We start from the raw sequence: 144,179 nt of genomic DNA on the forward strand, positions 1-144,179 counted from the left end.
TTTGTGGTTATGATTTTACCTTCGTGTATAAGTGAAGAAAATTGAATGAAACTAAGTTTTTTTTCTTATAGACAAGTTGTCTTTTATTCTAAGTTTTGTTGTTTTAGTATTTTACTCTTGGAAAGTGCATATAATGAAAAACATCATTAATTATAAGAATGACAATATACTTGTTATAACTCAATTTTTAACCCTCCTAAAAAGAGTCAAAAGGCAAAATACAAAAATCAATAAAAAAATGAAAAAATATTTTAATAAGAAGAAGAAAAAGAAAATGCAATTAGAGATGAGATTAAGAAGAAATTGAGAGAAAATGGTTGGAATTGGCTGGATAATTAAAAATTAACAAAACAAGAACCGGGTTAGAAGAGGTAGCAAAATGCAAGGACAATAAAATGCAATTAGGGATGAGATTGTAAAGAAATGATGATAAAAGGATTGAAATTAGCTAAATAACTGAAATTAAAAAGCTAAGGACTAGATTGAAAAATGTAGAGAAATTGAGGAACTGTTTTAATATAATATGGGATGAAATTGAAAGAAATAAAGAGATAAAAAATTAAAATGGATAAAAAATAAAAAATTAAAGATCTAAGGACCAAAATCTGAAACGTGGAGAAATTGAGGTACCACTGCAAAACATATGCAAGAGGCTAGCACAATTCTTGCTTGTGATATTTTAGATGATAATTGTTTAGTTTAAATTGAAAGTATGATAACTAAAAATTAAATAGCATGTAACTCATAAATCAAAGCAATGTACTTAAATCTGAAATTAAATTAAAAAAATTTCCTAGAATGTCTACTAAGCCATACAAGGTAAATTATTATGCCTAAAACAAAAAGGTATTAAACTAGAACCAATATAAATATAAATTACTTACATCTTTAAGGTACTTTAATAAAGAAGAAAATTAAGATTTTTTTATTCATGAGCTAGGAAAAAAAAGTAATAACAAATAAATCTAAATGTAAACCTAAATCATGAGACTTGACATCCAAAGCCAAAGCACGACCAAGCTGAGCTGAGCTTTGCTTATTCTTTTGAAACGTTTATAATTTTCTCGTTAATGAAATAGCTTTGATGAAAAAAAAAAAAAACTAGAAAGAGCTTATCATACTACACAAATATATGTTTGGAATTGTAGTAACAATTATTTTTTAAAATTAATTTTAATAAATAAATAAATAAATAAATTATAAAAACTTACCATTAACACAAACATATGTTAAAATAAGATTACATGAAAATCAAATAAATAACCAATTGCTTATATAGATTAGAGCAAAATTAGGACTTGAAGATACATCCTCCCAAATAACCAAAGTTTTATACAATCTACTGTGAACAAGTTAACAGATCCATTTAATTAAGATAGTGCTTGAAGTTATGGTAATATATAATTATTTTTTAAAATGTTTTTTACTTAGAAATTTATCAAAATAATATTTTTATTTTATTTTATTTTTTAAAATTTATATTTGACATCAACATATATCAAGATAATTCAAAATTATAAAAAAATAATTTAAAGTAAAATACATTCTAAAATTTCTTTAAAATACTTTTTAAACACAAAAATAAATACACAATAAGTCACACCGGGGAATGTCATTGTTGCATGCACTTTTAATTTCTTTGCTTCCATATGCCATAAATGGTGAGCATTCCAGGCAGTTCTAACAAAAACAGGTGGGAGGGAAGGTTCTATCAAGCAGTAGGTTATTAATGCAGATGGAAGCACAACAACATGATAACATGTATTGAAAGATAAAAAGTAGATGAAATTGAAGTGAAAACACAAAGAAATCTATTTTTTTGTTAATTTATAAAATATTAATTTGATCAAATTTATATTCTAAAAAGCTTCGTAATGTCTTTTATAGATTTAAAAAACCAATTTAAACTAGAAAAAAAATAAAAATCCCTAAACATAAAGAATAATAAAATTTTATTTTATTTCTAAAATATCAATTTTATCAAATAAGCCTTTAAAGAGGTTTACAAAACATTTTATAGGCTAGAAAAAACTGATTTAGACTAGGAAATAAAATCAAAATTTCTAAACAAAGGAAAATAATATAAAATAAAAAACTAAACAATAAATTCAGGAAAAGTTAGGAAAACTAGAAAAATTTTCCCAAACAGCAAATTCTCAGTATAATTTCAAGAAATTTAATGGTCTAATGAGTGATGTAGTAACTCCCTACAAGAAAATAATATACAGAATATTTTATATAAATCTAAACTCAATTTAATAATCAAATATTTTATTAGTAAGAACCATTCATACTACATTTTTTTATATAAAGCAAATAGTAATAAATTGACTCAATTGACCCCACTCAACTCGGCAAGAAAATTATTATTTATTTTTTAAAAAAATTAAACATCACTTCCTAAATATCCCAATAAAATCGTCAAAAAAAATTAATGCAGAAGGTAAAGAGAGAATGGAAATATAATTGATTCTCTGTATATTTCGTGATGAACAAGAACAGCATATGTACAACATATATATACAATTAGATCCACTATACTAAGAGATATTCTAGGAGCTATTATAGGAGATAAACATTCAATCCCATTGATTACATCATATCATCTAATTATTCGGGATTCTTTCCCTCAATACTCCCTCTCAAGTTGGAGTGTATATTGATCACTCCCAACTTGCCTAGTAATGTGGCAAACTGGTTCGAACTCAGTGGCTTTGTGAATATGTCTGTTGGTTGCTCCTTGGTCCCTATGTGTTCTGGTTTAACCAATCCTTTTTGCACTTTGTCTCGCACCACATGACAATCTATTTCTATATGTTTGGTTCTTTCATGAAAGACAGGATTTGAGGTTATGTGTATTGCTGCCTTATTGTCGCAGAACAATTTAACTGGCTGCTCATGCTTAACATTCAAATCCTTTAAAATGTATAGCAACCACATTATTTCACAGCATGTAGTGGCCATGGAACGATACCCAGCTTCGGCACTTGAACGTGACACTGTGCTTTGCTTCTTCGTCTTCCATGAGATGGGAGCATGTCCAAGGAAAATACAATAGCCAGTTGTTGATCTTCTAGTGTCTTTACAGCGAGCCCAGTCTGCATCACAATATGCCCTCAATTCCAATGGCTCTTTGGACGGTAAAAGAATCCCCTGACCAGATGCATGTTTGATGTACCTCAATACCTTGTATGCTTCTTCTAAGTGAGGCTACCTGGGTTTGTCCATGAACTGGCTAAGTATATGAACTGCGTATGCAAGATCTGGCCGTGTGATAGTCAGGTAAATGAGACGTCCAACCAATCTCTGATATTGAGAGGCGTCTTCTAGTAAGTCCCCATCTTCTTGTGTAAGTGTTATGTTTTGTTCAGCTGGGAAACGTGAAGGCTTAGCACCAAGAAAACCTGTGTCTTCCAAAATTTCCAATGCATATTTCCTTTGGCACAAAGAAATCCCATGCTTAGATCTTGCTACCTCTATCCCAAGGAAGTAATTCAATTGTCCCATATCCTTTAGCTTAAAACGGCTGGAGAGGAAGCGTTTGGTCTTTGTGATGTCGTCTAAATTGTTCCCTGCTAGAATAACATCATCGACATATATCAACAAGGCTGTGAAGATCCCTTGATGGTTTCAGACGAATAAGGAATAGTTAGACCATGATTGTGTAAAGCCAACTGATTTGAGTGCTGAGGAAAGTTTAAGAAACCATTGTCGTGAAGCTTGCTTCAGGCCATACAATGATTTGTGTAGTTTGCAAACTCGATGCCCCCCCTTTCGTCTGAAGCCAGGAGGGAGCTGCATGTAAACGTCTTCATCAAGGTCTCCATTAAGAAACGCATTATTGACATCCAATTAATGAAGATGCCAATTCTGTATGGCTGCAAGATTGAGTAAGATGCGAACTGTGGTGAGCTTAGCAATCGGCGCAAAAGTTTCCTAGTAATCAATCCCTTGAACTTGACTGAATCCCTTGGCTACCAACCTGGCTTTGTAACGGTCAATTGTGCCGTTGGGATTATACTTGATTTTAAAAACCCATTTACAACCAATGGGGTGTTTGTGAGCCGGAGGGGGAACCAAACTCCAAGTCTTATTAGCATGAAGTGCCTGGACTTTTTGCTGCATGGCGTCTCTCCATTTGGGGTCCTGAAGTGCTTGAGAAAAAGAGAGAGGCTCTCTAGGAATTGTCATATTAGCAGTAAATGTTCTGTAAGGGGAAGGAAGATTGGCTTAAGAGAGGACATTGGAGAGACTATAAGCCTGACCTGGAGAAAGGACCTCGGTCGAAGAGTCTAATCGATCAGGGCGTGAGGGAGGGCTGCATCAATATGAAAGCCCTGCAATGCAGTGGGAAGTTTTGTGGCTCGAGAAGATCGGCGTGGGTTTGGGGGTAACGGTTGGGTTGGTAGGGGTGAGGGGATGAGAGGAAGAGGTGGGTCAGGTGTGTTATTGTAGGCAGAAGGGATGGAGGGATTGTTGTCTGTTGTTTGGCTAGAAATTAAATCTGGTGATGGGATAGTATGATGAAAGTAAGGAACAACGGAAGATTGGGAAGTTGGAGGATATAGGATAGGGATGGAGATATGCATGGAAGGTGTATGAGAAATTATAGGGATGAGTTTTGGTGAATGAGACCGGGAGGTAGGAACAGGACTTGGTTGAAATGGAAACACATGCTCAAAGAAAATCACATCTCTTGAAACAAGAATGTTTTTAGTTGTTAAATTGTAAAGCTTATACCCTTTCTGGCCATTTGGATACCCAATGAAAACACATTCATGAGCCCTAGGATCAAATTTGCTGGGACGAGTGGGGTGTGTGGACACGAAACATTGACATCCAAAAACCTTTAAATGAGAGTAACTTAGTTTTGTGTGAAAAAGGCATTCAAATGGTGTTTTCCCTTTAAGGAGCGGAGTCGGTGTCCTATTGATCAAGTAAGCGGCAGTGAGTATGGCATCCCCCTAAAAGTGTTTTGGAAGAGTCGCTTGAAAAAGTAGGGCTCTTGCAACGTTTAGCAAATGTCTATGTTTGCGCTCAGCCACACAATTTTGTTGTGGTGTGTTGACGCAACTGGTTTGATGAATAATGCCTTTAGATGAATAAAATTCAGGGATTTTAAATTCTGAGCCATTATCACTACGTATGACCTTAATACTCTTGCTAAACTGATTTGCAACCATTTGAATAAAATGAATGAGTAAAATTCGTGCCTCAGATTTATGTTTCATCAAATATACCCATGTGCTTCGTGAATGATCATCAACGATGGTAAAAAAATATTTTGCACCAGTGGAAGATGGAACATGATAACCACCCCAAATGTCAATGTGAATTAAATCAAAACATGATGCACTACGTGTAGTGCTCAATGGAAAAGGCTGCCTAGTGAGTTTGGCTAAAGGACAGATATAACAATTTCTGGAAATACATGCTTTATTGGCAAGAAACGAAAATAATGAAGATATTTTAGTTGAGGGGTGACCAAGTCTTTGATGCCATAAGTTGTCTGTGTTGATGTATACTGCATTGCATGTTGCTGTCGATGACAAATTGAGGCAGTAAAGACCCTCCTTCTCAGTGCCCGTCCCAATCATCTTCCCCAATCGTAGGTCCTGTATAAAGCAAACTTGTCTGAGAAAAATGGTAATATAGAATGAATCAAATGCCAGCTTGCTCACAGAAATTAAATTGAGATAGAAAAGTGGGACGCAAAGCACTTTATGAAGAACAAAGTGTTCAGAGAAGGTTACTGTGCCAATATGGGTGATCTGATGAGTGATGTAGTAACTCCCTACAAGAAAATAATATATAGAATCTTTTATATAAATCTAAACTCAATTTAATAATCAAATATTTTATTAGTAAGAACCATTCATACTATATTTTTTATATAAAGCAAATAGTAATAAATTGACTCAATTAACCCCACTCAACTCAGCAAGAAAATTATTATTTATTTTTTAAAAAAATTAAACATCACTTCCTAAATATCCCAATAAAATCGTCAAAAAAAATTAATGCAGAAGGAGCTAAGGATCAATTTTTATAATTAGATTATGCAATTAAAGAGGAAATGAAATGATTGAATGTGAGAAGAATGCTAACCATCAAGTCAATCCCTTAAAATAAATAAGATGTTTAATTGATTAATGATAAATATTATTGTACTCATAATTAAAGAAATACTTATTTTTTTTTCTGTTTTTTAAATTAATCAAACAATTCTAGTGACAGATTTTAGATCCATCACTGGTTACATAAAAAAGGGTTTAAACTATAGACTTTTTCTATTAAGAAAAGAGGGATTGAAGAGTATTGAGTTTCCACCATTAATGCAGTATTAATGGTAACATTCTTGCAAACCATAACGAACGATTACGAGGGCGAACCGCCACTGAGTCACGGGATAAATCCGGCTACTTTATAAGAGCAAAGTAGAGCTCCAGCAAACTACTTCAGTTAGCTATGGCCAGTGGATCTGTCTCTATGGGTCCATCTCGCTATCCTGATTCTCTTTCGGTTCATCATCACGGGTTCCCATGAACAAACCCGTCGATATTACATTGCCTGTATTAATTTTTCTTTTCTTAAGGTAGGTCAGTTCCATCTTCATTTTCTTCCTAGCTATAATTCTCTCTGCAATCATCTTATGTAAACTCTGAAACACACACCATATTGAGTATTGGAGGGTACTCTAAGCTTAACATGACTTGTTTTGAAGGTATTTGTGTTATCCAAGTCTGGTCTTCTCCATCATCCTTGGAAAGAACTTGATTTTAGAAAGATTCATGTGAACCTCATTACCTATCTAGAATACTTTTTTCTCAAATTCATTTTAGATTATATATAATCCTAAATGATAATCGATAATATCCAAAATAAACTACGTACAGTTTCTATAAACCTAGGACCATGAACTAAACTGTACATATGTTTAAAGAACATGAGGGACTATGAAGACTAAAAAGTTTATAGACTAGCCAATTGTATTGGCACCTGGAAGAAGAAGTCCGGTGATTAACGAGGAGATGAGCAGCAACTATATGCAGCAGTAAATAAATCATGAGCCTTCCTTGGTATACATATAAAGAAAAGCACCCATTCAATTATGTCTTTCAATTTATTAATTTTCTGCTGGCTCGATGATCCATGCTATATTTTTATTTACTTGCTCTCCTTTGTTACCAATCTCATAACCTACATTAGTTTTCTTAGGTCTTCTAAAAGGAAAAAGAAAGACTTACCCTTTTATTTTATTCTTAAAATTAGGTGGTTGAAATTTGCACTAGTTTAATTGCGAAATAGTTACGCAAGATAAGTTGTTGGAACTTGCGTCCATCTTATTGTAAAAACAATATAATCCTAACTAGAAATTTAATTGATAACAATAAATATACCTCTATTTAGCCTATCTAAAGGGTTAACGGGGAATGATTTTGACTATGAATATGAAAGTGGGTGCATGCATGCGGGAAAGGTATATGCAATTTGTCATTGACGTCGTTGTCATTGGTGGCGGTGGTGGTGGTGGTGGGCGATTGAGGCCATACGGATAAGAATGTATTAATTTGTGTGTCGAATGAGTCGTAATGAAACCCTTTCTCTCTACCTTTACCCTCTTGTGTTTTCAATACAAGCTAATTATTAATCCAAGGAACAACAAGGTTTAAGAGTTTGTCATCCCTTATAATTCTCTTTAGGGTTTGTCTTTTTAGGATTTTGTTTGTTGTTCATATAATTTCTGATATCCAAAGCAGACATGTGCCAGCAAAGTTTAAGTGGGTTTAAAAGATCTGGGACAAAAATTCTCTCCCAAGTGCTTCGTGGCCCCATGCCTATGATCCCATCAGCCATATTTTCAAAGTTCTTTTCCATTATACACAAAACAATGAAAGTTGTAGCTATTTTTCAAATAACTTTATCCATTTATGATGTTCATGATGTGCTCTCTAATTTGCGTAGCAAGTTCATGTTTATACTGTGGTAGTCCAACATAGTCCCCACCAAAGCTATGTGTATTAGACAACTTGCCAACCATCCTGTCTCTCTCCAATCAATCATTGTGTTATATGCTATAGTCGTTGGAAATATTGTTTGTATTATTGCACTTATTCCTTGATATTCTTGTTGTCGCTTGATATGGACCTATGCTGGTGTATTATTGCCATTGCTACAAGAAAAAAAATTTCTTTGTTCAATTTGTACTTGCTTTACAGTTTACATTACAAATCAGGACATCCTCGACAATGGAGATACTCAAAGGGGTGTAAGTGCATGCAGAGAGCAGACTAAACCATTGGAGGGTTCACACATCTGAAAGATCAGCAGTTTCTTCTATTGTGTGACCGACCTTTTTCCTTGAGATGACACTACTGTTGAAGCATGCAAACAAAAGATTAGGAGGATCATAACATGCTTTTTATTTATTCAGGGAGACAGTTTTTTAAGCTTGTTTTCTGTTCTTTTGTGAGAACTGAAGATTCGGTAGTCAGGCTAGTATATATAGTTTTGTCTCTCCCAAGCTTTATGCAGTGACAACGAGCTTTATTTCTCTTCTTTTGTCATTTTTCTAAATGAAAAGGAACAAAGAGAAATCTAGCCCTTCTGCATTTAAAAATTAAACCCCACCAAAAAAATAGCAGTGCAAAACCTTAAAAATGATAAATAAACACACATGGGAAGGATACCATGACCAATGCTAGCTAGTATGGTGGGGGCATCGCTACCTTACTGGAGATTACTACTAAAGTTTCTAGGATGCTGCAATAAATTATGCTATGGATCTTCCCTTACATCATTAATTCATCATCCCTCTTGCACACAGAGCCTTAATTATGATCCTAAACACAGTACTTGACAGCCAATCAGCCATAATATCACCCATGTTAGTACCGTGGGGCAAGGCTGCATTACTGGAATGCATCATCCCCTTTCATGCACATTCGCTGCTCTTTACAAGGGAATGCTAAGCATATGATTAGACTGATCAATATCTAATTTTATAGGTTCATTTCGTATCAAGTTTCACTCCTAGCTAGGATTATAGTAAACATAGAATAGATGGCAGGTTTCCGAGCTGTGGAGTTACCTTTCTTTGCTATAAGAAAAAGCATATATCCGAACTCGAAATTCTCAACGCAGAAAACCCTAATCTCAACTGAATCAGTACAGTCCATTGACGGAGTTTCCTTCGAAGTCATGGACACGAGGAGTGGCTTTAGCTTGGCACAGCTCTTGGCGTTTGGCAAATAATGCAAAGGTAAACACGCGCACCTAATAGATTCCACAAATCTCGCCAAAGCCATTATATCCAATAATGTTGTCTTATTGTAAGCCTTAAACATTATAGTCCATAATTACAGAAACCGATTCTTCCTCGTCTTTAAGGAGAATAAGATTGAAAAGAAAATGAGTGTGCAAATACCACATTCAACTGCGAGTAAAAGGGGAAAAGTAATAAGCACATAATTACAAGAGAAACATGAACGCAAAAGGACAATCCATTTGAGAGTCTTATCCCCCCACATAGACCCGTAAAAGCATATTGGTAAATTGGGCAACGGCTCAAGATTCCCATTTAATAAAACAATTCTAAGAATAAATAAAGTAATTTTATTGATTATACTTTATAAAATTAAAATTATCTCAATACAAAATAAAAATCGCTTAAAACGTCACATATATAAAAACTGAAAAAAAATATTTTAAAATATTTTATTTATAATTTTTACTCAAGATCCATGTTCACCTTAAACCGGCTATGGTACGGAACAATTAATCAAAGGACTTTTATTTTCCCAATTTGAAAACAATGTATCAAATGATATTCCACTTTAAACAATGCCTCTATTCTGGACCCAGCATGCCTGTCCACTACTCCTTTCACGTTTGACCCCATTACTATAGTTTTTATCTGAATTATCCAGGGTAAAGTTCTAAGTGCACATTAACTGGGTAATGTTCCCTAGCTACTAGTGACATAATTTATTCCAATTTCCATAGAAATATAAGGATGGCTCTGTCTTCTAGTCAATACAACTTAATCATCAATACAGAAATTTCTTTGAGAGTCTAAAATGGCCATGATTAGTCTAGTCCTTGTTAATTAGGCGCACATGAACAGAGTTCCTAAGCCTTGAAATTCCATGTTGCACTAGCCGTCATAGCCTAAAAAAAACCTATGGTAATTATTCATGTGGAGTGAATGAATCCCAATAAAGAATTCAGAGTTTGGCATGTTACTAAAGCAAGACAAAGTCATATATGCATACAGGAGCATATTTTTCAGGCATACCTTCTTAGGGATTTACAGAAATCCGAACATATCTCTGGTAGTGTTATTGCTAGTGCCAAGAGAGCTGCATTATTGACTGACATGCCTTGAAATTTACATGAAAAGGGGGCCAAGGCTTATAGTTTTATATTAAAACTGCACGAAAAATCAAAAGGAGAACTAATTCTCAAAGGTGAGAGATTGGAAAAAGGTAAAGATGATCTTTGCTTTTTCCCTTTTTCTTTTTATATTTCAAAGTAGAGAGGCCCATGAACTAGCACGAAAAGGATGCACATGAAATAATGAGTTTGCTAGCAAGAAAGATCCAAAAGTTCTCACCCTTCCTTTTTATAGATGTTTCTCGGCCTGCCGATTTCATTGCAGCAAGATCATGGCTACCCTGTGGCTATGAGGCTATCAATGGGCCAGACGAGCATCAGCAGACCCACCTGTTCAAGCTGGTATCCGGCCCGGAATTTCTTTAACATACTGAAAATGGGCTCTCTTCAAGTTCTGGAGTCTAGAACCTTTGGTTTCATGTCCACTCAGCACATTGAAGGTTGGCATGAGTTCATCCTCGCTCAACAATGACGACAACCCTTTCGGATAGACTCTCAGCAAATGTTCCTAAAGAAGGTTCCAGTCCCGAAACTTCAACCCTAATCTTGCATGAAATATGGCTCCTGCATTTCACTAGTTCCGCAGATGCACTGAGCTTACTCACAATTGATGGAATTAGCTTACCAGCATCACCATATAAGTCAGCTCCAGGACTGTTTGATATCTCTTGTGTGGAGACCGTAGTTCCTTATTCTGAAAATAAATGGACTGCATTCTCAACTGCAGAGTCCAAATGGATTAATGCTTCCCAGCACGCAGTTAGTCTTTGCTGCAGACTATTTCCTTCAGCTTCAGGAATGTGTTCCTTTTAATCCGTGGCCTTTGTTAGTTTCATGTTTAAAGAACCTTCTGCGAGAACCCATTTAGCCAATTCACCTTGTGAGAGAGCGTGAGATGAGATCTGCAAGCCCTTTGGTGAGTTCTTTAGGTCCTGCAAGGAGCATAAACATGATACGGTTTTGATTGAAAAGAATAAAGATAAATCAAAATGAGATTGAAAACTTTTAGAGATAAATGACACCACTGTTTGTACAATAACAGGTTAATTTCACCGCTTTAGAAATCCACCTACGAGATACAAAAAAAAAATTAAATAGAAAAAAGAGCTAAATTTCATGAACTTAACTTATTGAATTATAATATGAATATAGATAGAAATAAGCTTGAAACATCCCTCTAAGAATAGGAAAAGCCACAATAAAACACATCAATTAAGTCTTCACAGCTTTAATATTTGGAACAAACCTCCAAACAAGATGCAACTAGGTCCATATCCATCATCTAGGCGAAAAACTCTTCCATTATGAGCTGAATGCTTTTTGGGCTAATTAAATTCGAGCTCAATCCACCACTATCATCTTATTGGAAAAAACTCGTTCCTGAGTCTAGTGGCTCATCATCAATATAAGAAGATAAATTAAATATATTGAAAGTTGTTGAAACTGATCCATAATCATCTGGTAACTCAATTTTGTAAGTATTGTCTCTAATTTTTTTCAGAACTTTAAAAAAGCCATCAACACATGGTTGAAGTTTAAGAAATTTCTTGTACAGAAACCTTTCTCTTCTTAAATGGATCCAAACTTTGTCATTTAGTTTGAAATGACATACTTCTTATGTTTATTTGTCAGTTTCTGTATTTTTCAAGTTTATTTCTCATTCTAATTCTTGACTCATTCATGAAGTTTATTGAGTTGTTTGTCCTGTTCTAACCATTTGCATTCAAATTGTTATGAATTAAACCAAAAAAAAAAATTTACAAGACTGATCGAATTCTTCCCATATATAACTTCAAATGAATTATAACCTATTGTTTGACTAATGGACTGTTATATGAAAACTCAATACGAGAAAATAATGATTCCCACTCCTATTTGTTTTTCTTAATCAAGCTTCGTAACAAAAAGACCTTGGTATAGTTCACGATCAGTTTGCTTATCTATTTAAGGATGATATGAAATATTAAATTTCAGTTTGGTTCCAACTTTTCCCATAAAATTTTTTAAAAATGACAAAAAAACTTGGTATCACAATAAGAAATAATGGTTTATGGAATTCATGAAGTCCAACAATTTATTGATAGAATAAGTTAGCAACATGAGTAACATCGATAATTTTGTTGTAAAGGATGAAATGTGCTATTTTAAAAAATTTATTCACCACTACAAAAATAAATTTTCTCCCTTTATGAGTTCAAGGTACGTAGTCTAAGAATAAAATCCATGCTCAAATCTTCTCACTGTACAATTAGAATTGGCAAAGAAGAATACAATCTAGCATTATTGTCATGCTTCTTTGTTTCATGGCAAGTTCAACACCTGTTCACAATTCAACTCATATCCTAATCTAGTTTAGGCCAATAAAAGTGATATTGCATAAGCTATTGCTTTTCTCCCTTCCACAATATCCAACAAGGCCACCAATATGTGCCTTATGTATTATAGCTTCTCGAACAAAACTTTATGGCACAAAAAGTGTTTTCCCTTTCTATAAAAAGCCATCTTGAAAGAAATACTGGTTCTTTAATCCATTTGAAGAAGTTATTCAAAGAGAGCTAAAATTTGAATTATCCTCGTACAATTCTTTCATCATTTCAAAGCCCACTAAGATGATTTACATTGCATTTATAAGAGCATATCTTCAATTTAAAGCATTTTTCATTTGGTTTAATTTTTCATATTTATGTTTCAAAACAAATTAAAAGGATTGAAGGAACTCTACTCATTTTAAATGTCAAGTGTTAAGTTTTTATTAGCTACTCAAATGCTTAAGTGCTTTATTATCTAAATAAATCATGAATTTATTGGGTAGCAAGTGATGACCCCAATGGTGGAGTGCTTAGATGATGGCAAAAAACTCCTTGTCATAGGTGAAGTACTTTTTCCTTGCATCATTTAGCTTTTTGATGAAATAAGCTATCAACCTTTTTTATTGACTTGTAACAACCCAATTCTCACTCAAAAAGTATCATAATCAACTTTAAATATTGTTTATTTTTGTTATCGTTTTTGTCATTGTGAATTCATATCATTGTCATTGTCATTATCATTATCATTTTTTTAATTGTTTTATAAGTCTAAAAATCTATGGTTAATCATTAAAAGGATGTGATTTTTTATTGTTTGTGATTAGTTCCATAAAAAACTAAAGAGGAGAGCATAAGAGGTAAAAGGAGAAAAAGGTGAATACATTATAGTAAAAAGTTAGAATTAAGTAAAACACGAGTGAAGTAGTTTTATATTGAGTGTAAACACGAGAAAGAATGTATAAGAATTTTTGTTTTTAAGGATGTCTATCGAAGATGGATCATCAAAAGAAAGGGGAAACTTATTCTTTATGGTACAGGTTATGAAACATTAATATGAGAGGATGTATGTAAGGTTTGGTGAGGTTTTTGATAGAATGAAAATAAAAAAAAGCTATGATTGCTAGTTTATGAAAGGGATCAATCCAAAAAGGTCATAATGTTAAAAAGACATTTTATCCCACTTTTAGATGAATTTGTTAACCAGAATAAAGATGAAAAAACTGAAGATCTTGACCATGCATCAATTAGCCAAGGTCATGGATTTTGGCAACCTAAAAACTAAAAAGATAAGAGATTTTGGAAAGATAAACTTTATGTATAGGGATATAAGAAGACATTTTGAGTATTGTGATGACTTGGACATAAACTTGAAAAGTATTAAGATGAAAATCCTGACATTTTAGAGGAGAAATGATCTCGAGGCATATTTAGAGTGGGGGGAAAAGTTAAGTATCTTTAATTGTCACCATTAATTAGCGGGGAAAAAAAGATAAGGCTTATTGTTATTGAATTTATCGATTATGCTATAATTTAGGGGATTAACTTGTTTTGAGTAGAAGGATGAACCATAAAAGACCCGTTGACACTTGGGATGAGATAAAAGTAATCATAAGGAATAGATATGTTCTGAGGCACTATTACCATGATTTATATTGAAAGTTGCAAAACCTAACTTAAGGGTCTAAGAGTGTAGAGAATTAACATAAAGAGATGAAAGTTACTATGATTTGAGCAAATATTGAGGAGGATAAAAAAGGTGTTATGGCTAGGTTTTTGAATGGTTTGAGCTGCGACATAATGAACATAGTGGAGTTGCACTATGTGGAGTTAGAAGACATGATGTATATGACTACGAAGGTTGAACGACACAAGGACACTACATAAAAAGTCTAAAATCTGGGTTCTTTCTTATCATAGAGGTCAAATTATAGGAAAGAGAAGGATGCCCAATCCAAACCGAATATAGGTGTGAAACCAAAACCATATATGACCAAGAAAGAAGCCTTCACTGATTCTAAAGGTAAATCCGATACTTAAACACCTCATAACTTTGATATTAAGTGTTTTTTTTATGCTTAGGAATAAGTCACTTCGTGTCTTAATATTCAAACAAGAGAGCTATGGTTTTACAAAATCACAAAGAGATGGAAACCAAGTGTGACAACAATGATGAGGAAATCACCACTTGAAGATGTTAGTTTTTGTAACGTGCACAACGTTGTATAATGGATATGCCTCCTAGAATTGAAGGGGTTTTGAGTTTAATCATTAAGTTATGATTTGAGGAAGTCATCACCTAGCATCATAGTTATTATGAAATCTATGGTCTACAATAGCCTAGGTAAGGGGATTAGTTGTGTAAGGAGAAGATGTTTCACCTTCAATGCACCCTACCTAAAATACGCTACATTATTGAATAATTGTTTTTCTAGGTCATGTTTCTATCCATTAGTCTCATTTAAGGTTCAATGTAGATCTCCCTTCGTGGGGAAGTTTTTATCTTATTGGATTAAATTCTAGTCATGTTGAAACCCAAATTTTAGCATTACATTTATTTTCTAGATACAACTAATTCCTAATGTTTATTGCTATTAATTCATTTAATTTAATAATATACGTATGTATTATATTGTAAAATTTATACCTTGAATATTAATTAAACAAATTAATATTTAAGGTATTTTTTAAATTATGATCAAATCCTAATGGATAATCACAAACTGGTTATAATATTCATTTATATTTTTAAAACATGATAAAAATGCATTTTTGTTTTTTAAAAATATGTATGAAAAACTTTTAGAATTTGACAGTATGCAATTAAAATATTTGGGTTAATTAATTTTTTTTTATCTATTTCTCTTCCTTTTTTATCATTCATTTAACAAAAAATAAAATAAAATGCGTGCATACACACTCCCTTTTACACTAATTACTCACACACTACAAATAGTATAAACTCAAAATTTAAAAATAAAACACATATAAAACATCTAAAATTGGATATCCTAAAATTTATGAAATAATCTGGGAAAATTGCTGAAATCCAGAACAATATTAGGAAGCTTATGAAATTACAGGAACAATGGTAGCGCGTGGTTCTCATACGCTATCATTGATGAAGTGAAAAATAGGTGGATCAAGTAGATTTTCTCTTGCTCTTGATGTTTGTATTGACAGTGTCATATACCATCACCTGGAAAACAAAGAAAAAAACACAAAAAATTGCTTTCACTTTTGTTTATATTTTTTAGATCTAATTCTTTCTTCCTCGCGGTTTAATTCTTCTTTAAGTGGTTGTGGCAGGGAGGAGCAATTAGTAAGGAGGAGCAGACGGCGACTAGCATGAGGAGGCTAGTGTGTTGATGTTACTGTCGTTGGCTGAGAGGGAAAAGGGGCTGTCTTGTTATCATAGCTTTTGATGGCGGCCAAAGAGAAGAGAGACTCTGAGTTGTGAGATTTTATAAGGCTTTATATATTTTTCACTCTCCGTTTTAATATATTTATCAAATTTATTTTTATAAATTTATAATAAACTATTACTAAATTTATGTTTAAAGCTTTCTTTTAAAAAAAACAAAATTAAAGTTAATGTTGTTTTTAAAAAGTTTTCACCATTATTCACCAAATTGATTGTTTTCCAAACTCTTCACTGTAAGAATAAGGATCTTGTTTAATTAGTTAATCTAATGTTTTATAGTCATTCATTTTAATATTTTCAATTTAAGCCAAATGACTTCTTGTTTTCTATTTTATAAAATTTTTATCCAATAAACATGTTTCATTGATTCTCCATGGAAAAAAATACCTTTAGCATAAAAAAAAACTAAAGATGGAAAAAAAAAACTATTTTTAGAAGTAAACACCACTTTACCTTTTTTTCTTCTTAATTCTCTAATAGAAACTCTAATCTCATGTAAAATTTATTCACACTTACCTTTCCCACATCTCATCTATTCTGAAAAAGACAGCAAGAAAATTACAAACTTAGAAAGTAAGTATTATTGCCATGCTTGAAAAAAAATAGGAAAAAGAAGTGAAAGAATTATATGTAATGTATTTTGATGACGGTGTAGAGATTAAATCTAAAAAAAAACAAATTCAATTTCACTCGAATGAATTGAAGATTAAGAACACTAGTGATGGAATTTGTGTTTTTGAATTGGTGTTGCTTGTCAAAATCTAAAATGATGATTAACAATTTATTACATTGTGTTTTACAAGTAAATTGTTGTGTTTGAAGATGATTTCACAAGTACTTTGAATAATGAAGATTGATTTTATTAAGATAACATTGTTCAAATTTTCATATAAGTTTGATTATAACAGATTTAATCATTTCCAAATAAAATATTGGAGGATTTGTTCCCATCATTCTTATAGGATATTATTATCAATTAATTATTAATTTTTTATCAGCCGAAGGTATATTAGTTCTTAATTAGGCTACAAAATGGAGGGTAGTCTCCCCCCTTACATATTATTAACTAAATAAATTAGAGTTATTGAGAATTAAACCATCTTTCAGTAAAGAAAGTTATTGGGTGCACAAGCATTAAATTGTGTGCATGTGTTCAATTTGAATTTTTTTCAGATATATAAATATTAGATTTCAACATTAGGGATGAGGATTTAAGCTTTGAGATATTTATTTTTAGTTGAAAAATTTAATATTTCGAAATATAGGAAAACCCTTTGTGATTCAACTAGGTTAGATAAAAATTACAAGAATATGAATTTGATTTTCAATTTTGCAGTTTAACGCTTTATCTCATTTTTATATATTCATAAAACATGTTTGTTTTATTTCTTTATTTCTATATATAGAAATAACTTTGATTTTATTGTCTTTTGTTGTTTACATTTTATAAGAGTAAAAAATATTAAAAAATAATATAAAATTATTTTTAGAATTTCATCTAACAATTTAAGTTATTAGATTAACATGATTTTTTTGTTATACTATCAGAACCTTATTGACCAAGTGAGCACGAGTTTGAATTTCACCATCTCATTCTATTTAATAGAAATTAAATACAAGATAATATAAGTTTGTGTAAATTTTATGTTTAAATGGTTTTCATTAGAGAAAATATATTAAAAAATAATATAAAATTATATGGATTAAGAGATAGTTGTAAAAATACCTTTTCTAATTGGGCATTTGAATCAGGAAGATGAGATGATCTGAGGGAAAAATAATTTCAATTTACATAAATAAAATACTTAATGGAAATGGAAGTGCAAGTATAAACTAAAAAAATGTGCATCCAAGGATCTCACATTTATAACTTTTAAGTGCAGTTTTTTTAATGTTTAAGTTTGTGTGTGCGCTATTATAATCTCTGAAGTTGTTCGAAAAACCAGTATTTTTTTTTTTTTTTCAATGAGAGATATTCTCTGTCAGCTTAGAAGTCATCAATGTTGAGTTTTTAAATGCAGTGATTATTTTATAAATTTTTTTAAAATTTTAAAAAATTATTTTTAATTTTAACATATCAAAATAATTTAAAAACATTAAAGATATATTAATTTGAAATAAAAAAAATAAAAAAAAATTAATTTTTTTTCAAAAATATTTTTAAAATATAAAAATAAACATGTTCCAAGTAATCTTAAAAGCAATCATCCTAGTATATTCAAAAGATTTTTGTCATCTGTATGTGTTTTGACGTGTAATTTTCCTTGTCTTTTTCAGCGGTCCTGCGAAAGCAAAAACCTACCTGTGAACGTTTGTTGAGCTATTTTTATACGCAGGCTGGTTTCACCTACCCTTGAACACGAGCTCCAGAGGCTTAAACAATGGAATATTGGAGAATTCTCCTGGTGAGATCATCCTCTCGTCAGTAGTTAATATCAATTATCAATAAACATAATCAATCATGGAGCTGCCCCCAAATTCTAGGGTAGATGAATATTCTCCTGGTGGGAAAAATAGTCTCATATATATATATATATATATATATATATATATATATATATATATATAGTTTTCGTAAAATCTGAACTATATTCAATTTGAAAAACAGACATCCAGACACGACATTAGTTTTGAATAATTATGTCACTATATAATATAATAATAAAATAATGACGAGGGAGGTTGGAGAATTAAACTATTAAATTATGCTTTTAATATATATACTTGTTTTTCATAGGATATTGAGAGTTTAATTTTATATTGGAACAAATTATTCATTTTTTATTTTTTTAGGATCATGTTGGATCAATTTATTTGGTTATATTATGAATGGATATGGTTTATAATATTTTTTGTTTTTTTAATTTTTTTTCTTTGTTGTTAATTATATGGTTATATATTAATAACATTTTTGTCTATATATACTTAACCCAGTTTTTTAAAATTATTGATCCTAAAAAAAATAAAAATTATTTATTCAATTAAAACTTTTTGGAAGAAAAATAGTTAGAGGGTATCTGAAATCCAATGATTTTAATATATTATCCAAAATTTAAATTCGATAGATTCTGACTACTATTCATAACTGTGAATGCTTATTACCATTCCCACCTACGATGGCTTTGTCCATTTTCCATTGCTAAATATTGGAATAGAAATATGGAATGTTGATGCTAGCTATCACCTACTAAGATTGTCATCCTTTTTGTTCAAGTCAAGCTTTAGTTCACAATAGATTAAAGCAATTTAAAACCTATTTCCCATTGATTAACATGAAATTTATCGTGAGATTGTCCATGCTCTATTTGTCTTTAAAATTAATTAAGTAATTTAACTAATTGTTTACACACTCATCCATGTTATAATTCTTAATTTGGTATGGGATAAGTTATATATCAAATCAATGGTGAGGTCAGGATTTTTTAAATGTAGGGGAAAATTACTAACAAATGCTTGATCTTGTGTATTGTATAGACATGCATTACATAGAGAAATCAATTTGAAACATATGTACTAACTCATATCAAACGAAATTAATTTAAGAATACTTTTAAAATAAGAAAACTTACATTATAATTGTCATCTTCAAGTTTTCATATCTTGAAACCGTTTCATAATGACTTTATTATCAATCTGATTGAAGATATCTTTCTCAATGTATACAATCAAACTGTCATTCATTCACTTATCTCTCATTCTATTCCGCAATCTACTCTTGAGAATATGCATAGTGGAAAAAACTCTCTCCATTATAGTAGTTGCAATTGGTAAAAGTAATCACACACACACACACATCAATGAAAATAAATTCTTCTTTGTTTTTACCATTTTCTCCACGAGACTAGCAATACCTTCAATACTAGAGAACTCATCATCATTGCTTAGATCAATAATATGCATATCAAGATGGTCACCAAGTACCATAAGGTCCGCTATAGAGAATTTATTGGGATAAAAAAAAAACAAGGCGAATAAGCTTTTCTTCGTTGAAATCAGAGAAAGAAGAGTCACTTGGGTTTAAACATGCTACACAAAGAAGTAACTTTGTACTCGTTTTAGTGAAACGATCATCCAACTCATTAAGTTGCATATCAATAATATTGTGAAACAATTCATAACGGAAATGGTGTAGGTTTGTAATCCCTTGAGATTTTCACCTCGAACGCCCACGGAGCTTGTACTTACCATCCATGTTTAGAATATCAATATCATGTTTGATGCAAAAAGATGACACTTCTTCCAATAAAGAATCTCAATCATTCTCCCTCGTCATTTTGAATCGTTCCTTTGATGTTTTCAATAAACTCATAACATTTTCTATGTCTTGATCTTTTCTTTATAATGCTTATAAGAACTCATTTGTAACTGCGAGTATCCTTCTTAAACAATGAAGCATGAACACAAAATTAAATGATTCCATAATATCTATTAAAATGACTGTTTATGTTCACTGTTTTGAGTTCATCCCATCCTCCTTTAAAATCTCAAACGCATCAAGAACTGATGAAAACATTACAAGTAGACGAATAATGGTAACTTCACCATACCTTTTAAGAGAAGTTTCTTGATTTAGGCCTCATCAACTAGAAATTTTTCCATTTTCAAGTCCTTCAATAATTATAGCATATTGTTTTTCTCTAATCACCTTCATCCTTTTACATTATGCTATAATTATGTTTATAATTCTAGAAATGAAATTGAAAACATCTCCAACTTCATTATGCTTCTTTGTAACAACCACAAGAGTCAATTAAAGTCTGTGAGCAAAACAATGTACATAGTATGCACTTGGATTCTTATTTAGAATAAGTGTTTTCAAGCTATTGAATTTACCTCACATGTTACTAGCTTCGTCATATCACTGACCATGCAATCTTTATATACTTAGCTCGTGTTTATCAAACAAAGCTTCAATAGCTGTCTTTAGTGAACTAGCAGTTGTACCTGACACATGTTGAATGCTAAGAAAATGTTCAATTATATGCTCATTGTTGTCTACATATCATAGAACAACTGTCAATTAAAATTAAAAATAATGAGTCACCTAGATCTTTGCTAATCACATTTGTAATCTCCTTTTCAGCAGCTTGAGTAATATCTTTTTGAATATCTGGAGAAGTCAACTTGTTATGTCTAGGAGCTTCATTGAAAGTAACTCTTTTAAAAACCTTCATTATTTCTAGAAAGGAAACGCAAGAGCTCTAGATAATTTCTTTGGTTGCTTGAACATTCACATTCATCATATCTATAAAATGAAAGTCCTTGGTGCAACAAAAAATAGGCACACTCTATTGAAGCATTCAATCGAGTTTGATAATCACTTTGACTCTTTATTTTCTACTTGAATAACAAAACCATGATACTTTGTTTTTCATTCATCAAATTCTCACATTTTATTTAAGCTGCATTGTGACTACTATTATACTTTTCACTATGAAGATCAAATCTTTCCTTCTTTTTCCAATTTAAAAACCCATCACCCACAAACAAATCAACACCCCCTTTTAACTTAAAGAGGTAACTGTACAAGCAAAAAGTAGCATCTTTGGCTATATTGTACTCTAACCAAGTTGGGTATGCACCAAATCAAGCTAGATTAAATTGGCATAATGTTGATATATTCCTAATTTTTTTTTAGGAAAATCATAAAGTGAAGGTTAACAAGGACCCTTTTGTAGATATACTCTTTGAATTGCATCCCTAACATTTACATGGTATTCATAAATTGTTCTTCTTAGGCTAGGGTCAACAAGGAGAGTATCTGGGTTGATTTCAATATGACTTTTTCTTTTAACTTGATTGAGTTATATGACTTGAATCTTTGAATGATTCTCCATTCTCAAGGGATTTACGCTTAAAATACTTGTCTAGTGACATGTTAATTTAATTGATGAACCTACTAATTTTTTTTATCATCATTAGTGTCTACATAACAATTAACACAACTACATAATTAAACTTCAAAGTATGTTAAGCAATTTTTAGCATGTTACTCTCTCAATTAAACATCACATTCCTAGTTCAATTCATTTTCACTCAAATCTATATAGTTTAAATAAGGGCATATGCCAAAAGCTTCAGATATTTTTTCACTAATTTGGTTGTTATTAAAAAAAAAGTCTTTTAAACTAGAGCAATTTTTCAAGGTTTTTGGGATAACTCCTGTGAAATAATAATCAATTGCGGAGAAATTTTGAAGTAACCCACCAAGGCACACATCTTGCGGTAAATGTCCACTAAATTTATCATAATATATTTTTAACAAACTTAAATGTGTAACATTGTTCAATTCTAGAGGAATGGAGCCAATGCTAACATGAAGGTGAAGCTTAAATTGTCCTGATGTCCACTAAATCTATTAGAATATACTAACTTAATATCATAATGCTTCTCAAATCCTCCAAGCTATTTTTCTGATTAAATAATTTTCACAAGCAACATACTCTATGCACATAAAATCAAGTGCTTATATATGTACCAAGTAAGATAACTTGGATTTTGTAATCATGTTCAAGAACAACAATATTTTTCCTTCTAAGCTATGACAAAAAAATAAAGTCATGATAAACATCTAAAAAACAATAATTTATCTAAATGAAAGTAACCCATATCCAAGAAACACACTCATTAAATTACAAAGGAGCTAATGAATCAAACATAGAAAGTTTTGATAGTACAATCACAAACCATTGAAGCAGCAATATAAAGGTCTCTCCATATACTTCTAATTTTCTTCTTTATATACTGTGATTAGTTTTCATTTTGTCATAGAATAAAATCATCACATATCCCTTCACTTCTCTATATGTTAAACAAAAATAAAAGAAATATTTGAGACAACCAACTTATAATTCAAATACCCAGAGGCATTTTTCAATGGATTCAATAATAAAAGTTCTTACTTTACGGAAAGAGAATGCACACAGTCGATAGCAGTAAAGCACATTAATATATTACCTCTTCACTTTTTGCAAGATATGACTTAAGCTATTATATTAATACTTTAAAGTAAAAAGTATTTTGAAAAAAATAAATAAAAAATTCAAAGGGGCAATTGCGCCCTTTTGCCCCAATGTGGCTCCACCCCTATATCAAATGATTTATTAATGGGTTTCGCTCAGCATAAAATTAATATACACTCTTAGTTTTTTGATTGCATTACGAAGTTGGCTTAATGGATTCATTCATTACTTCTTTTAAACTTTGTTGACAAATTCAAGAAGTTTAGCACAAAAGAACCTAATTTCATTTTCTTTTTATTTTTAGTTCAAATTTGTCGGTCTAAATATGGATGATGTGGTATGATCCCAATATTAAAAACCCATCCTCCTTTTTCCATAAACATCAACCTCAAGACCTTTTAAGGAGGGATTTTTGAATTTTTTTCTTAGTTTTAATCTCTTGCTAATAAAAACCCTCTCAAAATTCTCTCACACTACATAACTCTTAAATATTTATAGATATAGACATTCATCTAACCTACCGCTCACTTACACTTCCTAGTATTGCCTACTCTTTTTCCCACATCTCTCTACTTGTAAGCTGCATCCATTTTTTTTTTATTAGTGAACTATTACTTTTAAAGTTACAACATTAACTCCAAATATCTTAATTAATTTGTTGATAACTCATTTGACCTATTGTTGTTATTGTTTACAAACATACTATACAATTAAGAAAAAAAAACCCATATAATTTCCTTACTTATACAAATTTGACTTGAAGGAATTCCCCCTCAATTGCATTTCTAATGTATTATAAGTTTTGTAATTGGATCTTCATCTATATCTTTCTATTTTATACATGAATAAGTCTTTACATATGGATATAATGCCTAAAGATGATGCATAGTAATGAAAAAAATAGTGAGTGATGGGCCAACATAATAAAAAACAAGTAAAAAAAGAATTTGTTGTCCTTGTAGGCCTTAGCCTAAGTAAACAACATGGTTGTTTGCTAGGAAAACCATCTTAGTTTGGGCTTGGCCCAAATGGACAACTTGGCTATCCATTATGGACAAATTGTTCTTTAGGTATTGGCCCCCCATTACAAATAGTATTTGGGCCACAACCAAATCCCTAATTACCGTGAAATCGAATCCTAATCTCACTTAAACTTTCAGGGAGCCCACCAATGGCACACACAATAATACAGTGTTACAACCTCCAATATATCAGTGAAGCACCACCCAATTGCCCATTTCAAAACCAATCACAGCTTATAATATTTCTCACATGTTAATTCTTGTACAAATCACTTGATTGGTCTGCATCTTGATTAAAATAATATTCTTTCATTCACCTACCATAGCCCACGAGATCAGATCATTTTATTGGTATCATTTTATTGGTTATGTACAAAATCTCTTTATTCTCGTTGATAAAAAAAGATATTCAATGGAAAAACAACTTCCTGACATGATTTATTCTACTCACTGAGTAAGCTACAATACTCCTCATCGAGTAAGCTACAGTACTCCTCACCCATTGCTCATTAATCAAACTATATGATCTCGATGGCTTAGGGGTATCAATACCGAGGCTATCCACATAAAAAATAATGAGAGAAAAGGCTACACAATATATGACTAACATGGCATGCACCTTCTTACACTCTTTGTACTTGTTATCTTTGTAAACATTATTTTCCTCCTATAATGTACTTGATTAGCCATTGGAGAATCCTATATTCCGATAAGAAACTTGTTTTTGTAAGAGAAGATGGAATGGCCGAGTTTAGACATCTTAGCCTAGAAGCGGTCGTGGAAAGTTCAAATCCAATTTGAAGTGTTTGCAACTTTATTAGTGGTGTTGTTAGTGTAAATGTAAAAAAATTATAGTTCGTTCCTATTTCACACATTACCCATAAGTTCTTTCCATGACTGATAATTTAGAAACACCAAAATATAAGAGAGTAACCAATCTCCCTCTAAAAGTACACCAACTCCTCCAAATCTCTAACAAATCACTCATCAAATGAAAATGTTCATTGAAATTGTTCTATCAACACAAGAACATCTTCAAATTATGTCATTCCCTTAATAGGTAACAAAACAACTAGTTCCAATACATGTACCCTTGAGTGCACATAGACAACCCAGTTTTTTAAAATAATAGGAAAGATTGATGTGTAAGAAGGCAGGCATGAGAAAACTTGTACTTCAACCCTTTATAAAAGTTGCTCTCACCATGAAGATCATTTTTAAACTAGACACTCTAGACATGAATTTTAAAGATTAAAAGCAGAGCCTCAACAAGTTCTATACACATAAGTGGTTACTACCATTGATCTCTCTTGAAATCTTAATCGCATACTCCTTATATAAAAAGACCTTGACAAAATAAAAGATTAATAAAAAAAGCTTTTGAGAAGGAATATCACCTTTTCAAAGTGAGAGATTCTCCAATTGTCTATCAGGTGTTGCACACTCATCTCTTCAAGGATTGTGTTTTCATGAAGACAAACTTAGATAACTACAATGAAATTATAAACCCTTGTGAGACATTTCAAAGCTTGTGACATAAAATAATGATGTTATGTGTAAAGTCCTTTCGACAACATTCTAAGGATCTGCATGGGTGTGGAACCAAAGCCTAAGGCCTAACTCCATCCTTAACTTTGATGATAAATGTGCCAAATTTATCTCATACTTCAGTACAAGCATATCATATATAAAAAGCATAATTGATCTCTTCTCTATCACACAACAAGAACATTAAAGCACTAGAGGATATCTTCAAAGGTTGAATAAAAAAATGCTCAACATGAAAGTTCTACTCAAACCCATTATCAATGAAGTCTTGATTAGTGGAGTCTACAACTATTCTGTATGAGAATGACTATATACTCTTTTTGAACGGACTCTCTTCGAAGTGAAATATGTAATAAAAAATCATATTTTAGTAGACAAAATGAGCATGACTAGATAAGGACAACCTCATTTCCAGTAGCAAAGAACACAGTCTCTAAAAACCCATCAATCATTTAATAGCCCTAAAACATCCAAAAAGAACACGAAAGGATCCATCTATGAGCGACTTATGTTCTCTAAGCTCATGACCACTTTTTTAATCGTCATGTGCACTAATGTATTGACTTTCATTAAAAGAAAAAGAATGTTTACAATATCTCTCTCCCATGAAGAGTGATTTGACTAAGCAAAAAAACCAATAAACTCTCTTTCATCACTACAACAAGTATAATATCGAATATTGTTATTCCCTAAGAAATGAGATAGAGATTGATCGCCAAAGGTTACCTTTAACAATTTATAAAGAAGGGAATGCAACTCGAACTAAAAGGAAAAAAGGTCTACGCTTACCACTATATGTTGCCTGAGATTAATAATATTAAAATATTATACCTCTACTTGCATGAGAAGATCTTTTAAATTTTGAATGAAAAAAAAATTCTCTCCATACAAAATCCCTAAATTTTCAACTAAATCTCTATATTTCTAAATAATGAACTCCTTAAACATTTATCTTGGAAATCTCTCCATTGATCCTTTATTGTTATAGGTATAACTCTTACAACGACATAAATTTTATTGTCACAAAAAATTCTCAATGTTATACCCTACAACTTAATGAGAAGAAGTTTAGAGGCCTTTTAAATTGCATACAATTGATGGGCCAACACAAAAAAAAAAAAAAGAATGATAGCTTTATCCGATGAGTTTTGAGTCTCAACAACAAATCATATTTATGCCTCAACCTAACCCCTAACTATTATAAGACGGAGTCCCAATCCCATGAAAATCTCTAGGGAGCTTAGTGTTGGTACACACAACAATATAGTGTTATGTCCTCTAACAAGTTAGTGTATCACCACCCAATTGCATGTTTTAAAAGCAATCATGGTCTATAAGATTTCTCATATGTTAACTTTTGTATAAATCACTTGATTGGTGTGTGTCTCGTATTGAAGAATATTCTTCTACTCCCTAACATAACTCAAATAATCAAATTATTTTATTGGTTATGTACACAGTCTTTTTATTCTTATTGGTTAGGAAAAAGGTGTACAACGACAACACAACTTATTGTCATGATTTTTTTTCTACTTCTCACCAAATAAGCTTCCTCATTCCTTGTTAGGTAAACCATGTGATCTCAATGGCCAGGGACTATAAATACCTCAGGCCATCCATATAAAAATATTAGGAGAACAGCCCACACAACACATAACCAACACTACATAAACCCTCCTACACTCTTTGTACTCATTATCTTTACATATACTATTTTTTTTCTTATAATTTATTGACTTACATATCAAATGATCCCCTACCCTGATAGTGGACATGTTTTTGTAGGAGAGCATTGAATAGTAATGAAAAGACTCATATCTAATTTAAAGTTTTTACGACTTCTTGATGAATAATTGTTTAAGCAATCTAGCTATTTGGTTTGAGTGAGAGATTACATTTTATAACTCATATTTTTACTTTTTTTTTATTTCTTTCCCTAACCATATCCAAATTCAGGAGCCAATATCCTTTGGTTTTTTATTAAAACGTCATAGAATTATCAGTTTTTCAGGACAAACAACATGTGGTATGAGTTGAAAGTTAATTAAGGAAAGACACATGATTAAGCATACACTTATATCTATTGGAAACATAATTTTGACTCTAATTTCAAGGCAAGATCTCCAATCATTATCCAAGACTCACATCCATTCAAATCAGTTAATTAGTGATTATTGCGGGTGATTCTAATTTTACAGCAATTACGTTTGAGCATGTTTTGTTTCTTCTACTGTACCAAAAAAAGGGACATACTTAGACTTACTCTACTTTGTTACAAAATCCATATTATGATGAATATCTATCAGTTTTTCATTATCAACAATTAAAAAGAAAAAAAGTAATATCTACTAGTTTTTTACAACATAACAAAAGGGCAAGAGAAATTGAGGAAGTCCTATAAAAGGAGCAAGGTCATAAAATTTAAAGGAGGGCAAATAAGGAACTAAAACTGAGAAGGTTTAAATATATTTAAGAGTGAAAATTTAATTCTTTTTAACCTATTTAAATGTTATACGCAGGGAGAATAAGAATTCCTAAAGCTCCATTGCAACAAATTCTTGATCATTTAGAATTCCTAACTATGCTCTCATAGTGCATCATACACGGTGCAAAGGTAGATTAATTCCTTTTATTTTCATAGCAGGGTTTGCTCAAATGGTGTTAAATTGAGATTTGTTCTTACATATATTGTTTCAATTTTATCATTCTTCTTTTTTCTTATATAATTCTACAAAAAGATGTAAAACATTTTATCAAAGAACTATCGTAACCTAATATATCATGTCAAATTAAGAATCATCTTAACTCATTAACTTAAGATGTTAGATAAAGTTCCAAGATATGATTTATATTATTCTCTAACACTTCTCGTATATGCAACCTAATATATCATGTCAAATTAAAAATCATCTTAACCCATTAACTTAAGATGTTGGATAAAATTCTAAGATATAATTTATATTATTCTCTAACACTTATCATATATGCTATGAGAATTGGATTAAACTTGTGGTTGAATCCAAAAAATAATAAAATAAACATTGGATATTTGATCCAATCAAAATATAACCTTTACCGGTGAAAATTGACGAAAATCGATTAATAGTCTTGATATTGATCTCCAAGACTCAAGCAAACACTCAATTTTTTAAAAAGTCACTGGTAACAACCTTTCAATATATATGCACATGCGTAACATATTCCAACCCTAAACTACATAAAAAAAAATGCATCCAACTATTTGACCATTAGTTGCCTTTGATCAAAATATTCCTACATATAAATATTTTTATATCCCAATGCTCAATTTTAAATTAGTTCGGTTTTGATAGCAATGTTTTCAATTTATATGTCAAGATCTCAATCTTTCCAAAATAATAAAAATCACACTTTTTAATGGTTAGATATACTTTTGGAGGGAAATAATGTAAATATCATACATATAAGGATAGCACTACGAATTTTATAGAGTTTTTTCCTAACATTTTACTCAATACTATGACAAGTTAGTATATATTTGTGTGTACGTGAAACACATATTCTTCCTATCCAGTTCTCAGTATGAGGACCAAATATTTGTGCCCATAACACTCGAGGCTAAGTGATTGATGGCTTGTTCAAATTAGTATATAGAAAGCTATCTTTTTTAGGTTAGAAGCCTAATTTTTTTGGTGATTGGTAGCTTTTTTATAAAAAAAAAAAATTGATAGCAGCACACATTCTCTCTTTTTTTTTAACTTTCTTCTCACCTAGGCTATCCTCCTAAAAATTCTTATTTCTTCATCTAAAATCTCAAATAATGTCTGCAATTTTGAAAACTTAATAGCACACATTCTCTTTTTGTTTTTAACTTTCTTATCACCTAAGCTATCCTCCTAAAAATCCTTATTTCTTCATCTAAAATCTCAAATAATGTCTGCAATTTTGAAAACTTCATATATACAACAACAATATTGAGCTTTGAAGGACTAAGTAGAAGCACAAGCCACAAAAAACTATTGTTTGAGTTTTGTCGAGGACAACACACAAATTTTGTGATCTTTTTTTATTATTGACTGATGCATTTTCATTATCTCGATCCTCAATATCTCTTTTATGTAAAGGATCAATATTTCATAGCTTTTCTGTTTTTTTCCCACAACTACAAGGAAACTATTTTTTCCTTATTTTCATTACTACGACAATTTAATTATTTATAGTATTTTTCATGAACAATTTTTACTGAATTATAGTATATTAATTAAATAGAATACAATTGAATCTATAACACAAATGGCTTTGACAAAAACGGTACAAAAAAAGTAAAGCAAAACAAAATTCTGCGAAATAGGGTCACACCATAAACCATAATTTAAGATTTTATTACTGAATATTTCACCACACAAATATTCTAATCAAAACTTTGAATTAGGGTTTGTGGCGTGACCTTATTTAGCTAAAAATTATGCTACTTATTCTTGTTGTCTTTCTTGTGTTGTTTTCATCTATGTTAGTTAGTATTAGAGCTCTGTCTTAATTGGTATTATAGTCCAACGATTCCTAATTGTTAGTTATTGTGTGTTGTTAAATAATCATGGTTGGAAGAGGTGGTCGCATAATATGACATGATCATGTAGAAAGGGACAAGAAGGTTGTCACTAAAAAAAAAAGACATTCAGGAGCTGGTGATAGAAGACATACATAGATAAATTACAAAATTAACCCATCGACTGACAATAATAAACATGCAGAGTCAAGTTGAAGAATTATCCTATCAGTTGGAGGAGATGAAGATAGAAAATTGAAGGATCGTAAAGAGAGTGGTCATGGATCTATAACCAGTTTTGAGAACCTATTTCAGAGGTACGAGCAAAGGAGGCAACTTTTTGATCGGGATGAGTATCGTGAAGACTTTGGTAATCCCATTTATAATGAAATAGATGTGTATTCTCCACCAATTTATGATGTTTATTTTGATGATGATTATGTTGATAATTTATTAATAGTAGTGATGATATCATTAATGGTGTTCTCATTGATAATTTAGAGTTTGAATACAAAGAAAACATGGAAGGTACTCAATAAGAAAAAATATTGATTTAAATTATGTTGATATTTTTTTATTACAAGTTTATTGTTATCACAAAGGTATTCAAGGTTATGTGGATACAACACATATTAATGAAGCAAGTTTAAGCTTTGCAATTTATTAAACTAGAAGCCAATGAAAGCGAAATAATTTGCTAATTGTTGTTTCTTATACAAAATCTAAGATGAAGGGACTAAACTTCATATCAAAAATTGTTATACAGCTGAAGCGAAGAAAGAAAAGGGATTGGGGAGCCTTGATTAGACATCTATAAGATTGAGGCAAGAGTGATTTAAAATTAAGGACTTGTTTTTTTTTAACCCAGCGATTAGTGTAGGAGGATTTGATGTTATTTTTTCTTAATTTTTTTAATTTTTTTTTATTTTAGGAAATTAAGTAATATATTTAATAACTTTTTCCTAATTTGTTTAGGATTTTTATTGCTTTTCATTTTCAGGTTTCCTAGTTTATTTATATTGGTATCTCTATTTATTTAAAGAGTTGTAAACCTCTTAGAGAGACAAGCTATTTGAAAATAAATATTAAATAATAAAATTATGTATTAGGGATTCTATTTGATCAGTATTTTAAAAAAATTTGTAGTTTTATGGTTGTTTTTATTGTGTTGTTTCTATTTATGTTAATTGTTATTAAAGCTTTACCTCAACAAACAAATGAATCATTAACATAACTTGTTTGGTGTGGGAAAAGCATTATATACTTGTCTTGATCCACTATTGGTTATAATAATAAATTAATGTTTTTACCCTTAACTAAAAAAACCAATGAACTAGCCTTAAAAGGTAAAAGAATCTTTTTATGAGGTTCATTTGTTATTCTAGAATTGTTTGAGGGTAGCTTGGTTCTCATTTTTGTTTATTCAATTAAATTACTTGCTTACCTTTTAAAATGGAAAAATAATAATTTTGTCCCAAAGGCTTTTTTGATATTTTCTTTTGTCATGCATAATGTAATTATTTTATGACCCTTAAAGCTAAAAAAATCTTAGGCTTGACTTTAAGGGCATATTCATCATTTCACATTGGTTTCTTTTCTTTCTTTTTGTTTTTTGCAATAATCATGTGGTCCTATGGGAGATTCAATAATTTAATTTAAAAAAATTAAAAGAAAAAATAAAAGTTGTTGGGCGCATTCATGGAATGCTTAGTCAAACCGTCATTTTTCTAGCGACACATTTGATAAAGACATCCCACTTACGCTAAGCTTCAGAATGAACATATCAAAAGAAGAAATTATTTAAAAATATAAAGCATTTCATAATCTTTCAAAATATTATATTATTCAAAACTAATGAAACTAAATGATAGTTCAAAACTTATCATCAGTAATTAAAACAAAAACAATAATCCATAATACTCATTATATTGTCAAAATCCAAACTTAATTAAAACAGGATAATAGTGGAGCATCTAAAATAAGCAAGGCATACCGACCAAAACAGAAGAAGTAGGAACACTCAACAAAATCCACCTGCTAACAAAAACTAAGAACCTGAAATAATATTAAAAATGAGATGTGAGTTTAATCAACTTAGTGGAGGGATAGCATTTAAAATATATTTTAGATATTAATAATTTACAAGTCAATTTATCTTGATATATATATACACACACACACACACACAACATATTATCATAAAGTAGTGGAATACATGTCAGAGATCAGAGACACCTAAAGGTGACACTGTGGAAGGATCAGTTGACATAGACTGATGTCTCTCTCACTAGCATGGTATACAAAATACTATGTGCACATAAACTAACTACTCTTCATTAGCATAAAGTTACTAACAAGTCTTATATCAAGATAATAGATATTTGCATAATTATCAAAGCAATGTATATCATATTGAATATAATTTAGTTCAATAGAATGCGACTACAAATTCAAGAATAGATGGGTACTTACTCGAAAAATAAAGCAACATATATAAATACTCAAGAAATTAACTCTTCTTACTTATCATATAATCAACATACATATTTATTTGTATTACATGCATATTAAAGATTATTCCACTCACCCAAAAAATATAAAATTAAAAGGAATATTACATGAAAAATCCAAAAATCCTATTAAGGATCGTTAAAAATACCTACAATATACAAAATATACTCAAAAATAAATTAAAAAAACAAAAATAAAAAAATCCAATGCATACAAGTAAACTAGGTTTAGTCTTCTATGTTTAGGGACTAAAATGAAAATTTTTAGAAATCTGGGACCAAAACATAATTTTACCAAAATTAGATGACCAAATGTAATTGTTAGAAATACATAACCATACTGAAATTTCACCCATAATATATCCTCAATTGTTTCCAGAATCTCAATTTATATTCCAGGGACCAAATTGTAATTTTTCAAAGTTTAGGGAGTATACTGTAAATCTTCAAAATAGAGGGACTAAATTGAAAATTACACAAATAAGTTATCAAACTAAGATTAATCATCCTTAACCTCATAATAATACTACCCATAATTCCAAAAACTTAGGTTGAGTTTGGATTGACTTGGGCTTGGTAACATGAAAGAGAACCACAAAACTTACTACTTCCACCTTTCTTGAACCCAAAAACTCAAGATTAAAAATTGAAATCTTTGGTTTGATGAGGGAAGAATCACGACAACCATAAGAATTAGAATAGAGAAAAATAATTCTTTTACAACTTTTTCTTATATACCTAAGTTAACTTAAGTTAGGTTTGGACTGACTTAGGCTTAGGCTTGGGTCAAAAATTTGGGTCTTACAACATGGCTTATAGAGGTGAAAAACAAGCTTTCTTGTTGTTTTTCGATTCATCACGAAAGAGACTAACTTGTTGGGCAATGTGTATGCCTAAATGACCTCCGGTTTGGTGACAGTTGACTTTTTCTCTTTTCTCCTTTCTTTTCTCTCTCTTCTTTAGTTTTTGTGTCTTACCTTGCAACATTTCACAACAACCCTTCAGATTTTTTTCTTTAGGATTTTGGCCATGTTCTTTTAATTGTTTTTTTTGTTTATTTTAATTAATTTAGAAATTTGATTTTTTTTTAGATGTGGTCCCTGTTCTTTTGATTTCTATTTATTTTATTTAGGATAGTTTTTAAAATTGATTTTTTGTATGATTTTCTCCTCCTTTATTATATTAACATATCGGATTTTATCCTTATTGTTTCGATTTTTATTTTTTACCTTGACAAGTTCTTTCAATTGATATTTTTTTATTCTATATTTCAACATTAAATTGAGTTTCTTGATTGACCATGAGTCTTGGATTTAAGAGATTGTGAATTAAGAGCTTAACTCATGTTTAGGAGATTTACCGAAGTTTATTAAATTAAAATTATTTAATAGATCTAATCAGGTCAATGACTCAAATATTGAATTTTTCTTTTTAAAAAACTTTGGCAATGCCTGAGCATCCCTTTTTATGTTAGAAACAATTTGGTCTGGACCGTGGCATAGCACAACCACCGGTCTAGGTTTTCTCAAATCATTTTTTTTTGTTCTTTTTTTAATTGATTTTTTCTTTCATTTTAGACCTTCAGTATGTGGTTAATTAGAATTGGACTTCCTAATTTATTCTGATTTGGATTTCATGGGATTATTACGAGCTTATGCATCTAAGTCACAGGTTTCGTGAGTTAAACATGGTTTACCCGAGTCGATTCAATGTATCATCATCTCAATAGAAAAAATATATTATCTAATATTTCACCACCTCAATATTTTAAAAAATATTTCATTAATTATACATCAAATTTTTAACTTCTTAACATCTTTATATTTTCTTAAAATTATAAAAATCTACCTGCGGTGGCATAGCGCTGGTAAAGAAAAAACAAGTGATCACCAAATACAATAAAAGTCTTACAAATATATTATGTGTAATTATTTGTATTTATATTCATTTTTTTTCATGAGGAAGATGATATTTACCTTCTTTTACACAAGGGATTGGAATATTTACTTACCCTCCAAGTAGTTTGTAGAAGTGAAAACAAAGCTTGGAAGATTAAAAATATCCCTGTGCACATCTGTGAGAAATTTTAGAGGAGCTTCGTCAATAACTATACAGATACTTTTATTTTATTTTATTTATTTATTTATTTATTTTTAACATGAAAGCCGCTACAACAACTCCACGATTAAGGCATGATAAAAGTGTAATTATGTTGCTGAACGAGGGCAACTGATATTGGTTGGAGTTGCCGGCTCCACTAGATTGAAGGCAGTAGGTGTTCGCAGGCAGCGCACGTGTCGCAGGCAGCGCACGTGCTGACACGTAGGTGTCAAGTGGCATTCACAATTTCTCTCTTTTTAATTCTTTGGTCCCTGGTCTAACGTCATTTTCTAGATGAGGTCGGTCTCCCTACACGTTTTCTTTTTTACCCGTTGATCTTTAATTCGTCCCTCCGTTCAAGAAAACTTCTTAGATCAATCCTTTAAATTAATTTCCGTTCAATTTAATATTAATTTAGGACAGCAGATGGGAAAAATGGTCAGATTGCATGCCAAGAATGAAGGTAAATTAGACTTTGAGGGTAATAGAAACCAAATAAATTAAGAATGATTAGAGGGGTCATATAAAGAAATGACAGGAGCACAGGGACCAAGTTCCAAAAATTAATGGTAAATTAGATTGAAAATGGAGAAAGGGACTGTATTAAGAAATTATCTTAACTAGAATGACCAACTAAAATAAAAGAGGAATGAAGGGGCCATATCCAGAAAATATCAAGAGAATGGTGACTATCTACTTACCCAAAGTTTAGAGTAAACAATGAGCTCGCTCTTCTCGATTTTCTAAAACTGGCAATAGTTATCTGCACTATAAGGGAAGAATTTCGGTTTGATTTAGTTTTTATATATAAAAAAATTTAACTGAAATTTTTTTATAGAAAAAGAAATTTGTTCAAACTGAATAGTTTCGGTTCGGTTTTTTTAGACAAAAACCGGTTCAAATCGGTTTGACCCGGTTTTTTTCATGTTTGGGTTCGGTTAGATTTGGTTTTTTCAGTTTCAGGCTTATAAAACCAAACCGAACCAGTCGGTTTTTTCAAAATTTTAATCATTTTTTTTTCACGGTTTGATTTTTTCGATTATTTTTTTTGTTTTCTCAATTTAATCAGTTTTTTAATTTTTTTTGCTTACCCCTAATCTGAACCTTTAGATCCTTTGTCAAGAGTTTTTTTTTTAACACAAAAAAATAATAAATTTCAAAAAATAATTGGAAAACTTAGTTCACTTTTATTTATAATGTAGATAATTTTTTCAAGTGTAATAAATATTTTGTGGAGTGCAAAGATAAAGTTGAAAAAGTTTTTAGTCGTAATGTATTGTGGTCTCCAAAAATAATAGCAGAAATACATGCTTATGCAGCAACTTCTAAATCACACTTGATATCTCTATTTGATCTTGAAGATGATATATTTCAGTTAGAAACACCTCCAACAGCTAGTGTTACAAGAGAAATGCAGGAAACCATTAACATTAATGAAGCAACTTATACTTGTATCAAATAACGATTGTATCATCGACCATGTTCACATCTAATTGCATGTTTCACTTTACAAAATGTGAACTATGTATAATTTGTTGATGATTTTTTGCTCCAACTTTCGTACAAAAATACATATAGTCATCATTTTCAAACCTTGCCTGATATGTCATTATGGCCTGTATATCCTGGTCCAGATGTATATGGATGTCCAACTAGATAGTGGACAAATAAGGGTCAAAGGAAATCCACTTGTTTACATAATGAGATGGATGCTAGAGAGGGGCACTCATTCAATACATGTGGCGTATGCAGTCAAAGGTTTCATAACAAAAAAACTTGTGAAACTAGATAAGATATTATTTTTATTTTTATTTTTATTTTTATTTAAATTATGTCAGATCCAATTATTTTTTTAATCTAACTATATGTATGCTCAATTATATTGCAAATGCTAATAATTGTTTTTATGTAGGACCTTGGGATAAACATGGTTCGAATTAAAGAAGGTTCGACCTCTTCTAGGAGTGCCAATAGGCAAGGCCACCTTGTTGCTGATGTAGGTCCTAATGATAGATCAGTGTTATATATGCAAGATCAACATCATTCAGATGATATTTGAAGCGGAGAGGTCAGATAAATATTTTAATTCCAATTGTTAATTATTATAATTTTAATGATTTTAATCGATGATTTAACTAAGTTGTTTGATTTTCAGGATGGTGATCTGGTCACACCTAAATAACATGCATTGATGGATTTGCAAAAGCGTGTGCGTTAGTATGTTATCGAGGCTAGTTTTTATGAGGTTAGTTAGCTGTGTCGCATACAAATTAACCATACATTGATTTCAGCATTGATTGAGTGATAGAGGAACGAGACACACACCTTTTATCTACGTGTTGATGAGATGACACCAATACTCTATGATATGGTAATGTTCATCGGTCTTCCAATAGATGAGACACTTATGACCAGTCGTGGAGGCTCAATTGATAGAGATACTTTATATGATTATTTGTTAGAACGGGTGCCTCCAATTAATGCTTAAAGGGGCGACTGCATCAAATTGACATGGTTAAACGCTAATTTTCAAACCCCCCCTCCCAAAAAAAATGATAGTATACCAGCTGATTATATATATTGGGGCATACATATTACATATGTTTAGAGGTTTAATTTTCACAAGTACTGCTAGCAATGCAGTACCGTTATACTTTCTAGCACTACTTGATGATTTTTTGGCCATTTTGAATTACAATTAGAGGGAGCCACGCTTGCTTATCTATATTGGCACCTGTGTAAAGCATGGCTAAAAAAGAGAAGATAAATTTTTGCTTATCTATATTACTTATCATGTGTTTTAAATTATTTGATTATTACAATTAATGACATTTTAAATAATAACTTATAATTCTTAATGTTCATTAATATAGATCTGGTCATAGGAGCATATTTATATCAGGCGTTTAAAGAGTTGGGGTAATAACATGTTTGACACTGTCACTCAAAGGCCACTCTTTATTGGTTTTCGGTAATAATAAAATATAATTGATTATAGTCAACATGTTATTTATATAAATTGAATATGACAGTTTCAACTATCTTAGCATATTCTTGATTATGTAAATACTGGAGACGAGCTGCACAGTATTACTTACTAGGGGAAGCACGAGGGGAACTGGCTGGTAATTCATTCATGTTCATTGATCTTTAGAATGCTGGGAAAGGTTATGTTTTTTAAGGAGCGACATCTAACGATTGCTATTGATACCTACATGACATGATATTTATCCATTACACGTTGTTTCATTACACTGACTTGTTCATGTTTCTTGAGACATCCATGAAATTCGATGCATTATGCCCATCGATATTTGAGACAAAGTCTATTCTTATGCAATATTTTTTTTATATTTATTAAATATCGGATTAATTTTATTATGGATGATGACTACTAATTGATTTTTAATGTATGTATATAGATTAATTATTTGGTACACAAAGCTCAGAAAGCAGTAACAACTATTTGTAAAGGTGTCGATGAGATGGGATGTATTATTGCCAACACTGCACTCATTTTATGTCGTAGTAGATTTTAAGAGGTGTGAAGGTTGAGTGTCTTGAAGCAGCATTAGATTAGCGAAAGATGAGATTGCTTATCGTGGGAGTGTTGGGGATGTTGGTCCATCAACGAGTGTCACAAGCCCATCCGTAGGCTGAGATGTTATTGGTCCTCATACTTACAAGGATATTACAAACCCGTCCTCAAGTTGTAAGAGTTGGAGTGATACTCCAGACCCGTACACAAGTGCTCTAGACCCATTCACGAGTGCTCCATGCCTTTTTATGAATTAAGGAGATTATTAAATATAGTTACATGTTATTATATGTTATGAGAATTATGAATAAATGTATAGTTAGTTTAATGTTTAATAAAATATTATGTTGTGTTAATTGTTAGTCTAATTTTTTTTTTTTATGATTGAATAAGTTAAATGTTGGTTATGTGAATTGTGTTTTTATGCTAGAAAAATAGTTATTTGTGATTGTGCGAATTGCTGTTTTTGTTTTGTTTTGCAGAGAGTTGATGATAGAAGAGTCATAGATCTCATTTGTGACACACGAGTCACAATTAGCATCTGCAACACTCTCACCCGTGCTAGTTCCCTAAATATTTTTGCACATATGTTATTTTACAAAATAATTTTTTAAAATGTGCTAACTTACTAAAATACTCCTTTATAAAAAGCAAACTCTTTTTTAAAATGGTGTAAGTTAAGAGCCAAAAGTTTCTTAAAAAAAAAGTTACACCAATATTGTAATAGTAACATTTTATTTTTTACTTTTTACTATTTATTTTGAGAAAAAAGATAGAGATAATAAAATCTATGCCCACTAAAAATAATAGAGAATATATTTGAATAAGAAAATAACTAATAAGATGAATAAAATAATTAGTTGCTTGTAAAAAAAAGAGAAATTGTAAAAAAAAATGTAAATGAATAAAATAATTCATTATTAATTTTTTCACAAATTTATTGTGTAGGAGTAACAGTTTTCATTTTTGAAATTTGCATTGACTTATTTGAGCATTTGAATATGAAAATCTTCATATTGCTTATTTCATATTTTGAGTTGGTTCACTTATAAATAAATAAGGAAACTGTGATTACTTCGAAATCTATGCTAAAATGCTTATAAATGTCTCCTGTTTTTTCATTACATTAGTGTTGGGTAATATTAAAAAGAAAGCTAAATGGTGTGGAGATTTCACTATAACTCTACCTACAGATTATTATGGATTGCTATAATATAATTACTTTTTTACCCTTGAGTGGCTTAAATTTAAGCCTTCGATTTAGAGGTATTTAAGTATTTTCCTCTTGTTAAGTGGTTATTAGAAGATTGTTTGGAGATGTATGTGTTTTTTAAAATTGTTTAACGCATTAAAAATATTCTTTTACCTCTAGAGTCAACAAAATTTAGAATTGTTAATCAAGGGCTTTCTTGACTTTTTATAATATTCGTAACAGTAAAAATACCTCTTTTCCCCCAATATCAAAAAACAATGGGCTGCTGGACAAGGGTATTTCGGGTTTTTTAATTTTATGTACCGTAAAAAAACATTTTTAGCCTCAGAAAAGACAAAAAAAAAAATGCCTTTGAGGGTATTTTGATATTTGCACATGAGTATTTTGTGTAATTAAGAGGACCATGCAGGTGTTTTGATATTTTTCCATTTTATTTTTTTATTTTTAAATTGAAAAGCTGTTGGTGCCTGTTTCACACGCACCAGCGAGGAGGTGGCGTCTGCGCCATTCAGGTGAAACGTGTGACGCCGCCCGGTGATCAAATTTGGTCATTCGTCTTCTCCTTGAATGTGCAGTCATGACCTCTTTTACATAGTTTTACGTGTGTAGACAAATAATAATTAGATTGCTGCTGGTGATTGATTGTTTGTGTTTTTTCTTTCTTTTCTCTCTCCTAACAACTAAAGTGCACAATTGTCCTCTTTATTTGTTATTTATCAATTTCAGTCCTTATTCTTTGAATTTCTTATTTCATTTTTATTTTCTTATAGAAGTTTTGGTTTTTTTTTCAATTTTGTCATTCAATTACAATTTCTTATATGTTTTGTTTTTCATTTCAGTCCTCGTTCTTTTAATTTTTTTTTGTTTTTATTCCTTTTATAGTTTCACTCCTCCTAAATTCGTCCCTATTTTTTTCTTTTTTGTGTTTTAGAATCCATCTTCTTTCTTTTGATTTTTTATTTCAATCCTTTTCTCTTTTGTTTGAGTTTTCTTTATTTACAATTTAGACCTTCAATTCTAATTTGTGTATATTATGTTTTTCAATTCAGTCCCTTTACTTTTGATTTCTTTTTTTTCCTTAGTTTTTTTCATAGTTCTTATAGTTTTTAATTTTACCCTTCAAATCAAATTTATAGTTTTTTTAGTAGTAATAATATTTATTTTCAAATTTATTAATAATTATAATTATAATAATAATTATAATAGTAATTATTATTATTATTATTATTATTATTATTATAAAATTCTTCATACTCTTAATTTTATTTTACATTGTAAAAAAAATTGATATTGATCCACAGTGAAATGCGAGTCAATAAACTATTTCAATTTAAATTAAATCAAATTGTTTTTTAATAGTTTACTGTTCTGATCATAAAAGCACCATGCATTTCAATGTTTAAGATTCAAAGCGAATTCATTAATGTTAGATGTGTGCTCTCAATTGCAACGAGGATTGAAAGGACTTCAAAATGTAACTCAAATAAAGACACTTTCGAGCCACAATTCTTTGATTCCGCTGTTTCGGAATGATTTTTTTTAAAAAAATTAATTATTTTTATATTATTTTGGTTAGTTAATGTAAATAATAATATATTTAAAAAAAAAACTTTAAAAAACAACTAATATAATAATCTCAAACAACCTGTTATATTACACTGTAACACAACAAAACAAGAGGAGAAATGAAAGTATTTTAGAGTTATTATAATAATTATTTTATTATTAATATAGGTATTTGATTCAACTATGTAACTTAAATAATTTTATAAATTTTAAAATTAATAATTATATAAATTTCTAGCTATTATTATATTAATAATCAGAAAAAAAAACTTTTTAGTATTAAACTTTTATCCATGGATTATCTACCAGTAGAGGGTTATTATAGTAAATTTAAATATACTCACTTCGAGGAGAGGTAGGTGATCTAGGTAACGGCAGCACGCGTTGCCACGTAGGAGTATCTTGGACACCCCTAGTCTGAACATACAATTTAGTGAGACACATATAGAGATTAAAGAGCGAAGAAGACCATTTCTTTAGCATAAGATTTCTCAACAACCCCCAAAACTCAACAACTTCCCATTGTTTAGCCAGTAGGATATATTTATATATACGTGTAGAACAAATACAAGTTCTAAGCACTGCTACTATATCCGTCCATCTCTCTCTCTCATGGCGGCTAAATCTGCTCTCCATTCTTCCTCACCTAACACCTCTTCTTTTTTGAACTCTAAATCGAATTTGGTTCATTTCAGAAGAACCCAGTTGAGATTTGAGCCCAGAATCCCATCAAAGCCTATCAAATGGGAAAGCTGCTCAAGAACAAGAGAGCAATCAAGGGAAAAGGTGAAGCAAGGGGGGCGATTATTCACGGTGAGGTGCACGGCAGAGGGCATAGAGAGGGGAATGCTGATCGGAGGTGGGAGAGGAAGAGAGGAAGCAGTAGCCAGTAAGATGCTTGATATCCCAGAGAGGTTTAAGGTGGTGGCTTTAGTGGCATGTGTCATGTGCTTGTGTAATGCTGATCGTGTTGTAATGTCCGTCACTGTCGTTCCTCTTGCTACCAAATTTGGCTGGTCCAGTTCTTTCTTGGGCATAGTACAGGTAAATCTATTTCCTGAGATTTCTGCTTCCTACCTCTTTCTTCCTCCCCTTTTGTTTTATTTTTTATTTTACCCTAATTTATGGGTTTTCGACATCAATCCGAGAGTCGAAGCTCGAACTAGTCTTATAATCCAGTAGTTTTTTGGTCCGTAGTGTAGTTAAGTTTTTACGTGTCTGATTTTCGAACAAAGAAATAATATTAATCTTAATCATTATATTATCATTGCCGGCCATCCGACTAAGATGGGTGAAGATTTATAAAGCTCAAATCCAAATATGTGAAATAGTATAGTCGTTTGAAGCATCCCCCGAGCCTAACAGGCGACTATAGCTGAAAAAACAGAAAGAAAAGCGAGGGAAAATGACAGAATAATGTGTGGTAGTTGAGAAAGTGATAGCTGTGCTGTGATGGCTTGCCGCCGCTTGAAATTATGGCTAACCCGTCCTACCTACAACATTGTGGCTCGTGACCCGTTCGGAAATGTCATAAAAGTTTTTTTAAAATTATTTTTTATTTAAAAATTATTTTTTTTATTTTTTCAAATTTATTTAAAACTTAATTTGGGTTCAAGTTTTTTTTAATTAAATTTACATTATTAAAAAAAAACATTACGTTACAGTTTAGGTTTAATTCACGGCTTGTTCTTACTCTCCTTTCTTAATTAGAAAATTTGATGACAGTTCTTTTTCCTCTTTTTTTTTTGTCAATTTGATAATAATTTTTTCCTTCTTCAAAGTCAAGAAGAGGCAAGCACATCTAATTACACTAATAATTTCTCGAATTAAGGGCCTGGAATCAATTATTTCCTCTTATAGTGGATATTTGAGGCAATTTAGGTTTTTTTTAGATTTACATAAAAGAATTTATTTTTTTTAGTTTTAAGTTTGAGTTTTATAGTTATTAATATAATAATTACTGAAGAATTATATAATTGTTAATTTTAAAATTCATAAAATTAGTTAAAATACACAAATTAGTCTAGATATTCATGTTGATTAAAACAAAAAAAAATCTTAAGATATTTTTGTTATTATTTTGGGGGTGTTTCAAGTGTTTTGTTATTCAATATTTAGCTTCAAAATGAAATTGATTAATTTTTATAAAGGTATTTGGTAACATACTTATGTGATATATATATATATATATATATATATATATATATATATATATAAAATACTATTTTTAACTAAGAAGAAGATTTCACAATAAACTATTTTTTTTTCTATACATTTAATTAAAACCCGAGCTACTTTAATTTATTCTAAAACAAAATTTCTTTAAAGTGTTGTGTTTTATTTTCCAAGGAAACCAAACCTTAATCAAAATATACTTTTAGGCTGAAACTAAATATTGTTAAAATAATATTTTTTAATTTTAAAATTATTATATTAAAATAATCTTAAAAAAAAAATTAGAATCCCAAACACACTTGCGTGAAGCATTAAACAGTGTGCCGTGAGCGAATGGCCCATAGAATGCCAAGCCAAACCCACATGGTCCCATAAAACAAAAGGAGATCCAGGGCAAGGTTTAACTAGTACTGGTGCAGACTGCGGACCCTACAACTTCGCACCTTGGACCAGATCAGGATTTACCCACCTTCCTTGCAGTTACATTGGAGTTAATCTGCCAGGTAACTGGATTATAGATCATTTAGGTTAATTTAGGAAAATTAAAAAAAATATTTAAAATTTTAATATTTTATATAAAAAAATTAAAAAAACAACCATGAAAATAAAAGTTATATATACAGCAAACAATAAAGTTTAAAAGACACAACTTGTTTTTTATAAACATAGAGAATCCAATCTCAAATTAAAACTTTATTGTAATATTTATATAATAAATTTTGACATGAATTAATACTAAAAAAGAAAAAAAATAGTAAATTAACATATATAAAATTAGGTTAAATAAAAAAAATATGTACCTCGCTCGAGGCAATGTCTCTTAAACTTAAACGACTATATTAACTTCCACCAAAAAAGATTTGTTTCAACTCTAAAAAATATATGATGCGAGGTATTTATAATATATATTTATTTTATTTTTTTTTAATAATGGGTGTCCGCCAAGTTGTGCTAGATCATAAGGTAACCTGACAGGTTGGTCTATATCTCTTTTAGGTAATTACATGTCCGAATTTATCTTTTACAGTGTAATAGGATCTTAGATTACCCGGATCCCGACATAACTTGTCGGGTCAGACCGGATCTAATAACTAAGAACAACGCGGGATGCATATTGTGGGCTGTTGATGACAAGTACAAAGCGTAAGAGACACTGTTGATGACAAGTACAAGCGTAAGACGTCAAAATAGGCGTGACTCAGACAAATATGGCAGACCTACTGCCCATAACTTCTGACTAGAAAATTCATCACATGATTTATTTATTGATTCATGACTCGCAAGTTACAATTAAAGGGTTGTTGAATAAAAAAACAAAAGAAATAAGGAAAACCCTGGAGGCATAGGCAGTGGTAGGTGGCATGACTCAAATCTTAAAGACATATATGAAAAAATAAAAATAAAAAATGCTTAATTTCGACAAGTAAATACTGAGTCGAAAACATACTCTGAGAGTCTGACCATTAAAAAAAAGGAGGCACAATTTAGTTCTCACATGGAATTCAGACTGTTCATTGCGTATGATTTTTATTTTTCTCTTAACAGTTTGGTTTGATGTTGTTTTACTAGTTGATTCTTGAGTGGTGGATGATTAAAGTGAACTTTTTTTTTGTTAATTATTTCTTGAAGTCATCCTTTCTATGGGGATACATATTCTCATCAGTCATAGGAGGAGCCCTGGTAGACAGATATGGAGGAAAAAGAGTGATGGCGTGGGGTGTGGCCTTATGGTCTCTGGCCACTCTACTTACTCCATGGGCTGCCAACCACTCCACCGTCGCCCTTCTGGCCGTTCGTGCATTCTTTGGACTGGCCGAGGGTGTTGCTTTGCCTTCCATGAGCACCCTCTCATCAAGGTAATGCAAATTGCTTGTATGGCAGAAAACTGCTAGCTTGTAACCTCTTCGTTGCTTGACTCTGTTCTTGTACATCTTTGATTAGGTGGTTTCCAAGCCATGAACGAGCGAGTGCAGTTGGAATATCCATGGCTGGATTTCATCTTGGAAATGTCATAGGCTTATTGCTGACTCCAATTATGCTGTCAACAGTTGGGATTTCTGGCCCTTTTATCCTTTTCTCTTCTCTTGGGCTACTATGGCTAACAAGATGGGCAAATGGGGTCACAAGTGATCCAAGAGACAGCCCTTTTGTTAGCAAATCAGAGTTGAGATTAATCCAAGCTGGTAAAATTGATTCTCCAGCAAGTGATGGCCAGTTTCCACCACTTCGTCTCCTATTGTCAAAAGCACCATCTTGGGCTATTATTTTTGCTAATATAACGAACAATTGGGTGAGCTACATTACATTAGTTTAATTCTTCACTTTGTTGAATGCTTTGAAGTTTTTCTTTAATATTCTCTTACATGCTCAAAATCACAGGGATATTTCGTTCTTCTCTCTTGGATGCCTATCTATTTCAACACTGTAAGCTCCTGTTTCCTCCATCTCTTTTATGTTAGTAATGTCTTTAAGAATCACCAAACTTATCCCAGTTTCCACTCTTCCTTATGAATGCAGGTGTTTAATGTGAACTTGAAGCAAGCGGCTTGGTTTAGCGCTGTTCCATGGGGAACAATGGCAGTCTCTGGCTATGTTGCAGGAGCATTATCTGATTCATTGATTCAGGCCGGCTACTCTTTGACAATCGTCAGAAAGATCATGCAGTCTATTGGATTCATTGGACCTGGTGTCTCATTGCTCTGCTTAAATTATGCCAAGACACCAGTGACTGCAGCTGCACTTATGACTATAGCGCTGAGCTTGAGCTCTTTCAGCCAAGCTGGCTTTCTTCTCAACATGCAAGTAAGTTTCAACTACTTTGTAACTAGTTGATTAGCTAGCTGGATCACCTCCAAGTTGCGCTCATTTTCATTTTTCTTTTTTCTTTTTTAATCAGGATATAGCACCTCAGTATGCAGGATTTCTCCATGGTAAGTTCTGGGCATCTTGCCGTTGTTTTAAACTGGATAATCAATATTCTTTCAGATACCTATACGCAAGACTTTTGTCACCAAACATAATGCCGTTCTCCAATTGAATGATCTGCCATACAGGGATTGCAAATTCAGCTGGGACATTAGCAGCAATAATCAGCACGATTGGAACAGGTTATTTTGTTCAGTGGCTAGGATCTTTTCAGGCATTCCTCACAGTCACAGCAGGGCTCTATTTCGTTACAGCCATCTTTTGGAACTTGTATGCTACAGGAGAGCGAGTTTTCTAGACTGAACTCAAGTGTAAATGAAGTTTCCACTGCTCTGGAAACAGCACAGGTCTAGAACTAGGAATTATTATATCAATGAAGGTAAACTAGTTACAAAAGGGTGAAGAACACGAGTACACGTAGGTTAAAATCATAAGTCAAATATTTTAGGCATGAAATGTTTACAATGGAGGGAGTTGATGGTGTATACTGTATAGTATATGTTGACTACGTGCGTGCAACATTCATCTCTATTATTCTTTTAATGGTTTTTCACTTCGATATATCCATCAGAATGAGCTTGTGAAAGAAATATTGGTGTCATAAAACATAAATCATCATTTTTCTAGCTTGTTATTCTTGTTCTAGTTTGTCTAACACACCAACTCTAAAGAGTCAAATCTTCAATTTTGATTACAAACTCTGCTTTGCACAGCCTCCTCCATCTTGAGTTTTTTAGGTGTGCGTTCACAATTTTAATACGTGTTTTTGACTATTTTTAAACTTTTTTTTTAACTTCAAATTATTTATTTTCTTATGTTTTTAAATTATTTTAAAAACTAACTATTCACTTGAAAACATTAAGCATCGGGGTAACTTCTCATCAATGAAGCTAGCTCACCCATGCTGGGCCTGCGTATCTTTGTAAGGCGTGTCATACAGTGATAACTCTGGAATTGACGACCCGTCAATCAATCTAAGCTTTGACAAAAGATGGAGGCAACACGTCAATAAGGAAACTCCCACCGTCGGTAGATAGAAAATTTATCGATTGGATGTTTGATTTGGAGAGTTTGATAACTAACCTCTCATACAGGATAATGAGAGAAAAACGAAACTTAATCCTCAATAATTTAATATTAAGATTGTGTTTTATACTATCATAGCTGCTATGGTTATGATTTAAAAAAAATTATTTTATAAAAAGTACTTGTAGTTAAAGTTGGTTTGGAAAAATATATATTTAGTTAAAACTATGGTTGAAATAGAAGTTGAACAAAAAATAGTTTAATGTGTTTGGTTAAGAATGCTTTTGAAATTGAGATTATAAAATAATTTTAAAAAATATATATTAATATTGATGTTTTTTAATTTAAATATTATAGATTTAACTATTGCTATTAGCCTATTACATCATGAAATAAATAATAATTTATATAAAATTAGCCTATTACATCATGAAATAAATAATAATTTATATAAAATATGTTTTATTATTTCATTAAACCATCTACAATTCCATCACCTATGAAATACATCCGACAAGGACTACAGTTTTTAAAAATTTCTTAAGAGCGCAACAACATCAAGTAAAATATAATCAGGAACAAAATAAGGATTGCGATCAAATTCTATAAATGCTACGTCATTAAGCGATCTCCATCTAATTTATGTAGTGTCATTGAATAATATTTACCACTAGTTTTTCGAATAAAACACAATTAAAAATAAAAAATATTTTTTTTATTTTGCCAAGTTAGACCTGGTTCAATGTATTTTTAGGTTTGGACAGGATCCGGTCCGGTTCACGTGAACAGTGAAGAATGTCTCCACTGTTCGCGTGAACAGTGGAGGCATGCTGCTAAGAACAGTGAAGGCATGCTCAACTGTTCATGTGAACAGTGGAGCATGGCTATAATGTTCATGTGATTTCTCCGCACAAGAAGCAGCAAAAAGCTGCTTGTGATTTTAGTAAACCTGTGGCACAGCCACGGTTTATGGTGGACCATACCAGTAAAAAAATATTTTTTTTACAATACTAAACAACAATATTTGTGGCTGCGGGTGAACCTCACCCGCAACCACAATACTAAACAGCACCTAAAGGCAAAAATAAAAATCAATTCTAAAAGGATAAAAAACAATTAAAAGAATGAAAAATAAATTTTACATAAAATAAAATAAGATAAAATAATGTAAAAACCATGAGTTAATCTGAGTTAGCATGACAAACGTATGACCCAAACTATAAGGCCAAGTTATCACCATAGAAAGCAAAAAAAGAAAAGAAAATTAAAGAAGCTTAATCTTAAATAAATCTAATGTTGAATGATAAAATAAAAAATTAAATAGGTGAAAAAAACACACATAAAAAAAGAGTGATATCGGTCTGGGTTAAAATGTTATATATATGACTCGGATCATGAGACTATGATAATCACACTAAAAAAATTAATGAATCACAATTCTAATCAAATCAAATATTGAATGATGAAATTGAAAAAAAAAAACTAATTTCAAAAAAGGAACCAAGGAAAAAAAGAATAATGGTCAAATCAAACATAAAATAAAATAAAATAAAATAATAAGGAATGAAATTGAAAAAATAAGTTAAAAAATAGCACTTAAAAGAATTAGTACCAAATCTAATATAGAAATCAAATAGAACAAAATGTTAAGGGATGGAATTTAACAAAATAAAAAAAAGATTTAAAACAAATAAAGAACAATAAAAAGAATAAGGACCACAATTTAAATAAAAAGAAAATGGAGTGCAACCTTTGATTTTGGTTAGGTTAGCATAGTTTCCAAGGGGAATAGAGAAATAAAGAAAAGGGTGAAAAAAAAAAAAAGATGTGTCTCTATGTGAAGAGTTAAAGAAGACAACAATTAGCTTTTTTAGCAGCCAGAAGACAACACAGGTGTTGCCAAGAAGACACGAACAACTCCTATTTGATGGAATGTACGCTACAATTGTTCTTGATTAATAAGTACTTACATCTTATTTTTAGGTTTCACTCATACCTCAATGTATGAGAACAACTATATCTTTTCATTAAAAAAAAATAACATAATATGTATCAGTCTCAAGAATTCTAATTAATATAAATTCTTAACATAGCATTAATCAGGAACATTTAGGAACAATGTTTTGATTCAATATGAATTCTCATAATTATAATCACTATATAATTTTCTTTACAAAAACTTTATCCTAGAGACTTTATCTTTACTCTTGACTCATTAATCAAACTTAAATGAATATTGTCATAATTTGATTTTGTACCTTCTTTTCCTTACTTTTTTGAAAAATAAAAATAGAAAAAAACAACAAAAATTCTAAAAATGTATATTTTTGACATATTTGTATCGTTTTAGCATTTTTAATGTCATTTAAAAAAAATTAAAAATTCAAAAGACATTCTTGACATATTCAATTTTTAACACACTTATTTCAAAATCATTGAGCGATTTTATTGAGTCAATATTAATGTTATCTTTTTGAAAAATATCAAAAATAAAAAAAAAATTCAGACAAGGAAACCAAAATTGTAAAAAGGAAAATGAAAGATCAAAATGTTTTTTTAGTTTCTTGAAAACCAAGCAATTATAAGGAAAAAAACAAGCTTGTTTTGTCAATAAATAAATAATTATACCAAACACACGAGGAGAGAAGAATTTTAGGTGAGAATCACACGTATCAAAACTCTCTCCCACTTACCGGCTCACACACGCGCAAAAAAACATTCTCCTGAAAAAAAAAAAAAAAAAAAAAAAAAAAAAAACCCAACCCGTAACCTTCAGCCTTCCATCTTCCATACACCCATCTCATTCTTCCTCACATTCCCAAAGAGACACCGTCCCCTTTCTATTTTTTTAATTAACTCCTTCCACATCACATCACCAGCCATCATCAGTCACCGTGAGTGGCACTGCAACCAGCAGCTTCCCTGTCCGCCAGCTTCAAAGACCAAGAGCAGTAGCCACGGACGACAGCTACTGCAGTAGCAGACCACCAATTTCAGTTCAGCAGTAACGCGAGCAGAAATTCCTCTCAGCAGCTTCATCCTCCATCCAGCAACAGGAGTCTCTTCTAAGCTGTGCAACAGCAGCTAAGCCGTAGTGATCTCCTCTGCATCAAACGTGAGTAGCAGTAGCAGCTCCTCTCAGCATTAGCAAGTTATGTATACCGTGAGCAGCAGTTCCTCCGTTGTCTAAAGTCATCGTGGGCAGCATAAAACCAGCAGCTCCTCATCAACAATCAGCAATAGCCAGAGTCTCCCTCACAGCTACCGGCCTTCCACACCGAAATCGACTCACGTTTTACCTCACATCACTGAACAACAGCCACATCCTCTTCTCCAAGCAACAATCGTGTCTTCACCTTGAAGTTAAATATCAACTAGGATTTATGCTAAAAAAATTGAAGTTTATAAAAATTTTAATATTAGCTAAGAAAAAATCCTAATTAATATAAAACTTCTTAAAACAAAAAAGATTTATAATAAACTAGTTTATTATATAATAATTGTTTAATTAGAATATTAGATTCTTTATTAGATTAGAATTTCTTTTGAATAGTTTAATAGCTAGGCTTGTAATTTTAAGCATTATACACAAGTCGAGAGAAATATACATAAGAGCTAGAAAGATATATTTTTTGAGAAAACTCTTAATAAAATATCATTCATCTCATTTTTCTTCTTATTTTTTTAGCTTTGTTCTTATGTTTGTTCTTATAAATTAATTATAAGGCCCTATCCTTCCTTTTCAACAAGTGGTATCAGAGCTTAGGTTTGATTATTTAACATGGTCAATTCAAACTTGCAACTTTAATATCCTAAGTTGATAAAGGACAATTATCAAACTTGATGTATTCGAGTAAAAGTTTGATTATGTTCCCAAGATGTATAAGAGACGGTTGAAAAAGGTTTTGAGGAGTTTATAGATGGAGCAATGTTGACTTTAGTTCAAAAAGAGATCGTGCAAAAGGCACGAAGGAATGACCAACTAGCCCTAACAATCATCCACCAATATCTAGATGACGCCACTTTTGAGATAGTGGCCAACGCAACTACTGCTAAGCAAGCATGAGAAGTTTTGCAAGAATCAAACCAAGGAGCTGACAATGTGAGAAAGGAACGTTTACAAAAACTACGTGATGACTTTGAAAAGTTATATATGCTTGAATAAGAGAATATTTCATAATACTTTGCAAGAGTATTGGTCATATATAATCAAATAAAGAGATATGGGAAGGAGATGGAAGAGACACGTGTGGTAGAGAAGATCATATGCTCGTTGCAAAAGAAGTTTCATTATGTGGTGATGGTGATAGAGGAATCGCAAAATATGAATTTTCTTTCAATACAAGGTCTCATGGAAAAATTACAAGCCCATAAGAAAAAAATCAATGAGATTCAAGAGGATGTGGGTGCACAAGCACTTTTTTCAAAGCAAGATGGTTTTGGATATTCCCAAGGAGAAAGAGAGATTTGGAAGAGGAGGCAGAGGCAACCCCAACAGATCAAACAGTCGACCGAATGAAGGGAACCAGTCGACCGACTTAATTGGTAGTAGCAATTCGAGATCCAGATTTGACAACAGGTTTAATAAATTAAAAGTTAAATGCTATAATTGTCAAAAGACAGGTCATTATGCTAGGAATTGTTGGAATCCAAGCAAGAGGGTTGAAGAGAATGTTAATCTTATGATAGAAGAAGAGAAGGAAGTCACTCTACTATTAGTGCATAATGAGAGAATGCAAGACAAAGAGAAAATGTGGTACCTAGATAATGGAGCCAATAACCACACGTGTGGAGACAAAGACAAGTTTATAGAGCTTGATGAAGCAATTAGAGGTAATGTCATCTTTGCAGATCATTCAAAGGTTGTCATCAAAGAAAAAGGTACGATTTTGATTAAATTAAAGGATGGAAGTCATCAATTTATTGGTGATGTCCATTATATACCAATGAAGAAAAGCAACATATTGAGCTTAGGGCAATTGCTGAAGAAGGGATATGAGATTAAGATGAAAGATTGTTCTTTAACATTACTTGACACTAAAAGAGTTGAAATCTCAATAAATAAAAGAAAAACTCTGAAATTTTGAATGGCCATTTTGATTTTTGAGGGGAGAAGAGAGAAAAGTGGGAGGAGATTAAAAAAGAGGTCACCGAAGTTGAGCCGACACTTTGACACCACCACATGCCACCCCACCAGAAAGATCTCGACATGGAGATTCCAATGACACAGTGGGTGGGAATTTTTCATTGTCGAGAGATGCCACATGCGCCACCCAAAAGTTATAGCGTCGGTCACTTTTGTTTTTTTCATTATATTTTATATTTATTTAAATATCAAATTATATCTCAGTCAACATGCGTATAACAAAGAAAAAACAATAGGAAAATATGAAAAAGTCATTAGATGTTAATTTTAAAATTTTTACTTTCATTGGTATTTTAACAGTTTTACTCTGCTTTTAAAATGTAAAAAAAAAATATTTATCAGTTAGATACTAATAGATCTTGTAAATCTCACTGCCCTAATAATCAGTTCATTGGTTATTAGTGGGAAAGACAAAACCGTCATTAAACATTTATAGTGAACTGTGTTGTTTTTCCAAGGTCTATTAGGTTTTATACTTTTTTTTTTTGAATAAAAAAGCATAGAATAAAATATTCCATAATTTACATGATGATTAAAATTATTTATTATTTATTTTTGCTTGTTTTTTTTTTCTTTGTTGATTTTTTTTACTGGTTTATATCTTGTTTTAGTTATCCCAAATCACAAGTTTTCTCCGTCACATATTTGATTATTTTCAAGTGAACAGAAAACCTACTTTGATTTCTCCACTAGTAAAAAGAGACAGACAGCAACTATTCACCTTGCAAACTCAAAACCACTCACCCTATGTTTATTGGTTGTTGGATCTACTCAATTACACACACAAAAATAGCGACTTTCTTGCTTTCTGCTTAATTACATCACTTTATTGCTCTAGGTGGGGAGTTGAAAACATTCTTGCTCGGATTTTCAGTCAAACTCCAGCACAAAAATCCCTTTCGTTCTGGCTCCAAATATTCCTGTCTCAACTTTGAAGCTTATAACCTTCACCAAACCACGTCAAAAGATTCACATCCTCTCCCTCTCTTGCTAGCCACACCGAGCCCTGGTGGGATTTTTGCTCCATTTCTCTGAAAGATCATCTACCAATCAAGAAGTCGAGCTAGAAGTCAAAGCAATCAAGATTCTTGAACTGGGCTCTCTTCTTTTTGTTGCTTGTTGAAGATGATGAATTTCAGGAGCTTAGATGAGTTTTGGTCTTTCTATGTGACTCAGCATTCAAAACCATCAACAAGACGTTGGCATTTTGTGGGCACTCTTGCAAGCATGCTGCTACTGCTGAACTCTCTTGTTTTCAATTTGTGGTTTTTGTTCTTGGTGCCATTCGTTGGGTATGGATGCGCCTGGTACAGCCATTTCTTTGTGGAAGGGAATGTTCCGGCAACTTTTGGGCATCCAGTTTGGTCTTTTTTATGTGATTTCAAGATGTTTGGATTGATGCTTACTGGTCAGATGGATAGAGAGATCAAGAGACTCGAGAAGAGGCCTGTTTTACAGGGATTTTGATCATGTTCTAAGCACTTTTCTGTTTTACCAATCAAATAATCATGCATGGAAAATCTCATTCACTCTTGGTGACTTTTTGAGATTTACTGTTTCTTGGGAACATTACAAAATAAACTAATCTCTTGTTTCTGTGTTTAAATCAATGAGAATTTTATTAGTAATTTTGTTTTTCGTTTTATTCATCATTTTTTTTATTGTATCTTGTGGTTTTTTTTTATATTTTGTGAGTCAATAATTTTTTTCTTTGCATATTACCGAGTATTGAAAGGTCTGAGAAATAACCACGAGACGCTGCCGGTTGCGTATTTTTAAAATTTTAATTTTTATAGTTTAAAATCAATATTTTTTATGTTTTTGAATTATTTTTGTATATAGATGTTGAAAATAAATTTTAAAAACTAAAAAAAATTATTTAAATGTATTTCCAAGCGAAAAACAATTTGAAAAATAACTGCTACCATAATATCAAATATACTCTAAAAACAAAAGAAAAACAGTAGGGTTTCTCTCAAATTCACAAAAAAAATACGTTTTTGTTTGCGTATTATCTGTTGACTCCTTTTTGATACCATTTGTTATAGAATTTTATATTTTGACCCAAAATTTTATTTTATTTATGTTTTAGATTCTGAGTTTCGAAGGGGGGGGGGGAAGAGAAAGTTGATAGAAAATAAGGGATGAAAAAAAAAGTTATGTTCAAATAATAAAATTTTCAACCTCACTATTAATAGGTTGAATTTGACAAAAGAAGTGTCAATGATGTTTTTAATTATTTATCTTATCGGAAAAAATAGATTGGGTCTCAAGAATTTTTTATGTATTGAAGTTATTTTTTATGTTTTTTTAATAGATTAAAGGTTTGTTTGAGGTTAGAAATGGGTTTATAAAACTTTCCATGTTGTTTCTTAAGTGTTTTTAGATGAAAAAAAAATAAAAAATAGTTTTTTATCAGAAAAGTAGGAACTCATCTTTTTGACCATTAGAAATGGCTAGAATCTATATAGTAGATGATACATCGTTACCAACCATAGATGATGTGTCATTTGTTTTGTTTTTTGAAGAATAAAAAACTATTTTGTCAACCCTATTAAAAAAGAGGAAAAACAGAGAAAATGATAGGTGTGCAAACTTGGTCTTGTAAGCCCATGAGCACGAGACCTTCTCTTTATTGGGCTAGGTGTTGGCCTATCCAAACCCATGCGTTTGAGTTTTTGTTAAAATAATTTTTTTATTTTTTATTTTTATTTTTTTCTTAGATTTTAATTGTAATTAATTATAGTGAAATTATATTTAAAATATTTATTCTATTAACGCCTCATTTGTTTGTTGAAAACTAGTTTTTGTTAGTAGTGTTTTTCATAGAAATTCCTAAAAAGCTAATTATTTTTTTATTTGACAATGTCGTGGAAAATTAATTGAAAAATATTTTTCAGTATTTGACTTTGTCATTGAAAACAAACTAGAAAATCACTTATTAATAGTTTTTTAATTTATCTAACATATATAGAACATTAAATATAATTATTAGATCACTTACAAGAAAAGAATAAGATATAAAAAGTGTAATGATGAGAAAAAAAAAGAATTTATTCATCATATATTTATATATAGTTTATTTTATAAAAAGTAACTATATATTTAATATAAATATTTTAAATATAATATATAGACATATAAATGTGTTTTTCTGTTTGGAAAACATTAAAAATAATTTTTTTTAGATGATATCCTAATTTTGTAACACAATTATATGATTTTATGTAGCCCTTTATGATTATTATTTTTTAATTTCTTTTTAAATATTAGTTCAGTTTTATTATAATCAAATAATTAAAATTATATTTATGATATCATTCCATTAAATACCATTCAATTTGATATTTATTTTCAAATGAGATTACAACACTTTTTTATAATATTAACAATTATTTTTGTTGATTATTATACATGAATCTACTATGCACATTTTTTTTAAGTTTGTAATCATGAATATTCTATGAAAATAAAGCTTAAATCTTTTTATATTATAAATTTTTTAAATTATTTTCTAATAATAATCATTCTTTTTTTTCAATAAAATACAAAATAACAGGACATGATTTCCAATGTATTTTTTTTATTGAAACTTACTTTTCATATTCTTTGTTTAAAAAACAATTCTTCTAATAAAAACATGTTTTCATTATTAAACGAAATGCATATAATGTTTTATTATTTTTATTAAAAATGCGCATCAATTTTTAGGTTCATAATTATTATTTTTTCATGATAATAAAAAATATGTTAGTAACATCTGCTTCTTCTTCTTTCTTTTTTTTGCATTAAAAATTAATTTTAGTCTTGCCTGTAGCATAGTGTGAGTAAATTAGCTAGAATGTTTAAATTACATGCTTCGAGTATGATAAATAAGGTTGGAATTTTTTTATACAATTGAGTTTGGATGAAACTCAAAGTAAGAAATTCAGGGTTTCAGTCACTGCCATCCTTCTCCTCTCTAGCTGCTATTTGTGTCTTCTTCTATTAATTTCATGGACTGGATCTTCAAGGTTCAGATACTTTTATAGTCGCTTTATTTTGTGTTTGATAATGGTTTTAGAGTGAAAAAATTAATCATAGGTTTTTTTAGCACATAGTGAACATATATATATATATATATATATATTGTAAGTAAGTAAGTAATTAAATTTAACCCATCATCTAATTAATAAAAAGACCAATATTAGTAAAAAGCTCTAAAAAGAAAATTTTTAATTCATAAAAATTGACTATTTAATAGAATGTATCATAAAATACCAGTTACTCTTATTTTTAATTATTTTAAATTTATACACCCTTTAAAACTCTAAATAATATAAATAAACTACTTGACAACTAAATTATATAGAACTATCATTGTACTTTATTTCAATTATCAAAACTCTAAAAAGCTTTAAAAAATCAACAAAAAATTTAAACATTAAAATTTAAAAATAATTATTTTACTTCAAAACTCATAGTAATAAATTGAACTATTTATTAAATATTAATTCTCTTATAGGTTATTTTTTCTGTTGTCTTGCGTTGTTTTTACTATTTTAAACAAAAACTGATAGTATCAAACCTTTCTTAATTGTTATTTAGAGAATGAAAGTAGTGTTTGCTTCAATTCTTTTCATAAATCAAAAACTAATTTATTTATTCATTTATTTATAATCATGTGGCATATAATTCAATTATGTCCCTAATTTTTAATTAAAGGCAATTATAAATTATATTATGTGTTTCAAAAATTAAATAAATAAATTATTATTTGATAAAACAAGAGATTAATCTAGTAAATATTCAAATTTATTTATTTATAAATAATTCTAAATAATGTGGCTGCCAGTTGGGTTTAGCAAGGCCGTCGGACTTGGCTTGGGTCCGGCAGCCAAGATAAAAAATTAAAAACAAAATTTTAAAAAAAAAATTAATTAAAATTTTTGTTTAGAATACTTCAAAAATAGTTTAAATATTTTTTTATAAAAATAAAAAAAATTAAAAAAATTAATTAACATTTCTGTTTAGGATACTAAGGTAGTTTAAATGTTTTTTTTATAAAAAATATTATTTAGGATACTTCAATAGTAGTTAATGTTTTTTTAATAAAAAATAAAAAAATATTAAAATAATTAATTAATATTTCTGTTTATGATACTTCAAGGTAGTTTAAATGTTTTTTTTAGAAAAAATAAAAAAACAATTATAAAAAAATTAATTAACATTTCTGTTTAGGATATTTAAATGTTTTTTTGATAAAAAAATATGATTTCTGTTTAAGATACTTCAAGGATAGTTTAAATTGTTTTTTTATAAAAAAAATAAAAAAAATTAATTAGATATGACTATCAAATCTAAGGTGTTTGGGTCTATAGCGGATGCCAAATCCAAGACTCTAGGGTCTGGCTTGGCCGCCAGATCCTAAAAAGCTTAAAATATTTTTTATATTCTTAATATGTTTTTATTTTTAAAAAAAAATTAATATTAATCCGTTGCACAGCACATACCAATGTACTAATAATCAACACTGAATGCAAACTTAACCTTATCATAACTGGGTTCATATAATGGCGATAAAACATGTATATATTTAGTGTGTTTGGAATGAAAGTGTACCGAGATATGGTTGGGGTTTTTTGGGATTCATAAAAAAAAGTATATATTTTTTTTATTTTTTGTAAAACCATCCATAAAGCACTAAATAAAAATAATAATAAACTCCATACACAAATATTTCACTCTCTTCTTCGCAGCTCCATTTATAATTTTCATCAATACACTACGTTATAAATAACACAAACTTTGAGATTATAGTCCTTCTCTTAAACCCAATAAAAAAAAAAAAAAAACACTTACTTTGCATTGTTCGTGACCACCCAGTACAGTGTTTCATCTTCAACAGCTGTGAAAAGGCAAACCCAAAGAAGATTACTCAAACCTCATCGCAAAGCCTCCTTCACATTTCAGCTATAGGAATCTATATGCTATAAAAGTCTTGAATTCGGATCCTGTTTACCAAACTTGAAGATGAGCTTCAAGTCAATCTTTTTTCAGCCTCATTGTTTCGATGGTTGTAAAATATTAATCCTCTTCGATGACAATCCAGCTTAGTGGCTATTTTCTTAACCCTCATATATATATATATATATATATATATATATATATATATATATATATATAATCGTTTGTTAAGCTTTAGGGGCAACCGATCACGCCAACCGATCACGCCACCATAAACAGACCTCAGACACAATGGTAAGAAGCATGTTCTGACCCTCTAAGAATAATGTCAATGCAATTACCTAATAAGAAATAAAATGCCAGAGAAGAGAATAATGCATGCTTCAAATGTTAATTAATCTATTGCCTCAAGGATCGTGACTAGGCTCTTCAGAACATGTATCTGATTTTGGAGAGACATTTGTGTACGTCCTCCAGGGTTTGGTATAAGAATTCAATCCACCTAGTCAATTCAAGTATATTACAAGTTCCAACATTGTACAGCCCAAAAACTCACCTTCCCTACATAGCCAAATATCTGCGATATCAACTTCCAAAAACTTCTCATGGACCTGAAATTTTTATCTTGGCCACTGTTAGGATCCAGCCTTTGTTCGGCTGAAACTACCGTTTCCCTTTGGTCAGCTTGGCACACCATGGGTATCGGGTGGAACATGATAATCACAAGTCAGTATTCCTTGAAAATGATGGCAAGGGCACGGCCTCTTGTGGACGAAGGATGACAAGCACACCAAACATTCCAAGCATTGGGAGGACAAGGAGCCACTTCAGCAGTTTATAGTAATGCATGTGGAATGTAAGCGAGAAGTCATCTGAGAAATAGAGTCCATTCTTATCAACCATCTCCACCAAAACAGTTCCAGTAGTTCTCACTCCAACTGTTGGAAGTTTTATCCGATATTTTCCTGGACGATCAAAGATTTGATTTTGCTTTATCCGTCGTTCACCTTGATAATTGCCAGGAACTAACAGGGTTGTCTGTATTGTTCCAAATGAAAAATAGAATTATAAGGTATTCTTTAAATTGTTGTTGAATACAATAATTTGATTGTTCAAGGAGCAACTTACAGTGACATTATAAGGTGCTTGAGACCCAGACGGGATTCTATACTTGTCCACAATCTCAAATTCCACCCAGAAGCTCTTCCCCTCCTCATCACGGAAACTTCTTGATGAAGGTTTAATATACACCCCTTCACGGTTGTAGCGGTTCGCTACATTGTTTCTTCCTTGATTATTAGATCTCCAAGCCTGAGAATTGCACAGTATGCTTAATACTTGAAACATACAAGAACATACAAGAAATCACAACAAATATGGTTCACAACTATCCTGCCTTCAGGGGATGATGTGGAACAGGAGTTGAAAAGCAAAAGACATTTCCATTCATTGTTGAAACTATGAGATCAAGATCATCTCCACCATCAACATTGTCTGCCAAGACCATGCTATATCTGAAGCAGAAAGATCATGATTTGGATAAATCACGAAGCGCAATAAATAAGTTGAATAGTCAAAATTTAAGGATATAAGAATATCTTACGAGGTTTCACCAATATCAACAACATCAGCACAAGAAGTTGGTCCATCTATAAGGTAAAGATAACCATCGAATGATGTTGTAACAAGTGTGAGTCCCTTGTTTTTCTCCCCACGTTTACTTAAGTCAAGAAGAAGAACTTGATTCATCACTCTCCCATGAGTTCTGTATGGGTAAGGCCGAACAATAGAACCATCCTTGCCACTAAGAACATATATGTTACCTGATAGTGTAGGGACTACAACATCAGTATGGCCATCCCCATCAACATCGCCTATAGTTGGACCCTGAGGAATGTTGCAGTCTATGTCAGATCAATCTATCATGAAACAATTAGGCACTTTTTCACTAAAATCTCATTTAAATGAAGGTCATGCACAGGTTGCATGCATTCAGGAAACAAACAGTCCTGTCAAATCACTCTATCATCAAACACTTGGACACATTGTCACTAAAATCCCATTTAAATGAACATTGTAACACACGTTGAGCTTCAGATTGTAGTTTTACATTCAAAGTACTATAAAAATAATGAGTATAATTGGATATTATACTAACAGCTGTTACACCAAGTGGTGATCTCCCAAAGGTGTTGGCTTCAAGACCTAATTCCAACATCAAAGGATCAAGAATACATGCCCATGCCATCCACAAACAAAGCAAAGACAATATTTGATTAATTCCCCCCCCCCCTGCCAAGTCCGAAGTTATAGCATGATCTCCCCCACCCACAGAAAGGCCAGACAACAAGTATATCCTCCATGCAAATGATATTAGAATCATAATTTTTGCACTGAAGTTTTTGTTAAATATTGACATAAGAACTACTAATTCCAGTACAAGCATGACTTGCATCTACAAAACAAGGAAAGAAGTTTCTATTGCCTTAAATTTGACACCCCCTACCTCAAGTAAAAAAGGATATGACACGATGTATTTGTACAGTTGCACCCCTAACATAATAAAGATTTCTTTTTGTACAAAAGCATCTGTGTTTGCGCTTTTCTGTACAAGTAATATGTGGAAACAAAGTACCTAGTGTAATCTGATTTTTCAAGAATCTAAATCTGGAACCTGACAAGCCCATTCTGGATCAGGCAATGAAGCACCAATTGCTCAATCTTAAAATTTAACCACCAGTAGACCAATATTAACTATGAAATGCAGTTAGCGGACACCAGATATTGAAGGAGATGATACTTAATTCATATATACGACATCATATTAAGAAGAAAGTAAGAAATTGAGATCCAACTGACCTGGGAAACAAGACTCTTAAGGTGCTTTTCCCAAATTTCTTTTCCTTGTGATGTCCATGCAGCAACATTTCCATGTACATCAGTGGTCACTAGTTCAATTTTTCCATCATCATTGATATCAGCTGCAACTACAGCGCCTTGAATTTCAGCCATTTCCAGAGGGAAATTTTCCCTAATATTTCCTAAATAAAACGATAAAGTTTAGCTTCCAACTTTGTTTGGAGTATTGGAACACCACACTTGATAAGCAGTTAAAATAGAAGAAAATTGATGTGGGAAACTTTCTTCAATATTTTTGGCCTAATAATGTTTATTGCATTATTTCAATAATGGCTAAGATTTTTAGGTTTTGAGGAGTTTAAGAAGAGTCTAAGACACAGTTGGTAAATCAATCATAATGTTTAATCCGACCATTAAATCGAGCTGAAATTTTATAGAAATGATTGCCTGCAAATAAGGCTCCAAAGTTATTATGCGGGATTGTCTTTATTTACCCTATTGTATTTGGATTCTTTTTTCTATTTAGATTAAGACTTTTAATTTAATTAATATTTTATTATTTAGGAATCCTGATGCTAGATGGGTTCTATGGATTAAGAAAGTTTTAATTAGGAATCTTTTTCAATAAAGGATTCTAAGTCTAGGACTAGTATAAATAAGGGTGTCTAGTTTATTTTTGGATGATTCAGATTATTATTTAGACTTTAAATAATCAGAGACTTTCTCTAAACTACTCTAAAGCTACTACTCTAAAGCTTAGGTCTATAACCTTAGGGCTTGAGAACCCTAGTTTTATCCATGTTATACGTCATGTCAAAAATACTCACGAGATTTCTACATAAAAATCATTTTGGTTTTGTAAAGATTTTAAGGCATGAAAATCAAAAGTAAATACATCAGAAACTTCCTTTTCATATCACTCGAAACAAAAATCCTTGTCAGATAAGTTTGGATATTTCTCTAGATGTAGATACTGAACAGATTAATCTTTAGACTGCGTGCATTTAAATTCAAAAGTAAATACTGTCTACAAGAAAGTTTCATCTTGTTAATTTCCAACCACTTTGAATTCTCTTCAAATACTATAAAATAGGAAAACGATGATAAATTGATTCATGTGGTGATAGGTAAAAGAGTGTATCAGTCAAACAATCAAACTCAAACTCAACTCAGCAACCAGAAAAGGAAAAAGAGAGAGAGAGCAAATATGATGGTAAAATGCCTACGAAGATAAGAGAGCTGCACAAGCAATTTCAGAGAAAAATAGGCGTGACTAGTTTGGATGCCAATCACTGTTGCATTTAGAACAGGAAAAAAATCACGTGAAAAATTGTATTCAGTGATCTTGTATGAAGAATAACATAGTTAATAAGGCTGAAAGATAAAAATAATCAATGAAAGCTCATTGGTAGAAGAAAGGATGGCATTACAAAGAGGGAATGTTAAAGAAAATGCAGGGTGCAAACTCAAATTTACCATGATGATCTAGGACATAGAACAAGCCAAATGAAGTCCCAACAAGAATGTCCAAGTTCCCATCACCATCCAAATCAACCACCGAAGGCGAAGAGTATATATATGCACGAAATTTTGCAGTACTTGTACTTAAATCTAGTTCTCGAGTCCACTTAACTTGCTTTGTATCAAGGTTGAATACAACAACAGAACTGGCAACATATTTCCCAACATCGATATCACCAAGCTCTTTCAAATGCTCAGGATTGTCATAATACCTGTCAATCAGGTAACACCATTAGCATGGACTTCATCGACAGAAAATTGACTGAAAGAATATGCAATGACGTTGGAGAAAGTTTATTTTAAAAACAGCACACAATTAATATCTGACTTTCAATATATAAGAACACGGCAAATATACAAAGTTGTGACACCAAAAAGAGAACTCACTCATGATCAAAGAAATACGAAACTGCAACAATCATTTCAGTTACTCCATCATTATCAATATCAGCAATCACCTGATGGGAAAAAAAAAAAAAAAAAACAATGTCATCCGTGTGTCATCACTGCATCTTACTTGTATCCGTGAAGAAAAGTCTTCTACTGCAATGCATTACTAGCAATGAGTTTTAGACTCACAGGAGTGCACAAGATATGCGAGTCAATATTCACATAATCCTCTAATCTCTCATGTTTCCTTTCTTTCCATTCTTCATCTCCCCACATGGATTCATCAACATAATCATCATAGTCATAACTGTACTCATCGGCTAATTCATCACTTTCACGGAATAGCTCAAAAGATGAATCTGCATCTGCTTCTAACCCTTCATCATTTTCAACAGTTGCCGCATGAACATTTTCATGGTCATTCTCTTTAGATTCTGAGCCACCTTCATGTGAGCCCTTTGAATTGTCATCTTCGAGAAGCCTTCTTCCAGTGTTTGTTCCATTCTCTGCATTATTGGTTTCCTTCTCTACTGTAATGGTTCCATTCTGAGTTTTATTGGTTCCATTCTGAGCATTATCTGTTCCATTTGACCCAGCACCTACAGAAGAATTATCGACTTGCGAGGACAGTTTGATCATTGTTTTCGTTTGATTCTCGCTCATTTTCTTTCCAGTCTCAATTGATGCATTTGCTGGATGACTATTTTCTGTTGATGTAGAAATCGAAGAATTTGTTTCAGGTGTATTTTGATGTGTATTTCCAGTTGTGTCTACAAATTTGACAGCCAATGTTTAACAACAAGGTCAGTTTGTCTATGTTTCTTGATTTTTACTATCAAAATGCCAGACCAAGCTCAAAATAGACCTGGACAGGATTCATGATATCATATAAACATTAAAGTTTCCATGGAAAAGAAAAATTAATATTCATCTTGTACTCCAGGACCAAGCTCAAATAAAAATCAATACAAGGGCAAAGTATGCATCTAGATCTAAATGTGTATAAGGAGCCAATCAAGGGCTCAGAAACCTATTGAAGACAATGGGGATTAACACCTATTTTTGGCGCTTTCTAGTTCCTCCTACACTTGGATTACTACAGGAATGAACAATACAATTCAAATTACCACCCACAAGTTTTTGCTTTGCATTCAGCATTACCAAGAAAATATCAGATAGAATTATGATTTCAACATCTTCAGTACTGTAATCCCTAAGGGGGCCTGTTTGTCAACCTGGAATAAAGACTAGCAATGGGAATAGAAAAGAAAAGAAGTTCATTCATTTCCATCCATGGTGCTAGGAAAGCAATGGCTATGAGAACTAGAGAAGAAATGAAAAGAGATCCTTCCATATTTTATAGCCACTGACAGGATGCAGGTTATAAAACTAAAGCCAATAACACATCCATAAAATTACACTGCATTTATAACATTCATCCCCCCCCCCCACCCAAAACCCAAGGTGACTATCCCTAAGCCGCTACCACCATCATACAGTTAAATTTATTATGGATATTGCATAGCTCTAATCTCCTTCCTAGTTCTTCATGCCGTGCACATTAAACCCATCCTTCCCATTCCAATTCCAATACAGATTCCCTATTTATCATTCTTGGTTACCAGATGTGCCTGTAAAGAATGGAACGCCATATGTTTTAGTTTAACCGATCTTTAAGAGCAATTCTACAGTGTCTCATTTCTATAGTTATATTTCAAGAAGTCAATGGGGTTTTGAGACACACGATAGAGTGTAGCCTTCCTACATCCATAAACCCTCACACTCCAACCCTAAAAAAGATTTTAACTCAGAACTGCCAAGTTCAAATCCTAAGCTCAAACCATTGGCATCTGTTAGGGACTCTGTGTCACATATAAAATAATAAAGAGGATCAAACCAGCTTCTGTCATCCTTCAAAAGAAAAGGGAAACAGGAACCACAGGCAACTTCCTCAGTTGACCAGTAAAATATTAACACTAAAGCAAATAAAAGCAGTAACGAAGGCACAAACAGTTATGAATCCAACATTAACTTACGAGACTGTGATTTGTTCTCAGTAGCCTCTAAGACAAGTTGGTCATCATGAACATCTGGGTGAGAACGATCCACGGGATCTGGATCCAGACCCACATACCAATTCTTTTTAACTCTCCTACGAGGCACTTCCAGTTTATCAGTCATCATGTATCCTGAAACCCTAAAATAGAAAACATATATAATCCATTAGCTTGGGCACCTAATCCAACACTACCTAAAACCAGTAATATAAGACAACAACTACATAACAACAACAAAAAAAATACCTGAAGAAGAGAACTTCACCATTGTAAGTAGCCAAAGCAATCTCCCTCACACCATCCTTGTCAATATCATATAGGAGAGGACTTGCATGCACCGTTGATTGGTGAAATGCAGGCCAACCTGATAAAATGTTGTAGTTGATCTTATTAAGTCTGATTCATAACCCAGGATGAAAATCGAAATTGAAACTTTACCTGGGATTTTGTCTCCATCAGAACCTTCTAGAGCTTCAAGATAGTGAACAAAAGAAGGAACCACTACATCAAGTTTTCCGTCACTAAAATAAATGCATGTAAATATCATTAAAATCCCAAATGATAATTAAGTAAACTAAAAGATTAGTTATTTAATTACCTATTGATATCGGCAATCAATGGAGTAGCGTAAACGCTAGAACTCACTTCGGTTTGCCATCTCAGCTCTAGATTTCTAGGGCACCGTGTATTCAACAACGCGTCCTCATCTCTATTCACGTAGGAATTCAAATTAACCAGAATTAGATCTATCAATCTAGCAGAAATCATAAAATGATTGAAATTAATTGTAAAATTAAAAGAAAAAATCGAATTCACATGTCAGGGTAACCAAGGGCATCGTCCGTGGCTTCTCGGTCTCGAAATTTGTTCTTTTTGGACTCATCTCCATGAATGGAAGTGGTGAATAATAAGAAACAGATCAAGAAAACTCTAATCGCTGGAGGTTTCATGTGATGGCTTTTGGTTTTTCACTTCAGAGGTAGAATTAATTAATTTACGGTTTAGAAACTGTTTGGTTAGTGGATAAGTGAATACGTAATCAAATTAATGGGGATTTATGGAATTTTGATAAACCCTAATTAGGGTTCTATGGAGATCGATCGATCTCTCTCTCCATCTAAATTTTTTCGACGAAGAAAAGTTGAAAACTGAAGAGAGACGAGGACATTTCAAAATGCCCCTTGGTTTTTGTTAAATTATAATCACATGCAGGTAGAATCTAACCATGAAGGATTTGATGGGTAAACTTATAATTTAATACTTAATAGTTTTCGGGTCGGGTCGGGTCGGGTCTACAGTTACCAATTTTCCGTGTCTAAAAGGCATTAAGTGACGCCGTTTAGCTACTAAAAAATCCAACTTAGCTGTCAGTCAGTTGTACAAAATAAATGGAAGGATTGCATTTTGTACTAAATGCTATCTTTATTTGTATTTTTTTTTCATTGTAAGCTTTAGTATTTGTTTGGAAATGCATTTTAGAATATTTTTGTAAAAATATTTTTTTAATTTATAATATATTAAAATAATATTTTTTTAGATATTTTTATTTTTAATATTAGTGTATAGAAATTATCAAAACAAATACATAAAAAATTTAATTTAATATTTTTTCAAATAAAAAAATTTAAAACGTATTTTTAAAAAACATATTCTACCACATAAAAAAAACATACTCCTTATTTGCATAAATTTCTACAATGAAAGTCATTAAATCCAAGCCTTTTTCTAGTCTAACAATTCCTTCTAATCCAAATCCAACCTTTAATAACTTCATGGTATAAACACAATTTGATAAATCAATTTATTTTATATGCAACTCATTTATTTAAGAGGCCCATGAATAAAAAGGTTAAAAATAGAGTGATAACCCAATATGCATAAACTTGACAAGATATCAGATCCAACATCCTTGAACTTAGTTACGTGCTAAGATCAAATGTTTGTGGGTCTAGCAAAATATCAGACTCAACTCCTTTAAACTCAGTTACACGTTTAGCCCAAGCACATGTGGGTCTAGCAAAATGTCAAACTCAACCCTTTTGAACTCAACTACACATTAAATCCAAACGTTTGTAGGTGTGGCAATGTATCAAACCCAACTCTCTTAGGCTTGGTTACGCACCGAGCCCAACGCATACGGGTCTAGGAAGACGCTAGACTCAAATCCCTCGAGCTTAGCTATACGTTGAGCCCAAACACATTTAGGTCTGGAAAGACGTCGAATCCAAAATCCTTGGGTTTAAAATCATTCTAGATCCAAACATATAGTCGATGGTTTTTATTGGCCTCATATTGGATCGCAAGCTATCCCTAAAACCCTTATAAATGTTTATGATAATCATTCCCATATACTCCTAGAAGTATAAAAGTCCTCTAAGAGCCAATTATATTTCAATCAATATTAATTCTACGAAAATGTTATTCTCATCAACAATAATGTTGTATACAAAATAATTTATAAAAGTATTTTATAGCTCTATTGTTTGTCCATTAGTACTAATAATCTGTAAAGGTAATTCTCATCAACATGAATGTCGTGTATTTCTATCAGTATTAATGTTGATGTAAGAGACTTTTTCCTTATTAATATATTCAATAGGAAAAGACTTTCGACCTCTTGAGCAAAATAACAAGATTCAAAATAGAAAGGCTATAAATACACTCTGAACCACCTATGTAAAGGATTCAAGATCTTTATTCTCTTATCATACATTTTCAAAGCATTTATCACACAAAAGCTAAGAATAAACATTCTTGTTCTTAGAGTTTAATGTTCTTCCCCTTATTTATTACAACCCCTTAATATAAAGTCATGAATTTAATCATTTTAAGGTCTCTAAAACCCATAAAAGGAATTGTTTTGTAGGAATTGAGAGTTTTACCATCATCACTTTGCTTTTCTAGTTCCTAGGAATAGAATGCTGATATGAACATATGATCATCTAATTTCCAAGCACTCAAATTCTATTCCTGAGCATATTGGATCCTAGGAGATCATCAAATGGTGTCGTATGTAGGGAACGATCAAAAGCCATCAACTATTTTTCTAAAGTTGATTTTTGACACACCAAACTGCTATTAATGGTATACAATCAAGAAACCCTTGGGATGAGACATGTTACGAGCCTCCTTACAGCAGCTGGCATGTCTGCTCCTTCAGAGTTTTAGCAACTCATTAATCGGGTGCAAGCTCTTACCCAAGTCGTCTCGGTATCCTAGGAGCAATGACAAACCTTGCCATCCTAGCAAGCCCCTACATATGATGTAACTGTTTCGTTACCATTTTCTCAACTATAAGTTGGCCCCTCTTCCAAGAGATAATCATTTTATCCAGAAGATGCAGGGTAGGATGACATGTAGAGCTTTTCACTCGAACGATCCATTAGCCCCTTGGAGGTCATTCTTATCAACACAAAACTCTCCCAACAAACGATCACTCCAAATGTTATCAATATTATGTCATTCCACGCTAGAATCCTCTAGCTCCCTAAAGTCTATCAAGCAAAAGTCTGGAATAAGCATGGTCGTTTAACACCTACAATCCTCGTAAGATAAATGGATATCATTTATCTAAACAAGTCTTACATACCTATATCCCCAAGGAGTATATCTTTACAAAGATGACCTTAAACAATTATGATGACCTAGCAGATCCAAAATAGCATGTCCAAAACATATGTAACAACCTTGAGCTAGTTATTCCAAGATCTTACCTTTGACCTTTAGGGGGTCAACTAGAGCATCGTATAACAACCTAAAGCTAAGCTCTATCATATGTTTCAATGATCTTTATGCGAAACTCGTGTCACGATTCAACACCAACATACCCACTAAAAGGAGCTCCACTAAACTCTTTAGCATTACTCGGATAAGAGGGTAGTCATCCAAGATGGTGATGCCACATGCAAAATCCTACCAATGACCTTTAGAGGGTCAACCAGAGCGTGGTATAACAACCTAAAGCCAAGCTCTATCATGGGTTACAATGATTTTTATGCGAAACTCATGTCATGATTCAACATCAACATACCCACAAAAAGGAGTTTCACTGAACTCTTTAGCATTACTCAAATAAGAGGGTAGCCCACTCAAGTATATTTATAGATGTTCAATAAATAGATGTTTAAAATGGACGAATTAATAGAGCTGATAACCTTGGAAGCTTTGATAAGTTGGGTAAGAAAACATTCCTCGTGGAAAGACTTGTATGCCTCATTAGACAAAAGCCTTATGAAAGTAAAACAGGTTATGGAAAATCACAAATGGTGACATGAACCTCCATTTTTCTATCAAGAGTTTCAGGATGAAAAGCCCTTTAACCAAATTTGTTCTCCTATTAGAAAGAATAATTCAAAGAAATGTTAGAAAATGCTAGTGAGAGAGCATGTGCAATACCCTGAAAGGAGGAACACCATCCCCCTAAACGCCACCCTCACAAAAGTTTTCACGACCATTAAAGGAAAATACTATGTTTAGTATCCACCTTCCATGAAATCACCTCCACACATACGCACCTCTAAAAATTGCTTATTCCACAAGCATAAATGGCATAATACTAAAGAATGCTATACACCGATGAAGGAAATTGAAAGGCTGATTGATAGGGCATTTGAACTAATTTTTTAAAAAGCATATATGATAAAGAAGAACCTAGTCAACTCATCCAAGCTCTTGTTAAGATAAATGTGATTCTAGAGGCACCTAGGTAGAGGGGACACCTCTATTGGCAAAAAGAAATATGAAAAACAAGTCATAATAATAGCTCATCAGCAAAGTTCATGGCACAAGCCTATTGTTTTCACTATAAAAGATAGAGAGGAGTAATTTATCTCTATAAGGATGCACTGGTTATTTTCATGGTTCTGGTTAACCATAGAGTTCACAAGTATTGGTGGATGGTGGCAACTATATCAACATCTTTTCCAGAGATGTTATGTCCTAGATGGGGATATATCCCTCAAGGATGACTCATTTGAAGACCTATTTGATTGAGATTAAAGAATCAAGAGTACCTGTAAAGGATGCATTGAAGATCCTAGTCACGATTGGCAAGTACCCAAGATACCTCACCCTCTAATAAACATTTATGATGATAGACATGGCTTTAGCCTACAATGCAATAATAAAAAGGCCTCTCATACAGCAGATCAATACAGTCATAAGCATATGGTACATGGTCTTGAAATTTCTACTCAGAATAGGTGGCTACTATAAGGGGAAATTAAGGGACATTTAGGCACTGCACCTCTATACATTTAAAGGGCAAAAAGTACTTAGTTTTTTTCTTACTAACAAGGGTCCCTGAAGAAAATGATGAAAGTCCAAATTAAGACTATAGAGCAGTTAAAAAAAGTGTTTCTGCACAAGAGGAGAGGGAAATAATCGAGGTAAGCTCTACCTTGGAGCAACCTCAATAGCAATGATTGATTGTTTGTCTTTTCGCCCATAAAATTGATTTTGCTTTTAACATCTCAAACATGCCATGCATCAATTTGGACATGGCTACTCATAAACTCCAGGTCAATCCAACCTACCCTCCAATCCGATAAAAGAAGATTTTTTTTGGAAGACAACATGTAATAACTATAGAAGTGGATAAACTACTGACTGTTGGGTTCATCTATGTAGTCATGTATTCAGATTGGCCAGCTAATATGGTCTTAATATAAAAAAGCACTGGAAAGTGGAGAATGTGTGTAGACTTCACCAACCTGAACAAGGCATGTCCAAAGAATAGTTTTCCTCTCCCAAAGATTGACAAGTTGGTAGATCAACAACTGGTTTTTAGTTCTTGAGCTTTTTTTATGCTAACTTAGATTATCATCAAATCCCTATGCATCTAGAAGATGATGAGAAGACTTTTTTTCATCTCATAAGAAGGAATATTTTGTTACCGTGTAATTCTTTTCAACCTAAAAAAAATATAAGAGCTACCTACAAGCTGATGGTCAACATAAGAAGGAATATTTTGTTACCGTGTAATTCTTTTCAACCTAAAAAAAATATAAGAGCTACCTACAAGCTGATGGTCAACAAAGTGTTCAAGCATCAAATTGGAAAGAATATAGAGGCTTATGTGGATGACATGCTAGTAAAAAGTATGACTTATGAACAAAACCTGAGAGACCTAGAAGAGGTTTTTTCTGTTCTAAAAAGTTATCGAATAAAGTTGAATCCAGCCAAGTGTGTATTCGCCATCAGAGGAGGAAAAATTCTAGGTTTTTCTAATAAACAACAAAGGAATATAACCTAACATTTAGAAGATTCAAGCAATCCTTGATATGACACCTCCTCAGAAGATTAAAGATGTTCAATTCACTAAAAGATTGGCTACCCTAAACAAATTCATATCCAAATTGGAGAAACATAACCTATCTTTCTTCAAGACTTTGAAGAATATCACAAATATTAGGTGGACACTAGAATGCTAGAAAGTGTTTGAAGAGCTCAAAGTACACCTCTCTACCCCTAAGATTTTGTCATAACCAAGAGAAAATAAGGGTATACTCTTTTACTACGGGTTTTTGATCAGGTAGTCAGCTCAGTATTAGTTAAAGAAGAAGAAGGTGTACAATGTCATGTCTACTACTCCAACTGAACCCTCCATGATATTGAGACTAGATACTTGAAAGTGAAAACGATGGTTTTATTTTTGGTGAGTGCTTCCACAAAATGAAAACTATATTTCCAAGCTCACCAAATTACAGTACTAATAAATAAACCTTTATAACAAATCCTCCACAAGCTAGACATGTCTAGAAATCTAGTGAAATGGATGATTGAGTTGGGAGAGTATGATGTTTTATATACCAGTAAATACCAGTTATTAAAGGACAAGCTTTGACAAACTTCATAGTCGAATGCTCATTTGGAAATATGGATTAGGATGAGCATGTCTTAAAATTTGTCTCTTTAGAATTCATGCAATTGATCCCACCTTGGAGATTATATGTCATTGGATCCTTCAATTCTAAAGGCAGTGGCGGTGAAATAATGCTTATAAGCCTTCATGGACAAGTCTTCGAGTATGATATTTGTTTTGAGTTTTTAGCCACCAATATATGTCATGGTATAAAGCTCTCCTAACAGGTTTAGGCCTAATAAAAACGTTAAAAGCTTTTCCTCCTTTTATCCACAGTGATTTCCAGTTGGTAATAAAACAATCTCAAGGGATATTCGAAACTAGAGACCCCACTTTAATGAAGTATCTATAGAAAGTCCAAACACATGTTTTTTGGAAAGATAAGGGAAAGGAAATAATAATTGATCATATTTTAATTGGAAAAAAAAACAATAGTGTGGATCTCTTGTACAAATTAGTGAGCACCAATTCGATTGAACTCCATTTAGAAGTATGAATTGAAAGCTTGTAGAGACTTGGTTTAGAAAAAGGGTCAAGTATCGCCTTAATTGACATAAATGATGATTAGAGAACTTTTATTAAGAATTATCTGCACACATGAGAACTGCCTCGGATAGAAATGAGATCATTCATCTAACTGGACGAGTAGCAGGGCACTGCCTAGTTAATAAGGTCTTGTACAGATGGTATATCTTAGCTTATTTGTTCAAATGTTTATCTCTAGCAGAGAGCATTAATGTTTTGTGGGAAATTCACGAGGGAATATGTGGTCTACGCATTGGCTCTAAAGCTTTTACTGTTCAGGTCACTAAAGCAGGTTCTTATTGGCCAATAATTATTAATGATGCTACCAACTTAGTGAAATTGTGTGATTAATGTCAAAAATTTGCATCGATATCTAGACAACTTTTTGCAAAATTAACCACCATATCTTCTTCACGATCTTTCCTCCAATGAGAAATGGACATATTGGGTCCTTTCCCTAAAGCCATATGGAATAGATAATTCATCTTGGTGGCTATAGACTACTTCACCAAATAGGTCAAGGCAGAAGCTTTGGCAGATATCAATACCAACAAGGTCATTTCCTTTATGTGGAAGAACATCATTTGCAGATTTAGGGTTCTAAAGGTCTTAATCACTGATAATGAGACAAAGTTTGATAATCACAAGATGTAGGAACAATTTTAAAGGCTTCTTATTGACCATTGATTCTCTCCAGTATCTCATCCCTAGACAAACAGTCAAGCCAAACTCACTAGTCACATCCTACTTAATGGACTTAAAAAAAATAACATATGCCAAATCAAAATGGGTAGAATTGTTCAATGAGATTTTATAGGCCTATAGGACCACCTAGAAGGTATATACTAGGGAAACTCATTTTCTCTTCAACTATGAAATTGAGGCTATGATCCTGGCTGAGATTGGATGCTTGAGTCATCAATAGTTCATTACACATCAAAAGGCAATCAACAAGGCCTCAAGACCAATCTAAATCTCCTAGAAGAAACTCGTTTAACTATAGGAATCAGAAATGAAGCCTATCGATATAGAACGACCCAATATCATAATGTTAGATTCAAGAATATAAAATTCAAACTTGGAAACTTACTGTAAAAAAAGTAGAGGCAAACTAGACCTAAAGTGAGATGGTCCCTTTAAAGTCATTAGTGTAGTGAAAGCAAACACTTACTAATTATAAGATATAGAGGGGAAGAGTCTTCCTCACTCTTAACACTCTAATCATTTGAAATTGTATCATAGTTAATAAAGTGCAACTTATTAATATGGACTGATTTATTCAAAGTGAACTCTTATCCCCCAGGGCAACAACCCCACAACTTTCTACGAATTAGATGGACTCGGTCTCTCTAATATAATTACACAATTTATCTTGCAAGGGATCAACTTTGTCTCCTTGGTGTGATTGTATAATTTACCTTAAAAGGGATTGTCATGGTCTCTCTAGTGCGATTGCACAATTCTTCAAAGATAAGATAGATTACCTTAACAACAATGCTTTGTCTATCTAAGGACAATAGCCTAAACTCCCCAACGATTAAAACATGAAACCTCTTAATGCAACAATACTAATCTTCACCTATACCTAGAAGCTTTTTAACAATCCACTATAGATTCATTTAGACCAATAAAAATATACCTGAAACTAAGATTTCCTCTTGGTTTTAGAAAAAGGGTAGATTTCTCTTATATCTTGTTAAGATTACATAAAATTCAAAGTTTAAATTTTTACGTATGGGTGTTAGACCCATACACACAAGTGAATAGAGAAATGAAAAGTAAAAATCAAATTCATTATGAAAGATATTACATAAATAAAACCCACAGGACTGAGGTTGTTTACACGACTAAAAAGATAAGGGGTACTAAGGTTTAAAAATCTAGGCTAGGCTTCTCGACGAGGTATTCCCCATTTTGGGTAGCTACAACCTCAACAAGGAACACATTTGTAAAATCAGGCATTGAGACTAAATGGAAAATAGCATTGAAGTCCACATGCACTCCTCTAGATTGATTGAAAAAGTACAAGTTGAATATAGCAAGGAAAATCTTGTCCTCAACCATCTCAAACAAAACTGCAGACCCTCCAAAAAAATCTAAGAACTCTTCAAGAAAAGTTTTTAGAGTTTTTAGCCTCGTATGAGAGCTTTAGACTTCATCTCTAATAACATAGAGCTCAACTCGCATAGCATCTTTAAATGCCCTTAACTACATCATTCCTTATTTCAGGGAGTTTATTTCACTACGAGTCTTATGGAGCTGCTGCCTAGTTGAGCCCAAATAAAAGGGAACATCTTGCATATCATCCTTTAACAATGTATATGCCACTTTGAGATCTCTCAGTTTGGCCTTCACAATAGCATTCTCTTCCTGTAGCCTTTGAAAGGCAGTCTACTCTACCTTATGTTTGGCAATTGTCTCTTTTTCTTATATTAAAAGTTATTTATTTAATCAAGGCCATATAATGATTGTATCTCTCATCAGACATCATCAAGATGTTTGAAGGGATGGTGAAAATCCTCTCTAGTGGTCTCACCACCTCTAGGATAGTCTTCTCGATCCCAGACCTCCCACTAATAATGGCCTCTGTGGCATGCCTATCCTTCTTAGATAAGTGAGGAAAGTAAAAGGAGCTCAACTAAGGACAAGGTCAGCAAAAGAATCATCAAGCCTCTATTCAACTTCTGTATGAACACCTTGAGTAGAAGGCCTAATAGTTGTGGCCTTTACAACCGAGATTAAAGGCGCAAATGGAAGGACCACCACTACCCAATAAGCCTTTACAACCGAGGCCAGAGCCCTAGTCACCATAGGGGTTAAGACATTGTTTTTCTTAAAACAGGTAGCAACACCCGTAATAACTTCAAGAGGGGTTAGATATGCTTGACCCCCAGCTAGGAAAGTATGGCTTACCCGAGCTTCCATTGCTGTAAAAGTCTTAGCCCCTATCATTGCTCTTTTATGAATCAGATCCTTAAAAATATAAAGCCCATCCATGATGATGGGGTCATGCTCCATCTATTCTCTAGTAATGGTCTCACTCACATCAAGAGATAATGACCCCCTCCTTATTGTATATAAGCTTCCCTTCCTGTGCAAATCTAGTTAAACTTTATCCTTCTTCTTCAGTTGTTAACCCTGCATAGAAGCAAAATCATAAATAAACTTAGATGAACAAAAATAAAGTTGTATAATTTGCAATATAGCCTAGTAATGCTTTTTTGCCATCATGTTGATATCATACTCGGTTGAGGCTAAGGGCAACACGGCACACAATTTCTCCTCATTCAAGCTTAGACGAGACCTATTATTCACCCTACGAGAAGGTACCTTCCCGTAGTGAGAACAACCCTAAACTTGTTGCATACCCCTTCTAGGGCTAACGGATCCATTGTACCTCATAATCAACCACATCCCCCTCAACTTCTTAGAATATGCAGGCTTGCCTTACAAAGCCTTTCTCATGACTTTATTAGGTATATTAGCGAATGTAAAACAAACGATGCATATATTTATCACCATTAAAGCCCGTAACTAGTTGGTAACAGGTCGTCAAAAGGTTTATCAAAAGTTGACAAGATCACCCATCCATTGGGGTGCAGTTGGCCTAAGCCCAATCTATAATACCAAAAGATGTCCCTCATAAACTGGTACGGAGTCTAAGGTCTCTTGACTAATCCTTTCATCACCGGAGGGAAATTAAGCCACATACTCTTCAGGCTATCGAGCATAGGCAAAAGCCACTCCTCAATGCCTAGAGCACTAGAAGTGTCATCCTCGAGGATTTAGGGTAGCCTTTCTATTCCCCGGGGCTCCCTCAATGCATTAGAGAAAGGGCTTCTTTGACGATAAGAACTATATTCCCCCTATTAGAGATGGACACCAAAGTTCCACCTTCTCTAATCTTTAGCCCCAATCTAGTGGACCCTATTCCCCCGTTGCTTCCTTTAGTTTCTTGTCATAACCTAAACTCTTAGCTAGAGAAAGCAATGTCTTTCCTACTAAGGTCAGGCCTAACTCTATAATGGTTTTCATTAAAAAAAAAAAAATTGTTAAGTGGAAGTACTGAGAATGACAGCTTCTTCTTAGAAAATAGCAGAGCTTGCTCAATAAATCTTCAAATTTGTTTTTACAGATATCACAAAAAAATAAAATAAGAGAAAAAAAAGATAAATGACTAGGATTAGAAAGGAAATAACTTTTCACTCTTATTTTTTGATGGATGACATGTCATGTCATCTCATATCTCTAGAAATCCACTTAATTATTATGTTAATTGCAAGTTGCCATTTTGTTTCTTAAGAGGCATCTTCCAATAAGGACGAGTCATCTGGCCACAAGGATCCCAATAATTCTACATGGGACAGACAAATGTCATTGGAAAGGTAAGAAGTATTTCATTAAAGATGACTTTTCAAAATCTTTATGTATTGAATACGCAATGTAACATCCCCATTACTGAAACCAATGCATCAACCATAAAAAAAGAAAAAAAACATGGTAAAAAAAATTCTTTATTTTCTTTGTTGAACTCATACAAAGTTTATTGAAATTTCGGCTGAGTTTTTCCTATACCGGGAGGTCCCAAGTTATTGATGAATCATTTGTACACATCCTGTATTCATTGTTCATACACAATCCAATCATTTCAAGTCTCAAATTGTAGCACCCCAAACTTTTAAGATAAAAAATCACATAATTATCAAGTTATAAAAATGAGAAGAATTTTAGGATTTAAGAGGTAACCATTAATCAACCATCGTAATTGCATTCATACATTAGCATAATGAAGATTCTAAATTTTAAATTACTACTTAAAGTTTTAACAAAATAATACTACATAACTTTATACATACAAAATAGAAGTATTGTTATATATAACCCAAAAAAAATATTCTTCCATTTTCCTATTAACTTAAATGACTATATAAAGGGGACACCCATACATCAACTAAGGGTTACGCTGTTGAGATGAACCTACATAGTAATTTGCATAAACATAACTAAATTAATTAAGATGATCTATTATATTTTTCATTACACTAACAATTTGTTTTTTAATTCATTTATCATCAATTTCTATAGTTTCCTACCAGCACACCAATTTTGTCCAATAATAACTAATTATATTGATCGCCCATTCGCAGGGCACCAGTTCCAAATCAGGACACCGGTCCAATCATCAGCCCATTCACCATGCGCCAATCCCAAACCAGGAACCGGTTCCACTATCATTCAAACACTAAATATAAATATAAAAATTTGTACTACATCTTATTAGGGACTAAGTTAAAGAATTAAACAAGACTTTAAATTAGAAATCTAAGTGTCAGACACCTATCTAAAATTTGTGCTCTGCTAGTCGTCCCCTACTCTCATCTATTTTCCATAATTTTACCAGTACCAATAGATACACTAATTTAAATTTCAAGTCTTGACCACACATATACATACTACCTTTATAATTCAATATTTTGTAATAAAAAACAATTCCAAACAGAAGTTACCAATTTACAAGTTTTAGGTGGCTTAACATAACGAATTCCAAACACTGTTTAGTATTTTGAGTATAACCGGAGTTATAGAACTCGATTTTATGCATGCTTTGTTTCTTTGGAACACTACAACATGGGTCTACAATGTTCATGCAGATGAATATACCCAATTTTTCCATTTACATGCCTAAATGCACAAATTTCAGAAACCTAAAAATTTACCCTGCTGATTCCCGGTTTTTGACCTATCTTTGGTTTTTCTTCCATATTTAGTGTTTTGTCACTCCAATTTAAGCAATGTCAATTTAATTTGAAAGGTAACATCAATGTCTACAACTTTCATGAAGATGAATATACCCAGTTTTTCCATCTACATGCCTAAATTCATAAATTTCAAAAACTCAAAAATATGTCCTGCTGATTCCCGGTTTTTTTATCTATCTTCAGTTTTTCTTCCATATTTAGTGTTTTTTCACTCCAATTTAAGCAAGTTTAATTTCATTTGAAAGGTAACATCCATGTCTATAACTTTCATAAAAAAAAGTATCTCAAATTCCGTCATCTTAGGGTCTAAATCGTAGTAGAGAAATTGAGGGACAACATGTCCAGTTTTGATTTCTAAGTTCAACAAGTATAAATTTGTTTCCCATGTATTTTTTCATTATTTCCAGCCACTATAAACACAAAATACCTCTACCTATCATTATTTATAAAACTTCTTAAACATATACTAAGGTATTCTAAAATCTCAATTATTCAAGAAAACCACAAACATATTCAACTGACTTAATAAGAGAGCTTGTTACTTTCTATTACAAAATAATGAGTCAAGAGATTGAGAACAACTCATTTTTCTCTTCTCCTTCCTTCCTTATTCTAACATTTCCCTTCCCACTAGTAAATTCTTTAAGTTTTCTTTCTAAATCTTACTTGAAGCATTCTTAGTTCACTTACTATTTTTTTTTTTTTTGGATTCAAATGATGAATTTACAAGGTTTCCTCTCCATTTTTCTTTTCTCCTCTTTCTTCCTCTCCTTGGCCGACCATTACTCTAGGGATTTCTAGAGATTTCTTGTTATTTATAATTATGTTCTTTCCATATTTGCATCTTCCCCCCATATTTACTTCTATTTTCACATTGACCCCACCATTCCTTTTATCAATCCATTGACTCCCACTACTTCTCTTTCTCTTTACTAACTCCTTACTCTTTTATTATTGTTTTCAATTTCACCCCTCTCATTAAATAACTTCTTTTTTAATCCAATTAATTTGTTCAATTTAATCATCTCTCCACATCCTTTGTATTTTATTTTATTTTACTAAATTAAGATGACATTATTATATTTGAGGGTTTACACGCAAAGACTTTAGGGCTATTGATGGATCAACATTTTTTATACACAACTCTTTATGTATTGACAAAATACCAAGTCCAAGTGACGTAGGTCTAGTTTTATTTCTAACCCTAAACATTTGGGTTCAGTTACAAATCGAAGCCAGACGCATTGGATCTGGCAAGATGTTAGACCCAATACACCCAATACCATTGGGCTCAGCTACGTGTTTAGCTTAAACACTTGTGGGTCTTGTAAGATGTTAGACTCAACACACCTAACACCCTTAGGCTTAGCTACATGTAGAGGCCAAACGCATGTGGGTTTTGCAAGGTGCTAGATCCAACCCCTTTAAGTTCGGCTACATGTTGATCCCAAACACTTGTGGGTTTAGCAAGGCATCAGACCCAACTCCCTTGGACTTGGTTACGTGCCGAGCCCAAGCGCACATGGGTCTCAAAAGACTCTAAACCTAAATCACTCACACTCGGCTACACGTTAAGCCTAAACACATGTGGATCTAGAAAGATGCTAGATCCAAAATCCTTGAGTTTAGAATCATTCTATATCCAAACATATAATCAATGGTCTTTTTGGCCTCATGTTAGGTCGCAAGGTTATCCTTAAGACCCTTACAAGAGCTTAGGATAGTCATTTCCCTACACCCATAAATATATAAAAGTTCGTTAAAAGCTGATTATATTTCAATCGAAATTAACTCTATGAAAGGGTTATTCTCATCAATATTAATGTTGTATACAAAATAAGATATAAAAGTTTTTTATAGCTTTATTATTTGTCTATCAACATAAATGATGTGTAAGAAAATATTTCCAATATCATTAATGTTGATGCAAGGGACTTTTTCCTTACCAAGATATTCAATAGGAAAAGACTTGTGACACCTTAAGCAAAATAACAAGGTTCAAATAACAAGGACTATAAATACTCTTTGAATTGTACAGTTAAAAGGTTCATAATTTTTATTCTCTTATCATACATTCTCAAAGCATTTATCACACAAAAGCTAAAATCAAACATTCTTGTTCATAGAGTTTAATGCTCTTCTTCTCATTTATTACAATCTTTTACTGTAAAGTCACTAACTTAATCATCGAAAAGTCCCTAAACCCTATAAGAAAATATTGTTTTGCAGTAATTGAGACTTCTACCACCAACCCTCTACTCTTCCAATTCTTAGAAATGAAATACTAACATGAACGTGTAATCATTCACTTTCCAAACACTTAAATCACATTCCTGAGCATACTGGATCTTGGGAGACCACACGATTGAAAAGGACAAAAGAATAAACTATAGTGATTCTTTTTCCTTAATTTTTTTCAATCATCGACACTCTCTTTCCTTTCTTAACCTAACTAGATAATCAAATGGATAATTTAAGTTTTGTTTTCCTACTTGCTCCCTTCTCTTTATCTAGCTTTCACTCTCTCATAAACAATAAATTTTATAATAATGAAAAATTAAGATACAAAGAAAAGAGATGAAAGAAAAAATCATGATTAGTCTCACCAAAATATATTTAAACATTTCCATCTAGAGTCTAGAAATGTATTTTTTAATCCATTCCGTTTCTCTATTTATTAATTAGTGATAGTTGCTCTTGAGCTGTGATAAAATTTCTCCCCTTGAACCACTAATTAACAAAACCTAAAACATGAGAGGAAAACACTACAAACTGTGAGTGAAAACACTACAGACTGGGAGTGAAAACATTGCTTATTATAACCATGTTTACATAATTTTGCTCTTCCTACAAAAAAACTTAAATCTAGCTATGGGAGGTATTGAGGTATTTTCACAAGTCCTATTTTTCAATTTCAAAAACACATTGAAACAACTAAAATGTCATTAAAAACAAAAAAAAAAAAATTAAACTAACATCAAGAGGCTTTTTTGTATTTCCATAAAGAGTTTTTTATTATTATCAAGTCAGTTGAAGAACAATTCAATAATTGAATAAATATAAAAATCAAAAGGTGGCTAGCGCATGTGTTCATATCCTTTAAGCAGCGGATATGGTGTCTCCCGGTAGCCAAAATCCCCCTTCCATTATGTTGTTGGCAATGTCCTCTTCTTTTTAGTTCCACGTGTGTGGTCAATTGTGACAGGTTTGGCAGCCCGTGACATTTTATTTTTTTCTCTTCTCTCCTCGAGATTCACAATGACCATACAAAATTTTAGTGTATCCTCTAATTTTCAGAGGTTTTCACTTCTATCCTTATTTTTTAATTTTTAATTTTTGTTTATAGCTCTTTAATAAAATTTTAATTTGTTTTCAATTGCATTTTTTAATACCAATTTATGATTTGTTATCCTTTTCAATTTGATCATTATTCTTTTATAAAATTTTATAAAATTAATTTTTTTTTTAATTTTACTCTTCAATCAAAAAATTATTTTTTATTTTTTTCTGTTCTTTTATTAAATTGAGTTCTTGTAATTGCTCTTCCATCAAAATAAAATTTAGTTTGTATTTCAAATTTGATTCTCTAAATACTTTAGTATAATTTAAATTTTTTATTTTTTATAAAATAAAACCAACTTATTTGATAAAATTTCTTTCTTTAAAATACATTTCCAGCGCTAAAAAAACACATCCAGTCCCACCCCGTACCACACTAACCTCTAAATAGGTAGTAGATGTTCATAATTCAATCACATTGATAGACTAGGACTCGTTAGGAGTTGGGCAAATTTTTCAAAAAAAATTAATTTTAATTTTTTATATATTTTCAAATCATTTTCATATATTCATATAAAAAATTATTTAAAAAAAAATATTATTTTAAAATATTTTCAAATAAAAAATACTATAAAAAATAACCATTCACCCATGTCAAGACTGAGGTTTGAGTAAAGGCAAACGCAGGTAATGGGAGCACACCTCTCTTCCTCGCTGCGGACTGTGAAAGTCAAGAGTGGCAGCTTGCCACGTCCTAAAATAGCACAGCAATACATGCTGCACAAACAACAGAATAACAACACTCGACCAAAAGGAAAGTAAAATAGGACAAAAGGCAGAAACAGAGATTAAGCATCTGCAGACCGTGTCGCCAATTTCCAAAACATATTCACATCGAGAAAAGGTGAAAACCATGTTTGGGAACTCGGTTCTGCTACCAAAAAAAAAAGGGCTACCTTTTAAATCACTGGATAAAAAAGAGAAATTATAAGAATATACATCATGACCCTAATCCTAATTTTCCTGATCTGGGCAACTATGATAAAGACATAGTATGGGTCTGATGCAGAAAACTATTTTAGTGCGCACTAACTGGATCATACAACTCACCAGCACAGCACCCACTGGGTGGATTTCAATAGAGCTATAACTAATAACATAATATCACGGTGACCTCCAGACGATAAGCTCCAGTACATACCCAACTTCAACCAAATAAACCAGAAAAGACCCAGAGCATGCAAGCATCAAAGGTCAGTATTGGATGCTTCTAGCTCCGCTACCAATTTAAACATGGTGGCTATTTACCAATCTGTCCATCACCTACGCCGAGATGCATTTGCATGCTGCTGAGCTTTACTCTCAATCCTGATCCTATCAGCATACATGGGCAGGCGAATGATCTCGTAGATCTCATTCAACAACACATCCTCTGTTATATTATCCTTGATGCTTCGCATCACCTGTTAAGAATCAGCAGGAAGATTCATTTAGTCCAGTAAAGAGTAATCCATCAAAAACATAAAAGAGGAAGAGGAAGAATGTCAAATAGATACTATAGTAGCATATTAATTAAAGCATGACAAATATATACAACATGCATGCATCAGAATTCACATATACATACAGATATGTGTGCATATAAAGGTGAAAGAACAGACCTTCATGTAGGTATTGAACTCGTTGGGTGTTGATTTATCAGTCCGCACCCGCATACAGACCCATACATGTTCCTCTGAATTCCAAGAACACTCAATTATCTTCCCTGAGTATGAAGAGGGATCTAAATCATCTGCAAGTTTTTAGGTCTTGGAGTAAGAACCAGAACAATAAATTGAAAGCCAAAAAACATCCAGGTAAATGAAACAAAGAAAACGAAATGAATGTCTAGCAAGCTGAGAACATGCCCAGATGAAGAAATATGAGCATGTTAAAATGGATTCAGCTCAAGGCAATGGACACCCATACAATTGCTTGCATTAACAAGGAATACCGCATTTGCCAATCTGAATGGCAAAATACCCACTATTCAAAAAAAAAAAAAAAAAAAAGAGCTCCCTACCATCACATTCACCAAGCAAATGGTTAGCAACAGCTGGAATAGATTATCAAAGGCAGCTAAGGTTATCAACTGAAATCCCAGTGTTTTCCATATCAATACAAGGGTTGCGTTAAGTGTTAATTCAGGATTTTCTATAGCGGAACGAAACTTGTGAAATCAAGATGCATGAAAAATCACATCAACCTTTGAATGCAACTCTGTGGCCTTCCATCAGTTTCTTTGTCCCTCGTTCATTCAGATAAAGTAACCGATGATCATCATCATCAACCTGTCAATAAATAAAACTAAATATCAGGATGTAAACATCAATTGAGAATTTCAAGCCGATACATCAAAGGGATGAAGATGGAAAACACAAAAACATCAGAGTTAGCAGCTAAATTTTGGTGATGCTGACAGACACACCTCAAATCGAAAGTCAACTGAGTTCATTTCAGGATATTTCCACTTCAAAAGGCCTTCATGAGTGCGAGGAATATAAGGATCATCCCAACCCTGGCACATAAGATCATGAGTAATCTCTTGTTCACAATGGAATAACACTATAAAAAGCATCTAACACATGACAAGTCTTTTACTGTATGATATGTGAGAGGTGCAATGTATACAGGATTTTTGGGTGTTGTGTGCAAATGATATTTATTAGATCATTCATAGGACCACAATATCAGGAAACAAATGCTAAAAGTATTTAGAACAAAAAAAATCTCCAATGGATGAGTTGTGCAAAAAGTTTGAAAAGCCATCCTTGTCACCTGAAAAATAAGACCATCTGCATCATGTGAAAGGTTTGGAATAAATTCCTTTAGGAGCTTGGTAACAGTAGAAAGCAGCCAGAAATCCTTTCTTCTCACCTGGTAAACAATTCAAAAAAAAAAAAACATAATTTGGTAATAAAATAAGAGGGGACAAGTATCATATATTGCAAACTCAATACAAAATCTTCTCATACCCTGAAAGGTTCCAGGTCGTATCTATAATATGGATTTCGACTCTGGTAAATGTTATGGCGTTCATAATTCCGGGGCTCAATCACTTCTTTTTCAAGCATCTTCCATCGTTCATGAAAGGGCCGCTGCAGAAACATTTGATCATCGAAGCCTATAATTAGTAGATGGAATGAAGGAAAAGCATTTAATTAGATTGGAGGTATACAGTAGGAAAAGCATTTAATTAGATTGGAGGTATACAGTATACTCTGGTATGTGTTCCTTAAACAAGCACAGCATATTCATCTAAATGAATGATTCTAATTACCCAAAATACTCTTCAAACTATATCCCAGAAAATCAGTTGAAATGATTAGGAAGAGATCATTGCAAATACAAACAAACAAAATAATTAAATAGAAAATGCCATGAGCATGTTTTTCTGCTCCTTGTACTCCTGGCAAACAAAATCAATTGTAGAGCAACTGCTGATCAATGAAAAAAGGTTATCAAATGGTTGACTAGGATACAAACAAGTTTCTCCACATTCCCAGTTATTCTTTATGAGCTGATTGGCAGCTTATATTGGTGCCCACACAGCCCTTTAACCTGCTTCCAATCACTGAATAAATCTGAAAGAATTCTCGAACAGATCTCTTTTGTTGTTTACACTTACACCAGCATTTATGAGATCCAATCCAACTTGTCCAGTGCTTTCCATTTATTTCGTAAACTACTCCTATCACAAAGCTACAGCAGGGTGAAAACCCATCTTTATTAGCCAGCTTCAGAGAAAAGCCTTGTATTGCAGTGCTTAGGGCTGATTTGTTAAAAGCACGTGAAGAGAAAGTCACCCCCCTTTCAAATCATCCCCAACTTTCAGGCACATAAACCTGCATCTTTATGACATTGGTTGTGAATCCCCAAAATTGCAGCCAAAGATGGGGGTGATGTTCAAGAATATACTGACCAAAGGCTTAAACAGAATGGGATAAATTGTTAAAAGTTTTCACCAATGGCACGTGAATGCACTTCATGATTGCACAATTTAAATCAATTCTACACTACCAGGGACAGATCCAGAGTGGGAAAAATAGCCCACACTGCCCCACGAAATAACACCGTGCACCTCGTAGTAAACTTCTAGGTTTTTTGCCCCACCAGATAAAATCTCCCAATTACAGAATTAAATTGATGAAGTAAACATTTCCCCCTCCCCTACCCAAAACAAAATTGAAAGTCTTCAATTGCCCTAACATCCTACAAAACTACCCCAGCTTTGCCCATAAGGTTTGCCTTCATTAAATGACCAAATATTGCTCCAGTAACTTCATTTAAAATAGACAAATAAATATATATCTCTCACAAAAAGTCTCTGATGGTTCTTTGCTTTGGAATGAAAACAAAAGAATAAGTGAATTTGATCTGTAAAAATAATTTAATGTCAATAAATTTCATTGTAAATCTAACCTCTGTGACAGACTCTCGGTTGATTGCCATCATATCATAGATAAGGTATCTTCTCTCCTGCTTCTGCGAGTCCGGCAAAGTATCAATAATCATCTCCCCATCAAGTAACGTAAAGTGGTGTGTCTTATCAGCTGGACCCTTATCAAAACAAGACAAAAGCAGTCATATTGAAGATCATCTGATCAAGATGTCAAGAACTATACAAATGAGAGTCCTAAAGAAACCATCCTAGAAGAAGAAATGAGTAGATGCATACTTCATTGGTGTATCTGCAAGGAAACCTCATCTGTACCCTTCGGAATTTAAAATCCCTATCTATCAAAAAACACCCATCCACCGTAATTAACATCATGTATCTTGTTCCATCAGCCTTCCATGTTGCATAATAATAACGTGTCCTCAACAGCAGTAAGTTGTCCCTGCATGCCGCAAAATTAAATCCTTTTCTTATTAAGTGACACCAAGAAAAAAATTAAGTTAAACTAGGCTCATAAGCTCCATGGTCACTGTAAGCCAAATTGGTATACACTATAATAACCCATGAACAAATACCATGTCCATCAATTCTTCATTTGAAATGGGGAAAAGAAATTAATAAAATTAAGAATCATTTTCCGTCTACTCTAAAATTCAGGCTTCACTGCATTCATAATAAAGCAAACAAAAGAATAAAAAACACGAATTTCCTTCTAACAGGCACAACATATAAACAACCAATTTTGAATTAAGCAAATGGAAAGGTCTCCATTGTTCACTTTTGCAGTTCCCACTGCCCCAGACCTCAAATGTGGAGGTCAAATACCAAGTAAATGGGGCCAATGTCTTCAGACATTTCCCACCATGAGAGATAGAGATTCAAGCCACTCCAAAGCGGACGCAAACTAAAATATATTTTATATATGATGTGTTCTAAGTTATATAAAAGCAACAGTACAAACTCAGACGATAGTCTGTCTATTTCCCCTAAATATCATTCAGGTTGTAGGAAATACAAATGACAGCAATATTCAGTTATCGATCATAATGCCAGGACTTCATTTGCTCAATAAAATCTCAGCTTCCCTTCACCATTACTATAACATTTTTATTAATTACCATTGAAGATTATCATATTCAATGGTTTTGAGTTATTAACCTAAACCATGGCAATTTTCCATCCAGAGAGCATAAATATTAGGTTTTCTTTCATATCCTTGCATGTCTAAATCATAGCTTAAAAGATGGTGATTAGAGGCACCTCTGTTCTAAGTTATAGAGATCCTAACTCAAAAAACTGAAGCTCCTCCACCTAATATGTATATCAAAGCATAACAAAAAACACAAAATAACAATAAAAAAAAATTCAGTTTCGACCTGCTGAGAGAAACAGGGTGTGACCCAGGGAATATCGGTTTTCCTCTTCCCTGAAATTTAAGAAAAAAGTCAGTACAGAATGAAGTCTGAATGAAGATATTTCAAGCTCAAGATTTCAAAAATTAAGAAGTTATCAACAACATTTTTCCACCCATTATCAGGATACATTCCAAAATCAAATTTCAATCATTTTTTATGTGAAAATAAAAAACAACTAATGGCATTTGTACATGAAACCTAGGAGGTGCAGGATGTGTGAAAAACATATTACAAGGAGAAAAATGAATTCACACTTGAACAAAATGATCAAGACAATGCATATCAGTATAAGGTAACTTGGGGGAGCAAAAAGACATGGGTGCTAAACCAAATCTAAGATATCTTAAAATATAACAATGATTAAGCAGCATAAAAAAGTTTAAAGAGAGGCAAAGAAGTATTACAGGAACATTCAGCTTAAGTGTTTGGCAGCAGAACTGCCGCAGTGCATCGAGCTGGTCATTAGGTATTTCATCCCCCAGAACATCATCATTTGTCATTACAACATCCATCTCATGATTGTCCTGAAATGGTAAATGGAATGCACAAAATCTAAACAAACAGGATGCTACAATTTCATAGGGATATTTAAGCTAAATGAGAGGCAATACATAAGAATTCATAAAGCAAAGGAAGAGGAAAAAACAGAAGATGTGAAACCCCCATCAATTTGTTATAGCAATACATCACCATAAATTTCATTTCTAAAATTTTCTACGCTGCATTTTAACATGCAACATTTATGTTTGGCCGATGAAGGAAGAATAACACCAAAAGTTTAAAATAATTAACAACAAAGCTTTCCGTCTAAACTCAGCATCAGTCTCTAATGCATGCAACCACCGATCACCTTCTTGCTAGTATGAAGGTTAATGCAGAACTCGAGCACCAAGTTTAGAACTTCCTTAATGGAATAACCAAGCCATCTTTTTCTTTTTTTAATTTCAATTGAAAAAAGAAAGAGTAGCTTCTAAAAAAGAAGGATATAAAAAACTGCATTTGAATCCACATGGAAAAATTATAGGAAAAATCCAGTGAAATATTACTCATCTGAATTTTAAGCATGCAATCAAAAGTTAGGGTCGCTGGCCTATCATCAGGGAGCCACTATGTTATTGTCGTGTAAGAGAACGCATCAAACTAGAACCTTATAATATCACTTGCTACAGAGCACCATATTTTAAAATGTTCAATAGCCTAGAGTTCTTCAAACAATGAGGCAGGCATAACAGCAGTCCATCCTTCACATCATTAAAGGAAAGAAAAAGATCCCCATGCAACTTGAAATCTACAACATGTCTCTTAACTCTAAAATGTCAGTAAAACTCATGCAAAGCAAAGAAAAATATTTGACAACAAATTCAAGAATCACTACACTTTGAATTCAATTTTACATATCATGATGCTCAGAGTCACTAGAACTATGGCCATTCTTGTCCTAACTAGTAAACAACTCCAAATGAAAGATCAAAAACTGAGATGTAGCTGATCACAGCGGAGCATCATTACCAACAATATATCTGTCACTGTGCTGCTGCCACATTTTTATTTGTTGACTTGAATAATAATTAGATTTTCTAATAGTTTCCACTAAAGCCAACATTTCCAAAATTAGGTCTCATGCTGAAACTGCCAGTTATATGCAAAAAAACCTCCACTACACCACCTGTTTATATCATGCCACCACAAAATATATATATATGACAACTAGATGTTAGATCAAAGAATTTGCATACATGCAGGTTCTTAGCTGAACCTCCATCATCATCATCATCAGGCACTGCCTCGCCATTGAGATCAAATTCAGAAGACCTCTTCCATTCTGGAGTTGGTGGGCAAACAACCATTTCTGGCTTTCTTTCATGATAGAAGGAGTACAAGGCATCAATATAATCTGGTTTATATATACCTGGAGGACGTGCTTCAGCAAATATTTTTATTGCCTGCACAATTAGCAAAGGAGGTTTCAAAACATATAGCTTGCGGAATAAAACCAATTGAGATACACATAAAAGGAAACATTGGAAACTTACTTGAGTGACAGACATTGGTTGAGAACGCATTAGATAATGAACTATCATATATCCTGTGCGATTATGCCCATGTGTACAATGGACAAGAATATACTTCTTTGTATGTTTCTGACGCAAGAGAAATTGCATGACCTGAAAAGGTTTTATAAACGCGTGATTGTTTAGTATAATATTACACTCATTTAACACAGCATGTTTAGGTATAAATGATTCATGAGAGAAGGATATGCTGCCTTTATGTGGATCGATAAATACCCCAGTTAGGTAGGGCACGGTTGCTTCTGTTTCGTTGGGAATAGGGGGGGAGAGTGACAGTTTGACTTGGTTAAAAGGAAGAATCATGATCAACAATTTCTTGTAACAAACGCACATATGAAGGTTTAGACATAGCACACATGTTCACAATCAAACTCATGCTCACATTTGAGCTTTGTGGTTCCAATATGATGCTCTATCCTAGCATTGCAGTACACAACTTGAGATTCATAACAGTGATAGCTTAATAGCATAGAAAAAACATAACACTGTGCAAACTACCGTGAAACAAAGCTAGTGGTCTGTGCAGAATACCAAATGTGGGAAAAGACATGCTACAAGATATGGAGGAAAAAGACATAGAAAACCTTAGCAAAAGAAGCATACCTCATAAACAAAGGTATTTACAGCTGTATTCTCCGGTACAGCATCACGCCCCTTGCAATATATCTGGACAATGAAAGAAAATAAGCTATTTTCAGGTAAGCTGCTCTATAGTAAAAAACAGAGACTGAAGAAAATTGTTGTCATTGCCAACTCACCTTGACATGCTTGATACCCTCTTTCTTCAAATCTGTTGTTGAATAGTAGCGGGTAGTATTTGTCAAATCAATCACAAGACCGAGCTGAAAAATCAGTGGATAGACTTAGAATTGTTCAAGATAATATTTCCTGCCCTAGAGAGAAAAATATATTCTTCGCAACTCCTTAATGTAAATCTACACTGTTAGATACATGCACATGACCATGGGAAAAAGTTATTTGCAATTTTAAATTGAGTGGCAATGTGACCCTGCTAATTTGTGGAACTTTTTTCCTCTAATCTAGTTCTTTTAGATTGATAATATGGCGGGTTCTTATTAAATTAATTGAGTGCTCATGACAGTATTATTCCCTCTCATAATAGACGAGATTTACTAGGAATCAAGGAAAGTAAAAATGACTTTCAAGTTCAAGATACTTACTTTCCTTCCTGAAACTCTTTGTTGATGAATGACTTGTTTAAAAGAGTATCTTTTACCAGGAGGAATACAGTCATTGTAGGCTTCGCCAAGTGGAACCTTGGAAGGAACGATACAATTTATCTCCTGGCCATATGCAGGACAGTCCAACCAGCCTGCAATTATGGATAGCAAATTATTGAGTGAAAGAAATGATACTGAGATGATACAGTCACACCATCCTTAAACTAAGGAAAGTGTAGAACAAGGTTTCACCAACATGGACCAATCAAAAGCTTAGAAATCCAGTGAATGGCTGAAAGGAGAAAGCCAGAAGACCACAACTCAGAGAACCATTCATAGATATCTTTTTATTTTCCTTTTTCCCCCTTCTCTAAGGTCTTAAGCTAACAAAGACGATCCAAATCCTCCCCATACTCTGTCTCTGCAGTAAGGAACACTACCAGGCCAAATACACATCAGCAGAACTGTTCATTAATATCAGCAAAAAAAGATGACAACTGGTTTCCTGATACTTGGCCAAAAATAGACTTTATTGACAAAGGTCATCAACAAAGGGAATCACCATGGTAATACAAGAAAAAATTATGTTTGACTTCCAGGGAATAGCCTTTAAATTTTCATCAGAGTAATTATCTCCAGTACATTTAATTCATCAATCTCTGAAGCTAAGAACAAATGCAACACAGTCCTGTTATTAACCTGGTGAGGTAGGATGGAAAAGAAGGTAAGGGAGGAGATATGGAGAGAAATGGGAGCAAAAAACAGAAGAGCAAGAAGAAAATGCAAAGATCTTCCAATAGTACAGTACTACAGTTAATTGGCAATCATCATATAAGCGACCTTTATACATAGGAGGTGCTCTTATATTGATGCCGAAACTAAACCAGATAGAAAAAAAATATCTTCAAGAATAAACGAAAGCAATCATTACTAAATATGAAAAAATGAATTCCTGAAACAATACTACTGTGATAGGAAATAAAACTATGCTACCAAGTAATAAAATATCTAAGAACATCTAAAATTCTAAACAATCATGCAATTGAAAAGCTATCTTGGAAGTGGTGAATGCTACTCCACCTTCTTGCTAAACATTTTAGTTATCCAATTGGTGAAGAACTAATGATTAAGCTACTCCAAGACTCACAGCCATGGTACAACAGAACAAGAAAAAATAATTACACCTTCATATGGCCAATCACAGACAATAGAGGACTAGCGTGTCAGCCCAAAGGGACTCACAAATATCCTGCTGCTTATAAGTATCAAAAGAAACACACAATTTGGTGTCATAAAATATTTTTTTACATTTTTTCAGTACCAAGCAAGATCCACCAATGAGTGCAAATTTAACCAACAAACAATCAACGACAGATTGATACTCAGGAACATAGTAAGGCAGCAACGTACACCTCTAATGGATAACTCGACATATGGCAATGAAATCAGTGAACACCATTGAAAACCATCTGTAATGCAAACCACAGAAGCCATTTCTGCATAGAGTAATTAGATAAGAAACTTACCAGCAGGAAGTTTACTTTTGTCATAAGATTTATAGTGTTTAGATGGGAAAAGTTGATCATGCACTGGTTGCCGAGACACATGCGCAGGTCTGTCTTCCAAATTTTCATTTCTCATACGTTTGCGTCTTTCTTCACGCTCCTGATCAGGATGAACATAAGATCAACAGTCATGCATGAATACAGAGCACAAACAAATGCAACATAATGGCATATTAATCATCCAAAAACAAAAAGGAAAAAAGAAAACCCAGATGTGGGATTGAGCAAGAGAGGTAAAACAGACTGTCAACTTAACCCCAAAGAAAATTAATCTAGAAATCAGTCAATAGAACGGACAGCTAAATCTCTCCTTCATTCTATTCAGAGTCCACAAAAGATGTTAGCAATCAAAATACTTGAACCCCAATCAGATGGAGAGTGCCTCTGCCACAGTATTAAACAACTTCTAGGTGTTCCATCCCACAGCATTGAAAATAGTAATGATCACATGTCAATTGAGTGCTTACCTAACTTAGTTATAAGGGAATGTGCTGTGCGCACTTTATTACAAGAGAAAAGTTATTATTTTCCCTTGGGACTTGATGATCACAAATAAGTCTTTAATTAATAAATTTACAGGTTTTACATTCTTCTCCTCCCATCAACCAAGCTCCAAGGACTCAAATTCACATTTTAAAAACACGTGAGATCCATAAGGAAACAAAATTCTCCAACCTTTTGTTAGAACGTGCTTTCATAATCACATTTGTATATTAACCCTAAAATAATGATGAATTGATTATATAAAAAAAGATTGCCATCTGCAATGGTTAAGACTTCCATCTACTGAGGTTGAAAAGTGATATATTCTAAGGCACAAATCCATTTTCCACTCTTAAAGTGGCACCCAGCAGAGAAGACAAAAAAAAAAATTAATTCTGATCAATCAAAATACTTAGTCCAACTGCTACAGTATGATAAATTGGGGTCCAATGCCAAAGCTCCATGCAGCTACAGCTGCTTCAATTCCTATTTGTTGACAAACGACAATAATCACCTGGTTTGAATGACTTTTCAAATAACTGGATGGTACTTTACATGTAACAAAATTACCAAACCCGCAATCACAAAAAGAGCCCTCGTGTAAAAAGTCAAGTAAAGTTTTCCTGATTATTCTCATTCACCAGAGCATTATATAATTTAGAACGAAAAAGCGTTCTTCTAACTCAAGATACTCAGAACAAAATGCAAGAATATAATTTAGAATTACCCGGCGGGCAATTTCAGCAGCAGACTCAAACCGTTCTTCGGGAGCACCGTGTTCTTCTATGTTCCCTTCAAAATTATCTTCGTTATCTTCAGGCCCCGGCAAAACATTTAAATCCATGGTAACAACCATTCAACATCCGCCACCCAACATTAAGCAACATGAAAAATCTCAAATCCCCTTCTTAGCAACAGCACCTACTGCTGCAAACCCGAATTAAAATAATGAATCACCAGTTGGTTCAATTAATTAACATGATAATTAAACCAACTATCAAAAGATGAGATCGACCTAATACCTAATAAAAAAATAAGATACCTAATTCCTCCAAAGAAATTAAAATTGCGTTTTCAAAATCAATTGATTGAACCCTAAATACCGAGATTAGAGGGTGAAAAAGGAATCATAGAAAGCAGGAAGTGAAGAAGAGTTCAAAACCTCACCGTTATCAAGAAATCGAAGAAAAAACCCGATCAAAAGGACTAGACAGAGTGCACGTGAAGTGGCTGTGGCAGAGAGATTTTGACTCTCAGCCGATTAAAACCCTAGAATCATGAAGCGGGAGTTGTAAGCGAACGTTCTTGCTTTTTTTTTTTTTTGGGTTGGAAACCCTAGACAGGAGAGAGGCAGAGGTTAGGAGCTCAAATATGCAAGGAGATAAACAAATGGAAATATAGTGAGATTGTTTTATTGTTTGGTAGTTTAAAAAAAATGGAAAAAAGAAATCAGAATACTTTTTTTTTTTTTTTAAGTTTTGAGAAACTAGTTCAACAGCACCTTGATTTGGAGTTTTTTACTAAAGCCTGGCACAAACTATCATGGTTGAAATTTATTTTTCAAAATAATACAGTTAATGAGACGCGCGTGTGTGATCTACGTGTACAATCGAATTAAAATTGGAAAAAATCATTTTTATTTTTATTTTCCTCCTCCTTGTGGCCCTCACCCTCCCTCTCTTGATCTCTCCCTCCACCATGAAAGCTCTCTCTCTACAGTGATAGAACACCTTTTTCTCCCCCCCCCCCCCCGTATCATTTCTCTCTCTTTCCATCTTTAATTTATTTTGTTGGTATAATAAAATAACTTTTTTAATTATAAATTGAGTTTGTTTAGTTATATTTGACTTGAAATAAAATTAAATTTCATGTTACCGTGATTTGTGTTGAATTGATTATGAAATTGTATTGAATATAACTAGTTGAATTTGTTATGTTTTTTTGGTCATAAAATTGAAATTAAAAATGTGTTATTTTTACAAACAAATTAAAAGAAAAATTAATATTCTAGTTGTTTTTATGCAGCTTATGCGTCTCATAAAACTATGCTATTTTAATAAATAAATTTTTAATTGTTATAGTTTTGATATGTTTTTTTAGACACTATACTTATTTTTTTAAAAAAATAACTCATTTGATTGGTCTTAAAAATATTTAATATTAAAAATAAAATTATTTTTGAATCAACATCAAATTCAAATTTATTTATTCATTAAACTTAAAAAAAAATCTAATGGGTGTGTTGATTTTATTGTGCAATCCATTATGCACCAAGACTTGGTGCATTATAGATGGCAACATTGTACTTTTTTATTTTAATATTTTTCTAAATTCATCATTTGATATTATGTTGGTTTAGAATTTGATTGTATGATTTATTTTGTTTTATTTTTTATGAGGTTATTGTGGTGTTAAAAAAGCATTTTGATATCAGGAGATTCTTGATTTTGTAAAGAAAAAAGAATTGAGGAACCAATTTGACCAAAATAAAAGAATATAGGATTTCTCTTTTATGGCTATTGTTTGAACAATGAATCTAATTTTTTATCCTTTTAATATTTTTCTATTATGGTCTGAATTTTTTTTCAAATTAATCTTTTGATATTATGCAGACTTACAATTTAACTTTATGATTTGTTTCATGTGAGTTTATTATGGTGTTAACAAAACCATTTTGGCATCAAACTAATTCTTGATTTTGAAAAAAAAAATAAAGGGCCAATTTGACAAAAAAAATAATGAATATAGGGTTTTTCTTTTGTGGTTACAATTCGAAATAAACCTTTTTAGCACTTTCAATCTAAAAAGTTGGCAAAATCAATTTTGATACTTTTAGTTTGACAATTTAACATTTTGGTCCAATATTTTAATTTTTTTATTTTTATGTTCCTAGTTTTTTTATTTATTATGGAGCTTGCCTATATTTATGATAATAATGACATTTTATTTTATTAACTATTTACACTTAAAAGTCTAATATTGAGTACTTATAATTTTTCTTATTTATTATGATCTTGATTGATCTATAGGAAAAAAATTAAGATTGGCTTTATTTTTCATATTAAGTTTTTCTTGCAAGAATTATTATAATCTTAATTGCATTTTTAAGCTAATGTTGTATATATTTACTCAGTGGTCATCCGGTGTCTAACCGTAAATCTAAATTTATGATGGACCTAGTCTTGTGTGATTTTTAAAAACCATTCAGGAACAATTATAACTCATGCAAACCCAGATAAATAATATTTATAAGGGAATTGAGTCCAAAAATATTTTCCAAATGACAACCTAATAACAATGAAAATTCTAACAACAACCAGCATAAGTATGCTCATCATGGACACTACTAATATAACTACAACCAAGTTCATCATAGTAACTCTAATGAACAAGTCATGTAACATATCAAAGTAGAGGCCTCTATTTTTTATTATGATTTTCCAAATAAGACAACCTAATAACAATGAAAATTCTAACAACAACCAACATAGGTATGCTCATCATGGACACTACTAATATAACTACAACCAAGGTCATCATAATGACTCTAATGAGCAAGTCATATAACATATCAAAGTAGGGGCCTCTATTTTTTATTATGATTTTCACTACGTGAATTCTTGATATGGATACTTCTTTGATTGATATGACTTGTTTGAAAATTGAAAAGTCAAATTTGTTATGATAAAGATTAATGATATTACCAAACTTTATTGAGAGAAGGTTGAGATATGTTTAAAAAGAAAGGGTGAGCCTTTTATCATTAATTAGATTGATATGAAACAAAAAATCATAAAAAAGTATTTATCCCTATCATATGAAGGTACTTTTTAGACTAATAGAATAACCTTAGGCAACAAAACAAGCTTATGAGTAAATATGTGGCATAATTTGATGATAATAAAATGAGATGTGCCATGAGAACGGATTATACCATGACTTTTAAGTAGGTTTTGTAAGACTTTGAATGATGATCTTATAAAAGAGATTGCGCTTCGATGTGTTTCCACTATTGACCAAGTCTATCTCTTAGTTCAAGATTACAAGTTGGTTATAAAAAATTAGTGAATAAGATGTTTAGACACCCCAACATCTTTGATAGGTCTCAATTTAGGAATAATAATTCTTATTATGTGCTTCACCTTACAAACTCAACCTAAAAAATGTCTAACCTTTTAAGAAAAACAAAGGTAAAAAAGTACTCAGTGAAGTGTCTAAAACAAGTTCAATAAGTCTATGTTTTAAATGTCAATGTTTCGGTCATGTTGCAGCCAACCATACTAATGAGGCACAAGTTATCAAAGAACAAAATGACATAGGTAAAAAGAAAGACTATGGTGATTAAGTGTTTAAAATCGATCATATTGATTTTTATAACCTGGATGAGAAAGATAAAGTTATTAGGTTGTGTCTGATTCATTTATCCATTCAAGTTGAGTAACACATTATAAAATTAGGAATGACTAGATTAGATCTAGTAAGATGTACCATAATATAATCCTAGAGAACTAAAAATTAAAGAAGGATTGTTATTTTTCATACCTGTATTAAATATAAGGATAAAAATTACAAGATCATCATTAATAATGAAAATTATATCTATGTAATATCTTTTATTATTGCAGCTCACCAAGGCTTAAAGTAGGTTCCTCATCCTTTAGTTATATAATGTGTTATGGGTTGATAATACCTCCATAGAAATTCCAGAGATGTATGTTCCTTATCAAATTTATAGACTATCATAATGATATTGCCAAGTTATATGATATTTTCAAAACTATAATCTTAGATAAGGATGTGTGATTTATGAGTTCATTTAAGAAGACCTTTTGGCATATTATTGGTATCAAGTTGTAATTCTCCAATATTATCCCTAAACAAATAGCAAAACTAAGGTGATTAATTAAAGCTTAACAACTTTTTAAGATATCTAGTAAGTGACCATCATAAAAAAAAAACTAGGATTTGGTTCTCCTTATGGCCTAATTTGCTTATAATAACTCGGTTAATAAATTTATCAACATGATTCCATTTAAAGTTGCTTATGGTTTCAAACCTAAAAAGCTTGTATCTAAACCTCAACCTAAAATCATTAAACTTCATGTTTAATGGTGTATTTCCCTCCTAAAAATAATAAATTAAGAGGAAAGTTTATATGATTAGGGGTGGAAATCTCTAATTAATTGATGAAAAGTCACAAATGAAATAAGTTTCCCTTTTCTACTTTATTTTTCTCCAAATCCTCTTAATTTAAATGATATGAGAGTGTGATTAAGTGTTTTCTACTAATTAAATCAAATTTAATTAGCGAATCTTAGAGAGAAAGGGGTTGGAAGTTTTTGAGTTTGAGCGAGAAAGAATGCAAAATTCAAAAAGGAAGAGGAAATCCTTGGAATCCTTACAAAAGACTCATTTAATTGGGTTAATTAGGTTATTTGGTAGTGGTAAAATGTTACTTTTGCAATAAATACATTTAATTTCTTGAATTATGATGTGGGATTGAAAATCCCTAATTTTGAGAATTGTTAATGTTTATGTAATTATGTAATTGTTAGTTAATTGGGGTTTGGATGACATGATTAAGTATATAATTGAATAGATTAAAAACTAATTTTGAGAAATTAAAGTTTGAAGTGGTTGACCTTAACTAGGTACTTTTATGGGGTTTTTGGAAATTGATTAAATTATGTGATTTTTTTTATGATTTAAATGATATGGGAATGGTTAAGATTGGTTTTAAATGTTGTAATATGAATTGTTAAAGGTTTACCTATTATGGTTATATCTAAGAATGAAAACAAAATATGAAGATTGAATAAATTGTGTAAATATTGGGTTTTGAATTATTTTATCATGATTAAACTTGATTAGTATGATGATGGAATTGTGTAAAATCATGATTGTGATTCATAAAGAATAAATAGTTTAGGTATTGGTTTATGATACTAAGTTGTTAGAACAGAAGTGTGAAAATTGATGAAATTGTGTAGATCTTAGTGTTTTAATGGTGTTGTAATGTTTAGAAATTGAGTTAGGAACTTGTAACGTTTAGAAGGGTCTAATTTGGTAAGTTGATAAAATAATAAATGAGAAGATACATGTTAGACGCATAAGGATTGTAAACCCCGGGCTTAAAATTGATAGAGCAATGTTAAATAAGAAAATCATCAATTAGATAATGATAAATTAGGAGAAAAACTAAAATTGATAAATCAATGTTAAATAAGAAAATCCTCAATTAAATAATGATAAATTAAAAGAAAAAATTATTAAGACTAGGATGAAAATTCCCAGTGATTTTACTTAGATCCCGGATGGATCAAAATAATAAATCGGTTTGCAAAATATTAGCAAATAATAAATCATGTAAATCTTTAATCAGGTAAAACAATTATTTAAATGAAATGTTTTGTGAATCATTGTGAAAATATTTAGAAAAAAATAGAACTCCTAATAAATAAATGAATGAATTTACATGCAGACAATACCAACTATTAGCACAAACCTCGTAGGTTTTTTGCTTTCAAATGTTGAATAAAAATAAAATTATTATAATTTAGGGTACAATGTATTAAACTAACTTTTTATTTTTTTAGTAGTTATTAAAATGTGTATTTTTTCAATAATATTAAAACAAACATACATTAATCTATATAAGTAATCAAACATCTATATTATTTTGCATCGAGCTTTCAATAAAAATCAGTGTTCATCAAAATAAAAATAAAAATTAATGAATAATAAAAATAAATTTTTGTCTAAAAAATGCATTTTCCCCATAAATTTAAATCTTTTGAATTATACAAATTTATACTTTAATTACTTATGGACAAAACCATAATGTTGTTAAAGAAAGGTGATGTCTATGTTATATATATATATAAGAAGATATAAGTTTTAGTGTAAATACATTTTTTACTTCAGAATTTAAAAATTCTTTCAAATATTTATTTTAATATTCATAAAATTAAATTAAAATATGTTTTGAGAATGGCTCTAAGTTGTATATTCTAACAGTCAAGGGTCACTTTTCATAAATTATATCAAATGAAATCTATGATATTACTTGGTGTGGCCTTTACAAATTAATTTACTGTTTTTTTTCTAGTTTTTGACTTAATGATTCATAAATATATTTGATTAGAAATAATTTAAGCCCATGGATCTTACGATAAAAGCTTGAAGTTAATGACAAATCGACAACTTTGTTAACTTTTTATACAAATTTATTCTACATAAATGCCCTAACTTCGAAGAGCATCATCACCCACAATCTGTCATCACCTTCATCAAACAACAAAACAAACAACAATGGCCCTATTAGATCAGAGCCTCTTTCACTACAGTCTCCTATCCATTTACCTCATAGGACCCCCTACATTCATTTCCCTGAAATTTCTTCAAGCCCCGTATGGGAAGCACCACCGTCCAGGGTGGGGTCCTACAATCTCTCCACCCTTGGCTTGGATTCTCATGGAAAGCCCCACTCTTTGGCTCACACTCCTCCTCTTCCCCTATGGCCAACACTTCACCAATCCCAAAGCTCTCATCCTCATGTCCCCCTTCCTCCTCCACTACTTCCACCGCACCTGCATCTACCCACTTCGGATTTATCGGAATTCCAAAACCACTGGTGGTTTCCCAGTGAGTGTGGCCGTTATGGCATTTGGGTTTAATCTGCTGAATGCTTACTTGCAGGTTAGGTGGGTGTCTCATTACAAGAGTGATTATGATGGGGGACTGTTTTGGTGGAAGTTTTTTGGTGGGTTAGTGGTGTTTGTGTGGGGCATGAGGATCAATACGTGGGCCGATGGTGTTTTGTTAGGTTTGAAGAAGGAAGGTGGTGGGTATAAGGTGCCGAGAGGAGGGTGGTTTGAGTTGGTGAGCTGCCCCAACTACTTCGGGGAGATTATGGAGTGGCTTGGATGGGCAGTGATGACTTGGTCTTGGGCTGGGTTTGGTTTTTTACTCTATACATGTGCTAACTTGGTGCCTAGGGCATGTGCCAATCACGAATGGTACCTGGAGAAGTTCAAAGAGGATTATCCCAAGAGCAGGAAAGCAGTGATCCCTTTTCTGTGTTGAAGCTATTTTCCCTCTTCTTGTGTTTTTAGTCTGAAACAATGGAACTGTAATGGCTGGTTGTGTTTCTTCCAGTTAAGAATCAAATGCAAAGTAATATTCCATTAGACTGCGTGTTAACTGCTCAATCTTTGTTCAAATTTGTTTGCACGACAGTGTTTTTTTGTTTCTTTATTATCCTCGCACATCGACAGCATGTTAACAGCACTGAAGGCTCTGCTACATGTCTATCTTCTCAGAAAAGGGCACGCAAGAAGCAATGACAGGATTACTGCAGTCACCAACAGAGGAACTACTGCATAGTACTGACAAGGAATCACGGCATCGCCAATGCTCGGTCTAAAAGTAGACAATATGCTAGGTCTAATAGTAGATAAATGTTGTTTTTTATTTAGAAATATATTAAAATAATATTTTTTAATTTTTAAAAATTATTTTTAACAATATTAAAATATCTAAAAATACTAAAAAATATTAATTTAAAATAAAAAATAAAATTTTTAAAATTTTTAACCATAAGCTAATACTGCAATCCTCCATTAATATGATGCCTCTTAAAATAATGTCTTTTGAAAATGATCACCTTGGAATTCAATGAAACATAGAAGTTTCAAGCTTCTTGAGTTGAAAGTGGAACGTTCATTTCAGTCAACGGACGGGTGTTATTACTGATACCTGCGAGCTTTTCCTCTGGCGCTCACATAATTTATACAAAAACTGTCTTCGTCTATCAATGCAAATAGAGACATTATAAAATAAAATTGAAAAGGCAGTACAGGGTAGATTAATAAAAACCTAATTGGAATGGAAAATGCTTCAGCTAATAAAGATAATGTTGTGGACTCTCGTTTTCGCATGGAACAAAACCTTGTGCGCTGTAGCCAGAGAAGACAATAATGCAGCCTCCCTGAGGTCGAAAGGCCCGGATTAGAAGAGCATGGTGCTGTTCTGACTGCTTTAATGAGAAACTTCTTTCAATGCCATCATCACCAGTTGCATACCTAGAAAGAGAGATTGTTACAAAATGAATGGAATGACTCAATAAATAATCATGAAAATCACTTGCCAATTTTGTTCAAATTAAATAAATAAATTTACTGCCTTCAGCGCTAGCAATACATAGTAAGCCCTATTTACTAAATGAACTCGTTGGGATTTAAGTAAACATTGCAATGCCGTAGTAGTAGTCTTAGAGGAGAGGCATGCTGCCTAGTGCAAATGGAACTGAGCCCACGTCAAGAAAGACCACTTGTATTCTTAGGCTTAAGAAATTATAAATCTTAGCGTGTAGGATGTACCCTCAAACAAAACTCAAAATAGAATAGAACGCTAGATATATGTCTACTTTATCCATCGGAGAAGGAGAAATAAGAATCAAAGAACTCACTCTAAGTAAAGCTGCGATTTGCACCCAAATTAATTTCTACCCTGGATTCATCATTTTTTGGAGTCCCTTCCTTTAGATCATCATTTTTCAAACTTCCATTGGATTCTACGGCGATCTCTGCCAGCAGCTCTTCATGCTTCGATTTTATTTCTGAGGAGTTCATAGCAGTGGCAAGCTTCTGCTTTATTTGTTGTTCTAAAGCCTCAATTTTTTTTTTTGATGCGACGTCTGGTGTTTTCCCTGCCTTGGCTACCTCGAACTTCAGTAACTGGATGGTGTTTTTAAGATCTGATGAGTTCATCAGATTTTCAATTTTCTTGTTAGTTTCCTCCCTCAAACTTTCTACCTTTCCCTTCAAGCCATCATCAATGAGTTTCTTTGCCGTTACAATCTCAACATCCAAATCCATGGACTTGAGGACATTCGCCAATTCCAACTGTATCTCTTTCTTCATCTTTGATATGCTCTCCCTTGTGCCTTCATCTAAATCTGCAGCAGTCGAGGCCCCTGACTTTTGAACTTCTGCCTTTAGTGCTTGCATCTTCTCCTTAATTTCAGGCCGATCCATGACCTCTTTGATTTTCTTATCGATATCCAGTTTCAGCTCCTCACCCTTGCTCTTCTTCTCCAAGGCACATTTGGCTTTAGAAAACTCCTTCAACATGCCAAGCTTGTACTTCAGGCTCGCATAATTAGGAGCAGTTGGCAGGCCCTTGTTAAATTCATCATGAAGCTTTTCGATCTTGTCCATCAGAACTGGATGCATGAGATGGTCCTGTGAATTTGCTTTTGCACATTCTTCCCGCAAATTCAATAACCTGTCCTTTAAGCCAATCGCTTCAACAGCTTCAGAATATTCAAGATCAATCTCCTTTTTTAGTTTCTCTATCATCTCATTTAAAGCCAACTCTGTAGGCTTGCTAGATGACTCCTTGGCCTTTGAAATTTGCTCTTTCAGTTTTTCAACCTCATCCTCCAATTCCAGAACTGGAGTCTTTCTCGCGATGGGTTCTTCTTTCTTCTTCATGTTGACTTTTCTTATAGGATCAACTGGGACTCCTTCTTGAAACCCACCGATTTTTCGAAACTTAAGCATGCGATGTTTTAGTAAAGCTTCCGTGTCCATTTTCTTGAGCTCCTGTTAAAGACAAGATTAATGTTATGGCACAGCATTAGAATTTGGTTCTTAAGGAAGCCTTGCAAGTGGCACTCACATCCATAGTTTCGTTAATTGCTTTCTTTATCTGTTGTGAGGTCCATGATGGATCTGCATGTGCTCCACCTAGTGGCTCCTGTTTTTTTTTTTTTTAACAAGAAAAAATAGTTGAGCAGCTTTTATTCATCAACGTAAAAACATATAAAGAGAAGAGGAAGAGAAAAGCAGTGAGATATATGTTATTTATCAATAGCACTTCTCAATATCATGAATCTGAACTAAATTTCAATAAGAATTCCTTTATAAATACATGCATAGCAGCCCGGAATCACCCACCAACCATTCCCTTCCCGAGGCAACCTTTGTTGTTTGTAGAACATGCAAATTATCATGGTTTAAAATCTTAGAACAGCTTTCTAAAGGAAAATTTTAGAAAGAAGATCATTACAGGTATGATTCCATCTGCAATTTGCAGCTTACACAACTCGGGACCAGTGATTTTAAGCTTCTCAGCTGCCTGCAGGAGAAGGGAAAAAACGTTTCTATAATCTATAATCAATAAAATATCCAAATGCAGGCAAAGTCCAAAAGTGAGAAGAGACTACAAACCTTTGGAGCAGCTTTGGCAGTCTTCCATAAAATTGCTGCACATGCTTCAGGACTTTAACACAAAATAAGTTTAAAAAATGTTAGGAAATGTAAAATCAATCAGCACATTTGTGTGAAAAATAAAAACATGGAGCATAAAACATCATATCCTTATAAAAGGGAAAGAACATGGAAACCAGTTGATGCATTGCAAAGTTGGATCCTTAAAAGAATAATAACATTGTTGATGAACACATTTCCATAACTAGGCCAAAAATACAAGCTTGTTTAACCAGACAACTACTAATCCCAGTCAACAGGAGAATCATGACAAGTAAGAGCTACACTAAAATAGACAGCCATCTCACCAATGGCTGTATGTGCATGTTGCCACAACAAAATGTCATATCCTCCAAATTGACTATTCAAAATAAGCAACAGAGCTAAGTAAGTCACTTAGGAAAGACCACCAAACCTAATGAGCAACCAGACCTCGGTACCACCATATTCCTAAAATAGCACTCAAAGTCAAAGGGAGTTGTCCAAACATATTTTACTAAATCCTTTTCCTCTATACGAGTTATCGGATACAGGAGTGATAATTTCCACAGCTGATAATGAGTCCCATCTTTTCGACAAGACAAGACAAGCCAAGCCAAGCAAATGCCCAATAGTAAATTTGCACAAACATTCGGATTCTGGAATAAATGGAGTGAAAAAAAAAAGGGAAAAAAAACCCATTGAAGTACCTGGCCACATAGAAAACTGCGTTTTCAAGCATTAACAATTTATTAGCACAGCCAATGGCCAGAGCACCACCAGAGCCACCTTCCCCAATAACAATAGAAACAATGGGAACCTTTAGGCCAAACATGGTCCTCAAATTATGAGCAATGGCTTCGCCCTGTGCATATGAATAGCAAACAAATTAGTTGAACTGCATTTAAAGAAAGCCTTGAAAGCTTTGCAGTACAATTATCCACGTACTTGGCCTAGCTCCTCGGATTTAAGATCTGCAAATGCTCCGGGTGTATCGATAAAAGTAACAATAGGGAAGCCATGGTGATCTGCATAATACATCATGCGTAAAGCCTTCCGATAGCTGTTAAAAAAAGACATTTATCAGTCCATGACAGATACTAAATATCCAACTCTGCAAGTGGATTGCTTAATGTGTGGGAGAGAAATCAATATCTCATTGCAAAGTTTATTGAAATATGTTTATATATAATTGAACATACCCATGAGGTGTAGGCATCCCAAAGTTACGCATAATGTTCTCTTTTGTATTTCTTCCCTTTTGGTGACCCATGAACATGTATCTTCTACCATCTATTGTGCCTATACCAGTAACAATAGCAGGATCATCATATCCTGCACGATCCCCATGAAGCTCTACAAACTGGACATTTAATGATACACAGATATTCATTAAGATAGTTCCATAGCATCCACCAATTGAACACAGAAATATCAGAAGGAAGAACATATGCAATTAGGAGAATCTAAAAGTTAAATGAGCTTATGAGTAGCAGACCTTTTCAGTAATGCCAAATATGTGATCAAGGAATGTTGGCCTGTTCGGATGGCGTGCAATATTCACACGTTGTATAGGAGTCAGATGCGTATACAGATCCTTTAGAGCCTGAAATCAATAGTGGAAAAACATGAAAATACTCTAAGCAACAGAATCCATTAACAATGGAGCCTAGGCCTAAAGCCTTGGACCCTAAACAGCATTAAGACAAAAATAAATTGTGCATTTTTCCTGCTTCAGAAAGAGGCTCTACAAATGGCAGAAATACATTAGATATACACATCCCTGTCATTATTTTTCATCCGTTCCCCTAATAATACAATCATATCTTTCTGGGGAAACTGTCTGGTTTCAAATGGATTTGCTCCTCCAAATGAATTTTGACAGTTTATCACTTTCAGTTTCAGTTCAAGTTTCCAAACCCACTACTCTTGCAACCTTATCTACTTAGAGAGTAGCAGAACACAGATGCAAAAATTTAGACAAATAGAAAAAAATGCATATCAGGAACGTTCAAACCACATTGATAAAACCCAAAACTATTACCAGTCATCAACAGCTGTAATCACATTATGTTTATCAGGATATTATGACCAGACAAATGATACAAAACTTCAAACTTGAGGTTTCAATTCAACAATTTTCATAATCACTGTACTGCAGCATAAAAAGGACTCCATACAATTGTATCAAATTCAACTAATCCGCGTTCGCAAACCTGTTGATATTTACTCTCTAACGATGCAATCTGATCGCTGAAGTCCAAACCAGTTTCATTCGCCATCTTCCGCACCTGCAACAGAACAAAAAATGCACCAACATTTCAACCAACCAGTTTTTGTTTTTTTTAATACTCTCAGCTTAAAAGCCAAGCTAGCACAAAAGGGCAAAGGCAAATTACATCGATGATCTTCTTTTCGAGTGCAACAAGTGGTTTCTCGAAATCCAAAGTGACCGGTTTAGGCTTCTCTTTATGAGGCTTAAAATGCGATAAATGAGTTAAAACCCCGCCTTTCACATTCGGATCCGGATCCGCAGGCCATGGATATTCATGCTTCTTAACTTTCCTAGCCTTCGCAACCACCGATAAATCCCTCGTTTTCACATTGAATCGCGCCTTTCCTAGGGTTCTCAACGGAATGCCACTAACACCACAGCTCTTCGAGCTCCGCAGAAGATCCGAAGCTGTCGCTCCGGTAAATGCAACTGCCGAATTCGATATAGAAGAAGCCATAGCAAAACCCTCACACCTAGTAGATCTTCAAATTCCCAAATTTATCCCCGACGCAAACTCGATTTTATCTGTGAAATACAGGGGGGGGAAATCAGTACCTCGTTAATTTTTCACTCCTTAATGGATAAGTAATTTAGTAAAAGTAGTAGTAGTAGTAGTAGTAGTTTTGGACTAAAAATACACTACTATAAGTTAGAAAAAAAAATGCATTAATTCTCCATTTTTAACCCAAAAAAAAAAAGAATCAAAAGGTGAAGTTACCAGTGAGATCTCTGTAGAGAGGAGAGAAGAGAAGAGGAGAGGGAGGATGATCTAAAGAGAAGGAGGGAAGGAAGGAAGGGGAGGGTTGTTTGGCAAACAACTAGAGAAAAGTGAGGGATGATATTAATATTTATTTAAAGCGAAGGAAAATGAGGGAAACATCGTAGAGATCGTCAAAAGAGAAGGGAAGGGAAAGGAAGAGAAAGAAGGGCATTTGTTTTGTTTGGTTTGGTTTGTTTTCAGTTCGATACTTCTTATGTTAAGAGAGGGACACGTACTCAGTCCCTTCAAGAGTTCAAAATAGTCCCTTGAAGACTTTTTATCGTACTCATTTAAAGCAAATCTGATGTTGTGTAATAATTATTTTTAAAAATATTTTTTATTTAAAAATATATTAAAATAATTTTTTTATTTTAAATTTTTTAATTATTATATTATTATATTAAAAAATTAAAAAAATTAATTAAAAAAAATTAAAAAACACTTTTAAAAATATAAAAACATAAATACTTTTAATGTAATTAATCTCATTAAATAGAAGTCATGAATCTATCTATTTTTATAACAAACTAAAATTACATTTGTTCTATACTTAATTAATATACTTCTTGAAAATTAAGGTAAACAAAATACTAATAAAATAAATAGTATCACAAATGATAAAACTTAATAAAATAATTTCTCATTTTAAAAATATACAAGAGAGCTAATAAGTGAAAAGCAAATTATTAAAAATATAATAGAAAATGACATAGAAGATGAAATTGAAGACAATAATCATGTATTACAGACAATCTTGCACAAAGATGCGTTCAAATAAATAATTACATTGTATAATTTTCTCTTGTAATACAAGAACACTACGTCAAAACTATTTATGCACTAAAAAAATTTAAAAATTAAATTTAAAGAGACATCAATTTAAAATAAAAACAAGTAACACTAGTGTCATATTTTACAAAGATCTCATAATTGAGCCAATATATATGATTTTAATGTAAAAAAATTATTTATTTTTATATCAAGTAAGACCTATGTCATTTTTTAAAAATATATTATCTTATAAATTAAACAAATTATTAATTTACTTTATTGGTTCCAATTTAGGACTAATAAAAAATATTATTTAATCAAATTTATTAATTTATCAAGATTATATTATATTATTGGTTGAAATTCAAAACTACAATTTAAATTTTTCTGTTATATTAAATCATGTTTGCTAGCAATTTCATGGAGTTTAATATTTTTTTATTATCAAAATTTCCCACCTTATCTATTTTTTTTAGTTTTCAAAAAAATAAACAAAATAAATTGGAAGGGAGCATGAAAATGATAAAGTTAATAAATTATAAACTAATGGAAATGAATGGATTTAATATATATTTTCTGAAACTAGACGGACAAATCTGTTAGTTTTCTTAACTACAGGGGCTAAGTTAAACTTAACCCTTATCGTTGCTGTGTCTATAATGAGCCAGCTTTTTCGGTTTAACCGTTAAAAGGGCTTCGGCCTTTGCGTTTTTGCCTGGCACGTGAGATGCTTGATTGCACGTGTGATTGGTCCTGGCTCGCGATGACTTCGATGATGATCCATGTCCTTGGACTCGACTCCAACCACGATTTGGTTTTGAGCTTCGTTTCCTGTTATCACTAAGGGACCGTTTGGGAACGCGGCTGCGGCCGCGTTCCCAAAAAATTTGAAAATTTTTTGTTTTTTTTTTTGCTAAAATTTAATATGGTTTGTACGTTTTGGATCGTTTTGATGTGCTGATGTCAAAAATGATTTTTAAAAAATGAAAAAACATCGTTGGCATGTATTTTGGCACGAAAAGTTATTTGAAAAGCACCCGCAACCACACTGCCAAACACGCTCTAAGTCCATCTGAAAAGTGAAAAGATAATTTAACGGAAACATAAGTCTAGCTTCTGATTTTATTTATTTATTTATTGTTATTATTAACTCAATTCCAACTCCTTTGATTTTATCAATTAACAATTGTTATCCCTCATCTCGTCCATTGTTAATCATAATTAAATATTCAGCTTCATTTATAAACTCTCTTTAAATGCTTTAATCCAGAACACCCATAAAAAATTGAATATGCTTTAGAAAATAAATTTAACATCAAACCATAATCTGTTTTTTTTTTATAACTTCACTTGCTTGAATACAACAAATTGTGAATTGATAGTGATGATGTTTTAAAATTCAAGGTGTTTAGGAATAAAATTTGCGTGTTGAACAATCAATTAATCTTTTAGGTTTAGCAATATGATTTATTCTCTCAAATCAAGGTGTCTAGTACCTTGATGTGGAGAGCTTAGTGGCTAATTGCTGGTAAGTCAAGGTGGTAGGTAGCATGCAGCTGGTGTCTGGAAAGTCAAGATGGTTGGTAGCATGTAGATGGTGTTTGATAAGTCAAGATAGCTTGTGTCTGATAATTTAAGGTGATTGATGTCTGATAAGTCAGTGGTAACTAGTAACTGCAAAAGATTCTCTTTAATGGATAAAAGAATTCTCATATGTTTAAGTTAATAACTTTGTAAGAAAGAAAGTGTAATGACATTTTAGAGAGTTAGACTCTAAAAATATATATGTTAAAAATATTGAGAAAAAAAATATTGTGAACCTTAACGTACAAATAATATCTTATCGTTTCTTAGTAAAAAAAATATGATACATGAAAACATATCTATAATGTAGTTATTATTTTTCATGTTAGGAATTGACAAGAAATCATACCCATAACATAAACAACATGTTTAGCTTCTAAATCAACAAAAAATCATATTTTTAAATTTATCCATAATATTAACATATTATTTTATCATTTTTGAAATCAACTTGGAATTTTATTTGTGGCATAACGCAGTGATAAAACTAATATTCACCTAAATATATCATATATCATTATCTTTTCACTAATATGCTAATAAGAATTAATAATTCTAATCAATAGAGGATACTTAACAAAAAACTAAAGGGTGTAGCTAAATCATTAAAGTCACACCCACAAAACACTATTCATTGCAATGGTGTTTTGTTTTTTTTTTGTTTTTTTTTCTTATTTTTTTTAATTTTATCTTCAATGTTAGGTTGTTTTGATAATTGTATTTCATAATTTTTTTTTCAATTTTCTTTTTGTTGGATTATATATTAGTCTTATGGATTTATATTTTTTTTCTTCTCATTTCAACCTTCAACTAGATTTGTTGAAAGTGGACTTCATAATTTTTTTTCGATTTGATTTCGAAAAATAAGGCATGATTGGTTGATTATTTAAATTTTATTGTAATAATATTAATTAAAAAAATTTACTCTAAAATAAAAATAGCTAAACAATTAAATAAATAAAAGGTCAGACACTTTGGGCCATAGAAGACCAGACACATGCTCCTGGCCTTAAAAATAGAAGTCCCGGCATGCACCTTGTTAGACGAGGCCTAAATGCTTTTTTAAAAACAAAACCAAGCGGGCAACACATTACTACCTATTTTTTAAAATTATATGCTATGACATGTCGTTTGTTTAAATAGATGAACTATCATCACATAGTTCATTTTTTAGACATCAAACTTGTCTCTAGTGATAGAAAAATAAGGGTTTAAGTTTTATACCTAAAACCCAAATTCTACCATTTTTTCACCATAAAACATAAAAAAATAATTAAATGAACCTTTAAAACCTTATTTTCAACAACAAAATACATTTTATTAGAATAAAAACATAACATCAAATTATATTTAGAATATTTTTCTAAAGACTAAACTACTTTTTCCACTTATGATGATACTTTTGAGATGAAAGTCAATTTGACAGGTTTCGAAAAGGAAAACAAATTAAATGAAGGAAATAAGTCAAAGAGCAACAAACACTATTTGTTATAAAAATAGACATTAGAGGTTGAAATTCTTTGCCAATCCATGATGAGATAGACATGAATTGAAATTCTTTAATAATTTATGATGTTTATTTTCATGATGATTATAATATCAGTTATGGCATAAACAACGACAATAATGACACCACTAATGTCATCAATGATATTTTCATTGGCAAGCTAAAGGTTGAGTGCAAAGATAATATGGAATGAGCTTAAATAAAGAAAATTATTGATTTAAATTATGTTGATTTTCTTTATTACAAGTTTACTATTATCATAAAAAATAGGTTTGTTCAAGGATTATATGGATATAACATATGTTAATAAAACAAGTTTGAGATTTGCAATTCATTACTCTAAATTCTAATAAAATAAAAACAAATTAATTGATGTTTTTTATGCAAAATTTAACATCAAGGGACTAAAGTTGTTACCTAGAATTGTTATACACTTGAAACGAGGAAAGAAAAAGGGTTAGAGGTCTTGATTGGACATCCACAAAATTGAAGCAAGAACAGTTTGAACTTAAGAACAAGTTTCTTCCAACTTAAGGAGACTAATGCACAAGCTTTTTGGTAAAATAAATATTTTCCTTAACTATTTTTATTTTTCTTATTTAGTTTAAGAATTTTATTATTTAGTTTTTTTATTATTTAGTTTTTTTTACTTAAAAAGAATAATTTTTATACTTTTATTTCTCTATTCAATATCATTTAGTTTATTATAACACAATTTTAGATCCTTGAATTTGTTTTTCCCTTAAAAATTCAAAAATATTTTCAGGACACGAGAATATAAGCTATTAAGTTATAAAAGACCAAAACACCAAAAGAATAACTAAATTTGGATGTTTTGACCAGATGAGATGAAGAAAGAAATAAAATTGAGGTTGAAATCCAAACTTGACCAAAAAAATTGGAAGAATTAATTACGTCTAAGGATATAATTAAACTTTTATCAGGTTTAATTGACTTATGTAAGGACTTAATTGAAAAAAATAAGTTTGAAAGTCAATTAGGCAAAAATTAGAAGAATTAATTAAGTTCAAGGACTTAACTAAACTTCTAATGGGTTGAGAGGGTTCAAGAAGGACTCAATTGAAGAACAATAAAGTTTAGAGGCTTAATTTGGATCAATTTGCAAAGATTGAAAAACTAGAGACAATTGAAACTTTGGGAGGCTAAATTAGTGCAATTAGGGGTCCAATTTCAAGAATTTCAAAGTTTGAAGACTAATTAAGGGCTAATTAAAAGAAAATTCAAGATCGAAGACTTTTATGCAAAAACACTCAACATTAGGGGTTGTACCAAACCTTGTCATGGACTATATTAAAGAAAATTAAAGTTTAAGAGCTAATTATGGACTAAATTGAAGAAACTAGAAACCAAGGGCTACTGTGTAAAATGTGCCACACTTAAAGGATTCCAATGTATTTTTGGTAGGGCTTCATTATATAAAATAAGTCATTTTTGTCTCAATTAAGGATGCTTGAACTCAAATTGAAACAACAAGGACTAAATTAAAGTTTTTCAAATCCTAATTAGAAAGCCTTAATTTTTAGGGTTTAAACAAAAGACATGTCATCCATTTTTAATGAAGAGATTGAGTGACATGTTGTTTATCTTTGTTTCATTGTCTTCCCCAGCTAAGAAGGTTGATTGAGATATTATCTTTAAGTGAATGAATGCAATATCTCCAACCACTTCAGGAGGTCTAATCACCACTAATGGATTATGAAATATCTCATTTATAAGGACAAACTACCTTCATCAAACTCTTACACCTTATTTGTTTCAATGAACCAAACAACATCTTGTTCTTGATCAGCCACTCTACATTCACATATTAAAGTTGATTACTAGCCAATCTTTGAAGCAATGAATGTGGAGTTTTGAACCTCTAAATCAAGTGTGGTTTGTTTCTAAGGGTAAATTTGCATCCCCTCTACATGGTTCAGGTAGACCAATGGTACGATTATTTTAAGAAATCTCTTATGTACTATTTGATTTTATTTTCTTGACTTGACATGAATTTAAAAAGCACATCATAGATTATTAATGGCTTTATCCAACACAAGCTTCATACGTACAGGGATGGACACAATTATTATGGTAGGGCCACATTTCATGCCCTATCTTTGAAACGTATTAGAAAAATTATTTTAGTAAGCTTGTAATATAGTTTTAGCTTTTCCTAGTAAGTTGAAGTAGTTTAGTCTAAAATGACCTTCTTTTTTTTCTAGTTCAAAGCTGACCATTCAAATATATATGAGGTGAAGTGATTATAGTAATCAAGGTTCTCCCCCTATAAATACCAACCTCATAGTATTTGTGAGAGGATTTTTTGATATCTTGCTAATCAAAAACTCTTTCTCTCAAAGTCCTCTAATTCTCGCACCACACTTTTTTTATAGCTTTATATGTTTAAACTTTGACATCATATGACCTTTCACTCATTTGTGCCTTACTAGCATTGCTTGTTCTTCCTTACATAGCTTTATTTACTTGCATCCATTCTTATTGATTAATGGATTGTAAATTCTACAAGTCATAACACTAGCTTTTGGTATCTTAACCAATTTATTGACCAGTTATTTGACTTTATGTCAAAAAAAAGTTATACAAATTTTATATAAGATAACCATAAATATCTTGCATTGCTACATTTTTTTTTCTTGAAAAATAACAGGTTTGGTTAGATTAGGTAATTTGGAATTGACATATTATTACCTTTTTTATTTGATAAATAAATAAATAAATATATGTAAGAGTTTATTGGTTCACGCTATGCTACGGGTCAAATCAAAAGTTTTTTGAACAAAAAAAATATCTAGGTCACAAGGAACTCTTTGATATTGTTATAAAATCCAGCTTAATAAGTCAACCTTGGAATCTTTTACCTCCATTTCTTGCCTAGCCCGAGTTTCAAATTAAACTATTTGAGAGTAGCCCTGACATGATCTAATCAACTTGATAGGTCTAAAGACAACCTGAATAACAAGTAAAATTGTAATTTGGCTTTTAAAAATTTTCAAGATGATATATTTTTTTTAATATTGAAATGATGATATATTGGACCTATCTGTAACTTGGGTCATAGGCTCCACTAGGTTTAATTACTTTTTTTTTCTAAACTATGTTGTACTTAATTATATGATAATAATAATAGAAACTCGCAAAATCGAGCACAGATCAAATACTAGATGTTTGTTTAAGATCGTGATAATCTCATATAAAGTAAACTCAAACAAATTATGAATGACAATTCAAAATCAACCAAATTATGAAGGATAAAATTTAAAAAAACAAAGAAAATCAAAGGAAAAAAAAGAGGGACCTGCTTCATTATTCAAATGAACAGTATATACAAGTTATTTCACATTTTAATGTTTTTAGTAATAGTATTTAGATTGGTGGCACGTGTTATTTTGCGGATGAGATAAAAAATTTTCTAATGTAAAAAAAGTTGCTCAGACAATGCTGATATTTTTAAAGAAGTAGAAAAAATCTGAGACTTGGGTCATTAACTTGAGTGGGTTCAATAAGCTCAGTTAATTTAAGAATATAATTAAAAAAGATAACAACAATAAATAAATCGAACTAAAGAAACAACTTGACAATGATCAACTAAAAAAACAAACGCTTGCCAATACCACAAAAGACATCCTCCCTATATTTATAAAAGATCTCCATAATCTTATTTGATAAAAAAGAAAAATTAAATAAGAATATAACAACCCTATATAAAACAAATATAAAAAAATCTGAAGCTAAATTCTCAGCAAATTAAATATGGAATGACAAAAATTAAAAAAACTATTTTAAAAAATAAAAAACCCCTCAACCCGAATCCACTAGAGTTAGTCTACCAAATCCATGACCTAGACGCGAGATCGAGATAATCCTATAAATAATAAATTGAATAAAACTACAAAACTCAATTCTCATACAATCTAATGTTTAAGAGCAAAACTAAAAAAAAATTCAATTAAGAAAAATGCAACAAAAAAAGACTCAAATCAATGTGGGTCAACTTAACAAGCTTTCAAATTGAAGTATGAGATCAAGATAACCTCATAGAAATGAAAGTTAAAATCTCATGAAGCCCAATTCCTAACCAATTTAATGTTGAAGGATGAAATTAAAAACTAACAATGATTGAAATAAACTCGGGCTAATTTTTAAAATCCATGACTTGGGTCATGAGATTAGAACTAACCCCATATAAGACAAACCCGAGAAATTCACAAAACCAAATTCCCTATCAATTAAATGACGAGGAACAAAACTAAAAAAAATCAATAAAAAAATAATCCAAAACAAAACAAATAGCAATTACAAGAATGATGATCAAATTTGATATAAAAATAAATTGAAACCAAATGATGAGGATAAAATTGAAAAAAAAACTTACTTAAAAAAATGATAAAAAATAACAACCAAAAGAATAAGAATCAAATTTGATATAAAAATTAAATGAAACCAAATGTTGAGGGGAAAAGTTGAAAAACAAAGTAAATAAAAAAAGATTAAAATGAAGGCAAATAACAATAAAAAAAAATGATCAAATTTGATAAAAAACAAAATAACATGACACATTTCAATTTTGGTAGGCCAACATGAATCATGAGGAAGCGAGAGAGAAAAGAAGGAGGAGAAAAAAAAGGTCTTCGGAGGCCAACTGCAATGTCTTCGTTGAACACCACTGCAAAAGCCTGTGTTTGGTAGCCGGGTGACACCTTACTTGTTTCTTGAACACGGAAAGGGTCTACTACACGTTACCGTGTGCGTTGCATGCACCAACCTATTTACCTTGCCTATTTAATCCAATCCCCATATTTGTTTTAGTTTTAAATTTGACGCTTTAACACTTAATTATTCTAAATCAGCTGAATTTTATTTTATTTTGCAAAATTAAAAATTAAATAAGTACTGAAAAATTTCCTTGATATTACAAGATCCTCGTATCAAAGCAACTAAAACAAACCACCAAGTCAAATCCTAAATAAAATCAATATGAAGGGATAAAAAAAATGAGGTATTGAAGTTAAGAAAAGGACATAACTTTTTTCTTGAATGTTTAAATTAGTCCTTAATGTTGGCATAAAAAAGAGATTCAACATTTCTTTAAACTTTGAATTCGTTATCTAATGCTATAATTATTTCTAAATTAATAGAATTAAATTTTATTTTATTAAATCAAGAATTAATCAAGCAATGTAACATTTCACATCTTGAGATTTTCATATGCAAGCATGAAAACAAATCATCATAGCCAATCATAAATCAAATTAATTTTTTTTAAATAAAGAAGAAAACAAAGAAATGAAAAAAATTAAAGTATAAAAATTATAGAGACTAATAGAAGAAGCACTGTTCGAATGAACACGGTCTACTGTCTCAAATACTGAGGGGTTTAGGTTTTTTTCTTTTTAAAAAATTATAATGGCAATACACACGCACGCACGCACACGTGTTCAGCAGATGGCGGACTGTTACTATGTTCGCTATGGAATTGTAAAAGCATACATGCATGCCTGGCAACGATAACACATAAAAGTTCTCCTGGTGCCAAAAGAGTTTCCGTTGCCGGGACTTGAACCCGGGTCTCTCGGGTGAGAGCCGAGTATCCTAACCAACTAGACTACAACGGAATGATGGATACTAGGTGTACGTTAAAGCTAAAACATATAATAATTACATCTAGAAACGACGTCGAGTTATAAACACGCCCGCGTGCTCTTATGGCCGCCTCATCACTTGCGCCGAGTGCTTGCTTCGTTTGCTTAAAAGAATCACTGTCTGCCCTTATCGTTCCCCCCGCTTTGTTTTCGTAGCTTTCAATTTCATGGCGGAGAAGTCCACAAACGGTATTCATTCCATCATCTCTTCTCACTCTCAAGAATTTATAAAGAATGTTTTTTTTCTCATTTTCACCCTCTCAACTCAACAACAGACAGATAGATAGAACATTAAATTCCATTCCTAACTCCGTATGAACAAATGATTGATTTGCAGAGCATATTTTAGAGCAGATGAAACATGGGTTTGCCCATTTTGAGCTCGTCTCTTCGCCACTTCCTTCAATTTCCACCTCCAAACCTCACTCATTTCCTCCGCCTTTCTTCTCTGCCAACACCCATCGCTTCTTCGCTAGAATCGGGCCTTCACTGTAAGACTTCTTCTTTCTTTCTTTTTATTGCATTTATAGACCTTGGAGACTAAACCCCCCCTTTTTTTATTGAGGCAGGGGTTCACATTCGATGAAAAAAGTAGAGCGTTATTCAGTTCAGAAAGTTACCGGAGATGGGCGCTGTCTATTTCGTTCTCTGGTACTAACTGATGAGGTGACACAACGTTGCTTCTCTTTTTTTAGCCTTTAAACTAATTCTGTCTGGTGAAAATCAGGTCAAAGGAATGGCTTTCAACAAGGGCATCTCTCTTAATCCACGAGAAGAGAGAAATAATGCAGGTATAGTTGATGTAATATTTTATTTTCTTTATCTCAATAGTATCAACAGGATAAGGAAGAGCTGTGAATTTGTTTTTCTTTCTGACAAGCTATCTTGCTTTGGTTTTATTATGGGATTCTCTTATCTTGTGTTTTATTGTAGATACTGATAAGATTATACTGCTTTAAATAGTGGCAGAAGCTTATATTTTCTTGCTATAAAAACTGCAGATGAACTACGAATGGCTGTGAAAGAGGTTATATGTGATAGTAAAGAAGAACGCAAACAGTACGAAGAAGCAGTTATTGCAATCACGGTTGATGAGTCTTTGAAACGGTGAGTGTTGAAGCAGTACCGTTATCATTGATTTTCTGATGGATGCTTTAGCATACTTTAGTGAATGGGATTTCATTGTACATCTGTTAATGTCTCTCTATAGTTACTGCCAACGCATTCAGCGACCTGATTTTTGGGGAGGCGAGTCAGAGCTACTGGTTAGTGATCCTTTTGATGCATTCTTTTATGCCTACATTTCATGGTACCACTTGTTTCGTTGGTGATTGTGTTTGCACCTGTTCAGAGATCTGCTCATGGACTTACAGAGTTGATATGTATTTTAAGTTGACATGGCTCTGTCGAGTGTGTTGTTTTAGTTTCCATTGCGATGGAGATTGAGTTGTTTTCATAGAATTCCCAATGATATCTATTTGGAGCATCAAATAGTGCCTTTACATCAGTAAAATTACTGATTACTATCCGTGTCATGGAATGAACTTGAGAAATTGATATGTTGTTACTAGAATCTAGATGATGCCAAATTTATGAATTGTAATGGATAAGTTTGAGTGTTTGTTTTTCTTTTTATGAGTGTTTGCTTTTCTTTTTATTAAATTAAGATGAACACATGCCTACCCTCTTTTTTTTTACTACATTTGCTTTTCATTTTGGGTGAGAGGCAGAAAAGGACTGTCATTTCAAGCTTCAGTTAGCAGCTTTATAAATTAGAATACTGTGCTCTGGGTTAAGTATCATGTGTGACTGATTTTGCTCTGGGTGTTGTTTGTATGAGTTTTCTGCCTTTACCTGTGTGGTTGTTTATATGTAATTTTTGCTAATATTTGACTAACCAACGATCATCACTGCTGAATTAGGTGCTGTCAAGATTGTGTAATCAGCCAATCATTGTTTACATACCAGAGCATGAGGTAAGTTTTTTCTTTCCACGATCATGCCATGCAAAATATTCTTGTAAGTTATGCTATGTAGGTGCCTAACCTTTTGCTTTTTCCACAATTATGATAACATAGTTATGCTATATAGCCAAGAAAGAGATGAAATTCACAAAAAAAAAAAAGAATTGGTTTCTTGGTTTTTGGTGCGTGCAAATGAGGGATATAGTCAGGGAGCCTCTGGCATTTTGGGGCTTATAGCAGGGGATGAGTGAGACCTTCATTATCTGACAAGAATGGCTTTGCTTAGTAGGAGCTGTGTTTGGCATGCTAAATTAGGTCGATTTTATGATCATTTGACAATCTTATTGCAGTCATTAAATCTATGAATGTACTCATCTTGTTATGCTGCAGCATTTCTGCCAGAATTCAGTAGGTGAAAAAGTTACACCTTATTTAGTCATGAGCAAGTGATAAAATCTTACATCCAATTAGAATGAAATTCAAGATTTTGCATGCTATGCAGCACGCCAGTGGTGGGTGGGGCTCTGGCTTTATTCCCATAGCAGAGTACGGAGCTGAGTTCCAGAAGGGCTCTTGGAAGGGAAAGCCAAGGAAAGCTGTGAGGCTACTGTACAGTGGTAAGAATCATTACGACTTGCTTGTCTGAGGCTTCAGAAGTAGACTTTTATCATGGGCGGATGAAAACCAGCATTGATAATTGCCAAAGAAAGTGATGCTGATGCTATTTTGTACTGTTAGTATTTAAGGAGGATGTAGTCTTGCAGGGATTTCCTGCTTTATGCGAAAGAAATTGAAAATCATGCAAAGCCTGCATGCTCTTTTCCAGGCTTGATCATGTAGCTGCATTTCTTTTAGCCTAAACGCCAGGAGGCCGCCTGGTCGAAAGTTACACTGGTGAAAGGACTCGGTCACTCGGAAGCATTATAATTTTAGAGTCATATCGTCAGAATATATATATATATATATATATATATATATATATATATATATATGTATATATAGAGAGAGAGAGAGAGAGAGAGAGGAAATACAACCTGCAAATTCTCGGTCATTCTATATCGATACATTTACATTTTGTTTTTAATTGTGTCAATTTAGTACTTATATCAATTTTTCATTTTTTAATGTATGGCTTGTTATGGTAAAAGTATCCTATAATAAACATATTTTAAATTAAAATAAACATTTTAGAAAGAAAATCATTTTAATTAATGGTAAGTTATTTAAGCATCGATGTTAAATTCTATTTCATGATTAATAAAAATTAATAAAAAAATTATGAACACAATTTAAAATATCAATTTTTTTTTTTAAAAAAGAAATAGAAACCATGTGAAAATAAACAATTAACAGATTTTTACTATATTGGAACAAACGAAAAGGTTGGTATCAAAATGAAAAAATAAAGTTCAAATACTTGATTTAGAAAAATAAAAAAGTTGACACTCCAACATTGCAATACTTTTTTAGTATTTGTCAAAGGTTATCTAAGTAGAAAATGGAGCAATTAATGGAATGAAAGTACTTGATTGAAAGTTTTAATAAAGTTAGTGCTCTAAAATGAAAAAAAACAAAATCCTCATGCTCGATTGAGAAAAATATAAAGTGAGGCTGTTCCCAGCAAAGACAAGTTCCAGGTTGCCAAATTTGTTACACGTGCAAGGCAGTTCTTTTGCACGTGCCAGCAACACTTTCATTCCATTCATGATTTCCAAGGCAAGTCGAAAAAATTCTCCCCCACCGAAAAACCGCAAAAAAGTTAATATAACCGCAATTGATAATAAAAAAAATATAAATAAGAAACAAAGGAGAAATCTAGGGTTTCAATTTGACGAAATTGGATCAATCACATGGAAGGAGTGAGCAATGGAGGGATGTTGTACCACGAGGTACAGGAGGCAAAGCTGTGCGCCGTACATTGTGTTAACACGGTGTTGCAAGGACCATTCTTTTCAGAATTCGATTTGGCGGCGCTTGCTTCCGATCTCGATACGAAAGAGCGCCAGATGATGCAAGAGGGCACCGTCTCCGCCGCTGCTTCTGGTGATTTTCTCTCCGCCGAGTCTCATAATGTCTCCTTAGGCGGTGATTTCAGTATCCAGGTTCGTCGCTAATTAATTAGCAGTTTTGATTAGTTAATGAACTGATGCAAGAATTAAGAAATTAATTTTAAGGTTAAATGGAAATTGTTTTCTATGTTGTTTTGTTTTGGAGTTAACTTAAAGTTAGTGAAAGTTGAGGCATGATTTGTTATTATTGACTTCGAGTTAAGGAAAACACTTGATTAGTACTAGGTTGTAATTATGGAGATTTTTAAAATTTTAGCAATGACTTTGTGTTCAGTGGGGTTACTAAAACTGGGTAGGGGAGAAAGGAGGTTATTGCAAAGTTTGTGTTACTTTCCCCGTGTTGAAAATTTGAGACATTTTGAGAGATGCATGTGGGGATAATGAACATTTAGTTGATTAGTTAGCAAAGTATGTTTCTTGGGAGTATGAAAGTCAGGATTTAGGCTGATGCTTTGAACATTTAGCTAGTAATGGTGAAATATTGGGATGCATGGGGTGGATAGGCTACTCATCTTGGTAGGGGAAACATTTAAACTTAGGTGTTTGATTTATGGAGGTGGATGGATGCTTTTATAGAGCATGTGTAGCTTGAGGTGGGAGTTGGAGAGATGGTAAAGTTTTTGGCATATATATATGGTTTAGCATGTGATATTTTTTAAATCTCTAAGAATAAACATACGATTATAGTTAGTCTTTGTGGATAAAAGCTGTAATAGACTTATATGAAGTGCATGTCATGGTATGCGTAAAAGATATGAGACCAGCTCATAGTTATCATAACTGTGGCAACCCCACATTTGGCAATCTGGATCGCACCTTTCAGATTGCAGTACATTTATGCACTAGATCGAGGTGTTTTGTGTTCTGGATCGTGAGAGTCCCCTTTTTGGTAACTGAAATCTGTATAAATGGGAAAAAAAATTGAGAACAAAACTCTGAGCTTGATTGATTTTTCTCAAAGAGCTGAGAGGGAGAAAGAAGTGAAATAGGAAAAAAAAAAATTCCCAGCAGCAAGAAACAAAGAAACATGCTTGACTTCCGTGGAAGAAAGATTTTAAGACAGATGTGATGTTGTAAATTAAACCTAATAACACGAGAAGTCTGGGCCTTAGAGAAAAGGACAAGTCTGGGCCATCAGTTTTACTTTGGCCAATATTTTTCTTCACACAGGTCTGGTTTTTAATTTAATCCGGTTCAACTACTTTATATTGTATTATTGATCTGATTTTTTTTTTAAGCTAATGCCTTTTCTATTCTATCATTTATTAGAAATGAAAACTGCATTTGTGTTTGATGTTTTCTTCCTTTACACTATTAGACCATAATGTTTGTGCTGTCAACAAACCAAAAAGATGTTCCAATTGTACCATGATTCAAACTAACATACCATCTAAGCCTACCCCCCTACATACTGTAAATTAATCAAAGTGCATGTCCCATCCCTGAACCTTGTACCACAAACATATTTCTGGTACCTATGGACCAGTGAATAGTATGAAGTGGTGCCTGAAGGGCATTTTAATCGGTAAATTTTGTGGCTACAATTCCTCTCAAAGTTTGTCTTTGTGTTCGTAACAGTATAAATCGATGAAAGACATATAACAACTGGTTCTGTGATGGAGGTTTATTGTAGGTTTAGATGAGGATGGATACCCATTATAGAGTGGAGATTAATCGGGAACATGGGCATGTATAGTTTCATTGTAGGTTTTGTCATTCTGTCAGGCACTAATTCTCATTTCCAGCTATGCTATCTTTGGTATCATCTTTGTGTGTAAGCATCCGTACATCATGGGCAGTTAACATTCAATTTTTATTCTTTACATGAGATTCCTCGGGAAATTATTGAACTGGCATGCCCTGGTTGTAAATTCCACTCTTTTTCTCTAGTTCTATTTTACCAGTGATTTTTTTCTTAATTATTATTAACCATGCATGGTCCATGTTGTTCATTAGTAAATTTTTTATGTAATAATATGAATGGACTTACCTTTGAACCACAGACGAGTCTCATGCTTAAGAGATAATGCTATTAGGTTAACTTAAATGCATATAAAGTATGTTCCTTTTTTTTCTGGAGGCTATTTCTTGGCATGTCTATGGAGTTGTTCGAACTCAACTTACTGTGAGGATTCTTGTTTGCAGGTTTTACAAAAGGCTTTAGAGGTGTGGGACTTGCAGGTCATTGCCTCTGATAGTCCGGTTGCTGAGCATGCACAGATTGACCCTGATCTAGAAAATGCTTTTATTTGTCATTTGCATGATCATTGGTTCTGCATTAGGAAAGTGAATGGGGAGTGGTATAACTTTGACAGCCTCTACGCAGCTCCACAACACTTATCCAAGTTTTACCTTGCAGCCTATCTGGATTCTCTTAAAAACTCTGGCTGGAGCATTTTCCTGGTGAGAGGAAACTTCCCGAAAGAGTTTCCCATTGCTTCTTCTGAAGCTTCCAATGGTTATGGGCAGTGGCTGTCTCCTGAAGATGCTGAGAGGATTATTAAATCCTGCAACAACACGCAGTCTCCTCAGAGAATCAATTCCACTCAACAGGATTCTGACCCATATCAAGAAATCCTGTTAGAAATGGAGGACCAGGACATGAAAGCTGCAATAGCTGCCAGCTTGATGGAACCTTCCCAATCAATGACCAGGGTGGAAACTGGCAGTCCCCAAAAAGATGATGAAGATACCAAAGATGACAACAAAGATAGCGAGGACAAAAAGGCTCAATAAGAAATATTCTTTTGCATTTATTTTCTGTTAGTTGAGCAACAAGAAACATTGTCAGGGAGGGTGGATAGAACACATCCTTGGCAGGTTACGTATTTATGCAGCACATACTTCCATTTTACTTTTTCTCACACCTTTAATCTTTTACTGTAAAAACTCTCTATCGAGAAGAAAACTACCTTGCAGCTATATGATTGCATGGATTCTCGCACAGGCACTTTTTGTGGTTATTGTTCTCTTTTTCCAAAACTCTTATGATTCTTGGGAGGTTGGCACGTCTAATTTTGTGGTTGGATAGTGCCACTATTAGAATATGTGAATCAAGGGTTTTTTATGGAAGAAACATGGAAATGTCAAATGCCTCGTGAGTCATTGTTACCGGCAACCGCCGTTGATCAGTTGGAGTTAAATGGAGTGGTGATTTTTGAGCCCCCCCCCCCCCCCCCCCCCAATTCATCCTTCGACAAAAACAGTTTGAAATGTTCACCATCGTTGAAGAATGAAAGTGGATACGAATCTTGAAGACGAGTAGGTAAGCAACAAGAACTTGCACGCGCACGACGCAAGGGATGGATAAGTGATGTCTTTGTTTTCCTTCTCTCCACCGTATGCATATTATATTATATTATTATACAATTAACTAAAAAAGCACACGATAAATTACTTTTTTTTTTTAATTTCTTTAACACTGAAGTGCACTGTTGATTGCTAAGTTGATTTTGGTCCTTTTATTTTTAGATTAATGAACACTTCTTTGTTTCAGCCACCAAACTTTTTTTTTTTTCAAATTCATCCTCCTATGTTATATTCACATGGTTTTAAGCTTGATGTTTGGTTTCGGTTCACGTTTTATGTTGTATTCGTAATGTCAAAAAAACATATTGTCATTAAATTGATGCTTAGTTTTCCAAAATAGAATTTAGTTTTATCAATTAAAAAAATTGAAACAACTAGGAGAAAATTTAATACAAAAAAAAATAACAATTTTTTTTCTTTTTTAATATTCACGGAGCACAAAAAACTACAATTTCATCCCTAGTTTTTTTACTTTTTCATTTTTATTCATGTTTTTTAGGGTTTTCTATTTCAGTCTTAAACTTCTTTTGTTTTATATTTTAGTCCTTGAAATTTAAGAGGAGAAAGAAAATGATCACTTGATCACATTTTATCCACTACAAAGGTAGATTTTAGTGACAAGAAATTCATCTTGAAGAGAAAAGTTCAATGGATATGGAGTTTCCCCTTGGACATGTTGTAAAAACTAGATTGAGACTTATTTAGTTTTTTTTTTATTTAGTTGGATTTTTTTTAAAAATGATTATAAATTTTTTTCTGTAGTTTGGAGTAATTTTATTGAGGTTTCTATGATGTTTTTGGGTGTATTTGGTTAAAAACAAGTTGAAAATTGATTTTTTAAGGTCCAAAAACTTGAATACAACTCCTCATCACTGGAGGTGGTTAGAAAAAAAACTAAAAGATAACGTGTCATTTGTTATATATAAAATAAATAGAATAGATGACTTGTCATTTACCAGTTAAAAAAAAAAAAAACAGGCATACGAGCCTCACCTTCTAAGCTAATGTGTGTCTAGCTTTTTGCTTAAATATCCCTTAATTTTTTTATATATTCTTTTGACAAAAATATATGAGTAAATTTTTAAAATAAAATGTAATCAATTTTATGATTATTCTATTATTTTTAAGAAGATATTAACTTTTTTTATAATGATATTATAGATTGCTTTATGAATAATTATATGTTAACATGATTTGCAGAGTTTTGAAATAATTTGCTCATTAATGTTGAATGAGAATAAAATATTTATTTTTTTTAAAAAATCATTATGTATATACTCATATTTATTGTTCTCGTATTTTTTTATATAGGTACATAAAAATGATCGATTCATGATATTTTTATTTTTTAATTGAAAATTACTTTCATGATCATAATAAGTTCTTATTTAAAAAATAATGCTTCTCATAAAAAAATTTCCCATAAAAAAATACATAAATAAAAAAATTATGTTTTTGATTAAAATATAAGCTCTTTTATATTATTAGTTCATATCATTATAGTTTTTCTAATTTTTTTCTAATACTATTGCTTTTTATTGAATGAACTATGTTGCTAATAAAAAAATCATTTTATTCTAAGAAATTTAAAGTAATTAAAAAAGATACATTTGATGAAAAAAGTATTTCTTTTTTATATTTTTTTTCACTGTCTGTTATTTGAATGACTATTTCAATTTCAGATTTAAATAAAGTAAAGTTACCAAGTTTGGTCAAGTCTATAACTCGAGTCATGGGTTATGTGAGTTAAATGAGAGAAATATAAAATGTTATTTCAATATCAAGAACAAATTAAAATGAAGTTGTTTTGAAAAAAAATTAATGTCAAATTAGTTTTTGATCGGGTTGACCAGATTGCTTGGATTAGATTGAATCAATTCTTAACCTATTTAATTTGAGATCTGGCCTAGATCATAGATCGAGTTTAATAACATTGACAAAACAATCCTTACAACTTTTGCATACAACTAACTAGTTTTATATAATAATTAAGAAGGTCATCTTACTATATAGGCTATCGTTCCCTCAGTCACAAAAGCATTGTTAGTGTAGGGGAATAGTGCAGAGTGTCAAAATACAATTTAGTGGATGAGTGTTATTTTTTGCCCATTTAGTTTTATATTTTTTTGTTTCAATCCTCAAACTTTGTTTTCATTATGTTTTAGCATGCTATTTACCTACTCATAAAAGCGTTGTTATTATAGAGGAATAGTGTAGTGTGTCAAGTGCATATTAGTCCCTGAATTTTTAATTTTTTTTATATTTAGGTCCTGTAGTTTTATGTTTCAATCCTCAAACTTTATCTTCATCACTCACAAAGGCATTGTTACTTTAGGAGAATATGGCAGCGTATCAAAACACACTTTAATGGATGAAGTTTTTATTTTTTCACATTTAGTCCATGTAGTTTCATGTTTTTATGTTTCAATCCTCAAACTTTATTTTTTATTATGTTTTAGTCTATTATATCCCCCTCACAAAAGCATTGTCATTGTAGAGGAATAATGTAGCGTGTCAAATACACATTAGTCTTTGGATTCTTGATTTTTCCATATATGATTTATGTAGTTTTATGGTTTGGTCCTTAATTTTTAATTTTATTCTATTTTCATTGGATTATGAAAAATAAGAGAGAAAGTCATAAGAGAAAATTATAGTATAAGCAAATAAAAATTAGTTTTGAAAATGGTACCTTGAGGGTAAAATCTAAGTGTATACTGTATATCTATTAAAAAGAACTAAAAAACCTTGGAAAAGTGCTATAGCACTAGACCCATTGTCATTGTTAACTGGACAGTATAATGATGTTAGTTCTCTCCATTAAAAAAAATAATTAAAACATGATTACAAGGACATTGAGGTCTTTTTACATGGTTCATTTATTATTACCAAAAAGAGCATGGGAAAATAAGTATTTTCTCACCTTTATAGCATAGTAAAATGACCCAAATACCAATGGAAGTAAGAAAATTAAACCCGGTGTCAAATGGTGTTTTTGTATTTTCACAATGGTTTCTTGACTATTATATTTAAAGACACAGAGCACTTTGGTATTGCACAAATATAAAAAATAATAAACAATTAAAATGAATAGTAAAAATAAAAAAATACTCTTAAAATAAAAAAAATTAAGTTTGAGTTCAAAGGGTGTTTTTGGCTTTTCACAATGCTTTTCACAGTGCTTTTCACAATGCTTTTCACGGTGCTTTTCACAATGTTTTTGGCTTTTCACAATACTTTTTTTTGTGATTAAAAACTCAGTTCAGGGAAAATTCTGTATTTGGCTAAAAAAAAAGGTGAGTGCAGGTGTACGATACCCAGCAGCTCATGGGAGGTGTCGACGCCTCTTGAGCAGTGCATGTAACACCTTCTGACATCCCAAAAATGCCATTCCACCATTTCATTGGAAAGTGCCACCGTGTTCTCTTCCTGGTGGTGCGATGCTTGTTTTAACTGGTGCTCGAGTTTGGGGATGGTGGGTTTTTCTTTTTTCCTTTTCCTTCTTCTCTCCCTTAAAAATTACAGGTTGACCCTTCTAATTGTTGATATTTCAACTTCAGTCCCTATGTTTTGATTTCTAATTTTTTATCTTGGTCATTTTATAGAAGTTTTATTTGTTTTTAACTTTATCCTTCAATCCAAATTGACCAAATATTATATTCTCCAACGTGGTCCTTATTCTTTGGATTTCTAATTTTTATCCCTGGCCATTCTGTAAAAGTTTTAGTTGTTTTTAATTTTATCTTTCAATTCAAATTGATGGTATTATATTTTTTAATTTGGTCCTCATTGTTTTGATTTATGATTTTTTCTTGGTCCTTTTGTACTTTTTTTTCTAGTTTCACCCTTTTATTACAATATTTTTATGTTAATTTTGATCCTAATTTTTTTTATTTTCCTTTATATTGATTTTTTTTTCAATTTCATCCTTCAATTAAATATAAAATTTATTTTGTATTTTAATCTTAATTCTTATTCTTTTAATTGTTATGTTTATTTAAATTCTTTTATATAATTATATTTTTTTATCCAATTATTTGAATTTCATCATTTGGATTGTTAATTTAATATAATATATTGAATTGACTCGATAGTAATTACTAAAATTATAAGTTTTTGATGACCTTTTATGTTATTCTTTGCTTCATCTCAGCACATTAATAAATTCGTTTTAAATCCAACCCTGCAGCGAAGACGAATACAAAATCTATTACCCACTGCTTTATACACTAGTGGAAGAGTAAGAAACAAAAGAGCTGAAAAGATAGAAAAGCTAGGGGCGGTCTGACGCTTTTAGGCTGGATGCTGAGGCCACCAACCGCATCTTTTGACAGTCTTCCATTCCATCGATGATGCATCAGACATACTAGTCCTACATTGGATGGAACCTCCCTGATCACCTGAATGAACAATACAATACAAAAGAAAAGAAAAGGGTACATTACTAGTATATAAAAAGGCTATGACGACCTTTTATTTCTCTCTTTCTTGAACAGCATCTCAAAGATACCTGTCTTTGGTTTTTTTTATTTCTTTTGGTGTTTAGAGATCTGAAACCGGATTCTATCTAAATGGGTTCATCCAGTCGATTGTTTAACAGACAAAGAACTGTTCATGAGATCTTTGGAGGAGGTTTTGGTAAGTGACTTTTTGATCCTTTCTCGATGATGATGATTCATATCTGCTTCATCAATTCCTAGCATTAACTGCACTTGATTCCATTGGTGCAGTGGATAGACTTTGTATCTGTTTTCAGCTATTTAATTCTGTGAAGCCCTTTTCTTGTTTTGTTCTCTTCGTAATGAAGGATTACAGATATTTCTTTGCTTCAATGGGTGTTATAATTTTTCTGTCAGTAGTTTTACTTGGTATATCTTTTGTTTAACAGTGGCGGATGTGATACTGTGGAGGCAAATGAATATTACAATTGGGATACTTCTAGTTACTCTATCTTCTTGGGTGGTGTTTGAGAGATCCGGTTACACTCTTCTATCACTTGTTTCTAGTGTTCTCCTCCTCCTTGCTGTCATTCTCTTTCTCTGGGCCAAATCTGCTGCAATTCTTAATCGGTACCTTCCAATCAAATTTTGATTCTTAACCATGATTAAAGGTTATATGGTGCCAGTTAATTCTGACCGATTTGAATATTCAACAATTCAAGAAGATCGGTTGCAAAAAATGTGGTATTTAGCATGCATTAAAACATTTTTTCAGACTTTTTCCTTGAGCTCTTTTACAATGCCGCTTCTCTGATGTCCAGTTAAGTGATAAGAAATCTTAGGATTCACTCTGAGCGATGAAAGAACTAGGCTTAATAGGTGATTTTCAGTCATGGCCCAGGTTGGCATCAGTCCAGTGGATAGATGGCTATAAATCTTTATATGTTGGATGCTAACTCATAAATTGACTCCAGCATTAGTCGCCCAAATACATTTTCTCTTTGTCAATAGCAGAAAGCATGTCAGATGAAACCGATTAGGAATTGTTTTTCTCCTAAGCAAATGGCATATGTATGATTTTGCAGAAATACTTTCGAGGGAATGCCATTGTTGTTTCTGGATTAATGCTGGCCTTTGAGTGTGATTCTCTTTATAAGCTGCAGTCACTTCTGCCATTCATTTCGGCAAATTAACACATCTATAATAAATTTACCACCAAAATGAAATAATGACACTACCATTTTTTTCTATACAAATAACAAAATCATGATAATTCTGCATCCTGATCCTCTTAACATCTACAGGTGAAGTTCTCCTAAATCATCCCTTTTTTTTTTTTTAAATGGAAGGAGAATGAGGACTATCAGTTTTTCAATTGAGTAATAGTGAGTTTCCTAGATTTAATTTTCCAGTTTTAGAAAACTTGATGCTTTAATGGATTTTTTCCCGTTGACCAGACCTGCTCCACCTTTACCACGGTTGCATCTGTCAGAAGAAACAGTGACTGAGGTTGCTTCTTTGATCCGCACTCGCTTGAATGCTTTGCTCTCAATTTCCCAGGACATTGCCTTGGGCAAGGATACAAAGTTGTTCTTGAAGGTAGCTGCATACCTGTTGCTGATATCTGTTGTTGGTGGCTTAACTGATTTTCTTACTCTGGGCTACGCCAGTAAGTTCATATCCTTTCTTCAAATATGTTCCTTATTTCCGAATCAAATTGAAAGAGAAAAAGAAATGACATTGTCCTTAGTACAAGGATGGACACTTTGAAAAAGTATGCATTCTTCATGTTCTCTCTATCTTTGTTCTCCGCAGTTATCTCTAAATCTACACATTTTTATGACAGGCCTTCTGATCGTTCTGACAATTCCAGCGCTCTATGAGAGATATGAAGATTATCTTGATAGATATGCAGAGATGGTGTTCAAGAAATCACACCAATTGTATCTAAAAGTTGATGTTGAGTGTATTGGCAGAGTCCAAAATTGGATTTTGGAGAGGCAGAAACTAAGTTGATTATCATTTTTCTTCTTATGGGATTTGTTATGTTTTGTGAGGTATGGTGCCGAGGAGTGCTTCATGTGGGCACCATGATCTATGAGCTTTGGGTGTGGGAGATTGCTCTTTTTTGTTTTGGTCCTTTTTTGAAACAATTTCTTTCCTCTTTGTACCTTCATTCCTAGCCGGAGTTTCTCGGCATCAATTGGAGCAGAAGAGACCCTGTATATCTCAGAAGGCAATATGGCTTTTTTGCACTCATGCTACAAACACTTTAATATATTCCCCCCGTTTTTTGTTATATGTATTTTTGTGTTAGCACTAACTTTACCAACCACTATTGGCTTCACAAAGAAAAACCATTTCTTCAGGCCGTGTTTCGAGTCCAAAAGCTTCTTCAGAGGCAAAAAACCTCGACTCCTGCTTTTGATAGCCAACTGCATGTGTTGGCTATGCAGCTGGCGCAAAACTGCAGCCCCAAGCACAACCACAACCAGCGGCGGACACCAACCTCTACGTCAATTGTACAACAATTAACAACTTACTTGGAACTTCACGCACCACAATATACCTAAAACAGAACTCTCAGGGTCTATAAATAACTCTAGTTACCATATACTTCCAAGAACGACTCCGGTGCTTGGCTGGGATTTTATCGAAGAAGCACTCTGGTTCTCACCAATATAGGAAATCGGGCCTAATTACTTAATTGATGTAAAGGAAAACCACATCAATAATAGAGAGCTCTCTTCTATGGTTCCTTGCCAATATAGGAAAAGCTTTCCTTTTTAACGAATTGCCCAAGTTTTTCCCACTGGTTATTCTGCCAACAATTCTCCTTGAGCAAAGGACTGCGCGGAAGAAGAGACATGGAGACTAGCAAGTCTAGAGGTAATGATAACAGTCGGTGCAACAATTCTCTCTTTGACTAGAAAGTATAGAAAACCATTATTGATATAACAAATATTTCTCTTATTTTCTCTCCCTCCCTCTCTCTCTAAATGTATATGTGATAAATGTGTCCCGGTCACTTGGTTTACAGGTGTGGTTCGTGATATATCAACCGTATCTTTTGGCTAGAGTTTTATGATCTGGATTGTGAATTTAACAGGTTAATATGGGTTGATTTGATTTTTTATTTATCATTTTTAATTGATTTGTTTTTCAATTTCATCCTTCAATATTGGATTGATTAAGATTTGAACATCATAATTTATTTTGATTTACTTTTTATAGAATTATTATGGTCTTATAATTCGAGTTGCGGTTCTGGTGGGTTAACTCAGGTTGACTTGAGTTATTTTTTTTTTAATTTTTTTTAATTTCATCATACAATATTGGGTTGATTAGATATTTCATAATTTGTTTCGATTTGCTTTCTATGAGATTATTAATGTCTCATAACCAGGTTAAGTGAATTGACTCGCAATTAGCAAGTCCAATAACCCGATCCAAGGCTTGGATTGAGCTGGGATGGGTTTCAAAATAGTGGTAGGAACACCATAGAATGAATGGATTTACTTGAAATGAAAAAAGTCTCAGATTTAAGAGTTTTTTATATCCGATATTACCTGTAGTATTTACCTGTAATATGTAGCCAGTGAATTTATCACTCCGATTATTTTTAGCAGTAGCGGCCACATTCCAAGTGAAGAGATCTCACCTCTTCCATTTCCTCTCCTCTCTCCTGGCGGCTAGAAAACAATTTATACAATTTAGCGAGGTAGTTTTGACAACAGAAAAAGAAAAATGGTTTTTAAAATAGAAGTTGTAAGCAGATGGTTGGGATTATTTTAATATTTTAAATCAATTATTGATATTAAATCTTAAAAAAAGAATGAAACATCCTGTAGATGTTTATATCAAATCCGATTTTCTAAATTTTGCAACAATATTTATTGTTATTGTCCTGTGTGATTAGCATTGAATAAAGTAATTCAGAGTTCATATCAAAAGCAAGGATGAGGGGGAAAGGATGTCAGCAGAAGTGAGGAGAACTCGAGCCTTTGTGGTGCGTTATTCAATGCCTATATATTATAACATTAAGACACTGTATTTCTCCTCGAGTGAGTGTTTTAAAAATTAGTAACAATCGATTCAGCATTCTAATGTATGCACACATATAAGAAATAGATTTTGATTTCATAATTTTTATTATTTATTAAAAAAATTATATCTAAAAACTTAATAAACATACTTTTTATTTATTAAATAATTCTTGTAGTAATTATTTTCATAATTTTTTTTTTGTGCTTTCTATATATCCTTTTAATAGAATATCTTTTACAAAACATTGTTTTTTTTTTTTAATTTTATATTTTAATATTATGTTTACTAGAGATTGAGCTTCATAATTTGTTTCAATTTGATTTTTATGAAGTTATTTTAGTTACTTGATCCAAGTCACGAGTTTTGTGTGTTAACTTATGTTACTCAAGCCTAAAAGGTACTGGGCGTGGGCTGACCGCCTAGCTCAGGCGTGCTCCCTCAGCCTACAAGGTGCTATGCACGCGATAACACATGGGCTCGGATATGTTGCATGAGCTTAAAGGGCGCTGGGTATGGGCCCAATGCCTAGGCTTAGGCGTGTTGCTCAAGCCCACGAGGTGTGGGGACACACACCCAGTGATTGGGCTCCGACATCACGCCCAGGCTTACAAGGATGTTTGATATGGGCCTAATAATTGGGCCCATGATTATGATCTAGGTCCAATTCATGTTTTCAAAATGCAAAATGAGTTTGGGCTAAATAAGAATGTTTTTCTAAAAAATATCAATAAACTTGGTCCATCAGTAGCGCTCAATTCTTTGTGGTATTTTTACGAAGACACTTAAGAATATATTTGTTTTCTTTAACGGGGTCCTCAATATTTCTCGATATAAGAAAAATAAGGTTATTTCAAAATGTTTCGCTGGATTACTTGCGTGTGGTGTGGCATTATAGTTGAAATAATGCTCATCTTAATTGGAAAAATACCTGGGGGAACACTTTATGACAATATAGGACATCATCGACTAAACAATACCTAGCGCCTTGCCAAATTAGCTTAATAGCCTCATTTCTGTTGGAAGGTATCTCCCTGGTTAATAGGTAATTCCTTATAGGTTTTTCTCTAATCCTTGCCAAGGGTGATTAGGGCGGTCATTAGTCCTTCTTCCCCCACACTTGGCTTCTTTTAAGTTTTAATCCACACATTCATATAGAGCTCTACTGAATTGGAACTTGCAAATTTAATAGGAAGGTTTGCCTGATTGTTATCTTCCCTTGGTATACGAATAATAGTGATTTCCTTGCCTTTAATTTTTTTAGAGAAATAATCTTGGATTTTTGTAAAGATACTTGAGCATGGTGGGTTCTCTGACCTCATAAATCCTTTTATATTGGCAAACAATCAACTGAGAGTCGTTATGAATATAAAAGGGTAAGCATTTAAAGCCTTTGCAAGTCCCAATCATGCTAAAAGGGATTCATATTCTAATTCATTGTTAATAATTAGGAACTTAAAACGAACTCCATATTCAAAATCTTATCTCTCTAGACTTGTGAGCACTATCAATGTACCACTCTTTTTAGTATTGAATGACTCATCCATATAACTTCCATGTAGGGATTGTCAGGGTAGGTTTTGAGGAAACTGTTGGCTCAGTAAATGGTGTTTGAAAGCTTGCTAGAGATTTGGATTAATAAAGTATGACTTTTTAAAGGAGTATTCAACAATAAAGTCTACCAATATTTATCCCTCTATACTCAATCTTTTTTAGTACTAGAAACCAAATTCCCATAACACAATTTTCCACCTCACTTAGCATCATGACATATTAGGCTTGTGAAGAACTTGTCAAAAAGGTTGATTTATCAAAACTATGATCTGGTAAGCTTAGAAGTAAAGCTTTAACATTTTTTAGGCATGAATCAAAGCCAAGACTATCTTCTCTACTTTTAAATATCTTGTCCCAGCTTCTTGAAGGATCTTGCTAGAGTAATAAACCAGATGCTAAATTTCATCCTCCTCTCTTACTAGCACTATTCTAATAGCTAAGTTTATTATACCTAAATAGAGAAAAAGGTTCTCATATGTTATTAGTTATAATAAAACCTTGGGAGATAAGAGGTAGAATTTAAGTTCTTCGAAGGCCTCTTGACACTCAGATGTCCATTCAAAGCTATAAGTATTTCTTAAATTTTTGAAGAATGACTAGTTGTGCTCCTTAAAACAACCAATAAATTTATTGAGGGCAGCCGACTTCCTCATGAGGTGCTGAAATTCCTCTACTAATTACGAGGAAGTCTTGTTCAGTATAGATTGAATTTTTTCAGGATTGGACTTTATCCCATTGCTACTCAATAGGAATCATAAAAGCTTTCCTCCCTTGATGGAAAATGCACGTTTAAAAATATTAAGCTTTATTTGATATTGATTTAGTATAAAGAAAACCTCTTCTAAATCCAGAAGATGTTGCTCAAACATCATACTCTTTACCAACATATCATTCACATACATACTCTTCTATAATCCCTCTTAATTGATCCTTGAACACCTTATTTACCATTCACTGTAGGTGGATCCGATATTCTTTAGTCCAAAAGGTAAGGCTTTGTAACAAAATATCCCTTCATCAATTATGAGTGATGTCTTCTCTTCATCATTCAAATGTATAGGGATTTAATGATACCTAGAGTTAGCATTAAGGGAGCTAAAGGATTCAAAAACTGTGGTGAAGTCCACCAATATGTCAATTTTAGGGAGAGGAAAAATATCTTTTAGGCAAGCCTTGTTCAAGCCCGTAAAGTCTACACACATGCATTATTAGCCAATGCTTTTCTTCACCATTACCATATTTGGCAACCAATCAGGGTACATCACCTCACAACTGAATCTAACAGCGAGTAATTTCTCCACCTCATCTATTATTGTCTTTTTTTCACTCTCTCTCTCTCTCTCTCTCTCTCTTTTATGGATAGGGGAAAAAGTTGGGTCAACCTTTAGTTGATGTGTGGCTACCTTGGGGCTGATCTCGGACATTTTTGTATGCCTAATGAAAAAACTGATTTTTAGATTTTAAAAAGCTCTATCAAGGCATACTCTTGTCTTGGGTTTAAAATGGACCCCTATTTTCATTGTTTCCATTTCTTTTGTGAGAGACACATCCTTCAATTATTCAACAATCTTTGTCTTTACTTTCATTTGTTTTCTCAAAACCATGTTGATCCACTACCAAGGTTTTCTTGCCTTTAAAACACGAAAAAACACATTGTTTAGAAGACCTTTGGTTTTTTTATACTATAGCTACCTTTTTATGAGTGAGGAATTTCAAGGCTAAGTACTTTGTGCTGATAACTATATTGATTTAGTGGAGAAAGGGCCTTCTTATAATGACATTGTAAGCCAAACTTATATCAATAACCATGAAGGTTTGTTGGAGAGTTAGACATTTGAGGTAGGTGTTGATAGTAATAGGGATCTTTAAGGTGCCCTTCACCAGCATGCCTAAACATGTGATCCTAATAAGAGGAGTTTGTGTATCCTTATTTGTGCCATCACATCACTAGATAGGATATTAATTGCACTGTTGTAATCTACCAACACTCTATGGACATAATGGTTGGACAAAATAGTTGAGATGACCAGAGCATCCTCATGACGAAAAATCACTTCGACCCCATCTTCTAGGGTGAATGAGAAGGCTCATGCCATGTGTTTGGTGGACAACAATAATAAAGACTTACTTCTCATATTTCTTTTTTCCACTACCATTATTGCTCCTTATAGAGGTGCCACATAAAATCACATTGATCTCTAGTGGTGCTTGGTTATACTGGGTGGACTCTTCTTTATGTTATTCAATATGGGTGTCCCCCTTTATAAACTATTGTATATAACCCTTGGCTATTAACCACTTGATCTTCTTTTTTAAGGCAAAGTAATGTTTGATATCATCCTTCCATCCTGATGGAACATACAAAATTTTATAGTCCTTGAGGTATTACAGTTATGTCATATTAAACCTTATGGTATATTGTGTTACCTAAGATCCTTCCATCAAAACTTTGTTAACTTCTAATATGAATTAAGGAAAAATTAGGAGACACAAGTCACAACTTTAAGCTAGTGTTGTCCTTCGCACACTATCTTTTTTCTAATGACACAACATTTTCTTGTCAATGGATCTATAAGAAAAAAAAGACCCAAACCAACACAGTTAACTCGCAAAATTTGTGATTCATATCATGAAACTAAAATAACTTTTTAGAAAATAAATTAAAATAAATTATGAAGTCCAATACCCAATAAATTAAAGGATAAAATTAAAAATAAATAAAGTTTTTTTTTTAAAAAACACCTTAGCATTTAAATGCTAAACAATGAAATGCCAATGTTTTGCTTTTGTACCTTTCATCTCTTACGTTAATCAAATGCTTAACTTTTGCTTCATTACAAGTCCGTTTGGTATTGTGGTAACGTTAATCTTTCAAAATATTTTTTTATTGAAAAATACATCAAAATAATTTATTTTTTTATTTTTTAAAATTTGTTTTTGATATTAGCATATCAAAATAACTTAAAAACACTTCAAAAATTAATTTAAAACAAAAAAATTATAAAACATTTTTACACCAAAAAAAAAAAACAATGCCTATATATTTACTTCATAGCCCCGTGAGACACTTTTGTCCACCTTTTTGATAATTCTAATTTTTCCCATTCTTTATTTTGATGAATAAAAAACAAACAAAAAAATAAATCTATCTCCAATGCTAAGGCATATGTAGGTTAGAAACAACGGTAACAATTTCAGTCTATAAGCAACCCAAGTTCAATCCACAAAGCAAAACGATTAGTACCCAAGAGGGTGAATGGACAAGTAAAAATAATTGAGAACCCAAAAAGATCATCAATCAAATTATTTCAAAACATTTTGAGTTTCTATAATCTCCCTTGCAGGACTCCTCATCTAAATAAGAGAAATGTCAAAGGGCAGATAGTTAACTTATTGTTCTCGGGACTGCTTCCATCTTCTCCACGCATTTTAGCCCTTTCCACCATGTTCAAGCTCGAGATGATTCCAAGCTTCTGACAAATTTCTTAGCCTGACATGTATAAGAAGAGTAAAGTTTGAGCCACAAAAAGTGATTAGTAAACAAAAGACCAAATGCGTGCCTGCTGAAATTAGTTAAACAATCGATCAAGCATGCTTGAAGACACAGGGAAAAAAGACAGACCGGAGGAATTTGAATGCAAGTGTACAGACCAGATTATTAAAAACAAAGTAGAAACAGAGAGAACTAAGCTCTTAAAATGGAGAAACATAATACTACGTGGAGAAAGAATTTGAATAATCTGTACCTGTTCTAAAGTTAGAAACATTATCACATTCCAAGATCCCAGCCTTCCAAAATTTGGAATAAAGCCCTTGTAGAAAGCAAGTGGGCCCTGGAAATAACATCTGATTCTTTAAGTTTTCCATGGTAAAATTTACTCTGAAAACATATAATAGCTTAGAATATCCATACAAAACAAATACTTGTTCTTAAAGTTAAAGGCAGAATAATGCTAGCGATGTAAACTAGTTTGCTGGATTTCTTTCATTAAATAATACATAGACATCCGACAGGTGATCAGTTAACTAATTAATTTTGATTAAGGTATCTATGGAACAGACATGTTAAGTCCATGTCACCATGATTTCAACAACTTTCCTATGTCCTGCTGACAATAGTTAATGATTATTACCAAACTTTTAGCGTCCTCGCATTGCTCAAAACATAAAACAAAAAGTACTAGCACTTACTTTATGCTATAACTATAGGCAAAGTTATTTTTATGTCAATGGCTAGAGAAATAGTTTTCCTTTCTAAGAGAGAGATATAAAGCTGAAAGGTAAGCATACATCATTCTTCAAGGTCTTGATGAAACAGTCAAGTGTGTTTTTGTAAGTAGAATCCCCCATCATTCTTGACTTGACCTGCAAAAATAAATTTAAAAAGGGAATAAAAAACAATAGGCCTAAAAAGGAGCCATCCTTCTGAAATACTTGACAGGAAAACAATTAACATATTATCGACCCTGATGTTTATCAACAAAAGTTACTAATTGTATCATAGATGCTGGTTAATTTTGAGCGAGAGATAATATGAGCACAGATTGCATAGGCTATCCTTATCTTATGAAAAACTAGAGAGTTTATAAGGATATGGATGGTTTACCACATCAACTGGGGAACCGATACAAACAGCGAAAAAACCCGCCCCCATACCAGCAAAAAGATGAGTGACAACATTGTCTGTGAATCCAGGAATTTTCAAAATTGTCTGCATTGAATTGTAAAATTAGAAGTGGTACAAAACATTCTATGCAATTGAGAGAGAGAAAAAAGGCATCAAAATTATTGCATGTTGAGTTCACCTCCTTCACTTGATCATAGCTGGCCAGTTCAGCAGCATTTATAATAGCATTTCTTGCTATATTGGGTCCAATCCCAGTCCAGAGTGCCCCAACTCCTTCCTGAATATTAGAAAACCAAGTAAAAACAGGCCGACTAATATAAAGGTTATATTTTTAAATTCTCTTTATCCTCGTCTAGATACACAACCTGTCTCACAATCGTGGAGTATGCATTCATAGCTCCAGAATAGCGCCTTGGTACACCGGCTGGTAGTTTCCCTTCAGCCTGAAGTCTAACTTTCACAAGATCAGTTGGATTTGCCACAGCGATTCCAATGGCACCTGATTGATGAGACAAGTACATCAACAACACAGAAAGAAAGCAGGCCCTCTGGAAATTGCATCAGAATCAAGAATGAACGTATTGGTTGACAAGTTTTTCTTTCAAGTTCTTCCAAAACACTGGCAAATCAAGCTCACCGGTAGTAAGTGCAGCAAGAATCTTCTTGGTCAAGGGAACATCTCCAACAAAGTCACTGCCCACATACAAGTTCTTCACCTGACAACCACCATGGATTTTCAAATGTTAAAATAATCAGAAACCGAACAGAACATATAATGAATTAACTATAACCACTTCACAATGACCGAGCATTTAGAAACCCACAGGTTCATATAACCCAATCCGTAACCCTCCATACACGCATTGCCGATGCAATCCAGGTACAATTCCTTTCCAGAGCGCTGCCAAACCTTCTTCCCTTGCAATGGTAGCAACCGTGCCCAACATGCCCCTGTATTTTGGCAAGGCCACTCCATCTCCTGCAACAGCCGACTTTTGTAACTGCAGCCTAACTTTTGCAGTGTCCAATGGAATTGTGCATATCTACATTAATGGATAGTTAGCCTTAATCAATTCTCTTTTCCGAATCTTAACACTTAGCAATTTACTTGCGTGGGATAATAAATAAAGATACGGAAACCCCAACAATTTAATTTAGCAGATAAAGCATAGAAACAGCATAATTCAAGATACAATCTGCATGAGAATGACTTCCCAGTACCATTTAATTTTCAACTAACAAATCAAATTAATTGCTGGGGATGATAATATAAAGAAACCAGATTTATATTAAATGAAAAACGTGATTTTAAAAAAATATTAAAGCAAGTTTTTAATATTAAAAACCACTTTTAAACACTCTACTCAACATTATAAACACATATTTAACATTAAAAAAACACTTCTAATCAACACACAAAATTTATTTTTTTAGATCCAGAACATCAAATTCATGGAAAGAAAGTTTTTATTTGACGGTGATCTTGTTCCGTAATTTGGCAGGATTGGACATTTTCTTACTCTTCTCTCCTTTTTTTTTCTCTCTTGTTTATATTTATCTTATTTTTCATGATATTTGCTTTTATATTTGCTAATTTTCAAATATAGAAATTAAGTTAATTAAAATCAATGGTATTAGAAATTAAAATTAAGAAATGTTTAAAAGGCCATTTGCGGGGAAAAAATTAAGTGGTTGTCTTTGTCCTTTATTAAAGATTTTAATAAAAAACATTTTAAAAAATATAACGTAATTGTGATTGCGTTTAAATTTTGTTTTTTAAAATATATTAAAATAATATTTTATTTTTTAAAAAAGTTTTATTTTTAATATCCGTCAATCAAAATAATTTAAAAATATATAAAAAAAACTTAAATAAAATTTTTTAAAATTTTTATAAAACACGAATTTGAACTAAATTACAAAATTCTGCAAAAAAACAAAAATGGTCCAAGAAACACGAAAACCAAAAACCTAGTTATCTCCGTCTCTACAAGTAAACGTGTTTATGTTAAAGTCGTATTCGATTTTTCCTGTTCCATAACAGCAACTAAAGCGAAGGTGTTAAAAGGACAAAGGTGTGGCTTTCACTAAAACATCATCAGAAGTTTTATTCGGGACCTCTAATTTCCTTGAAAAAGATTAGGTTAGGCCATACATCAAATTATTTTAGGCATAAAACATGATCAAATCATCAAGAAAAACATGACCAGCCAAACAAAGAAACTGGGACTAATTCATTGGAACAGTATAGTTACCTCAGCAAAACATGCGGCAAAAGCACTGCTGGCAAAAGTTCCGGCGAAGGAGATATCGGATTTGCCTTTGGAATCGGCCACCATCTTCGTTGTGGTTTAGCTGGATGGAGCAAGAGACAGATGATGATGAGGCCCGTGAAAGAAAGAAAGAAAAAGGACTAACTGACTATACATATATATATAGAAGGAGAAAAAGGAAAAATGGAGAGCGAATTTTGGGAAAAGTGACCAGAGAATACCACCGGTTGTGCAATTGGATTGGGACTCTTTTTTTTTTTTTTTTTTTTAATCTTTGCCTCTCCTGTAATGTTCCCTTCTGCTATTCATCGTCATCCCTCACTTGTACTTTCGTAACCCCCACAGCACTACTTGCTGCTCACCTCAGCCTGCCAACTATGGAAATTCTGTTTTAACTCCTTATTTTATTTACATGAAAAAAAAAAAAAAATCGTTTACGTTTTATCATAGGATAGCCATGAAGGTATTACAATTACAATTAAAAAAATAATATAAAAAGCCACGTTAGAAACAATGTTTTCGCTGTTTACTAGAAAACTAAGACCTGTCTTGAAACACCTGATTATCACATATTTATTTATTTTTATTTAAAATTATTATTTTTATATATAATTTTAATGTATTGATATAAAAAAAATTTATTTTAATATATTTTAAGTAAAAAATATTTTAAAAATAAATCGTATTACATTCTCAAATATCCTAAAAAAACTTATAACTAAGAGGTAAAAGTTATTATAAAATGACTCAAAACAAATTGGTGAAGATATTTTTTTTCCACAATAAAATTATTATTTTAATCTTGAAAGTAAAATAAAAATATTTAGCTTTTGCTAATGGTGATATCTTTCTCAAAAAATTAAAATGGATAGTGAAGTTACAGTCATATCTTTTAAAAAATAAAAAAAAGTAAACATGCATAAAGAACTTTCCTTTTCTTTTCCTTTTTGTTTAAACAGTTTAATAACAAAATTAACTTTCAAATCCTAAAAAACTAATGCAAGTTTCAAGGGTGTTTTTGTTATTTCATTTTGGTTTTTTTTGTTGTTATTTTTGGGTTTAGTTAGGGGCTATTTGATAATTTTAAATAATTAAATATTATTTTTTTAAAAAACTGCTGACGCGTGTAGGGCCGTTCGATTACCAAAATTCTCTATCCATAACAGCGTTAGAAGCGAAGAGTCATTCTCTTTATGGCGGTGAGGTGCATGCTCATGGTGGAAGTCCGGTTAGGCTGTAGTAGAGTTTTCTTTTCCTGTCTTTTCTTGTCTTTTCTTCTCTCATCACCTCGAAATTCACGTGAGCCCTTTCAAAAAACAATTTTATCCCCTAGTTTGTGTTTTATCGATGTTAGCTCTTATTATTTTAATTACTATTTATTTCGCTTTTAATGCTTTTTGAAGTTAAATTTTTTTATTTTTATACTTGGGCATTTTATTTTGTTTGGTTTTTGTATCCAATTTGGTTTGCATTCTTTTGAATGCTCTTTTTATACTTTTGTTGGTTTTTTTTTCAATTTCATCCCTCACTATTTTATTACATTCATTTTTTTAATCCAATTTTGATCCTCATTTTTTTATTACTATTTTCTTATCATTTTCTTCGTTTATTTTTTTTAATTTTTTCCTTTAACATTTAATTTCATTTAGTTTTTTTATCTAATTTTGGTCATCATTCTTTCAATTATTTTTTTTTATGATTTTCTTTATTTATTTATTTTTTCAATTTATCCCCTAATTAATTTCTTTTATTTTGTTTATATATCATATTTGGTCCACAATATTTGGGTTTTAAATTGTTTTACGATTATAAATTTTTCTTTGTTATTTTTTTTGTAATTGCCTTCCTACAGAGTAATCTTAGCCTCATAACTGAGGCCGATTTAAGTTCGGCTTTTTTTTGGGGCCTTTTATTAAAAATTGATATATATTTTTTAAAAAATTCATCATTTGACATTTAGTTGTTAAGTCCTTAACTTCATTGTTTGTTTCATTATCTTTTTTGTTAAGTTTTCCGATCTCATATCATAGTTAACCATGGTTGATTTATATTTTTTTTCCTCAAATTGTTTTATGAAATTGATTTTTTTTTTTACAATTTCATCATTTGACATTAAATTATTAGCCCTTGAGCTATGTGATTTTTCTATTCTTTTTTATTGGGTTATCTCGAGTACAAGTTAGTCAAGTTAACTCAAATTAGCTCAGGTTTTTTTTCTCGATGTTTTTTTTTAAATTTCAATCTTTTTTACTAGATCTTTCTTTTTAAAGCCTAATTTTTTTATCCTGATCTCATTTCATGAATGACGGGTTAGTCAAGTTAACTCAGTTTGACTAATGTTTTTTTTCTTAGACTTTTTTTGTCACTTTAATTTTTTTTTTTTTTATCATTTTGCATCCTTGAGATTTATCATTTTTTCACTTTCTTTTCTCGAGGGTGGGTTAATAAAGTTAACCCAAGTTAGCTTAGGTTTTTTATGTTTTTTTTTTAACTTTGATCTTTTTTATTAGGTCTTTTTTTTAATTCTTATTTTTTTTTAATCTCGAACTCCTATCACAGGTAGTGGGTTAGTCAAGTTAGCATAGGTTGGCTTGGTCTTTCTTTTTCAACATTTTATTTTTTTAAAATGTTTTATTTTTCATCATTTGACATTAGATTATTAGACCTTGATCTTTACAATTTCTTTTTGCTTTTCTTTCTGTGGGTTATTTTGATCTAATATCCTGGGTCGCGTGTTAGTAAAGTTAACTCATGATGGCTCAAATTATCATTGCCTGGACATCTTTTTTTATGTGATGAAAAATTTCACCTAGCTCACACCAATACGAGGACCACCTATCTAGTATCATTTATTTATTAATACAATTTAACATGTTTTTCAAATTGCATTTTCTCCTGAAAAAGTATCAAGTGAATACATTTTTAATTAAAAAGCACTCTGTAAAACACTCCTAGCTGTTTTTATAGTTTACTTAGTTAATTTTTTATTGATTTTCACAGTTTACTCGATTGATTGTTTTTTTTAACACCCTCAGTGGCTCTTGTAAACTGAGGTATGAGGGATAACATATGCATTGAACTAACCCAAAAGAGAATTCAATACGGAGAGATCACTTATGTTTATGGTAAGGATCATGTGATAGTTATATAAGTGATCCTTAAACCTGAAATCACTAAGTTATCTTATATAGAGAGTACTATTCTTTGATCTTAACAACACGATGTCCTAATTAAGGGTAACAAACAAGTAAATATTGGGTATAACATAAAATATATAAAGGTATTTGAGTAAGTAATAGAGGATTCATCACATTAGATGAATTAGAAAAAAAAAATCATTTATTTTCAAATAGTA

At 32.2% G+C, this 144,179-nt stretch overlaps 10 protein-coding genes, 1 long non-coding RNA gene and 1 other non-coding gene across 18 annotated transcripts; 6 read left to right on the forward strand and 6 right to left on the reverse strand.

The window, feature by feature from the left end:
- Positions 1-20,769: 20,769 nt before the first annotated feature.
- On the forward strand, positions 20,770-100,922 carry LOC133677053 (steroid 5-alpha-reductase DET2). Its single transcript, XM_062098895.1, has 2 exons — positions 20,770-20,777; positions 100,037-100,922. The coding sequence occupies exon 2, from the start codon at positions 100,045-100,047 to the stop codon at positions 100,816-100,818; it is 774 nt and encodes a 257-aa protein (XP_061954879.1). The 5' UTR covers positions 20,770-20,777; positions 100,037-100,044; the 3' UTR covers positions 100,819-100,922.
- LOC133676679 (probable anion transporter 3, chloroplastic) lies at positions 41,585-46,770 on the forward strand. The gene is made up of 7 exons (XM_062098398.1): positions 41,585-42,153; positions 44,914-45,140; positions 45,226-45,574; positions 45,664-45,708; positions 45,802-46,086; positions 46,181-46,214; positions 46,338-46,770. The coding sequence occupies exons 1-7, from the start codon at positions 41,722-41,724 to the stop codon at positions 46,505-46,507; spliced, it is 1,542 nt and encodes a 513-aa protein (XP_061954382.1). The 5' UTR covers positions 41,585-41,721; the 3' UTR covers positions 46,508-46,770.
- On the forward strand, positions 53,188-54,026 carry LOC133677724 (uncharacterized). The gene has a single exon (XM_062099858.1). The coding sequence runs from the start codon at positions 53,507-53,509 to the stop codon at positions 53,846-53,848; it is 342 nt and encodes a 113-aa protein (XP_061955842.1). The 5' UTR covers positions 53,188-53,506; the 3' UTR covers positions 53,849-54,026.
- LOC133677127 (protein DEFECTIVE IN EXINE FORMATION 1-like) lies at positions 58,057-66,369 on the reverse strand. Of its 3 annotated transcripts, XR_009835695.1 has the most exons (14): positions 65,971-66,369; positions 65,753-65,863; positions 65,593-65,675; positions 65,401-65,518; positions 65,134-65,294; positions 63,287-63,867; positions 63,095-63,165; positions 62,663-62,919; positions 61,187-61,368; positions 59,931-60,214; positions 59,724-59,841; positions 59,456-59,638; positions 58,884-59,365; positions 58,057-58,268 (listed from the first exon to the last, which is right to left on the reverse strand). XR_009835695.1 is itself a non-coding variant. In XM_062098961.1 (13 exons), exons 1-13 carry the CDS (start codon positions 66,102-66,104, stop codon positions 59,048-59,050), a joined length of 2,538 nt encoding a protein of 845 aa, XP_061954945.1. In that variant the 5' UTR covers positions 66,105-66,369; the 3' UTR covers positions 58,707-59,047. The 3 variants fall into 3 exon arrangements, 2 of the variants coding, with proteins under 2 accessions (XP_061954945.1, XP_061954944.1); XM_062098961.1 differs by lacking the exon at positions 58,057-58,268 and having other exon boundaries at positions 58,707-59,365; positions 63,287-63,804; XM_062098960.1 differs by lacking the exon at positions 58,057-58,268 and having other exon boundaries at positions 58,707-59,365.
- On the reverse strand, positions 64,356-65,125 carry LOC133677128 (uncharacterized). Its single transcript, XR_009835696.1, has 2 exons — positions 64,842-65,125; positions 64,356-64,728 (listed from the first exon to the last, which is right to left on the reverse strand). It is a non-coding gene; the product is annotated as an uncharacterized LOC133677128 (long non-coding RNA).
- Positions 82,533-94,169, reverse strand: LOC133677243 (uncharacterized). 2 transcript variants are annotated; one of them, XM_062099158.1, is made up of 18 exons: positions 93,901-94,169; positions 93,461-93,657; positions 92,212-92,350; positions 90,686-90,837; positions 90,263-90,346; positions 90,108-90,170; positions 89,466-89,597; positions 89,169-89,375; positions 87,837-87,956; positions 87,394-87,443; positions 86,297-86,459; positions 86,041-86,178; positions 84,594-84,716; positions 84,397-84,495; positions 84,047-84,136; positions 83,825-83,909; positions 83,241-83,371; positions 82,533-83,042 (listed from the first exon to the last, which is right to left on the reverse strand). In XM_062099158.1, the coding sequence occupies exons 2-18, from the start codon at positions 93,587-93,589 to the stop codon at positions 82,899-82,901; spliced, it is 2,049 nt and encodes a 682-aa protein (XP_061955142.1). In that variant the 5' UTR covers positions 93,590-93,657; positions 93,901-94,169; the 3' UTR covers positions 82,533-82,898. The 2 variants fall into 2 exon arrangements, with proteins under 2 accessions (XP_061955142.1, XP_061955141.1); XM_062099157.1 differs by having other exon boundaries at positions 93,461-93,660; positions 93,901-94,168.
- A 535-nt stretch (positions 100,923-101,457) lies between the features above and the next one.
- On the reverse strand, positions 101,458-107,215 carry LOC133676937 (acetyl-coenzyme A carboxylase carboxyl transferase subunit alpha, chloroplastic). The gene is made up of 12 exons (XM_062098749.1): positions 106,979-107,215; positions 106,385-106,785; positions 106,202-106,276; positions 105,484-105,591; positions 105,188-105,348; positions 104,934-105,048; positions 104,696-104,850; positions 103,968-104,019; positions 103,807-103,875; positions 103,417-103,494; positions 102,203-103,340; positions 101,458-101,816 (listed from the first exon to the last, which is right to left on the reverse strand). Exons 2-11 carry the CDS (start codon positions 106,715-106,717, stop codon positions 102,204-102,206), a joined length of 2,283 nt encoding a protein of 760 aa, XP_061954733.1. The 5' UTR covers positions 106,718-106,785; positions 106,979-107,215; the 3' UTR covers positions 101,458-101,816; position 102,203.
- A 9,230-nt stretch (positions 107,216-116,445) lies between these two features.
- Positions 116,446-116,518, reverse strand: TRNAE-CUC (transfer RNA glutamic acid (anticodon CUC)). Its single transcript has one exon. It is a non-coding gene; the product is annotated as a tRNA-Glu (tRNA).
- Positions 116,519-116,605: 87 nt separating this feature from the next.
- Positions 116,606-119,334, forward strand: LOC133676904 (OVARIAN TUMOR DOMAIN-containing deubiquitinating enzyme 3). The gene is made up of 8 exons (XM_062098699.1): positions 116,606-116,734; positions 116,883-117,036; positions 117,115-117,196; positions 117,273-117,336; positions 117,547-117,652; positions 117,756-117,810; positions 118,468-118,521; positions 119,012-119,334. Exons 1-8 carry the CDS (start codon positions 116,713-116,715, stop codon positions 119,153-119,155), a joined length of 681 nt encoding a protein of 226 aa, XP_061954683.1. The 5' UTR covers positions 116,606-116,712; the 3' UTR covers positions 119,156-119,334.
- Positions 119,335-120,156: 822 nt separating this feature from the next.
- LOC133676659 (ataxin-3 homolog) lies at positions 120,157-123,522 on the forward strand. Its single transcript, XM_062098374.1, has 2 exons — positions 120,157-120,611; positions 122,724-123,522. The coding sequence occupies exons 1-2, from the start codon at positions 120,360-120,362 to the stop codon at positions 123,312-123,314; spliced, it is 843 nt and encodes a 280-aa protein (XP_061954358.1). The 5' UTR covers positions 120,157-120,359; the 3' UTR covers positions 123,315-123,522.
- Positions 123,523-128,132: 4,610 nt separating this feature from the next.
- On the forward strand, positions 128,133-130,625 carry LOC133676504 (reticulon-like protein B12). 2 transcript variants are annotated; one of them, XM_062098177.1, is made up of 5 exons: positions 128,133-128,323; positions 128,434-128,525; positions 128,776-128,956; positions 129,784-129,995; positions 130,173-130,625. In XM_062098177.1, exons 2-5 carry the CDS (start codon positions 128,459-128,461, stop codon positions 130,340-130,342), a joined length of 630 nt encoding a protein of 209 aa, XP_061954161.1. In that variant the 5' UTR covers positions 128,133-128,323; positions 128,434-128,458; the 3' UTR covers positions 130,343-130,625. The 2 variants fall into 2 exon arrangements, with proteins under 2 accessions (XP_061954161.1, XP_061954159.1); XM_062098175.1 differs by lacking the exon at positions 128,133-128,323 and having other exon boundaries at positions 128,333-128,525.
- A 6,472-nt stretch (positions 130,626-137,097) lies between these two features.
- Positions 137,098-141,245, reverse strand: LOC133676881 (mitochondrial uncoupling protein 1). 3 transcript variants are annotated; one of them, XM_062098662.1, is made up of 10 exons: positions 141,046-141,245; positions 140,807-140,906; positions 139,376-139,594; positions 139,189-139,267; positions 138,917-139,050; positions 138,730-138,828; positions 138,531-138,635; positions 138,215-138,289; positions 137,671-137,757; positions 137,098-137,414 (listed from the first exon to the last, which is right to left on the reverse strand). In XM_062098662.1, the coding sequence occupies exons 2-10, from the start codon at positions 140,888-140,890 to the stop codon at positions 137,373-137,375; spliced, it is 924 nt and encodes a 307-aa protein (XP_061954646.1). In that variant the 5' UTR covers positions 140,891-140,906; positions 141,046-141,245; the 3' UTR covers positions 137,098-137,372. The 3 variants fall into 3 exon arrangements, with proteins under 3 accessions (XP_061954646.1, XP_061954647.1, XP_061954648.1); XM_062098663.1 differs by having other exon boundaries at positions 141,036-141,245; XM_062098664.1 differs by lacking the exon at positions 141,046-141,245 and having other exon boundaries at positions 139,376-139,530; positions 140,807-141,012.
- Between the last annotated feature and the right edge of the window lie 2,934 nt (positions 141,246-144,179).

Source organism: Populus nigra, chromosome 17, assembly GCF_951802175.1.
Source record: "Populus nigra chromosome 17, ddPopNigr1.1, whole genome shotgun sequence".
In the NCBI taxonomy this organism is placed as follows: domain Eukaryota; kingdom Viridiplantae; phylum Streptophyta; class Magnoliopsida; order Malpighiales; family Salicaceae; genus Populus; species Populus nigra.

Coding starts and splice junctions, on each gene's coding strand:
- LOC133677243 (XM_062099158.1), bottom strand. CDS start 93,589: ATGGTTGTTACCATGGATTTAAATGTTTTGCCGGGGCCTGAAGATAAC. Junction 89,598..90,107: donor TAAATACCTTTGTTTATGAG/GTATGCTTCTTT, acceptor AAACCTTTTCAG/GTCATGCAATTTCTCTTGCG. Junction 89,376..89,465: donor AACCAATGTCTGTCACTCAA/GTAAGTTTCCAA, acceptor CTAATTGTGCAG/GCAATAAAAATATTTGCTGA.
- LOC133676881 (XM_062098662.1), bottom strand. CDS start 140,890: ATGGTGGCCGATTCCAAAGGCAAATCCGATATCTCCTTCGCCGGAACT. Junction 139,051..139,188: donor TCTTGCTGCACTTACTACCG/GTGAGCTTGATT, acceptor CTCATCAATCAG/GTGCCATTGGAATCGCTGTG. Junction 137,415..137,670: donor TGTTTCTAACTTTAGAACAG/GTACAGATTATT, acceptor TATACATGTCAG/GCTAAGAAATTTGTCAGAAG.
- LOC133677127 (XM_062098960.1), bottom strand. CDS start 66,104: ATGAAACCTCCAGCGATTAGAGTTTTCTTGATCTGTTTCTTATTATTC. Junction 63,868..65,133: donor TGAGAACAAATCACAGTCTC/GTAAGTTAATGT, acceptor TCAAATTTGTAG/ACACAACTGGAAATACACAT. Junction 60,215..61,186: donor TTAAGAGTCTTGTTTCCCAG/GTCAGTTGGATC, acceptor AACATTCCTCAG/GGTCCAACTATAGGCGATGT.
- LOC133676937 (XM_062098749.1), bottom strand. CDS start 106,717: ATGGCTTCTTCTATATCGAATTCGGCAGTTGCATTTACCGGAGCGACA. Junction 106,277..106,384: donor TCGAAAAGAAGATCATCGAT/GTAATTTGCCTT, acceptor GTTCTGTTGCAG/GTGCGGAAGATGGCGAATGA. Junction 105,349..105,483: donor TATTTGGCATTACTGAAAAG/GTCTGCTACTCA, acceptor TTAAATGTCCAG/TTTGTAGAGCTTCATGGGGA.
- LOC133676659 (XM_062098374.1), top strand. CDS start 120,360: ATGGAAGGAGTGAGCAATGGAGGGATGTTGTACCACGAGGTACAGGAG. Junction 120,612..122,723: donor GCGGTGATTTCAGTATCCAG/GTTCGTCGCTAA, acceptor TCTTGTTTGCAG/GTTTTACAAAAGGCTTTAGA.
- LOC133677053 (XM_062098895.1), top strand. CDS start 100,045: ATGGCCCTATTAGATCAGAGCCTCTTTCACTACAGTCTCCTATCCATT.
- LOC133676904 (XM_062098699.1), top strand. CDS start 116,713: ATGGCGGAGAAGTCCACAAACG. Junction 117,811..118,467: donor GAGGCGAGTCAGAGCTACTG/GTTAGTGATCCT, acceptor CTGCTGAATTAG/GTGCTGTCAAGATTGTGTAA. Junction 118,522..119,011: donor TTTACATACCAGAGCATGAG/GTAAGTTTTTTC, acceptor CATGCTATGCAG/CACGCCAGTGGTGGGTGGGG.
- LOC133676504 (XM_062098177.1), top strand. CDS start 128,459: ATGGGTTCATCCAGTCGATTGTTTAACAGACAAAGAACTGTTCATGAG. Junction 128,957..129,783: donor TCTGCTGCAATTCTTAATCG/GTACCTTCCAAT, acceptor CCCGTTGACCAG/ACCTGCTCCACCTTTACCAC. Junction 129,996..130,172: donor TCTTACTCTGGGCTACGCCA/GTAAGTTCATAT, acceptor TTTTTATGACAG/GCCTTCTGATCGTTCTGACA.
- LOC133676679 (XM_062098398.1), top strand. CDS start 41,722: ATGGCGGCTAAATCTGCTCTCCATTCTTCCTCACCTAACACCTCTTCT. Junction 45,709..45,801: donor TGCCTATCTATTTCAACACT/GTAAGCTCCTGT, acceptor TTATGAATGCAG/GTGTTTAATGTGAACTTGAA. Junction 46,215..46,337: donor GTATGCAGGATTTCTCCATG/GTAAGTTCTGGG, acceptor TCTGCCATACAG/GGATTGCAAATTCAGCTGGG.
- LOC133677724 (XM_062099858.1), top strand. CDS start 53,507: ATGATGAATTTCAGGAGCTTAGATGAGTTTTGGTCTTTCTATGTGACT.